At 39.5% G+C, this 144,179-nt stretch overlaps 1 protein-coding gene and 2 long non-coding RNA genes across 3 annotated transcripts; 2 read left to right on the top strand and 1 right to left on the bottom strand.

Annotated features, from left to right (window-relative positions):
• The first annotated feature begins 13,776 nt into the window (after nucleotides 1–13,776).
• LOC126048417 (carbonic anhydrase 2) lies at nucleotides 13,777–32,096 on the top strand. The gene is made up of 7 exons (XM_049823396.1): nucleotides 13,777–13,980; nucleotides 14,576–14,773; nucleotides 25,244–25,362; nucleotides 26,797–26,889; nucleotides 27,653–27,715; nucleotides 28,758–28,913; nucleotides 31,235–32,096. Exons 1-7 carry the CDS (start codon nucleotides 13,947–13,949, stop codon nucleotides 31,352–31,354), a joined length of 783 nt encoding a protein of 260 aa, XP_049679353.1. The 5' UTR covers nucleotides 13,777–13,946; the 3' UTR covers nucleotides 31,355–32,096.
• Nucleotides 32,097–62,093: 29,997 nt separating this feature from the next.
• Nucleotides 62,094–73,609, bottom strand: LOC126048551 (uncharacterized). The gene is made up of 3 exons (XR_007508901.1): nucleotides 71,825–73,609; nucleotides 69,458–69,501; nucleotides 62,094–64,875 (listed from the first exon to the last, which is right to left on the bottom strand). It is a non-coding gene; the product is annotated as an uncharacterized LOC126048551 (long non-coding RNA).
• Nucleotides 73,610–80,106: 6,497 nt separating this feature from the next.
• LOC126048548 (uncharacterized) lies at nucleotides 80,107–99,589 on the top strand. Its single transcript, XR_007508898.1, has 5 exons — nucleotides 80,107–80,390; nucleotides 89,871–90,177; nucleotides 91,002–91,089; nucleotides 98,443–98,605; nucleotides 99,502–99,589. It is a non-coding gene; the product is annotated as an uncharacterized LOC126048548 (long non-coding RNA).
• The last annotated feature ends 44,590 nt before the right edge of the window (nucleotides 99,590–144,179 follow it).

The following is a 144,179-nucleotide window of genomic DNA, read 5'->3' on the forward strand; positions in this document are numbered from 1 at the left end:
AAAGGAAAGAGAGGCATTCTTAAGGGAGAGAGATAACAATGTAATGGAGAATTTGGAGAAAGGAAAATGTCTGCTCCAAAATTGGCCCTTCTAGATTGTAGAATGAGGATAAAACACATCAGGAGTTCTGAAAGATTGAATCAAGACAGAGTCTGAGATGCTTCATAAAAAATGTGGATATTTTGGGGGGAAAATAGTGTTTACTGGAGTAACCGTAATTTATAAGTAGAAGAAACTTGGACTGAAGGACAATACTCACAGAAAATGTGAAATACTAGTACCAGCATGTATTATGAGAAAGCTGATAGTTCATGAATCCTGGAAATTAAAGTAGGAGCCAGTTAGGAGAAAAGGTAGTAAATGTTATATAATGTGTCTATGCTATTACCTTAATTAACCTGACTTTTATATTAAGGACACTTAAGCTAAAAACCCTGCTCATCCCCCATATAAATATTAACACAGAAGATGTCTCCGATCGATACCACATCCACAAGCTATTACATGCCTTGTAATCAAACAAAATATTTAGTTTGTTTCAGAGCTAAATGCCATGCAGTAAAGTTTATTTAGCATTTTATTAACACTAAAGGATACCTGTCATTTCTTATCTGTCTTCTTAAGGAAAAAGAATTCCTTTTTAATTAGGACATTGCAGTCATGTTCTGCTGCATTATATAAACTCTTCCTGGTATGTAATGATGGATAAATACAGTATAGCATTTATATAGGTTTGATGCTGGCATGGAATTCTTAATATGCAGGCTGTAGAACAAGTAGAGCAGATAGACTTTGATAATACAAATTCTTTTCCTGAGTTCTGTCTCAGTTATGACTAAACCTAAGGCTGGCAAGGTAAGTTAGGGTCACTTTTCCTAACTCTGTCATTGAATAAAATCTACTTTTCAAGTGCTAACAACATTTAGTGCCTAGAATTTTAATGAAGGCAAGATACAATTATCCCATGTACCTAATTCTGAGCTATCCACACCCACTACCTTATTCTTGTGTAAGGTAGAGTCAAACACAGAACTGGGAGGTATTTAAGGGTGATGTTGATGGTTGTTCTCCTGGAAGGGAGATGGGTGATTCTTTCAGAGAAAATTCAGTTTGGTTATCAGCTGAAGGAGTTTATTGGCAAAAACTAAACAGATAATGCATAAAAATATTCAAGCAGAAAGTTCAGAGAATGTTGAATTAAGTCTCATTTAGTTTTTTTCTGATAAAATTATTTTAAAACATCTTGTATATAAGACTTTAGGCTTTGAAATGTCACTGTATGTTTTTGCCCTTAATACAGTATAGAGCATATTTTCTTTATATAATAGGCATAATAAAAAATCAATGGATTCTGAACTTAGCACTATTGCAATACTTTGCTAAGCACAATTACAGATTCTTCTACAAGTAATGATAAAGACAGTTCACTATTTGTGTACGTCTGATGCTGCCACTGGAGAATTATTGTAACTGGGCAAATTATACAATTTGACAAAATAGTAATGTGTTAGTGAAGCACCATATAGTTACTGTCCGGAGTGTCTTTCAGTTAGTAGTATCTTCTTGGGTCTGGAATAGTTTAACTACAGAGTGGATCCTGTGTAACCTTTTCCCTAGTACCCTTACTGTGGGGAAATGTCAGACTGTTGTTGTTGTACATCACTTGGAAAGAATAATCATGAAGCAGAGAGGGCGAGTTAACAAGGTCAGTGAGTGTACAAATGACCATGCAGGTCTATATGCACTAAACACCCTGTATTGCACAACTTGCAATGGTGTTCAGAGCTCTTCTGTTTACAGCTGTTCTTTCTCCTGATGCTATTGATCAGTCCTTTGTCTTGTGTGCTTTCCAGTCCAAAAGCAAGCTGTTCCTGCTCAGAGGAGCTTTTGCCTCATTCTAGTCTCCATTACTCTGTGCAGCAAATAACTGATATGAACTGATGTTAACTGCACCTAGTCAAATGTGTTTTGGGATAGATGGCTATACTTCGGCATATAAATTCCTTGTAATCTGTGAGCAATTCAAGCACAGCTTCCACGCTAGAGGGGTGTGCCATTTGACTGGCAATGAGTCTACACTAGCATAAGATCTCATGAATAGCCCCTAGCCCTAGCTGTGGGAAGAAGTGAGCTAGTACAAGCTGATGAATCCGGCCAGTCACACCAGCACTTGGTGTGCATGCAGCAAGCACAGCCTGGCCCTGTCCACAGTGAGGAGCTGCTGTCACACATGAACTATCCCTCAGTGTTTCAAAGGATCTGGTACATGTCTCATGACCAGTCAAATGAAGCTTTGGGTTGTGGCTAACAGGCACTTGGAGGTCTTTCGTATCAGCTACAGATCTTTTCACATTCTTACTTTCCCTAACAAGAGCTGCTTAGTCCTTCAAGCGTCAAAATGTGTTATGTGTTTTGCCTTTCATGGTGCAAATATTATCAATAATGTCTTGATGACGATGCAGTCAGTATGCTGCAAGACTTCATCATAGATCAGCTTGTTATATCACCTTATAAATTAGCCCATGTTGGTTGTGAAAAAGGTTATCTTCTGTTAAATAGCCAGGTTTCATACTTGTCTGGCAGAGGGGTGGGTACAGTAGCCTGGTACAGCTTTATTCTAGTAAGGAGCTTGATCCTGTGTTGATCATATATTCACTGTGAGAGTTTGCCAGAAATGATGGTTCTTCCCTTTTGCAAGAGATCGCCTGTGTGTCTCAAAAGACATCGTCATTCAAGGTGCTTGTAAATTAAGTGAACTCATTAATGACTTAAAATTCAGTTCTATTGATGGATACAAAAAGAAAGGTACACTGTTTTCCAGAACTTTCTGAGCAACAGTCTTAGCGATTTGTTCAGAGGTGTTCCAAAGCAAGTATAGGTGTAAAATTTTGCTCTGAGTAGGCCATCAGTGAGTAAATCATTAGCATGAATAGTTCCTATTAATCCCTCTACAAAGCTGTATGAAGAAAACAAACTTTTGCAGTCTGAATTGAGTCTGAGGATCTTTTTTGTAGGTTACAGATCATCATGCCTCATGTCCTAAGCAGGACAAGCAGGACATGCTCTAAGATGCATCCTCTTTTGATGTTCCTTGTAACAACAAAGTGCTTGAAAATGCTTGATTGACATTTATTCTACCTTGCATCTCATCATGAAGATGTTTCAAAATTAATAGCTGGTCTTGGACAAGAGAGACTTCCCAGGAATCTTCAGTCTGGGTTTCTGATTGCATCAGAGGTTTTAATAAGCTCATGGAAACTATGTAAAAGTCTAGGTTTTACTTCTTCTTTTTCCTGCCTTCGTATAGTGATAAATGCTATGGAAATCGTTCCATTGTATGACTTTGCAGTCAACCTCACTAGATATTTTTATCCAGTGTAGCAGCTATATCAGTTGCCCTTCAGCATTACTTTGCATTCTGGAAGGCGGTTTCATAATTTTATCCTCTGTGTATAGAAATTTGAAATAGTAGCTGTAATTGACTGCCATAATGCTTGTTTCTGACCACAGCAAGGAAGGATTCAGCAGACACAGCATGCGATGTCTCCTAGGAAAACAAGGCATTTAAAATTCTTTCCCATTGTAGAAAGTTGATCAGTAGTCCTAATTCACAGTATGAAGTTATCTGTGAAGTCACAAAACAGCGCTGTTGTCTTTTTATTAATTTTATTACAGCATTCCGTATTCTAGGCTGGCTGTACACAGCTTTATACCCACATTACCACCCTTCTGCCTTCATCCCTTTCTACAGGATTTCTCCCCAGCACTGGCAATTGCAACACATCCCTGCCACTGAAAGAGCTATAATGGCTTATACAGCACTATCATGGACCTTTTTCTGGGTCAATACATCACTGTGCTAAGTGTCTCCACTGCTGTGAACTTATTATATAGTTTTTTTCACCATTTTTGTAACCAACAATTTGCATGTTAAAATTAAACTTACTCAAAAAAATACCAGCTGCACATTCTGACAAAGCCACATACATAGTTTAACCGGTCAGCCAAACGTGTTTCCCAGGGAATTGCTGACAGACAAAATTGTGACTACCGAAAGTCATGTTCTTGATAATGCAATGAAATGTGGAAAATGGCTTTTCTAAGCAGCAAGACCAAGAAGATGAAGGTACAACTGTTCTCAGTGCTAGTAATCTAGTTCTGGGAAATCTGTATGTTTTCTTCAGGGCATCAGGACTATTTCTCTTCTGAACTCTGGCAATGAGATGTAATTAATTCCTATGGTCTGAATTCAGTTTGATTTCCATTCTTTGAAGAATATTCAGGTCAAAAAAAGTGGTGGGAAAGAGTTTATAGCCTGCTGCCAGTCCAATACATAAAGATACTTAAAATTTAAAGGCAAACGTAGTTTATGTAATGTTTTGATATAAAATAGGTAGTAGCTGTTCATCATTTATTTGCAGTTGATAGCTGTAATAGCAGACAATTCAGTACACAATGTACAGTTATTTGTACATTTTGAAAGGCTTTTTACAATGAGCTGCATTATTAAACCAGTTTTGTGTAGTGTATCAGTCCTGGGAGAATACTAATCCGATCAGAATCCTTAAGAAGATTGAGTAATGTTAATGCTTACTGAATAGAAATGTTCAGAGCTGCATATGAGAAATATAATTAAAAATGATGAAATACAAAAATAGTAGCCACATTACTGAACTTTGATTTCTGAATTGAAAAGTCCATTTTGTGAGACATGTCATAAATCAAAATATGATAAATTACTAGTATTCAGAAAACATTATAATTTTCAGTTTTGATTAGTTTAGATCAATCCAAATTCAAAACCTCTACTTAGTATTCATTCTTGTAGAAGACCAAGACCTTGCATTCCACCTACAAGTAGGGTCTTCCTCTGGCTGTAAACCAGAGACTAATTTTGTAGTAATTCTTAATTTTCCTCTGTTTTCTACTTCTTCTGAAAAATAAAAATGTATGGCTTGTATAGATATTATGAACAAAAGGAACTCTGTAGAAGCAAGTCACACTCCCTGACTTTGTAGAGCGTCTGAAATTTTGATGAGCTTCTAACAGGAGTCTTTTCATTATTTTTAATGGGTATTAATTCACATACCCAAAGTAAACATCTTAAAATGCTAAAAACATGAAAAGCCATGGACAATTTTTTTTTTTATATTTTCCTGTGCTGTTTGAAAATGTCACCCCACTGCTTGTTTCTGGAGATAATTACCATTTTCCTCTGATGGCAGCAGGTAGCCAACTTCACTTTAGAAGTAAACCATCTTTTCCACTGAAAAGCTGTGGCAAAGCTAACTTCTGTCACTAGTGTGTTTTAGTCATTTGCAGAGAGTGTTGGAGGGTGACACTAATATCTTTAGTTAGCCTGGCTGTTTGTGATGTAACTGCACAGTGATTTTCATCCTAAGCAAGTAGAAGAGATACCACGTGAAATCTATATCACTGTCTCTAGGACAGAAGAACACGTAGAAGATTTTCACAGAAAAGAATAGAGAGAAGTGCTGGCAATATATATTCCAACAGAAAGCCTTAAACATGGTTGGTTTAACCAGTGACGTTATCTACTCACAGGGGCTGAATTTTTCAATAATTTCCTGTTAGAGAAATGACTGAAAACTGGTTCAGCCAGCTCTGAACTGCTTTTCCTTTTCATACCACCTCAGCCCCCAATCTGCAGAGGACATTCTGGGGTCATGCTCTGACCTGAGTAGGAGATGAAGGATTATCCCCAATTTAAATTGTCTAAGAGATATCATACCTGAAATAGTCATCCTGGTACTTTGTGTCAATGAGTGAGGAAGCCATCAGCAGCCCAATGGGTCAAAATTCAGAAAACTGATGTCAAAGCACCTTTGCTTTACTTTTTCACACTCTGTGCTGAAAACAGTTTAGCTAGACCTACAAGGTTAGTCTTACAGTTTGCTTTGATTCCACATGCCAGTGAAAACGTTGAACTGATTTGAACCTTGTGAAGTGGATAGCAGCTGTTGTACTAAGCTATTTAAAACCACCAGTTTAGGCTTAAACCCTGGCCAAGTAAATACAAAGCCTTAACCATACATAGTACCCATAATGAGCTTTCCCTTTTCAATTTCAGTGGATAAAATTTATTTTTAAATCAACAATATTTCACTGCCAGATTTTCCAATACCAAATTTTCCATTGCCAGAGACTGAAGTATCTCACCGAAAAAAGAACTAAAAATGAAGCAGGTGAGTTTATTTTCATTTTTCATGCGTGAAGTAACTGTTCATCACTGCTGAATGCCGTGTAGCTCTCCTCTCCCTAAAACAGAGTTTAAAAAAGCCCAACACTGGAATCATACAACAATCTGAAAAGTTATGTCTCTGTGTGTGTGTGTGCACGTCTCGCACATTTCTGGAATAAGAGAAAGGGAGGTGAAGTGGATGAGAAGAAATGTAAACAAAACCAGCCTATGATGACGTGTGTACTTCCTGTTGGTTTGTGCAGCCTTTAAAGTTCAAAAATCAGTACATAAGTATAAGAACAAGAAAAGTTCCAAAGCATTCTTTCTGAAATCACTAGGTTGTTTCCTTATCACTGAGTAAGGCGTCTAATACAATGTTGACACAAGTAGGATAATAACGTTAATTTTTTACCCAGGTAGAAGAGAATGAGTGAACAGGTAATAGCATAGGGACAGAAAGATTAGTTCTGAGATACAAGCTTGAAGCTTAGTTCCTGTTACAATCCAGACTTATAATTAACCCTAAAAAATCTGAATGTCCTTTGCCCAACAAGTCAGCCTATCAGAAAATTTCTTGGGAATGCAGAAGCTGTCATTTAGTGGCAGCTTGCCATAGAAATATTTAGCAAAATAGATTCCTCGGTATCTTACTGTAAGTTACTCCTAGACAGAAATTTAAACAAACCAACAAACATTTTTTCAAAACAAAACTTAATTATTTTCCCAGGAAATAAAAGAGAGGTACATATTATGTGGCTATTTCATTGATTTATTAAGTATTTGCAGACCTTGGCAGGTTTCATTACTACTTTGAAACCACATCCAATTCAGTGACAGATTCACACAGCTGCTAGGATTGCCCAGTCCAATTTGCAATTTTTCATTAGAATTAGAGGCCTCAGCTGTAGGCTTTGGATCGAAGGCTAGGGTTCGTATCCATCATTCTTGTTTACAGCCATCAATGGCAAAAATCGTAGATTCACATGAATGGCTTTTGGACAAAGCTAGATGAAGGTCTGTTGTTATTAATAGGTCTTGCTCTGCAATTTCATGCTCATTTGGATGTGAAACTTTAGCAAGAGAAACTTAACAAAATCAATAGAGTGTTTATTACCTTGTGACATGACACGTGCAGTTTTGCACAGTGCAGTCATTGGTGTTCAGCCACCATCCATCTCTGTGCAAGCACAGGCCATTTCTGAAAGCTGTGGCTTTCCATCCTCACTCCTATCCTGCGGGCAACTCACAGAGCTCCTGTGCCACCTGTCCTTGGTCACTGCTCTACACACAGCAGTCATAGTCTCTTTGTGTAGCCAGTATCGTTTTTCCCAATCCGTGAGCATTTTCATTACACTTTTTATAACTGGGGTAGAAAGTTCTCTCAAAGAGTAAAAGAGGAGCATGTCACTATTCTCTTACCCTGAGAAGCAAGATTCCTGTGTTCAAATTAAAAGCTTAGTATAGGTTCCCATATAAAGTAAATCTTAGAATGCCCATTACAGGGGTATCTGGTTGAATAGCATTTTCAGTGTCTTCACTTGACACATTCGGCAAACAAAAGCAGAATATGCCATGGTCTCTAATAACAAAAATAGAATACCTCACAGTGTGTTTTTTCAAGATTTGCAATAAAAGTAAGAAGTTGTCACAGAAGTTCAAATCTCATCCCTTCCTACGTTTTACTTTTTTACCTGCAATGAAGGTGAAAGGGATATGGTTGTTGTTTTGGGTTTTTTTTTAAGTGCAGGTGATTTAGTTAATTTACATTTAGCAGGGCAGATGGCATTTGGCATTAATAAACTCCTCAGAGAACCCAATGGAATTACTCACATAAATAAAATTACTCAAGTATATGAAAATTTGTATGATAATAGTTGATTAGGTAAACACTAAACTTTCTCACAAAACACATTTTCTGTTCTTTCTTTCAGCTGTACTTAGAGGTAAGGTTAGATCCTTTTTCCACAGTTATCTTGTCGCATTTATTCTTAGGTACTCCTCTCTTTTTTTTTCTGTTTCTCTCCTCCGTAGTTCAGTTCACAAACTGATTTCCCACTTTTTCCTTTGTTGTTGGAAGGATAAAAAAGTTTCCTTGAGAACTTTCTGTTCTGTCTTTTGAGCATTCCTGTCTAATTCATGCTGCACTCACTCTAGAGTTCCTATAGCTGGAATATTTGGTGAGTCCAACTATGAGCACTTCTGTGCTGCTTGAACTATTTTTGACTAGTGGAGAGGGCAGTCTGTTCATTTTTGTCAGGACCAACACTTAGTCAGTGTACCAGTACAATAAAATGTTTTATTTTCTAACAAGATGTAACTTTTTGGTCCAGGTGTCAACTGAAAAGTTCACAGCTTTGGGGTTCTGTATAGAGCTAATAATCTAATGACATTTTGACTTCGGTATTTATATTGTCTTTACCTAAATCCTCCCTTGCAGTTAGGTTTTGTTCGTGATTCCATTCAGTGTAAGCATACGTTCTCCTGATCCTGGGTAATGTATGTAATTTAGGATTTGGTGACACGACCAGGTTTATTTTGAAGGAGAAAACATTGAAGTAGGAGCTTGAAGATAACAGTTTGACATAAGTGCATGCAAAACCCCCACTTTTTACCTCAACATGGTTCATTATTTCCACATAACAGGTTTTTCCCTAAACCAGATGCACAACAGACACCTCACAGTCCTGTGTAGGACCAGCTCACCCTATAAATTCTGAGCAGTTGCCACATTGTGATATTTGGACTTGGAAGCATCTAATATTGCTCACGTCAGATAGCTATTATCTATTATTTTAGGAACACAAGGAGTATCTAAAAAGCTGAGAGAAAAGAAGACTAAGATGAGCATATGCAGAATATGATCCAGGATAGTACTGCTGAGGCCCTTACACCTCGTGGATGCTTATTCTGGGACCAGAGAAAAGCTCTGCAAATCTGGGATTCCCAGACTGCATCAATTGCTGACAGAAGCCTCCTTCTCTCTACTTGAGCCAAGGCATGGCATTTATATACAGTTCTTCTCTGTGCAAAAATCCCAGCTGGCCACCGTGTCAAGTGCGTCATCATCTCTGCAGACTGGGTATAGAGAATAACATGAAACTGCAATTTCCAGAATCTGTTCTGCCTAAAAAGCTAACTGATCGTGGTGTTCTGCATAGCCTCTGCAATGTGGGGGCTCTGCATTGGGCTAGGTGAACTCTCTGAGGATCTCAGAAGCAAGAACCTTGTGGCTGCTGGGAACTTTTAAAAGGAGAAATCTCTAACTTCCTGACCTTGGTGGGCAGGAACTCTAAGGGTGACCATGTGGGTTATCTCCTGTATCTTCCATACAGTGCTGGCATCTCTTGCCAAGATTTTGTCCTCAGAGGAATAGGAAGTGACTTGCCTCGTGACCAGCTGGAAGCTGATGGCTTTGATTAGTTTCTAAACCACTTTTAAATCCTTTGCTTGTGCAGTGTTGTACCAAGTCATGCTGGTGAGCTTCTGCTGCCATTGCCTTGGAATACTCTTATGTGCATCCTGGTAACAGACTTCCAGCGTGAGCTGCTACAAGTTTACCACATGGTGCAATGCCAATCACAGAAGTCAGAAGGTAGTTTGCAAAACTAACAGAGCATACTTGCAAAAAGGTACATAGGTGAGAAGTCAGGATGATGACCACTGACACATTCATGTGTAGAGGAAGGCGTGCTAGGATATAAACAGGGAAATAGCATCTGGAGCTGTAAAGACATTACAATACATTAGCCTGGAATGAGAAGGCGTGTACACAAATCTTTCCCTAAAGTTGTGGGACTTAACTAAAACAAAACCTAAAATGCCCTTGTTGACATTAGATTTACACTGCATAGGGCTTTATTATGTGGATGTAATTTCACTGAATCGTGACAAATAGCTTTAGTCTGGAAACTGAGTTTATTTGCATAGTCAAGCTTGTTCGTTTTTACATACCAGATTACTTAAATATGGCATATTTCAAAATGTGTATTTCAAAGTAGCTTGTATCAGCAATGGCCAGAAGTCAGCAGAGAGGCAGGCAGGCTTTTTCTACTGCTCTGATATGTCATGAAGCTTGCATTGTTGATACTTGTATCCTTCTCTCATTAGAAATTAGTAGTAAAGCATCATTTTTGTAGTACAAGGAAAGGCTCTATCCTGACCTCACTGAAGGACCAAAAGTTATTTTTATTTTCATAATTGCATTTAACTTTCACAGAATAGTTAGAATGAATCAGAATGATGCAGGTTCTTCTGGATCTTGCTCAGCTCTGAACAGAAACATGGACGAAGATGTAAAAAAATGACTGCAAATAGGTTTTCAGACAGAGTTGAAAATCTACCATGAAAATTAAAAGGCAGGTTTACAACAGGATCATTGTATGCACTTCTGCTGAAACCATCTTGCAGGTTGATGCATGTTTGATGTGTCATTACTCCTGCAGGCAGAATACTCCTAGTAGTTGGCAATTGACTACTAAGGAGAAAAAACCTTTGATATGGAAGGATCTGTGCCATTTTTCCATTTGTACTGACATTTGTGGTGCTTCACAAATAATAATAATGATAATAAAAACATATTTCAGGAAACTTCATAAAACATACGCAAACAGGATACTTTCCTTCCTGTGCAGAGAGTCAACAAATGTGTTGTGACTTGTAAGCTTTCAAAGCAGGATTCAAATGGGGCTTAAATGATGTATAGGCTTTGCACTGTCCTTTGCCCAGCAGTGAGCACCATAAACAGTCTGGAGGTATCTGAGTGAACAGTTTGCACTTACTGAAACTATTGATGCTGCTTCTGTTTGTGTTTACTAATATGATTCAAAAGCACCATCAGATCTAGAAACACCTATTTATTTACCATATTCAGGTGTGATCAAACACTAAGAAATAGAGGGGAGATGAAGAAAGGTATCTGTTTTTATTAGTTTCTAAAAACCCTCACAGTACATGGTAGAAATGGGAGACAAGATTACAGTGGCGTCTTTTCTACCCAAAATGTTAATGTCAGAGTCATGAGTAATCAAATGGCTACAGTAATTATCTGTTTCCAGTATTTGTATTGCTTGAAATGTATTTGTAATGCTTCTGTTGCCACAGGATTTGCGAACATTTGGTTTAGGAACTGCTCCTACACATTCTGTACATGCAAAGAGGCCTTACTGGTATGCGTCATTCCACCGATTTCAGCAGAACTGTGGCAGAGAGGGGCAGGTTTATGGAGCATGGTGTGGATTTATGCAAGATGCTTGAGCTAGTACAGTGCTGATGTGTATTATGTCCTTTTGCTGTTGCTAACATGCCTTGCTTTTTGTCAGTGCTACGCAGCTTCACCAGTGTGTAGTATTATCTGGACTGTACTGTTTCTAGTATCCAACTTCTTCTCAAGGCTAGTGTATGGCTTGCTTTGAGGCATTGCATTCTGCCATAAAACCACAGTCACAGATTAAAGGAGTCTGATGCAGGCAGGAGACAGAAAAGGAGGCTGGAATCGACTAGCCCAAGTCAATGCCAGCTTCTTGGCACGGGCTCAGGTCTGCACATACTAACTGCTGAATGATCGAAGAAAATGGGTATTTGATTTTAAGAACAACGGGCCTTCTACTTGTTGATATATGTCTGTGTGTGCTTAGTGTGTACCACATACCTGCTGATAGAAACAATGTCATAAGGTGAGGATTCATGCAATTAAAATCCCAGTCCCTTGGTGGTGCTGCTGACTGACTTCATTTCCCTGGTAAGAACCCTAAGTAGATCTTTTAGGAAGCCTTCCATGCCAAACATTGTGTTGTGCTTAATCCTGTATTTGTCCTTTATGTGGTACTCCCTTTGACGTCAGTGGAAACTTGACATATGAGACTGCAGAGGAATCGGGCTGAATTGATTTTTTTTTTATAGTAAGATAAAATGGAAGGAAGCCTTCTGAAAGGTACAGAAATCTTACTCCTTCCTACAACATACAGGGATATTTTCTGCTTTATTCTTCAAGGATTCTTACCCATATGGATTTGTGTATGTGTGTGTTTACGAGAGACTGTCAATACGCTTGGACAGCACAATTGGCAGATTTGAAAGTGATTGCTGGAAAGTATCTATAATGAGCAAACGAGGAGTTCCTAATAAATTTCTAACATGTGCATTTCCATTTGCTGTTCTACATCGCATACACCACAGCCACTTCCAAATAACTTCTGTGTATATGGTTTCGCCTTCACACTTCCATTTTGTGGTTGCTAAACCATCCCGAGTAGAGGCATGCAAACGTGAGGGGACACACGCTGTGTTAATCAGTAATAAGCTTTAAATATTTTCTGCTTATACTCGAAGGGGTCTGAGAAATGCCTTTAATTTCTATAAGCAATTTCCCAGCTGGTTCCTTTTGCTATTAGCAACAGTAACCACATTGTACGAACAGACTTTTCTCCCCTCTCTTAACAAATAAAAACAAATGACACACATTTTGCAACGCTGAATGTAAATGATGGAGTCATCCTGCTGTTGTTCTTCTAGATTTACAATGACCTCACTGACAGCAGAATTTAGACCCCGTGGTTGAATGGCAACAGAATAAAATTAAAGCCACGTTTGAATACGCCGTCTTAATAAGAACACGGGACAAACCGATAGTACAGCTACAGTGTCATTCCCATACCAAAAACTGCCGGGAGCAAGAGGACACAGAAAAGCTTTCAAAAAGGATCATCCGCAAACCCACTTGGGTACGAGCTGCTTCGCGGGGACAGCGAGCCCCGCGACAGCGCAGGGACGGGGAGGGCCGGCCCACGGCTGAGCGAAGGGCTGCCAAGGTCTCATCCCTCCTGTCCTGCGGTAAAACACCAGGGTGTTGAGCAATATAAAGAGATCTAAAATATGTATTGCTCAATTTTATTCTCGCAAGCCCATCCTCGGGAGTGGTAGCTGAGCCGCTCTCACGGCAAGCGCGTATTTCCTAAATGCCAAGAAGTGAATACAAGCACAGCTCTACCTGCCGCCTTCTCCGAAAGTGACTAGGAAAAACACGCTATCGAGTAATAAGCGGCACCGTCCTCATTCTGCCGAAGCGTGACCACGGCTCCCCTCGGCTAAGTGCGCGGATCTCCGCCTCCACATCCCCGTCAACCCCTTCCAAAACCCGGCACTTAGGAAAAAACCCCTGGCGGCGCGGCAGGATGCAGCCTCGCCCTCCCCCCCGTCCCCGTGCGTCCTCCCCCCCGGCTCCCTCCCGAAAGAACTGCCCCGGCGCCTGGGCCCTTCCCTCCACCCCCAGCAGGGAGCAGCAGTGGACCGCAGCGCCGCTCCGCTGCGGGCGGCTGGGAGCCCCCGCACGGCACCGGCTGCCGCCGCCGCCGCCGCGCTGCCCCCCGGCCCGCCGGCGCCCTCCCCAAGGTCGCGGCGCTCCGCGGAGCCGGCGGGCGGGCGCCCGCAGGTGCGCAATGCGGGGGGAGGTGGCGGCGGCGGCGGCGGCCCCCCCGCCAAACTGCGGCCGCCCCGCGCCGCCCGGCCCCCGGGGGCGCTGCCGGCCGGGCCCGGCGCAGCTCCGCGGCCGTGGCGGATCGCGGATTATAAGGGAGCGCTCTCTCCGCCCCCGGCGGAGTCTCCCTCCGCCCCCGCCCGCGCTCCCCACCCCTTCCTCCGGCCGCGGGGAGAAGGGCATGGAGTTGGCGGGAGCCTATAAAAGCCCCTGAGAGCGCGCCGGGGCCACGGCGCTGCGACAGCCTCCGCGGACGCAGCCGGGCCGCGCACCATGTCCCACCACTGGGGATACGGCAGCCAGGACGGTGAGTGCCCGGCCCGGCCCGGCGCGGTGCGGCGCGGCGCGGTGCGGTGCGGGACACCTGCCGGCAGGTCCCCGGGAGCAGCGCCCGGGACGTGCCCGCTGCGCCTCGCACCGAGCCCCTGCCCGCGGCGGGAGTGAGCTCGGGGGGCGCTTTTCTCTTTCTTGGTGGTTTTGGGGGGTTTTTTTCTTCTTTTTTTTCTTTTAACCTTGAGATGCCACCTGCGCCCGAGCAGCGAGGCAGGCGCGCCGCGCGGTTTGCCTGGAGCATCTTCTGGTTTCCTGCTGCCGTGCCTTTACTTCGGTAACGGCGCGAGGAGGCGGGGAGGACGGGGCGCCCTCCTGAAGGACTCCCCGCTCAAACGCCGGCCCGCGCCTCCGAGGCTCGGGGGCTGCCGGGTCCCTGCCTCGGTCCCCGGGTGGGATTTCCCCTCGTCTGCCTTGCCAGCAACCGGCAGCCCGCGCGGACGGTCCAGCAGTAGAGGCTGATGCTAGTGTTAACACATCGCGGTTTCTAGGGCGAGGGTTATCGTTTCCACTTGCGTCCCCCGACCTTCGTGTCTCTTCCCACTGAGCTGCTTTTACGCTTGGTCTTGCAGGACCCGCTCACTGGCACGAACACTTCCCCATCGCCAATGGAGAGCGCCAGTCCCCTATTGCCATCAGCAGCAAGTCCGCCAAGTACGACTCCGCTCTGAAGCCGCTCAGCTTCAGTTACGATGCCGGCACGGCTAGGAACATCGTCAACAACGGGCACTCCTTCAACGTGGAGTTTGACGACTCTTCCGACAAGTCCGGTGAGAGCTCACCTTCGTGTGCACGGGTGGAGGTGGGAGAAGCTCCTCACGCTGCGACTAAAATGTCTGCTGAGGCCGTGGGGGTCGTCTTTAAAGACAAAAAAATACCGGTGTTCTGGCTTCAGTAAGGTCAGGATTCGGCCCTGAAGGATTCGGCATCCCCCTCCCTCCCCGGCTCCTTTAGGCTAGAAGGAAACTGAGCTCCCGTTAGAAGAAAACTAAGCCTATCTGGGCAGTTTTGAGCTGCCACTACTCTAAACTCCACAAAAGTGAATTGCTTTATTTTTGTTTAAATCGGAAGGATTTGGATGAGGGCTCAGCTGTGGAGAGGGGAAAAAAAAAAAAGGGGGGGGGGGGGGGAAAAATGATTATTTGACAAGAACAATTTTAGGCATAGCTCATCATAAGCTACCAACCAAATGGTTAAAAGAAGCGGCAAAATATATCATAGGAAGAAATTGGCCTTAGAATAACAAAGGATTACAGTTAACAATGTGAAGGAGAAATAGTTTGGAAATAGTTTCTTTGGTTATCAAAATATTATTTCATATTTCTGAAGCCAATATGCTCCCAGCTTAGTGCAGAAACAGAGGAATGATTAGAAAATACCTCTTTGTTCTTTCATAATTTAAACAAGTATATCCCTGACATTTCTTGACGCTGGGCTTTCTAGATAAAGATAACGTATCTGACATACTACTACGAAGTTTGCTAGCAGGCAGTGGTTTCGCAGCATCTTGCTGTTCATCATACTGTACCGTAATATTAAGCACTGAATCCTGCAAACCTTTTTAGTAATCCTTACTGAAAGGAATGAGCGCATTGATGGACAGACTGCATCCAAGCCGCAGTTGCAACAAGGGGTTTGTAGGTTGTCTTTAACTGTAGTCTTTCAGCTGGCTGAATTTACAGAAATCGTCACCCTGCTACAATGAATGTGCCTCTATTTTTAATTTAGACAGCAAAAACAATCCCATTGTAAGTCACTGCCTTCTCTAGACACTGCCTGATTTAACTTGCTTGAGCAAGTGCCCTATTTTTTCTTAAGTGTTTCGTTGGCAATGTCATTTAGGGAATGGTGCTGAAAACAAATGATCCATGCCTACTAAAAATGTGAGGTTTTTTGCAGGTAATATAACAGTATTACAGACATTCAGCATAGCACTAAGAATTTGACTTTGTATTTTAATTGCAGTCTTTATGCTGCACAATATTACGTGGTCAGCTATACGTGTTCACAGTCATATAAATGCACATAGGTCTGTGTGTAATTTACACAGATCACCCACGTTAATATTTGTATGGTTTAAAAAAAAAAAAGGAAAAAGGTATTCTGATTTCTTGTGGTGTTTACGTTTCTGAAGCACTGGGAACCTAAAGGAGCTGAATGCATGTTCATTTTAAGTGTCATGGGGAATAAGGTAAATGATTCAGAGTACAGAAAAAGAGATTGTGTTTTCACCAGATACACACGAGTCTGCTCTTGCTGTCATCCTGCTCTCACTGAGCCCGAAGGAAACAGGTTCAGGTCTTCACAGTCTAACAAAACTATTATGTGTTCACTTTGTGTGTGCCTAAGTTTGGAAAGACTGTGAAAATTAGGTTGTATTTAGTAACTTGGGAGGAAAAAATGTCAGGAACTTATAATAATCTAAAGAAATGTCTGTAGGAAGAATGCTTTTTATGAGCAAAGTCAATGCAGAACCAGAACATCTGTGACAGGGATCCTCTGACAGATATGCAGTGACACAGCTTTCAGAGTGGGAGGATAGGAGATGCAAGTAGAAATATTCTCAGTAGCTCTATTAGTGAATCAGAAACTGATTATTCTTTAGGAAAAAAAATTAATCAGATCTCTATGAAGCCAGGTAGGGGTGGATCCTTCAGTATCACACTTCCTATTGAAAATTACAGTGCATAGAATCTACCTGGCAGCACGCTTAATGGCTTCATTTGTATGCAGTTAACTAGGTAACCTACTTTCCTTACACAAAATAGAGCTGTCTTTGACTTGACTGTGCTTGATTCACTCCTATTTCTGAATCTGAGACTAGCTAATGTGTTCTTGGTTAGACATCACGCAACAGTCACAAGGAGAAACTATGTGAGATTATGTGATGTGGTGGTATGTTATACAGAAGAGAATGGAATAAAATCCTGTGAATACTTCCCACAGGCTGTGTTGCTTGGTCCTATGAGCTGTCCCATATGCAATAATGAATTACCTGTGGTAGTAGGCGCAAAATGAAGTAACAAGATCATTGTTTGTGAATAATCTTCAAGATGTGACCAATTGCACACAAAGAAGTAGATCCATTCATTAAGAATTTTCCGGCTCATAACTAATGACACTGAAGTAAATTGCACAGCAGTTCTAGGTATTAATGTCAGTTTGATGACTCCTGCTCTTTAAAGTATGCAAAATGAGTTCTTGCAATAAAAAAATACAGGTAGTAATAGTATAGTAAAAATAGGTAAGAAAGCTAAAATGCATGTTTGGCTAAAACTCTTTGAAAGTAGTTGTTACTTACTACTTTGATTCAAAAAATATGTAATGTGATTATTGTTGATTGCAAGTAACAATAAAAAGTTATCAGAATACTCAATCTTGATGAAAAATATTTTTCGCCCAAATAAAAGACTCTTCCCCCAAAATGTATGTGTGTTACATTACATGTGGGCATACAAGAATATGTAGTATAAAGCTTCTGCCCATATATGCGAAAAACTAAATATCTGAAAGAAAAAATAGGATTTCTTAAAATGATATCCCATCTATATTCTTTAGCATAGTAAGGATGTAAAATGAAAGTTTGACTTTTTAAACAAAAATAGTCTATGTGCGATTTATGTGACTAAAGTATCTTCAGAGAAAAAAATGTTTTCTTTTCTGCTCTTAGAAGATCTCTTTACTAATAGGTACAGCTTTACAGACATAACCTTGATTCAGGTTGTAATTATGCCTATGACCTATACAGTTTTCTCTTACAATGATGTTTTAACAGAGAAATGATGTTAAAATCTTTGTGATAGCTTTAGAACCTGACTGTGGTTTACTTTCTTGTTAATTTTCTTAGATATGCTTAGATGTTACCAACCTTGCTTAGAAAAAACACTCTTCCTAAGCAATTACCCCCAAATCTTCCGTTCCAGTTCTTATAGTACAGTCTTTGAATTTCTTGGGTTATGTGACAGCTGTTAAATTCCAGAATACACTTCTAAAGGCTCAGTCAATTCCCAGAGTGAATCCCCTTCATATTTCACAGTTACTAGTTGGCAGAAATGGTGTAGGGACAGAAAGGAAATCCGCAAGCCAGCATTGCCATGTTTATCAACATTTTTGTTCGCTGAAGTTCCATGATTTTCTCCTGGATAAAAGGATATCTTCTGTCTTACTTCCTTGCAGTTTTTCAGAATGTTTGCTTGGGCTCGTATGTAGAAAGCAAACAGTGAACTTCCTCTTCCAGTTGTTACTCCTTCAGTTCTTGCGGTTGCTTTTTTAGTTCTCCTGTCCACTGTCTTTTAATAATAGGGGAAGTTCAAGCATTTGTAGGCATTCATCTTTAAAATTTCTATAACTTTAAACAGAAGCAAAAATTTATTATGATAAAAGTGTCATTAGGACTAGAGCTCCAAATTCAGATTCATCCACTCTTGTATCCTGGGACCTGACCTTCCACGTGTGAGTGAAGCAAATGGTGCTGGTTACTTAAATTATGATAATGCGCCTTATTTTAGGAACTTTGTAGCAAAGGAGTGTCTCATGAAGGGTACTTAATTTATCATATTAAACATTTTATATTATAGTCTGCTGTAAGGGCTTGTATATCGTTTCACTCACTTTAAAAGACAGAAGTAAACAGTGACTTCTCAGAGCTGTAAAACCACAGGAAGTGACTTTGCTCCAGAAAGCCTCAAGAGCCCGAAAGAGGCTTTTGTAACATAATGTGTTCTCTATGTAAGTTTCCCAGAAAACGTTTCAGAATTCACATAAAACCTGAAATTCAAATGGGGAACACTCACAGCAGTAGGCACTGTATTCTATATTTTCTGATCATGTGTTTGATGACGTATAAAAGGAAGAAGTCAACTGGCAATTAATTTATTCCATAACAAGAACGTTAAAATATCATGTTTTAGCTGTAGAACCTGACAGAAGTGAAATGCAACTATGGTATAAGGCTTTAGAGACTTTCCTAAATGTACTGGTAATTTCTGCTTGTGGACAAGTCTCCCGATTCCTTTTCCTTCCTTGCCGCTGAACTAGAGATAAAATTGAAATCCAAGACAGAGGCCCAAGTAAATCTGACATTTTTGCAAATATTAAATCATAGTAGAACTTCAAAATTACAAGGACACCTAGGGTAGTGAAAATACTGTATTGACCTATATACTAGCACACCTTGCGAGACTTTCAGTAGTTGTAATCAATTATATTACCCAATTCTTCCTATAATTGTAAATATTAATGAGGACGCTTCAGCTGTCTTGAATTATGACTCCCTGTAAACAAACCAATCTATTTTGTTACATTGGTTACATCAAACCCATTATTGGTTATTGGCAGTGAGTTACTCTGAAAGTTGTGCCACTGTTGCTGTTTTCCTACACTTTCACCTCAGCTGGTAAATGGGGGAAGAAACACACAGGTCTGTTGTCTTTAAGGCACTACTCTTAATCAAAGTCCCTGCCACTGGTCTATTTTTAGGCTTCCCAGCTCCAGAGGTATAGTATTAGCTATGCCAGCAGGATATTGCGTGTTATCAGTATACAGGCATGGCTTGAAGGTCCACAATGCGGTATAGCCTAAGCAATGTGTTGACCCTTTAGAATCATAAATCAGAGAACTGATTGCTTATAGCTTTAGGGGACTGTGTTCAGACACCTCCTTATGTGTCACAAACACTTTTGTGCACTGCTTGACCAGAAAGTCAGAGGTCCCAGAGGGTGTGTGATCATCAAGTCATTTATCTCGTGAACTGGGATCACCAGAAGCTGCAAAGCCTACGTAAGCAAGTGACTTGAGAATAGCTCTAGTGCTTCCAGGAACTGGAAAAGAAGATGAGAGGGCTTAAGATCAGTCCTGCATGTTTCAGACCTTCATTTCTTTACAGAGTCCAAAAGCGCCCTTTACTTACATCAGCTTTTTTAAAAATTATTTATTTATTTTTTTTAATTTTTTTTTATTTAACAAGCAACTTCTCAGCAGAAATTTGGCATGGATTGTGCATTTAAGAATCATGGCAACTTCCTTCCCTTCCAAACGCCTCCTCTAGAGGCACTTTTAGTGCAAAACCAGGAGAAACTAGTCGGCTGTTATCAGCTAGGGCCACTTGGATAAGTTTATTTTTTAAGATCTAATGAAGCTCTATGACAGATGTCACCATGAATAGTCTTCCTAGCCGATACATTTGTTCATTTACTTATAGGCATGAGGGACTGCTGTGTACTTAGAGGTAATGTTCACACCTTAAGTTTGTTCATCCTTCATTAGATCTCAACGTAGAATGAGGACCATGTCCAATACACAGTTTTCAGTACTGTAAGCAGTCACTGAGATTAGTATTATAGCTATTACCATCAGAAATTAAACCATTTGTTACTTTTAAGAGAATTTTAATGCTTCCAACGTGGTTCTTACAAAGTAATTATCAGCCTATACGGTGTGAAACATGAGGATTGAAGGCTGATCAGGGATTCAGTACAGCACTCAGAGAATGGCTCTCAGAGAATCTCCATTTAAGAGACTACAAGAGAAATAAACTCCACTGGTCTCAGGGAGTGGGAGGAAAGTTAAGAACCTAAATGACTATATCCTTAAGCAGGTCAGAGTCTCTCTGGCTGCTACCCAGTCTGAATGAAACAGTTCAACTGAGGTGAATCAGAATCACTGACCTGCTGCAGATACACACGTCTGCAGACCTGCTGCATTTTGGCAGATGTTTCATTCTGGTCTATCTTTGTGGAACATCCTTGTTGTCTTATCAGGCTAACCCTCTAGCAAGGTCAGAGTAGGGGTTTTTTTCTACCGAGATACCAATTTATATAGTTTTTTCTCTTGGTGAAACCCATTACAGATGTTTTCTGCAAGTATGATCCCTAGTCAGATGCTTGCATGCTGTCTTGCTCTCTTGCTTGTCATGATACAGCGTCCTAGGAGGAATGTCTGAAAGAGATAACATAATGAAGGAAACATCTCGCAAAATGTGACGCTGTGTACTCCAGGTTTCACAGAAGTGACAGCTCACCCTAACTGAACTCTTCAGTCTGTCAGTCGGGGAAGCCCATCCTTGCATAAGAACACAAGGCTAATCCCCGAGCATCCTCCTAAGAGCCTTTTTTGTGCCATTAATAGTGCATGGTGCTCAGTTTGGTTTTTTTCCTCAAGTAACGCTTCATCTACTTTGTCTCCTCAAGGCCTGTTTTCTATGTATCATACAGATGTCTGTGTATACACAAAAGCTTACAAAACATTAACAGTAATGTATATATTTACATACACACATGCCTACAATGTCATAAGCACGTGCGTATCTACTGCAGGCTGATAGAAAATCATGGCTATCTTTATGCCAAAGCAATGTGTGTGCAAGAGGGCTGTCCTCAAAGGTTGATGCTTGAAATGTACTGCTGCTAGGTTTTTGTTTGGTGGATTCTCAATTAGAACTAAATTTCCTAAGTTTGGAGCTCTGGATATCTGTTGTGCTGTAGTGGACGCATTATTTCAGCTACTGGGAGGAGCTTTGCTGTCAGTGATTTCCATTTCAAGAACACTTTCTCATTCTGCATTTTCTCAGAGTAACAAACTTTAGAGTAGTATTTTTCTCACCACACTAATTTATATAACTGGCAGGAATTCATTCTAACTCGTGAAACAATCTTGTAGTTCAGCCATTTTGATTACTTCTTTGACAGGTTTATTGCCTTAATGTGATTTATTAGTCTCCTGCTCTGTAGAGAGAGAACATCCCATAGGAGGTAACTAAATAACAGTAATTCCACAGTATTCCTCCAAAAATTCACAGATGCGGATGCTGCCACTTCCTGACGAAAGGTATGAAGTGGTCCACAGTATTTTTTACACAGCTGTTCTGTCCTACATGGGAAGGGTAACTACCCAGTGACTTGCCTTTAAATAGAGCAGCGAAGTTGTGTGGCCTCAGTAGACAGCTGTCCCAGATGCAGCAAAATGCCCTTTGATTTCTGTGTGTTTCCAAATATCCTAAGAAAGTGTAATGGAAACAAATCAGGTTCACCTTCTTTGTCCAAGAAATCCCACAGATGTAAATGGAACAGTTCATGTGGTTATTTGACTCTTCAATTAGCGCTGCTAATACTTATGTTCACCTAACATTTAGAAAATGTTACAAGATCATTTAATAACAGTGCAATATAATTACTGGATGTTACTAGTATAACTTCTCCAGTAAAGGGTAGAAGGTTGAAAGCAGTTACCATTTCTTAATCTAAGCAAAGTAGCTCCATATATGTCTCCCTGTAACATTTCAAATAACTGTCAAATAGAAGAAAAAAAATTGCATTTTCAAGCTGTCATCTCTTGGGCTGTTACGTGTCTATGGAGACCAGGTTATGACATAGATTGTGTTGAGTAGGTTGAATCTGTAAGAAAAGAATGTGTTTTCCAGGTTGGCTTGTGCTGTCTTCACCCTGCATCTGAAGCTGTGCTATAACAAAAGGGAGCACAGCTACATATGTATTTCCAGGATGGTTTTCACTAATACTAATTTCAAAGGGAAGGGAGCTAACGAGATGCTCGAGTATGGATCAGGATTTCCCCATCCCTCAAAAAAGGGTTGGACTTCCGTCGTCAGTGTGGCCTGAATCAATGTTCACGTCACATGGGACAAGGAAGGACAGGGAAGTTCCCGGTGTGAACGTTCCTCTGATTCTCGATGAACTTTTACTTTGCAAAAGCTGGCAGCATTTATTCATGGTTTAAAAAGCTTGTGCTGGAAAAAAAAAAAAAAAAAGAAGGTCTAACATTTCTACTTTGCCTTTGAAGTTTAATTTTAAAGTTTACTTCTTCGGAAAGTCTGAGAAGTATTAAAATAACTGCTTAATGTAGTCTAGAACAAGAACGGCTGTTCTGTAATTAAGCCTGCTGAATTTGTATTCATTCACACTAATCTAATTATTACTTTCTTTGAATGCTCTGCTGTGAGTCAAAATAAGCTAGTGCTGGATTTGAGAACCACAGAATGAGAAAAGTAAGCAAAAACTGCAAAGAGATTTTTGTGCATCTTTTTAGTTTTATGAGACTATAGCAAACTTTGTATAGAGAAATAACACTGCAAATGGATTTAAGAAGACTGCATGGTTCTGCTTTTCAGCATGCTTTCCATTATTAATAATGGCAGATTAACCTGTGCTGCGCTAGTGCTTTCTGAGGTTGAGGAATGGTGGAACCTCAGTCCATTTGTACCTGCAACGACCAGCAAGTCCATTACCCAAAGAAACTGAAGCTGAAACATTGCAACTCCATGGCATCATTTTTAAATGAAACATGATATTGTGTGGATTAAATGATTTTGCATCTGTGAAGACATAGCAACCAGTTACTTCATTTTCAAAAGGAACTAATGCACATTCACAGTCTCTTTTCTGAAAAAAGTATTCTGATTTGTAGTCCTGTGCTTGAAACAGTTATGCTTCTTGGCAAATAGCACATGCAGAAACATTAAAGTAGAATAAGATATGTTCCTATTTAATTACTTTAAGTAGCCATTCTTCTTTGTATCACACAGCTTGGCAATAGGTAGGGCAAGTCTTGGTCTGTTGGCTGTTCAGTGTTGGCTACAGTATTCAAAGTTACAAAGACCGCAGTGGAACATATATTCACATTTTTCAAATAGAAATCCATGTTGGGAGACTTCTAAATATATTTACCAAAGGAGCCCCAGGCGAATGCTAAATTTGTCCACTGAACCCAAATTTTGCATGTGTGAGGCACACCAGTGGAAACTAATGTGGTTTATATACATCTTACATTTAATTTTCGTGTATTCCAGTTTTTTAGTCAAATCCTTCTCACCTCATTGCCAAGTATCCATGGCTTGTGTTATCCATGCTTGCGTATAATCAGAATTATTCAAACCTGAAACAGACAGTGACCTTTTCCTATTTGCATTTGATGTATATTTTCACACATGCACGTGTTGATAGCATCTAGACTAATTGCAGAGTGAGAGGAAAGCATCTTTACTCCACAGAACCATTTTGTTTGTGACACGTACACAGAGCACACTTACATGTAAAATCTGATGTCAACACTCTTCTGTCACTTTATTGTGTATATATATATTTATATAGAGAGAGATAAATTGATTTCTAACATATATAACACTTCAAATTACGTTTTAAAATATTTTTTATTTTTAAATATTAACATCTTAAAGATTTAATTGTGAATTTGAGACACTTGGGGGAAAAAAAACCCAACCAAAACCACAAACCAGTGTAAAACCTTGCTCTAATAACTTAGATAAATAGCTTTATTTAATAGAACTATTTGTTATTGTTCTGTGCTTTATGCTGCACTGGAGGAGACATTGTCTGTGCATTGAGCGTTTTGCAGTAGTAGGGCTTGATCCTGCATATCATAATGGCAGTTGGTCACAGTTTAAGTACAAGGTTAAAACTAACAAGCAGAATAAGGGAGCTCAGGGGAACTCGCTCCTGTATAATTGAAAGTGTGGCTGAGCACTCCACTTACAGCAGTCCCATAGCAGGAGTAATGTCAGACAGTGGAGAGCATAAGTAAACGCCTCATTTCCAGTCCATATTTAAAAAAATCTGCCTCTGCTGGCATTGCCATTTTCACCACCATTTTTTAAATTCATTCTTGAGGAGTAAAGGATGGGAGGGACAAGAGATTGGAATTCTCATCTCTGCAGTGCCTTGCACTGTGCCTAGCACTTTACCTTGCTGCAGCCCATGGCTAACAGGTGTTTAGGTTTAATTTGGAACCAAAAGCATTTTACTCAATCCAATCTGCCACAGGATTTGCAGGATTAAGGCCTAAATGGATAAAGTGTCTAAAATGAAGGGACCGGGTACATTAGTAAGTGAAAGATGATTTGGTCTTCAAGTGTACTTCCATAGAATAACTCTACATGGGCCTCTAATAAAGGCTGTTCTTTTTCTTGGTCTTTTTTAATTTATTTGGTGACAGAAGAGTTGCATCCTTAGCTCATCACCTGTAATATTAGCATGCCCGTTAAATTGCTGATGCAACGCTAACTGTTAAGTCACTTAAATTTCTATGTGTTTATTACTGATTTTGGCATATTGCAGCAATGTACCGTTGAAGATAAATCTGGAGTAGCATGGCAGCATGCAGAGCAATGAACTGTAATTCACTCAGAAGACTTGAGATGGACATTCCAGTTTGAAGTGAGACTTGATAACAAGGGTTATGGGAGATATTAATAGAGGCTCTTTGCGTTGCAGTGCTGCAAGGAGGAGCGCTGGATGGAGTCTACAGGCTGGCACAGTTTCATATTCACTGGGGATCCTGTGAGGGCCAAGGGTCTGAGCACACTGTGGATGGTGTGAAGTATGATGCAGAGGTAGGACATGCTCTACCTTCTCCGGTCTTTTGTGTATAATGTGGTTTTTTTTTTTTAATATTTCACCACAGTAGCAGCTTCCCTACAGATCTTTCCAGAGCAAGAGATTGTGGAGGTTACCATAGATGATTTTGGTACAATGCCACCCCAGGATCTGCTCCTTGCAAGAGCAGAGATTAGAATTGGAGGACTCTTGTAATATTTTTTTTTTCTCAGCTACTTCATGTCAAAGAGACTACGGAAGCAGAAAAACCCACATTAATTATCCCTGGGTTTCCCCTTGCTTTCTCGGTGACTCTTGAAAATTATGAAGAAATAGAACTGCAGCACCCCTGTACACACATATCCCCTTTTCCTGGCTTCAATTTTTAACATCAGAGACATTTATATAAATAACAGAATAATTTTGGGGCAGACCCTTTCATCTTTTGGTAGCAAAAAAGCAAGAGGAGCTGTGAAGAGGACAGGCAGCAAAGTGAGACCTTGCAGGCAGTCTTTGTAATATCTTTAAGACTCCAGATGTCCCTTGTACCACTTAAGACTCTGTATTACAGTCTCACGACAGAAATGATGTGACTTAGTACCTTGCATCCTACCTTTCCTTGTCCCCTGTTTAGAAATCTACCTCTGGATGCTGTGACAGACTTTTTTAACCCTTTCATAAACCCACGTTGACTGAACATACCTGTGATATGCATTGACGGATGAAAGAAATGGCCCCACAAATTTGTTGGCTCTGCTGCTTTTTCATGAGGTGGAAGTAGCTTTTGTCTTATCTGAGAAACTTGCCATTGCTTTATGTCTGTTCACAGTACCATAGTTACTTGCTCGACTTGCCAATGTGGGGAAACATCCAGATGAACTTAAATTAGAAATAACTTGGAAATGAAGAAGAAAGCAACATCCTGGCTAATGTGACCTGGAGATGCATTTCATATTCTTTTCAAAGGCTTTCCAGAACAGGACAGGACTGTTTTTTAAAAACTCTCTAGACTGCAGTCAGATCTGTAGTTAATGTGTCTTCTCTGCTTCTTCTGACACTGACAATCATGTATTTCCGTGTTGATAAGAACTCCAGGATATATAGTATCAAAATCCTGCAGGCTGCATGCAGGAGAAACTCGTGCTGAAGGTAACGGGAGTTTCACCAGACTAAAAGCAGAATGATACAGCCACAGTTTGCATTTAAAACTCATCTGGGAATAATAGTAAGAAGCAAAATAAAATGCATGACAGAAATCTCTTTGCTTAGGTGAACTTGAAAGTAGCTGACTGATTCAACAAGTTCTTAACTGTACACAAAAGGTTTTAAATCTCAGCAGTAGAACACCATCTGCTCTTAATGTTTAATAAATTACTTCCTTGCATCCTCATTTGTAAAATACTGTGGATGGAATATCATCTTCATAGTGCTTCTTGTTTTCTTGCTCCTAGCTCCATATTGTTCACTGGAATGTAAAATATGGTAAATTTGCTGAAGCTGTGAAGCATCCTGATGGTTTGGCTGTGGTAGGCGTCTTCATGAAGGTTAGTTAAACTTTTTCTTTTATATTATTTGGATGAGTCCAGTATATTCATTGTGTTGCAGGGGGACCTAAGAGCCTAAAATATAGAATAAGGCAGCATTATGCTATACTGCCTAAACCTGTACCAAACTAGGTGGTGCTCCAGATTTTTGTCTTTCTCTACATATAAAAATTGTACACAGCCATACAGTATGACTGCCATCCATCACTGTGGCAGCCCTATAGCAGCATACTTGCCTTCATCACGACAGTGACACTGCCATAACTCTTGTCAGTGAAAGGTGACGTGCATAACTGACAAAGCTACGCATGTATGAATGTGCAGTAGTACCAGCCCCAGTCTAAATAACACCTATTTTCCCTTTCCTGTCATTGTTAAATGTCCAGGGTGTTTTGTCTTGGGTAAATTGTCTTAACAGCTAGTTGGAGAAGGTGACTGTGCCCCAGCAGTATGCATTCTGTCCTGGCCTCACTGTATTTTATTAGGAGGGTGACTTCTGTGAAAAAAAGAACAGCTCAAGTCCAAAAATAAATCCACACACTGTAAATGAAAATAACTTTATTCTGTCCAGTGTCCTTGGCTGACCCATTTGTGCTGACTGTCAACTGGCATGATTTTACAGAGACAGTTCCAGTCACTTTTGCTGTAATACTTCTGTTATGTAACGAAATGGTGCTAGGAAAATGTTTCCTTGAGAACTAGAAAACTAACGGTGTCATGGGAGTGCATGGTTATTTTCTTTTTCATATGGTTTGTGTTACAGGTAGGAAATGCCAGGCCTGAAATACAGAAAGTTGTGGATGCTCTGAACTCCATTCAAACCAAGGTAATATTTGCTGTCTGTGTTGACTGACACCAATCACAACTGTCTCGTGTTGTCTTCTTCAGAAAGTGGATTTTTTACTTCTTCCCAGGCTGCTGCAGGTACCAAAGTAAAACAAACATTCCTGCCATCAGCATGACTGTCCTGTAATCCTAAATGCAAAAAAGGTTCGAATGAAGTTGCGGTAGAGGGCAGGGAATACTAGGAACAGTGATAATGTTGTATCTCTGTGACTACATTTCTCTACCTCTTAACTGCATTTAAATCTATAGGGTAGGATTCATCTTCCTAATCTAAACTACTCTTCTCGGTGCCCTTTGTAGTCAGTGGTGACAGATGCAGAAAGCACTTCCCCTCAACTCTGCATCTGAGGGATAAATTTCCTTCCTCCAATAGGGCATGCTTCTCTTGGCTATTTCTAGAGAGAGCCCAGATAAGAGGTTTGATCAGGATATATAAGTCGTAGGAAAAAAAAGCCTTTATATGTTTTAAATATTGTGTGAAGAGTGTGTGTGATCTTAATGAGCTGAGTAATGAGAAACTAAAAGTACTTATTGAGTAATTAGGTACCTTCGCAGCAGATAAAGGCCTGTCCCAATGAGAAAGGTGGACAGGAAAGGTAAAGAATGAGACTACGCTGTCATCTTTCTCATCAGGCTCCCTTTGAGGTAAATTGGATGTTGCCATTTACTGCAATGGACTCTCCAACAGGTCTCCCAGTTTCTATATTTCCAGTGCAATCAGTGCACATGGCACCTGGAGTCTCATTGTTCCTTCCAGCAAGGTCAAATCATATCTATAGCAGCAAGGAACGTAAATTCAACATTTGAAGTGAGAAACAATGTCTTGAAAGTCTTATAACACAGGAAATATATTGCTGAAAGTCTTTAATCCCAAACATACTGTAGGAGGCACTCGGCAATTCATGCCAAACTCCATTTCTGCCTTTTTTCCAAACTTCCCACAGGAGACATCGCTACTCCAAGCCCAGCGTGTGTATGTGGTCTCTCCCCTGACGGTAGCCCATCTACTTTCTTTATTGTAGGGAAAGCAAGCTTCCTTCACAAACTTTGACCCCACCGGACTGCTTCCCGCATGCAGAGACTATTGGACGTACCCTGGCTCACTGACCACTCCCCCACTGCTTGAATGTGTGATCTGGCACGTTCTGAAGGAGCCCATCACTGTCAGCCCCGAGCAGGTAGGTCTCCAATGGATGCTGCCAGTAAATGTGTACTGGAGTCATATTGATTGCTTCAGTTCAGCCCTCCTGGTGATCTTTGAAGTGGTGGATTATGTTACTGCAGAGCTATGCAGGGTATTAGCTAGCATCACATGTCAAAAATATATATATCTGAAGTGATTATCCTCTCCTGGCAGGACACTGCTTCTATGTGTGGAAGTAGAGTTTGCTCTAAAATCTAAGGCTGTCCTCTGATTGGACACAGTCCGGGGAAAATTTGGGGTTTTTTAAGAATTTAATCAGGCTTTCCAAATACATGGTTACATCTGGGAAAATGTAGCATGCCTGAAAGGACTGTTAGCACATGCAGAGTTAGTCTAGCATGTATTGTGAGCATCAGCAGGTTTGCTGTACGTGCACGCATCGCCTGTCTGGGTATACTTGCCCTGAAAATACTGGGCTTACCAGGCATCTGAAGAGCACGTGTTCTGCATCCAGTCTCATACCATAGATCTGTAGTTGGTTTGTTGATCTTCCAGCATTTCCAGGACACAGAGCTCATTTTACAAGTTGTATTCAGCACAGAACAGGCTGGGAAATCCCACGCAGAATTGTGACAATCCTAACAAAACTGTGTTGTTTGGAAGAGGCAAAACTTGCAAATTCCAGAAGTCTGCTGCCTGAAAAAAAATCCTTTATTCACTTGAGGAAGATAGACTTTTCCTAGTCGGAAGGAGCTCGTGCAGATTAAATCACTCCTGGCCCTAGCTTTCTGCACCATCCATTAAGGAAATTACATAGAGGCAAGATTCATCCTCGGGTTTGGATCTGTGTGCTTGGGAGATATAAATAGAATCTAGAGCCTATAAATATAAACTAGCCCTGAAGGGCTTTAGTTTACCCTTCAAACTCTTAAATCCCTTGTATCAATGGCAGACATTCTAACAATACACATAATTCTAGGGGGTTTCTTCAGCTGATGTGAAAAAAGTGCAATTGAGCTGTTGTGGGACTTAATGTAATAAAGGATAGAATAAATGACAAGGAAGAACTATTGGAAATAATAATTATAGCAATGATTACCATTAATAAACTGCAAGGGAGCATTAAAGTTGACACTGTTTACTTGTTCTAAACTACTGGTATTCTGTTGATAATCTGAGGTTTTAAAATATGGTTTTATTATAGGGCAGGAGCACATTTACCAAAACAGAGTTGTTTTTCCTACTACACCTACTTTAACCACCTAGAAGTGGTAAAAGACACCACTTGTTTCTCCCACACACAGCCCTCCATATTACTGTCGACATTTCAAAGATGGATTTGAGATCAAAACAGTGTGTGTGTCAGCTTGCCTTTTCATTCCAAAACTGATCAAAACAAGAAACCGTAAAGCAGAGTATTGACACTGGGTTTAAGTTGAATTGGTTTTCCAAAGATAGATAAAAGCTGGCTATTACAGCAGGGTGTAGAGAGCTTGTTATTTGCTGTAGTGACACAGCAGTTCCTCGCAGAGGTTGAGCTCCAAAGTTTGTTCTGATCGGTCCTGAAGGTAAAGTCCTCTTCTGGGCTGGTCACTGCTGGCGGCCTTCCTCCTTGAATGAGGAAAAGCCTGGCCTGCAGCCTGACTTCTATGAAGTCCTGTATCCCACCTACATATTTCTGTCAGCAGTTCCAGCTGTCTGTGTGAGATCACATTTGGGGTGGGTCATTACTTTGGCACAGTCTTTCTGCTAGTTTTGGAGGTGCCCACTTAGACAGAAAGGTGCTTTTATTACATCAGACTATGCAAATGCCAGTTTTACTTCAGGAACAACCACTAAAACTTTGCAGTATGCTCCTATTGGTGTGGAACAGTTTTCCCTCTCACAGTACTTGAAAACCAAGATATCTTGAATGAATTTGGCTGTTTTAATTTGACCCAAGTGTAAGGTCTGTTGGGGGGGGGGGGGGGTGTTTGTTTTTTTTTTTTTATTTCAACTGGATTAAAAAAATCCGATTTTCAAAAGAGCTATAACTGTACAACTTGCAAAGGATTCTGAATCAAGGACAAAGCACTCTTTGTGCACAGAGTTCAGGAAATGTGTGCCTACGTCCTTGTTTTCTGTGCTTTCTTAGCTCTTCTTGCTAGGATATTTTGTGGCCAGGAGAGCTTGTGTCAGGGGCAGGAAATGGTGTGGATGAAATGCAGACACACATGGGTGGTGACGCCATCTCTAGACCATTAGTGCTGGCAAGATTTTGAGTTGGACCTCTGGCTCAGGCCCGAGGTATACAATTCAAATAGTCCTGCTGAAACAAGAGCATGCATTTGAGGATGTTTGTGCTTTTTTCCACAGATGTGCAAACTCCGTGGCCTTTGCTTCAGTGCTGAGAATGAGCCCGTGTGCCATATGGTGGACAACTGGCGCCCATGCCAGCCTTTGAAGAGCAGAGAAGTCAGAGCTTCCTTCCAGTAACCTCAGCGCCAAGCGTCTTAGAAATTGCTGTGTTTGCGAGGAGCCCCTTTTGCTAAGCACAAATCAAACCTTTGCCATGTGTGCCCTGGCAACATCTTGTCTCCCAGATCCATTCTTTCTTTCGCTCTGCATCTAAAATGCCAGCTAATGAAATGTGAAAGGCTCTTGGCCAAATAGGAAAGGGTTCTTAAGGCGTGGGGTTGGGGGAGGCATGGGGGGGGGGGTGTGGTGGCTGTGTGCATTTTGGTGACTATTACTGTGATTGACACTTTGGTATAGCAGTATGTTGGCTACTTGGGAGGGGATATGGTCATAGCAAAATAAGCCATTTTAAGAAACCTCATCCACTGGTGTGGTAGTACACATAACTAACGATAACTTGAAGCTTTGTGAAAAGCACAGGAATACTAGGTATGATTTAGGAATAAAAGTATTTTGAGAAAGTAAAGCAAAATGAATATTGAGAATTAGACTTCTTAGATTTTAAGAAACTGACATGTAAATATTTTTAAGACCGTTTTACATTTTTACCCATGCTACTATCAACAACCTTGATTATGTCTTAATGGTAGTGTTGGATTTTTTTAATTAAAAATGTCCTAAATTAAGTGTTATCTTTAAAAGTTGTTATTACCATAGAAATAATACAAAATATCTTTTCGTTGAAATAATATATGCTCTAATTTAAAGAGGAAAATGATATTGTATTTTAGATAACTTCTCTAATAAATCTATACTTCTATTTTTGCTTCCATGCTGATATTTTAATTCAGGAAAGGAGTCACTAATGTGTTTGCATTGTTGCATATTAAACTTAATTACTAAACATATAGGATATTGGGAATTGGCTTCAATGACACCGAAGGTGAATGCAAACCTGTATGGATATGTTAGGAAATTTTCTCTCAGTAACTCCCTGATAGACAGCAGAAGGAAGTGTTAGTTTTGAGCAATAGAAAACTGTCAAATCTGCTTCGAAAAGCTTCCCCATTTAAAACACACACCCCCACCAAAAAAATCCAAACCCCAAAACCAGAACAGAAAAACAAAATGTTCCTTTGCCACAGGTCATTTGTTCCAAATTCAGCTGTTCTGAGTGGAGCTATGAAGGTACTTGTCTCTTCCTACAACAGCTACACTGACTAATTCAGGTTCCTTATGTTGAGTGGTTTGAATACTTTTCTGCCTCGAAGTGTCACCTGCAGGCCTGAGTGCTACACGTGTCCCCTAAAACAATGCGAGGGAGGTTATACCTCCAGAATTGGAATTATGGATCCAATACATTGTGGCTTAAAGCTGCTGAAGCAAGCCAAGAGGAAACACCTTACAGAATCGCAGGATGGCTGAGGTTGGAAGGGATCTCTGGAGGTCATCTGGTTCAACCCTTCTGCTCAAGTAGGGACACCTGGAGCAGGTTGCCCAGGTCCATGCCCAGATGGCATTTGAGTATCTCCAAGGATGGAGACTTACAGGCTTGTGACCCACTTGTTTCAGCAGGTAGCATCCTTTTGCTGAAGCTGAAACGAAGTGCTTGTTAGCTAGCAGTCACATACACTAAACTTTTTCCTAGAATTGTGTATGTATTCTGGAACTTGCTCTCAAAGATGGCAACCCTACTCTTTGCATAATGATTACCTGTTATGACACTCCTAAAATTAAAAAAATAAAATAAGACGCCCAGATTTTCAGATTTTAAACCCATATCTTGACACCTATGATGCCCTGACTACTAGGTAGTAAGACTTTTCTCAGAAGTGGTAATCTCATTGGTACCTCTACAGTTTAAAAAGTATCCAGGCTGGTATGTGATGGAGAATGTAAACTTCTGCCTAATGGCTAGGGTAAAAACCTGGAAACGCCTGTGAAGTTCTAACCACTGTTGCAGTAAAAAGTTTCAGATCTCATACTCCATTGCACTTCAAGGTTGCTCCATAAGTAATAAGTAATAGCAAAGACAACCAACACCAGCCATATATTTATCATCTTGTTTGCATGAGCCTGTTTACCTGGAATGTTGCCAGTGCCATATGTTTGCCTTTGCTGACTATGAAGTACTTTTGTATTCAGCCAGACAATGCAAGCTGGTGTTCTTAAGTAATACACATGGCGTACAGGAAGAGCCTGCTGTATGTCTTACCTGTGTGGTCTACCAGGGAACACTGTTCCTCATTTTTTTTTTTTTCTTTTTTTTTTTTTTTCTCTTTTTAAGTGAACAAACTTAGACAACCACTCCCCAAAATCCTCACAAACACCTCTCTCCACCATAAAATGGTACATGGGCTTAGCACAAGCTCACGCTTCGCAGTTAGACTTGTGCGATGGGTAGCCTTTTCAAGGAAGACTTACATTAAGGCCAACCTAGAAATGAAGAGAACAATTTCCATGACATTCATGATCCATCTCCTGAATGGTGAGTTTGATTAAGATAAAGGTGAATAGAACCATCTAGTTCTTCTTCCTGACTTCTATTCTCCTTCACTATTTGCTCGTATGAAAAGGCTGTAATTAGGTCTTGCAGTTGTTCCACAGCAGACTTAAACCAACGCTGATTCTTATACGACACTCAGACCTGTTTCAATTGGAAAACTTTATGAATTCATAACAAAAAAAGAGACCACTTTGGTCATGGAACAGAAGATGACCCACTGCAGGTAATTGTGTTACTGTCAAGTAGGCAGCTCTGATTAAAGGGAAATTTATTTAAAAGAAAAAAAAGAGAGGAAGCTAGTGTGTTAATTTGAAGTCATCGTAAGATACTCAACCAGCACTTTGATGGGGAAAGAGAGAAGCACGTTCACTTGCAAACTGTTCATTTTGCACAGTTTGTGATCTTGTCTCGCACTTGTCTGCCAACTCCATGTGTTAGAACAGTTTATGATTTCTCTACTGCTATTTCTAAGGGTTGGATGTGTCCTAGATTGACATGGGCGGGTAGACTGTGATTAGAGATGTTCCCTGGGAGATTAGATAATAATGCCCTGCATGGAGTCAGCAATATTTATAGAAGTCCAGATAGTTTATAGAAGAGTATCACTCACTAAATGACAGCTTTAGGATTTTCTAACTCTTCAAAGAAAAGCCCTGCAAGCAACAGCTGTGTCAAATCTAATATTGTAGAAACAAGCACTGATGAAAGTACAGGCAGTGGCTGTATTGAAAAATTCCCATGGACCCTCTAACGTCAGCCACTTCCTCCTCCAAACCACAGTATCTCACAGTCACGTAGCACCTGGTGACAGTTGCTTACACTGAGTGATAAGTTTTAAGTCTGTTTAGCAGTTGGACACTCCACTGCTGTCCCCCTTCCTCTTTCAGTATGATGGTAAAGGGCTGGGCTGCCTTGATGCCATCGATGGTTCACTCAGGTCACGAGACTCCCCAGCCACCAACTTCCTAAAGGTATGAGTGCAACGGGTGCATATTCGAACCCATCATGGCTCCACACCAAGCAGCGAGAGGTACAATGACAAAAATTTTCAGGGATCCCTGACTAATTTTAGACCACAAGTCTCACTGTTTTTTTATCCAAGCCACAAACCAAAGCCATTTTGGGTACGTCCCCAGCCCAGTGTGAATTACAGTGTAGTGATTCCCCAAGCTCTCGTGTTCATCCAACATCAAACTCTTCAGGATGCTCGCTTTAGTTCAAACCTCAAAGCGACGTAGCTATGTTGCCTGAGCTGACGGATGCAGATTCTCAGCAAGGCTCAGTGCTAAAATGGCGTAGCTGTGCTGCTCAGAGCAGAGGCAGTTTTGTCTGGTGAGGATGTCAATGCACTGCAGCGTATTAAACAATAAGAAGATATCCTCAGGACATTTTGAAAAAGGCAATATATAAGCCCTGTTTTTATAATCTCACATGGTATGAGGCATTGTATATATATATGCAAGGCAGGTGGCAGTCACTGCTCTTTTGAACTCACACCCTGAAACAGAAGAAATACATTGAGACAAAATGCAATAAACAAGTAATTAGAGCACACAGGTGGATATTAACTACATATTTTTCCTGAGGGGTAGGTTTTAATGAGTCTTGTAACATCACTCGCTATTCAAGGACCTGGAAAATTTGCTGCAAAGTACTGGCCTTCTGCCTGGGAAGCCCCAAGATCAAACAGGGAAAAAGAGTTTGTGTGGCACTTACGTGCCTTGGAACAGGGATAACACAGACAGAAATCTTTCTCTGTCTGCAGCGGGTGTCTCTGAGAGGCACGACGGATGTGCCAAGGCTGACAGGTTTCACAGAAGGCAGAGCTAGGCTCTCTCTTCTGGACACCAATCTACTAGCCCAAAGGCCAGGTCCAAAGGTCCAGCTTATGCTGGTGAGGTGGGAGGACTCCACCTGCAGAGTTCATCAGTGTAAGAAGAGAAACCCATGACTAGTGAAGGATCCTCTTTGCTGATCGTGTGCCACCCCACATACAGCGGCAAAAGCAGGCTAGCGTAAGGACTCACGGGATCTTCTCTCCCACTCTGCTCCACAGCTGGGCCTCCTCCAGTGCACCTAAGCGGGGAAGGACGGTGGAAGCAGAGTGCCCTTTCCAAAGCAAAGGAGGAAGGATAGCCAATGATTCTGGTTTTGCAAAACCGTGTAGTAGCAGAATACTTTTTTGGAGTTACTCAAAGGTCAGGGAGGAACTTCCTCTTTCCTCTGCCTAAATTCCTCTTCAACCAGCTGACTTGAACTTTATGCAAGAAGAAGAACGTGAGAGTATTTAATAGGATGATGCTCACATCAAGTGATCCAGGATATTGTAATTTGAATGCTGCATCTCTTCACTACTTTAATTTTATTTCTTCCAAAAGTCACTATAAACAGTCTAATTGCATTATTCTCAAATAACAGTCTTGAATAATATATTCCTTGAATCAAAATCAAAACCGAAAGGCCTCCAGATACTTGCACTGAATGTGTCTTGTGGTTGTTCTAGTGATTAATAACCATGCCCTGAGAAGGAAGATAGAAATATTAAAGAAAACAAGAGCAGCATTTTGCGGGGGGGGGGGGGGAAAAAAGGCTTGAAAAAAATACCATCCTTACTCAGAATCTGTTCCTGGGAGACATTTGAAAGGACAGCATTTTGCAGATCAGCTTAAAAGAGGGTGGTAAACATCATTTCCTCCTACTCTCTGTAGATGTGCATCAGACTCTCTTAACTACTTTCTGACTAGTAATGGAAATCATACCCAGACAGCATTTTGAAACTGAAGTATTTTCAATGATTTTTAGAGACATAAACAAGCACTCAATGAATGATAAAGCCTATAGATATAAAATGCAGTAATACTGGAATGAGTAAAGTGCCCCTGCTGTGACTTCTTAAATATCATCTTCTGCTCTGTGTTTCCTAATGTTCTCTCTCTGTGGAGAAGAACTCGTCACATCGTCAAGGGTGTGGGGGAAGCAATATAAAAAATTAGGGCCTGATCATGAAAACTGTGATGTGACTGATCACTGACATGAGTAATCCCATCCATTAATGGAAGTTCAATTGGCTTGCCACACTCCCTGCACAGGAAAGGCCATTCTCCTTCCATGAGGAGTGGAGTTAGGAGTCTGAATGCCTGAAAGTCAGGTGTCCTATTCCTCTGGATTGCAGTTTAGAGATTTATCCTGAGAAATATTGGGAAGGGGGTAGGATGGAGGAATCACCTGTAGTAAAGGTGGCTAGAGGAAACGCTCTTCATTTTTTCTCCAGCTTCACAGATGTTTCCCAAAGACGTGAATGTGAAACAAGGACTGTGCTACTCCCATTAGCACAGCACATGCATGAAGGGCTATTTTTAGGCCTTGTATTCCGAGTTGGCAACAACTGTAGTGGCTAAAGGACAAGAAAACCACAAATGGTGCAAGCTCCTGCTTTTCAAGGCTGCCAGAGTGCCCTATAGAGTCAATGGAGACATCACCAGTGAAGCACTGTAGAACAGATGGTCTCTGCATGGCCTCAACCTCCATACTAGGACCTTGACTTTCCAAATATCTCACAAGCTCACAGTCTAGCAGGTAATGGGGTAAATGTAGCCTTGCTGAAATTTCTGTCTCCATTCGTCACTCCAGAGATGGCTTCTGTCTGAACAGGAGAGAGCTGGGCTGGTGGGACTGCTCATGTGGAGAAAACTGACATGCTCTTAAGCGATTTGCACGATCCAGCTCTTCATTTCTGTTGAGTAAAGTTCTATTTCCATCTAGTTAACTAATCCTTGTAAAGACTCCAGGTAAATGGAAATGTCAGATCATTCCCACATGAAAATCCATTCTTATTTCTCAGAGGATTTTGCAAGCACTGAGCAGCAATCTAGGTTACAGGAAAAGAGGGGACTATGAAAATACCTTTGCGTTTCAGAAAGAAAAATAGCCAACGGGAAAAAAAGTCTAAGCTTGTGGAATATTGAGATGATTTTCATTTTGAGGGTTAATTATCTCAATGTAATAATGACCTGGTCTGTCATGCAACCACCATACTGTGTTTAATAAAGTTATATGATAATAACAAAATATATGAACAATGTTTTGTTAGACCTTGGGCCTTATATCTAACTACTGCAATATATCTGGCTGCATGATAAATGTCCACCCCAGTTCATGAGAAGGAAAAGCCTTTCTTCCTTCAGCGTGTTATGCTTTCAGTAATATAAACCTTTGGAAAAGTGTTTATTTTTGTCATTCTGAGACCATTTGTCTTATAGAGGATATGAAACAGAAAACCAATATACCAATTATCACCCAAAACAAATAATCCACATCAAGCCAAACAAAATATTTTGTATTTAGTTAGTAGTTGCTTTATCTTTGTCTTCAACCCTTTGCGCTTTCATCAAAACTATACCTTTTGAAGTTGAATAATAGGGAAAAACTGGGTCATATGTCTGCTCCAGCAAAAAATACCATGCATTTCAGACACCATACATTTGCTTATGGTTGCTTACAGGAACTAGAGATTCCCACTAGGGCTGAAAAAAAGCTTTATTAAAAGATGTTTCAAGGACTAAAATGAAGCTACTTGCCCAAGAGGGATAGGGAGCCAAGTAAAAAGCAGGCCTGTCATAGACTGCCATCACTCCTAGTCATTGCATTCCCAGTGACTGAAGAGCTAATGACACCAGACTTTTAGGAAATTCAGTGCCTGCAAGCTTGATTAGGTAAGACAGCAAGTCTAATCTACATTTAATGAATGATTCAGGAATAACTTTAAGAGCCTAACTTTAAGGTAGCAGGGTATTGACAGAAATGGGTACATGCTGTATGCACATCTTGTGACCTAGCTAATTATGGGTTTCTGAAAAAGTTATTACACTTCTGCCATCCAGTTTCAAAATCTGTTCTCTGCTTCTTCTGCCAGCTAAGAAGAGCTAGCTTTTTGTTAAAATTTACGCTACCATGAAAGCAGAGGCTAGAAAATAATGAGAGAAAAAGGAAAACTGAATAAACCTGTTATTTCTGCAGTGCAGTGTAGGCAGTCAGCTATTTATGCCTCCATGGAGCCCCAGTGTTATAAGCATGTGTTCACAGTGATGTCTGCTAATCAATGAGGATTTTGACCTACATTGGTCTGAACACCCCAGGTAAAGAGTGCTAAAAACATACAAGTAAATGCAAAGAAAGAAAACTAATCAGATATAAAAAGAAGATTAGGATATTTTCATTCTTATTAATGTCAATAATATATCCTCCTAAGATAGGGAAAAATAAAAATTTTCTTTTAAGAGGTGGTTCTCAGATTTATTGTTTTTCTAGACTAGAAATAATTTGTGAATGTTGGCAGCACTGCAAAATGTCATGAAGGGAAAACTATATTGATGTGCACAACCCGCAGTGATACCATCAAGGTATCAGTCCTTCTTGGAGTTTGAAAACCCTCCAGCACCTTCCTTTTGATTTAGCAGGAAAAAATTGCTGAGGCATATCTAAAGCTGACTATACGTCAAGGTTCCAGTAGGGAAGTGAGGTGTTCAGGAGACAGATAATTGTCACTCACACTTTCCAGGCCTTTCTCAGTACCTTTGTCCTTCTGTCACTGAAATTCCTGTGCAGAATTCACTCAGCAGGTACCACTGATGCTTTCCTCCCTGCACCTTACTTCAGGTCTCATACAACAACCCTTACTTTCCCAGCTCCCACAGCCTCCAACACTTACGTCCATCCTCAGTTAGGACCCCAGTACAGTGGTCTAGACCTACCATGTACTCTCAGTATAGATTCCCATCTCATGTTCCCTGTCTTGAAAATACAGAGCCTGGGATAATCGGGCACTGTAAAACAGCAGCTGCACTCTGTGTGACAAGAAAAAACTACTACCAAAGCAATATAGAGGCAACCTACAGCAGAGCAGCTGAGGGATGGCACCTTGCTCCTTTGTCATGGTTAGCAGATTCTGATTGTCCTGTCTGTTTGCTGTTTTCCTGTCTATCTGAGTTTCTTTAGTGCTTTGGACAGCAGTGTGGATAAAATAAAAGCATTTGGAATAGCTAAATATTACCTGCATTTTACAATGGAGGAAATAAAAGCAAATACAGAAATAAAAGTCATCTTCAAAGTCATACTCTGTAAAATCAGAAAAAAACCCCAAGGCTCATACATTTACTGTGAGACTATTCTTACTTCCCAGCAGTCAGAAATGAGCTACTGATTGCAAGAGCAATAGAGATGCGCTTGAGAGAATGAGGGCTCTCGGCCCTTTGAACAGTCAAGGGAATCTGGGTTAGACCCAGGTAGCAGCACCGCTCGTGCAGCCTCTGCTTAAGCACCGCAGAACTTTTCTCCTTCATGCTGCTGGATATACCACCAGCCTTCTGAAGACAATGAATGACGCAAGATCTCTGCAGGCTTACAAGGTTGAAAATACCCTCAACAGCTTCAGCTCTTGCAAGGCATTTTAAGACGTAAGCGAAACCTGCTGTAACAAGCCCAGTCTGGATATGCAGAGTTGAAAAAAAGTGGCACACTGTGCACTATTTCTATTATAAATCCTCTGTTCCAAGGGACTGAAATTCAACTGTAATTAATCACTGCAGGATGGAGCTAGGCAAGAGAGCATTCCAGACAAGTACCTATTCTTTTTCTTTCAGCAAATCTGAAAATATTGCACGTGTATGTGGAACACTGGGCAGATAACTCCAGGGCTGTGAGATTATTTCATTTTCCATGTTAATAAAAATAGATTTAACAGCAAAAGCTGGCATACAATGGGGATTTGTAGCAATGGAATTTCACCAAATAAAAACACTATGACTGAATTAGAGCCTGTCTACCTCTGTTCCCATGTCCCAATCAAAGGTACTTTATTTAGTCCTTCATCCAGTTATGAGTTCTTCAAGGTTTCTTTACACACAAAATCGAGGCTTTTTCTCATGACCATAAACAACAGCAGTGCTGCAGAATTCCTTCACAGAGAGCCATTTGTGGTGCTCTGTGAGCTGGGGCTATAAAACACGGTCCAGGAAATGCATACATCTTAAAGTCCATTTTGTGACTGTGGCTCTGTGTCTGCTCTGACTCCTGCTGGTGTTCTGGTAGGCGCTGTGCTGTCAAAGAAGTCTGTCAATAGTTTTTTCAGTGCTTTTTTCTACCTGCCCTCACTGGTCATCTGTGAGTCTTTACACCCAGACCACCTAATTAAATCTCTTCCTACAACCACATCACCAAGAAAAAAAAAAGAAAAAGAAAAGATACTCTGCAGCCAATTCAAACGTGTTTCCCAAGGGGATGGCAGGAAAAGCCATTCTCAGATTTCCAGAGACAGGGACTGGGTTGCAGGGCTAGATTTACCTGAGTTTTTGTTCTTAGTTGTTCTGGATAGAGAAAGTCCCCGGTAAATTCACTGATTGCAAAATAACCATGAGACAAATGTAACCCAGATGGCGTAAACACAAGCAACACTTAATCTGTCTTATGGTACATAATCAGCTACTGTGGAAGAAGATGATGGTCGACTTTGTGATTATGTATAGCATGTAAAGGTAGACCCTGGAACTGAAGCAACCATGGCCTCTGATAAGTGCTATACTCTGTAAACACCAGCAGCTGTAACCATGCACCAGCAAGTCTTCTGTCACTGTTTATGTGCTGTTTGTTTCATTTCATAGAAGATAGAGTGCCACAAGTCATGTTCCTTATCCCTTTTTTTGATAAAAATCAAGTTTTTTTCAACAGATTCATAATGCCCAAAGAAAACTCAGTCACTTGTATTTTAACTATTCAAACTGAATGAGTTGTTCTAGTTGGGACTCTATGGTATTGTCAATCCTAATACTTTGTTATGCTAAAATACTTCAAGTGTTCATCTATAAATGTGTGCTGAAGAAAGATTGGAGTTTATAGATTTTAAAGGGATATTATGCATTTTATGTCTTTTTTTTTTTCAGTTTCATGTTCCACACCTCTGCTTATTATGGGCTAGGCCATGGTTTCATCATCACACTGAAGGCAATAAAAGAATAACATACACTAGAGAGAGAGACAAATAAAAATGTTTAAATATGTCAGTTATACAATAAAAGCTCTTGAATATAGCACACCGAGCACAAAGGAACCAACCACAGAAAAAGCGATGGCAATAACTGCATTACTTTCTCAAGGTAACTGACAGGAAATTTTCTACTCTGAGATTATTCTTTTTGGCCATAAAGATAAAACATTATCAGTGTTCTGAAAAACTCAGGAGACTAACTTTCAACAGTTCCTCAGTACTTGATGGTGTTCATCCCAGAAATCAAGAATAGAAGTACAAAGGACCTTAATATGTTATCAGTTTTAAGAGGTGTCCATTGACTCCAGTAGGAAATCTGTTCTAAAAACAGATAGCAATACCATTGCCCAGTGTGTTGAGCTGATAACAAAATAGGTAATTTATCATTGAAAGTAACGACTTTTTTCCATACTACTTGTCCTTATCTTTTAGAAAATGCATGGGCTGGAGTAACTGCTGTACTGAGGTTTGGTCATGAGCAAAGGAGTCCTGTAGTTGCTGCTGAAAGTTACTAACTTAAATCCAATCAAAATAGAAAAAACAATAAGATGAGAAAAATACTGTTTGTTGCCCAAATAGGCAATAGAAAACTTTTTTTTTTTTTCATCTTACTGTTTTGCAGGCCCTTTTTCATCACTGCAGACTAATATCTATAATCTCATTCAACATTAATTCAGATCAATGGTGACAATTCCTGAGGTGGGCGGGAGATGGAGATTCTAATCAAGAATTCATTAGAGTAAGTAGACTCATGTCCTCACCCTTCATGAATGTGGAGAGGGGTTTAGCTCCTGCTTTCCTGAGGTGAACATAAAATTGATTTCTTAGAATACCCTTTGTCCCCAGAATCCCATTCAGACTTCATAGCAAGTGAAGCTTTCCAAGATTAGGTCTAGTACCTTCCACTAGTACTACACTAACTTAACACTAGTTTCCAGATTTTCATTTGAATGTAGCAAAAAGTTGTGGTGGGAGTAAATTACTCTCTGTAAAATTGAACATGATGAGGCATGCGAGGGCTTTTAAAAGGCCTTTAAATCATCTTAGTCATCTTCACACTTTCCCCACTGTTTGGCAAATGGTACAAGACGTCTCTCGTTTCTAAAGGTCTGTTGCAAGCTGCCCGGTATTGCTTGTGATTCAGCCTCCTTTTTGCAGACAGTTTTTCTGCAACCTACACACCAGGGAGGCTGTGAAACAACTTCAGTTCACTCAGTCTCCGAGACCTGAAGTTGAGTGGCAATTTTCAGAAATGTATCACTGCAGAAATAATTAAAAATCTCAGGTACGTTGCCAAGGATTTGCTTAATTTTGCTACAGAAAACAAAAAACCAAAAACTCCAACCAAGTAATACAAGGTCAATCAGCCTGTATTTGCCTGTATTTCTCTCTATTTATCTTTCATATGTAGCAGTGGTGAGAATGATAGTTAGAACTTGTAGCTTTAGAAACCACAACCATCAGGTTGAGACCTGACTAACAGTATTTCAAGGTAGAGGAACTTTACTCACAGTAGCAAAGTATAGTGGAACAGTAAACTTAATTTATACATTTTTTCCCTCTGTCAGTTTTTTTTGCAAGTAAAACTCCAACACATAAACATAAAACATAAGACTAAATGTATTGGGTTTTTATGAGCCCAGGCAATCAGCTCTGTAATGATCATAATGCTTCCACCTGTTTTCAGAGCAAGAAAAAAGGGATGTTTTTTGGATGCTTCAAACAAAGTAGATTTTCTGATTATGGACAAAATGAATGAATATAAACATTTGGAGCCATTTTGGTCCGGTTATAAACAAAAGTATCACTCAATGGCTTACCGTGAATTTACTGGGATACATTTATCCGTGATAATGTTCTGGAAGTACTTACTAGTTTGATTATGCTAATATTTCATTTTTGTTTTGCCAGATGGAAGTTCAGACATGCAATATTATCTGAAGCTAATATGGGATACGCCAGAGTGGGGGCTGACACTAACTCCGTGGTTCATTGGAATAGAAAACTTCTGCCAGCCACAGGAATGAGAGAGAACTGCTATGTTTTAATGACAGGGATTGTACTCATGTTCAGAATGAAACAGAGCTGCTATTGCAATTTTCAAGAGAATAATACTCATAGTATTATATTCATTTACCAAAACTGACAATTACTGGATACCTACATTTCATGATACTGTCAATGCAACTTTTCTTCTTTGACTTAGCACATAAAAGAAGATATACATGCCAATCCTGTCTACAGTAGCTCACCATATAATTGTAAGTCTTATGTAAATAAGCAGAAAAATGTCTACTTCTAGAAATGGAATAATCACGGAATGAAAGGAACAACACTACAGATTTCAGGTCAGAAAGGGCATTAAATAACTGCAAGTTTTTCTAGTGTCACTCATTACATTTGTTTTTAAATTCCTAACGTATTGGCCGTTCATATAAATATCTTTCAGATATTTTGAAATTTTGTCATAAGTCTTGTCATATCTATTACATGATGAGTTGTTACCCTTTTGGGGTCCTTACTCCCAGTCTGGAGTTCTAATTATTCTTTTTATTGACCTCAGAAAGCCTATTATCTGCTTTAGGCAGTCTCTACAAAGGTCAGCCTCACACTCAATCAAATTAACTTCTTTTGTCCTGTTTTGAAATTTAGAACATTTACATCCTAAAGACAGCTAAGTCATTTATCCTGAGGTAATCTGCCAGCAAACAGACCCTCTACATCCATTATCTTTGGGGGCTGGGAAGGGTGAAAGGGAAGTTATTTGCCTTCTGGAGTCTGATTCTACCTGAGCTTCTCGTACATACAGTATGGGCCATCCCTTGCCACTGACTGTCAGGCAGAACAGCAGATGTCGGAGAGCTCTGTTTCACAACTGATTACACAATATAAACTAAACTAATCTCTAGTCGGGATCCTGGGCCAGCACCATATTTTGACATGGTCAAAACTCACTGACCTACGAGATCTGATCTATGAGACTGGACAAAGCATTCAAGGGCAGAATGGGGGCATGCCCCCCACCCCCGCCCCGTGATGACTATACTGCCATTTCATTCCCTTTACACGTGGTTGATTCAACACCTACATCCAGATGGTCCCAAATGGCTCCAGGTTTTGTCACGCAACAATGAATCCCTCTGGGAAACATAACGACCAGAGACCTTAATACATGGCAAGACCCCAGGCACAATCACTCCTCCGGCACGGCCACAGTGGCTGCTACTCAGAGAAAAACCTGTGACTGGGTGGCAGAGACATGACTTTGCCAGGTCTCTGCTATCCTAGAATTCCCTCAAGGCAATGGATTTCCCAAATAACTGATTGCTCCTCTTGCGGCCCTTGAGGACAGAAAAGGGACGCCATAACCATGGACATGTCTTCGCAGGGATTTTAGTTGGAGAAAGGTCTGCCACTGTTTGCAGGTATTACTCATTAATGATATGAGTGCTAACAGGAGTTGATGCTCAGCCATGCAAGAGCATTCGTAGAAAACAGGGCGGGGGGCAGGGAGGAAATCTTGCTTCTGCAGACAAAGAGGAATGCTCCTATCAGAGTAAGATTACTTCATGAATCATACAAATCATATGAACAAAAACATTCTCATTAAATGAAGGTCTGCCAGTATCATAGCATCAGGATTCAAGACAATTGCCTTTCAACGTATCTTATGGGCTGGCTGTTTTCTTAAAAATTGGTGCTAGCCTAGGACCTTCTGTAAGAACAAAGAAAGCTACTTCTCATCTCTCAGAAGACATAAAATATTTATTGAAATCTTCATTTATTTAGCCACCCATAGAGAACCACATACAGGAGATCTTAGTTGCTGGTTTGACCTTGACTATTTAATGAGATGTATAATGATGCCACTGCAGCAAATAGAGCCTGGCAGAACAAATGCAAGCAGCCACTGCACTAAGATCTCTCATCTTCTACAAAAGCAGCAGTGGGGAAAAAAGGTAATATTAGATGAAGGAAACAAGTCTCAGCATGTGAGATCAACATATGGTGGCACCAGATATCTGATGCCAAAAGGAGAACTAATGCTATTTTCTGGCCTATTTCATGCCATAATTTTTTCCGTGTAAGATGGCTTTGGGATTTATCGTAGGGAACCTGCATGCTGTATGGCAGCTGTTAGCAGCAAATTTGATATTACTCAAAATAAAAGGTATTTGAGTAGCTTCTTCCCTTCTCTTGTATCTTTGCTATTTATGTCTGTGCAAAGCAAATGTATTGTACTCATGAAGCACAGCCATTTTGAGATGCTTTTTTAGAAGTAAATGTTTATCTAAGCGCTATGGCAGTGAAAGGAAAAAGTCCTTTCCAAAAGTCTTTCCAAAAGCAGCAGACAGTATTAGAGGTCCATTAAGCCTGGCACCACATACAATGGCAAGATGTGTCTCCTTCCCAGAAGGCAGGATTGCACTGTGTCCATAGCTGTCCGTCTGGGCAGACTGTAAGGAAACTAAAGATAATTATGGTCTCTTAAGTTTCTTTATTGTACCAAAGGACAAAGTTTACAGTACACAAGTACAGACAGAGTGGGATGCTTTGCCTACTTTCTTTTTTTAAGCTTGCTTCTTTAGGAGGACTATTTGTCACAACCCTGCATATGCCTTCACCCCAAAGTTTTCACCTAACCAGAGGTGAGGATGGCTGCCTGCCGTCCCAGCTCCCTGCATGCCTAGTCACTGCAAGAGGCAAAGATGCCCAGCAATGTCATATTTTATACATTTCAGATGCTGAGGGCTTTTAAAACATAGGCATTGTTGTTAGGTAGTTAAGTCTAACTGCTCTTTGTATTCACCCATAAAGATGGCCTGTGTCCTGTAGATATCTTGGAAGAATTGCATATGAATGAGGGATCTGGAGGTGGAAAGGTCAACTGCTTTATAACTCGAGTCAAAGAGGCATTTTTGCGAATGGGAAGGGCTGGGTTAAAGAAAGTTCACAGTCTGATATAGGGGAAGGGGACCAGTATCCCTGAGAGATATGCATACGTTTAGGACAAGCAATTAATAAAGATTTCAAAGACAAATCCAAAAGTTTATTTTTCAGAAAAAGACCAAATAGACTCAATTTTTAAAAAAATCCACTTTGATTACCAGTTTCATTGAGGAACGCCTCTGATCCAGAGGTAGTTCACTGAGAGGTGATGGAGAAGGTAAATTCACATGTTGGTTATCTCCTCTAATCGCCCCCCCCACCGTGTGAACAACCTCAAGGCATACTGTCTAAACCACATGAACTCTCCCACTCTATCTGACCACACAGCCAGGCACACTCTCCTAAATACATGTTTTTAATGGCCAGGAAGTTCGCCTTCAAAGCAGAGGTGGTAAACCAACCTGTAGGCTATGCCTAACCTGTAGGAAGTTGGCAGGCTGCCCGACAGGATAAACCAAGGGCACCAGGTGTAGACTAAGAATATCCGCCTTGGAGTACATTCACTCTCCAGGCTGTCTGTGCAGACCCATCTTCATCCTTCCCTGCTGAGCCGCTGCCCCAATACCAGGCCCCTTCTCTGTCACTCGCAAAACCCCTTCCATGCCGCAGTACCAGATCAACACTGACCTTTCTCCCCAAACCTGTTACTTCTGAACCCACTGCACTCATCTCTGGGAGCAGCAGGTAGCTTATGGACATGGCTACAGACAAGAGCTTACCCAAATCCGAGTATTACTGAGCTATCTGAGAGGAAATTTTTTCGCCAGGCCAGCTCCTGCCAATGTAGAGTCGCTACTTTAGCCTGGCCCTGGGGAAATGGGAATGAGTGCAGTCAAGGGTCTACCATCTTCTTGCCCCTTTTGAACAGGACTGGAAGTAACATTTCTAAGAAGCCCCTTTCGCATGTGAGCTGTAACCTCTTACAGGCATAGGCGGTACAGACAGTAAAAGCATGCCTTATACGTTTTTTTTCCTTGCATAGCTCTGTAAGCCAAGCCAAGCCACAGAGACTTTTTTCCTTCTTGGCTTGCATAGTTTCATGACAACAACTTTTCAACAAGCAGTACCAGAGTTATATTATTTCTTCTGCAGTAGAATTTGAAAAAAGATTTTCATTGTAAGAGACTTTTACAATTACTTTAATCAGATTTTTTCCCTGATATCCACTTAGCACCCCAAGTTGATTCTCTCACCAGAATAACACCATTGTGGCCTTGTCTTCATGTTACATTCACTGTGTATATCTCCATGGACATTTTACGTGCAAACAAAAAAATACTCTGATCATAACTATCTGTATTCAGTGGAACTTAGAAGTGCACTTAAGAAGCAAGAATAGAAACTACTTTTTAAATGTACTTCTATGAGTTGTTTGGTTTTGGTTTTTTTCCTACATGAGAAAAAAAATCATAGAAGACAGGTGGTATAAAAAAAGGTAAATATATACTGGCATACTATCACAAACTGCATGAAGAAGTTAATAAGAGGGTTTATTAAAAGACCTGATAAAATGCAACTGCCGGGGCTAATGGTGCAAAAACACTGAAATGAGTTTCCCTAGTAAAGGTGTCCTCTGTGCAGTCTGGATAATAATTCTTAGGCCAAAATGTATTGACAACATGGGGATATTCTGCTGGATTTGATAGTCCCTCATGAGATGTCTGTATAACATTCTCCTGAAAAAGTTTTCTTGTTGAAATTTTTGGTTGTCAGTCCAGCAGCAGAGATCCTCTGGAGTTTAAAAGTCTAGTGATAATCAATGTGATCAACTGCATTGTGTATTATTTATTGTACAATCAACCCAGAAGACTCAAATCATAGTCGAAGAATGGAATATTTCTTAAATAAATGTTTAGATTAAGCCACCTAAATCTTAATATATCGTCAATGTGTATGTTCTTGACTTCAAATTATGTATTTCCCCCCAAAATGTAGACACAATTGCCATTTTTTTTAAGTAGTGAAATGGTGCAAAGAGGAAAATATATCATTGGTAAAGCTTGATTACAAAGCTAGCTTCCCTTCTTGAGGAAGTCAGAAGGACAAGCAAAGGCTTTATGGCTTGGGCATTCTCCTTTCACCTTTACATTACACAGAGAAAAAGCAAGCCGTTACACTGACATTGCAATGGGTAATGACAATTATCTCCCCATCTGGATCTTGTGGGGCAGAATATCCCTAAGGTTTGAAATTCAGAGAGGAATCACATGGGGGATTCGATTTCTATTAGTAACACACAAGAGGCGGAGTTATTTTCTGGTTTTACAGGTGAAGGTGCTGGAGGTTTGTAAAATCCATTAAATTCCATTTCCAGGAATGGGAAGCGCTTGGCGGATGCTCCTCATGGGAGAGACAAGAGATATACTCAACACGCGCGGCTGACTTCTAGGAGCCTTTTCTCTCTCCTCTGACATAAAGCAAGAAGGTTTCAGTGAATCTGAAAACTTTTTTATTTCAAGGGACTAACCAGCACATGTACACCCTTCGACAAAGGAAAGATACCAGAAAGACTGTGGCTGCTTTTTTCTAGACACTGTCATAAGGTACCTGGATTTTGTTCGACTCAGTGACTACCAGAAACTCGCAGGATCTAGCCATCCAGTATAATTTACACCCACTCAGCAATGCACAAATTACAAAACCTCTTACCTCATCGCTGATTTTGACCTAAATTGCCCACACCCTTTGCACATACCTTAATTGACTTGTTAGAGTCTCCCATAAAACAGGGGAAGGGAAGATTATAGGCTGGCTTCTCCACAGGAGAACCGAATATCATATGACTTACCAAGCTCTAAGAACATGTAAGGACATATCAGATAATAATCGCATGTTTGAATATTTCCATGAGAACATCTCATCCCAGCTGATGCAGAATCCTTCCTTTGGGGGAAACAAGAGATCTCAGCCCTCTACAGAATGAAAGAAAATGAGCACTAGGGCAAAGCAGTGAGTAAGTCAGCACGTTTTTGTCAACCTACAATGAACTGAAAAATGGCTACAGTTTCTGTGGTAAATTTCATTTGGAGAAGAAATTAAGGAAAGCCAGAAGCCTCTTAAAAAAAAAAAATAATTGACAAAAGCAAAACCTTTGGTGCTTCAGTTTATTATTTTTAAAAGTTCCATAAATTGTGAGATTTTTTCATAGCTGATAGTTCCCTGCATCCTGCTGCTCTTTAGTTCCCAGGCTAGTTCTATTGCTGGGTGAAACAGAAAGCTATCTTGGAGCCAACACTGCTTTGCACAGTGAGTCACAAGCTCGAATAGCTAAAAAGAGCTCCGCAATTTATTCCTGGTCTTAAATGGGAACTTACTTTGATTCTTTTGATCAAACTCCCCTTGTGAGACACCATTAACACTTTTTGTCTTCTTGTGTATTTCCCTTGATGTTATTGCAAGCAATGATCACTGAATTAGTGAACCAAATGCATGTTTGAGGGAAGCAAGGATATTCAGAGCATTTCAAGGTGACTTTCGCTTAGTGAATGAACTGATTCCAGGTAACAGAGATTTCATGTAATTTTAGATACAGTTGGCAGTTCAAAGTCCAGTGTGTGCTCTTATAGAGGATAAAATATAGAAAGCAGCCTGTCAAGAATGGAACAGACTGATTCAATGAGACACCCCTGGAAGCAACAGAATTAATGTCATTCCTTCTCTCTAGATCAGGTAATCTCACATAGTCACAGAAGAGTGACTAGAGATGTGCTCACACTGACTATCCATTTATTAGGACTTTTAAAGGGAAAAAGAACCTCAAAGTTACCTGCCTGTCAGAACAATTAAAATAATTCTGCATTGTAGGATTGATGTAGCAGAGCTTTTTGGTTATAAACATTTCAAAAACACCCAATACACTTAGTAGAGTGGCTCTGAATATGTAGCAAAGTATCAAGACACATTAAAAACATCATCCTTTCAGGCTATGTGTTCCTTTATGTCATTAATTTCTTAATCTATTTTAAATCTACCCACTCACTGCCAGTCTGCAATACTTCTTCAGACAGCTTCCCATTTATAAGACAATGTCCTGAGAGCTGACATCAATGGAAAATGCAAGCATTCAGCTCTTTGCCAGATTTAGCCACACACTGCTCAACAGCCTCTTGGAAAACATGACATTTTTTTCCACTACAGTTACTTCACTTAGTAGATGGCATATTTCATACTATAAAATTCCTAGAATGTCAGCTTCTAGCCCTGGGATAAATTTAATATCCTTAAGAAACAAACAATGAAAGGTTAGTGACTCTGCAAACAACCGAGTAATAGAAAATGAAGTGTAGATACTTTCTTATTTGGCATACGTGAGAAATGAGTAAACTGCCCAAATTAGAAGTGAGAAATAAACTCTGCTAGAGTGGGTTCATCCTTGACTTAACCTTTGACTCCATATATATAAACCCTTTTGTGTTTCCTGCAAGGAGTCCAGCAAGTTTCCACGTAAATTCCTCTGCTGACCACGCTTCTGCCTCATGCTCTTCACCAGCCTTCAGAAAGTTTAAAAGATTCTTCTTCAGATATCCTCATTCCCCAAACATCCTGCCTTAAAACCGTCCAAGACTATTTTATATTCATCTACTCTTACTTTGTCAGACAGCAGAATAAATGCACATTGCAGATGTGGTATGCCTTATTTTAGCTAGGGCCTCCGTTGGGCATGAACGTGCAAACTGGAGCAGAGTCCCAGGAGATGGCTCTATGCAGTTTGCCAAACAGGGCTGTACGCAGCGCAGATGATTCACCCTGCTGATGCTGACTGTTTCTCCAGCTCTGGGGAGGAGTCAGAAATGGCATGGTGGAGGAGCAATGAAAGATAATATTCTTCTCTTTGATACAATATTTTCAAATGGAACTGAATCACTTTCAGATAGTTCTGAAGACCTGAAATGCTTTGTTCAAGCTCATTTTCTAAATCAAAGACAGTCTTTTTTTAAACAAACATTTTATTTTCTTTGAATAGTTTTGTTCATTTGGACAAAGACCTATTTGTCTCCACTTCCCCTGAAAAGCTGAACAAACACTGAAAATGCCTAGCTCTGTGTCTGAATGCTCAAAGATGCATGGCTAGGAAAGAGTTTCTCTCATGTGCATGACTGCAGAGAGTCCTCTCCGATGTGGACTTGTGGCCCATTTGTGGCTACATAATTCTGTGACTGCTGAGGAAAATCTTCTATACATAACCCTGAAACCACCAGCTTTAATGGCTTCAGACCAGTTAGACATTCAGTTGCAAGTAACATCTACAGAGAGGGCTCACCTGAGAACTTAATTGGTGCCTAAGTCTTATTCAACTAGATTTTAAATACCAGCTCCCATTCAAGGTTTCAACTCCTTGGATTCATGTTACCTGAAGGGCAGTGTAAGTCTGGCCATAATCTCTCATGATGGCTACATCCATTGAAATGATGACACCATGAATCACCAGAGTAAAACCTGTATATACAAGAAGCAGAGTTTTCTTGGCAACTGATCCACTGACCTAACACGTCTGGAAGATGTCCAGAAACCTTGACATCTTAGCAACAATATAAAATAACAACATTTCTCCTGGCTTTCCTTCCTGAAATATAGTCAGGAGTGGAGACTGAAAATGTGAAATCCAGAGCTAGGCTAACAAGGAGGTTTAAACTCACTGTTAAAGGACCCAACTATCAGGATACCTCAGCCCTGAGTTATGTATCTAATTGCATGAGCGGCTTCATACGCAATGCTTGTGAAAATGTAGGCTCTAGGCATACAGCCCCCCCCAGAGCCAGCAAGGTAAGCAGATGGCACATTAGCCATCAGAGACTGGTAAGATTAAATCACATCTCTAGCCTGTGGGGACTCCCCTACTCCCATATTAATTTCAAACCACCCAGCTTCCCCTTGGTGTGAGGCCCCTCTGCCAGTCCTCACAAAGTATGGCCTTAGCAGTGGCTCTCTTCCATAGGTGAGCTTATCTGTATTTATGCAGAAAAAGTACAACTGGAATTGATTCATTTCTGTGCTATAGGGTGCTTGAACCTACATTTTCCACTGCCAAACTGCTGGAACTGATGCTATCCTGGATGGGAAAGAAAAGGTTTTTCTCAGTCTCTCTTGTAGAAGCTGTATCCATCCTCATAGACTCATTAAATATTCATTGTGCCCTAGAAAACAGACAAGAGTGAACACGTCACTATAACTGACTGCTTGCTTATGATTCTCATCTGGGAGAAGAGCAGGATCTCACTTTCTGCTCTCTCTTCCAATTCTAAATTTAAATATTTGAAAAGAAGTACTCTGTTCCACAAGAAACCTAAGGCTTTCTTCTTCTACCCAAGAACCTTAGGCACTTAGTGTTAATCTCCTCTTGTTCTTCTTTCCTGCCTCTGATCTAATGAATATTTAATTATTCCCTGGAAAGTAGAAGTTAAGAGAACTCTACTCCAGCCTACTATTAGGTACTCTCTTAGAAAATTTATTCTGGCCCTTGTTCCTCCTTCTGTGAGGGCTCAGACTCTTGAAGGTCATTAGACGTCTGAGGTACTGCAGCTACCACCAACATTTATATTTTGTGCAGGGCCTTATCTGGTAGATGTGCACTGAAAATGCTTGTCAGTTGGGCAAGAGAGATGGAGAGGACTCTTCTGCAAAGCTTCAGGGATTTATGCATCAACTGGCTCCTGAGAATTGGATATTGTTAAAAATTATGCGTTTCCTGCATACTCAAAGGTAAAACTTAGACTTTCCTAATGAGCACACAAATGCTTGTGGATTTGGACAACTCTAAAATAAGGCAAAGCAAAATGTTGCATTTTGATGATGAAAGTAGCAAAGAGAAGTTGAAAGTAGCAAAGAGAAGTTGAAGTCCCAGTTTATTTCTTTTGTACTTTTCAGACTGAGAGTCTTAAGTCCTCTGGTGACCATAGCTTTCTTATGCTCACCATTGCACTGATGTGCCAGGGATTGCATGCAGATGGCAAAGGAGAGCGTCCCAGGTGTCATAGCTCCACGGAATTCCCATAGATTGCTCCCAGCTGCCATTGCCTGCACCTCCAATGTAAGACACGTGTTATGAGATGGGGCAGACGTGTGGCCTGTCCCTACCACGCCGCAAGGCAGCCTGGTAGACCAGGTCACAGAGGGCCTGCAGGCACCACTCAGACTGTGGCAAATTATATTAGGAGGAGTCACTGTAGCACAGTAACACATCTATAGCAACACTGGCACTTCCAACAACCTTTCCCCAAATGCCTCGAGGAGTTTAACTAGCAGTTTCATACTCTATGTCATGATTGTATTGCAGGAGAAACTCTGAAAATAGCACATCTTTTTTGATCCTGCTGCCAAAGGAAGAGATGGTATATCTGGCAGCAGAAAGCTGCTGGTTCTGGCAGTAGGAGCACAGCCAGGAGAGAGGCAGGAGTCAGCACTTGGACTGGATCTAAAGGCTCTAAGTTGCTGCTTACTTTGATTGAAAAACGAGGTCTTTCACTGTCGCAAGTCTGAGCTGAGATAAAGTCAGTCTTCTGTTGTAACCACAAAATTTACAACATATCCATTTCCCAGGTGCTTAGATCACCTAGAAGTTTACTAGTGACTCCTTCCAGCTTTATGTTTTGCAGGCAAACCTGCAAGACGCATGCCTACGAACAGCTTAGCTACTGACTGAGTACATGCAATTAGAGAGGGGCACTGGAAATTTGTCCCCAGAAATGCAGCAGTGAGATTACTTGAATAACAGGAAGTTCATTGAATCCCTGTACACTCACAGTATTATAAACATGAAGTTTGTCCAGCAAGAAAGAAGTTTATGCAATGGGAAGTGCAACAAGAAGATATCCAGCTGGCGGTGAACTCAATCAGATATTTTAGATTCCCAGAAGAGCAGAAATACAAAACCTCAGAAGACCAGCTGCTCCAGTCCTTTGGATTGAGGCTGGTCAATGGTCCACACTAAGATCATTCCTGACAGATGTTTGTCTAACACATCCTAAAAACCTCCAGTGAAGGAGACTTCACAGCTTCCATAGATGAACAATTTCAGTGCTTTAACAGCCAAAGAGAATTTTTCTCTTATACTCCGTGAGATCACTTTTGGTGAAATTTAAGCTAATTTATGTTTGTTCTTACCCCATTGCCCCCATTTATAATCATCTTTGCAACATTTTATAGCAACAGAAGGGAGAAAAATGTTTCCCGTCTTAGTGGGATCAAGTAGAAGGAATAATTACCTCCCACATTATTGTCAGCTCTTGTGAATGCAACCCAGAGTAAGATTTCCTGCTTAGCTACAGTGTGAGATTTTTCTACTCCTATTTAGTCTGTGATTTACTGCAACTTCAATATTTTTCTGGTATCCTATAACTAAAGGAAAATTCCAAAATCTGGCCTTCCTCTGAAACACATCTTGTGTTCTGGTTGCATTGTTTCATTAATTAGCCAGTAAATAAAACTGTTAATCATTTAACTTTTTAGTCGAAGGAAAAATAGAAACCACTATAAGTAAGCAGTGTATACACATATCCTTAATCTTTCTTTCTAGAACAGACTTGCTCTTCTCTCTGAAGAATGGATCTCCCTACTGTGCTGGAAATTACTTATCATAAAGTCTTATGAAAATCAAAGGGTCAGTTTCATAGTTACAAAACTTTTAAGGCCTAATGCATACATGGACACTTGCAACTTATTTATTTATTTAAAAAAATAATTCATTGACACCAGAGGCATCAACTTGTGTCCCCTTACTTTGGGTAAGCTTAAAGAAATTGTTCCAATATATAGTCCCACAGGAGATCATTAGTCACCTTCTCAAATGAAAACTTCTTAAAGAAAAAGAAAACTATTTTAGACCTTCAGTAACTCAGAGGTTTCAGGAAGAACCCATTTCTGTTTCCAGAATCTGCAGCAATGCGAGCATATATACACTGTGATTTCCAAACGAATGCAAGAAAAACACAGTGTAACTAACAAGAGGACTACGTTCAAAAATGTTACGATTAAAATACATTTAAAATAGCAATACAGTAATGCCTGAGAATCCTGCACTATTTAGTTTTGTGATTAAGTATTCTGACCCTAGTAATATTTTCAATATATGGAAGAATATTTAATGGCTAAGAACTAATGACCACAAAGAGAAAAAAACAATGCCAAAAGTTGCTCTATGATAGCTAGTAATCTTGGAACAACTGTACTGATGCTGAAATTCTCATAAAGAACTGTGTCTTAGGTCACACGACTAAATATAAAGAGAATGAAGTTCATATCCTTGTTAAAGCATAAATAATATTTATTCTACTTCAACTTTCTTTATTACAATACATATTCAGTTGGAGTGAACCTATAGCTTCAACAGATGAATTTCAATATTTTATGGAAATTGTTATGCGTGTTCTTTAGTCTTCTATTTTTCTCAATTGCAGAGTGGGATTGTAAAAGCACAGCAGAAGAAATAAAATAAATCCAAGAATTAGAATGATAAAATAGCATTCAATTCTTATGTAAAAGATTTTTTTTTGGTAAAAGTTAAAACAAAAAGTTAGAAATGTCTCTATGGCAATTAGAAAAGCTATGCAATCAAGATGAAGAATGAAAGAGTATAATCTGAAAATTGCCTGAATCACCTGTATTTTCTGGCTGGAGGCAAACAGAAAGAGAGAGAGAACAAAATAATGAAGAACTTACTGAAAAACACATGTTCTATGTGTTTGAGTGTGCTTTCATGCCTCCTTAGCCATTTTGCTCTCAACTCAATAAATAACAGCTATCTACAAATAGGAGGAGCATTAGGCACTTAAAAGTATAGTACGCAGAAATCCTAGTGTTACTGTTTATATAGTTATATACCCCAATATTATTAACAGCCATGCTCTAGGGTTCATGAGGCCATCTTATAGCTAAGCAATGAATGTGATGTATTTTAAAATCTATTCAGTTAAAAATCAACTATCAGATATTTTGTAAGAAACTTTAACATGGTTTGGTAGATTTTCCCTAGCTCCTGTGTGCTGCAAGTCTAATATTGTACCGTAGATTTAAGAATGGGATTTATCTTCAGCAGAATTTTGTTTTGTGTATCTGTACACACCACTATGATTTAATAAAATCTCCTTGATATAACACTGTTGCATTCCCCACTGCAATATAGTCTTTTTATAACAATAACTTTTCACAGCAAGGAAACAACAGAACTGAAAATAAAGCTTAGGAAGACCAGAAAAATATGTTGCTTTTGTGCGAAAAATGGGCTGTCTTCTGTGGCAGCTCAGCATAATACATGAAGCTGAACGCTATCTGACTCACTGTCTTGAATTTCTCAGGCTAAAAATAATTGTTCAATAAATAAAAAGAAAAGCTTCTGATAAACAGGGTTCGGGGTGCGAATGAAACGATAATTTAAAGGAAAAAGTGAAAGTTTTATTAACTACGCAAGCCTCTGTTTGTGAGGATTCGGTTCTTTGCCCGTTGCCCCTCCACCAGCCTGCACCGCTCTTACCGCTGGCCGTTCCAGCCCCTTCTGCCCTCGGCCCACCGCCCCACATGCTCCCCTCCTGCCTCCCCTCAGCCCCCGTACCCTACGAAGCCTGTGCAAACCCACCCGCCGCTGGCCGGCTGCCGGGCAGTGAAGTGGCTGGGCACGGGGCTGGTAAGCGGGGAGGACCAAAGCACTGGGACCCGGACCAGCTTCAGCTGGCAGACCCAGCAGGTTGTGTGCTTGGACACCCAGCTTTCCCCGCTGCTTTCTCCTGCGTCCCCCGTGGCTGGGGGACCACTCGTCCTGGCCCGTTCAGGAAACAGGTGGAGGGCAGCTTGGCTTTCCTCTAATGACCAAACGTTGGTTGTGTGAATGTTGGATACCTCCTGGCGTCCTAAAAAGAAGAAAATGGGAGTGCGCGGAGGAGATGTATCTCTTTGAGATGCCTGCTTCAAGCGCGAGTAACGGGGCTCTGCCGTAGTCCTGCGAGGTACAGGTGAGACATGGGAAAAGGTCAGGTGGGCCGGGGCAACACTGCTCATCTGCTGGGTAGACCTCCTTCTGTGTGTAAACTTTGCAACCTTAAATCTAGGCCCTCTGCAGTTTTGCAACATTTTTTTTTCTGCCGCACAATACACGCTAACAGAAACCCGCAGGTTCAATTAACGTTGCTATGCTCTGTTCTGGGGTGTTGTACAAGCAAAAGGAGTATCACTGTAGGATGCAAGTCTGGGAAATGAAGTAATATCTCCCTTGTTAAGACTTGGATGAAAGATAAGATGATAGCAATGTTTACAAAGGACAGACTAGAGTAAAGCAAATTCATTAATTTCAGCCTTTTACCTGTTTTGAACCAGAATCTGAAACCATAGCTCCTTACCATGAAACACCCAATGCTGTAATAAAATAAAAAGGCCTTTAGATTTCACTTTCTTGATAGATATGAAGGAATATGTTTAATCTTTATCATTTCACTACGGACATTGCGAGGCCATCGCTCTGACTAATGATAACTTAGGTAAAGTAGGATAATTTGTATCCAAGTTATTTATGATGTTATACTGATGCTGAATAAAAGAGTCAGAACCTGCTTTAGGTTCTGAATATATCCGAATGCTTAAATAATCACATGTTTTGTAATCACAAATTAAATAGCCACATGAGCGTGGACTATAAAGGCTGTGCTAATAAAATATGAGAATAACTCTTGGTTCAATTTATTTCTTTGGCAAACTACTTTGATATTTTTATTCTTTAATCCAAAATAAACATGAACTTTTCCAATTATCTGGCGGTTTACTTCGATTTCAAAGCCTGACAGAGGAGGCTTGCTAAATACACACAAAGTGAGTCTGAAGATTGGTGAAGTGTCAGTGCTGGTTAAGGTCCAAACAGGAGGGGAAACAAATATTGAATCTGCTCCACAAGTCTGAATGCAACAGTCATGACAGATAGACTTTTATGTCTATATCCAGATGACCATTTATATCTATATCCAGATGAAAATGCTTTTGATACGTGGGCAAGCAGGGAGGTAGAAATACAAGAATGGATGGCAGATGTGATCCCAAAATATGAGAAGGATCACTGGGTCTTGGGCTCAGAACAGGAAGGGTTCACAGTTCTGGAACAAGAAGTGAACCCAGGGAAAATATACTGAGCTATGTTGTCAAAGGTCTACATTACACGATAGCAGCAACGTGTAATATCTGATAGACAAAATTATTTATGGAAGCACATTATATGTTATTATTTATATTGCAATAATGTTTTACCTTTACGTAACTCCCTAATTACTCAAGTGCTGAAGAAAAGTAAAGGCTCACCCACGCAAGCGAAAATGTTACAAATCTTGAGTATCATTATACATAATATTCAACAAACAGAACACTGAGCTTTAAGCAATTCTAGTAAACAACAATATCTCACTGAAACTCCTGGGATCAGTACTTAATGATCTGAACTCTCTCAGCAGCTGATATGCTGAGTATTTGACTCATAACTAGCCTCACTCAGACCACTTTGTAAGCCGAAGAGGGACTACACCTTATCAAAATTCTCAGTTTGTGCCTGTGGGATATTTCTGATAGGCTGCATTTCTTTGGTTCTGCTCAGCTCATGGGGAAAATCTGAAACAAAGTAATATACACTACATTCACTTTTCAGTAAGAAATCTCCCTTTTGCGCATTTTCAATACATTATTTCAGGATTTCACTGATTCTTTGAAAACCAAAGGTGGCAAAGAAGAATGGTAGGGGAAAGGTTTAAAGATCAAAGCTTTAGAATTTCCTTTAGAAACCTTACTACTGCTGTTAAGAACATTAATTCCACAGGAAATTTTCCTTTTTCACCAAAGCCCAATTTTCCAAAATATTTTTAGTCAAGAATTTTAACCATCTAGGAAATCCACTGTCATTGCTGTTATCTAAACAGTGTTATCAGAATCAGTTTCTTTGCAAGCTGTCATTCTCAGCAACACTGCTATAATATATGGTTTTCATTTAACACTTGGCCTGTGTACGCTGTATTCCTGTGGCATATTCCAAATCATGATAGAGACAAACACAGCACAGAATGCAGGAAAGGGTTGTGTAGGGCTAGAAAGAAAAACATTTGAAAAAATTTTGTTAGGCTCTAACACTAATGAATCCTTGAGTTTTGCCAGCTATTGCTTCATAGAATCCTTGATCAGACATGTATACATGGATAGACATTTCTTCAAAATCCAAAGCCTCCTTTTATAGAGAAGAAAGCTTTGCGAATTAAATTCAAATAAATTGTAAAAGAAACGTTAAAAGAGTGCAAGCTAATCTGTGTAGTGTGAGGATACTCTGTCTGTAACTCTCAAATGGCTTGCATGATGGAGTCGTAGAAATGATAAACCAGAAGTGAAGTGATAGACAGGAAGTGGAATAGCTTTCTGGCTGATTCCTTGTGGCTGTTCACAAGACTACTTCTGATTTCATTCACCACCATTTTCCAGAAAAAAACCCAAGATGTTCTTCTGAAAGCACTTTCTTTTCAAGTGGAAGTAACACTAATAAAAGTAATCCCTTACTATGTATACAGAGGCAGCTTTCCATTGTAATTCAACACATATCTCTGTATAGCTAATCAGAACAGCTACGGACTGCATGCATAATTTAGTGATGGCTAGAATGCCTTAATGCAGCAATATGGGTGAGGATGTAAACATGAGGTTGAGATACCTATCCTACTGGAATTGTAACTAGTCGTCAATAAAAATAATCAGACACAGCACATAGTAAGAAGTAAATATACTGCTCTGTCACAATTCCTAGAGCATTTCCCATAGCTCCTTTGATACAGGGAACAATTAGCAGATACTATGCACCAAAAAACAGGTTGGGTGGAAACTGCCTAGGCTGATAAACACAGGATTAGGATTCAAAAGGTTGAAGTTAATGTCCAGATCTACCACAGATTAGCTGTTATATGGAAGATAATTCAGGCAGCTATTTTATGTTCTGTTTTCTTCAAGCAAACTTAGGACAGTACTTGCTGTGGGTAAAACACACTATTGGGTCACTTAGGCAGAGTAATCCATCGCTGTGCACACTCGGATCACCAGAGAAAAGACAAGGAGCTGGAGGGTCTGTACATCCGTGTTGCTTTTCTCTTTAACCTGGGAGTGCTCTCAGGGGTGGTGATTATACCATACATTTGAGGAAAGCTCTGGAAACTAAGGCGACAGAATTAAAGTCTTCTTAAAACATCTTTTCTGGCCCTTTCAGTACAGAGCAGATGTAGTAAGTTATATTTCCTTTTCCCATTTCCAATGCACAGCAGAAGTTATAACACCGTGTTCATATTTACAGTAACGCTTAAAAAAATTCTACAGAAGTTTGCACTTGTAAATCTACAAACTTTTTTTTGCAAATTGTCCAATTTATATTGTGAGCTACAAAAAAGAGAACAAATCTCCCACGCACTGTAATGCTGACTCATGCACTGCAGGATTACAGAGGCATTGCTTCCCTGGAGGATTATTCAGTTACTCTGGGGAAACTGCAGGTTATTTGTCCCTCCCTCTTCATGACTGCTCATGAAAACACCTACTGAATATTTTGCTGCTGCAGGCAACCTCTCTGATCTGTGTTCTGGCAGGAAGATACTTCTCCCGTTCTGGTTTAACTTTTTGAGCTTCAGAAATGTAAATGGACTGAGAAACCTAGTGAGCTTTCTATCTGTGCAAAATCTAAAGAAAGACCATGACTATTGCTTTTGGCTGCTTGAGACAAAAGGCTTTGGTGAAATAGTTACTGCACATTGCTTTTAATTTACTTTAGACCAATGCTGACTGTTGAGTTTCCAGTGTATAAGTTTCAGTAACAGGAAGACAACAGTGAGAACAGAAACTTGCCTGTTACAGTTGTATGTCAGATATTAAACACATATAAATTAGGCTAGCACTATTGATTACCTTGGAATGAGTTTGCAGTGTTTGTTTATATTAAGGTTTTGCTCCGTGAACATGAAGAATTCAGACTTTCATTAATTGCAAAGTGATTTCTGAGGCCAATGAGAATTAGAGTGTTGAAAGGAAAGTACAGACCATTTCTTTTAAGTAAAATACAAAGGAACAAAAGGATTGACTCCTGGAAATTGCTTCTGTTTAAAACTATCAAAAGTCAGTCTTTGACACATGCTATGAAGTGTTCACCACCCTTATAGAATTAGATCTGACCCCCACACCCCTCTTTTTATGGTTAGGACTTTTTTCAAGTGCCAAACACCACAAGCATTCATACACGTGATTATCTTTACATACACAAATAAATATTTAGCAATGGTGTTGCTAATATGTACAAAATTATTTACCTTCCTTAAATGCTGAAGGATAGGAGCCGTCTTTGTAGCGTAACGCTGACATTTAACTCCCCAGGTAAAACAGCTTTTCACTGGTGTTTACAGGCATTTAAAAGGTACTTTAAAATAATGCTGACAATTTTACAGAAAATATAAGGAAAATATTATTTCTTACAGCAAAATTTTATATTTTCTTTTGGCAACTGTTACTTGAACACACCGAGCTCCTCAGTGTGATTTGAAAACTACATGAACATTAGACCTGAAAGTTAATACCAATACTCTGAAGAATCCTCTGTGCCCTTTCTTGCTCCTACACTAGGTACAAATCCATCTAATTCCCACTGCCCGCCGACCCTCGCTCGCAGATAAGCGCTGTGGACATTGTTTTCCTCTCTCCCTCTGTGCTGGAAGCCAGCTGGCCTCTTCCTCCCTCCCCAAAACCTTGTCTGACTTTCAGGCATGCCGGACAGGGCTGTAAGCCAAGCTGCCGCCCTCCCTGGATCCTCACCGGGTGCTGACTCTGACGGCTCCTCTAAGAATATTGCAAAAACTGCACTGAAGATCCAGTTAGCCTTAGGTCCTCGTTCAGCCAAGCAGGAAGGCACAGGTTTAATTTTAACTGAGATTGCAGTGAAATTGGTTATGTGCTTATAGTTAATAGGTGTGTTATTAAGTTCCATGAGGATCAGGCCTTAATGAACATGCCCTCGCCGGCATGTAATGTTACACTTACAGGGAATTGAAAATAATTTTGAAACTTCGGTGTTATTTTTACTCTATACACTTCTAAATAAACCAACTTTCCTTTTTTTTTTTTGCAATATATTTATAAAAAAAAATTTATTAACTTCTCCCATAGAATAATTCTTGAAATGTTTTATTTCAGATCTCAATATTCTCCCCGGAATTGTGCAAGTCATGAAATTAAGGGTATAAATAAAAAAATACCCTAACCATGTCATCATTTTTGCACAAAACTTATTTTTATTGGGAAGTGTTACGGAGGGTCACACCAGACATCATTTTTAATTTGAGAAAATAATTTTCTGCATAACCTTTACCTACACTATCCAGACAGCCTTCTTCAATTCATTGCCAGGATGCTCAAAAAAGGCAATGTTCTGCAGAGCAGAAAGTGAGGTGCTGCTATTCCAGATGCCATCAGATCCCCTCCAGAAGACAACGAAATACTTAGACAAGATCACAGGTGACAATACTGAAGTCAATAGACCTTTGTCATTCATGTCAGCTGGAACAGTAAGACATTTGCTGCTCTGAAGGATTTGCATCCTTCCCTTTAAGCTACATAGTATGTCTCCGGGGCACTCTCTACAAAAAGATACACTATTTCATCTTTAATCTGTTGTAGCGTTTTGGAAGCCATATAGGACAGGTATTTTTTTCTATTATTTCTGGGATATGGTAGCATTATGGAAGCGAACACATAAAGATTAAGATTGTCCAAAATGAACTCTGGTCTTCCCTGCTGCTTTTTGCCTGGACTGTTTTTGCCCTGTTCTTTCCCCTCTGTTCCCTCTCATTCCCATTGTTGCTACCCTTATGGCATGGTAAGTATTTTAGAAGGTTACTTTACAACTGACCAGACTAGAAGGTCATTCTTGAACTCTTATAGCCATGAAGATTATAGAGGGGTTTTTAATGCATCAAATTAAAGAGAAAGACTGGCATTTTGATTTAAAAGGAGGCTACGTTTTGACTGTTCTTCACACCACTCTCAAATTCTGTTACATCTATAATTTTCCTCTGGTGAATAAACCACATGTTGGATGTCAGCTCAGAGTTCAGGTGAGTCCTTTCTATGTAAACTTGACTGTATCCTAAATATTGAGTTTTTAATCTTTTGTTCTCCTCTAAAAGTTGTGCAGTGTCAGCTGGCTTTCTTGTGTGACTGCTGGGTAAGGTCTTGGCTCTATGAAATCAATGGGGATTGTGCCACAGGATTCGTTGGGACTAAGGTTTCACCCAAGCTGCTTTATCTGTACCCCTTCTATTTTGTTCTATCCTAAATAAACTCTCTACAGTTTTCAGTTTTCAGATTTAGCTCTCAGATGAAATAATTTACCTTCTCTGTCAGATAAAAATAAATGGATGGTTTTTAAGCTATGATGCCTTTTAACTACTTGAAAAACAGCAAAGGACAAAGCAGGGGGGAAATCTAGATTTGCTTGTCCATTAAAGTTTAATGCTAGGTATCAGGTTTATTTTCCAGACAAAATTATGTTATCACTGTAGAAGTAAAGAGGATACTTCTAGAACTGTATAAAGTATAGGTATTGATTTTCTGAAGCATAGCATTATGCAGCTATTGCCTGACAAACTTTCTGGGTATATTATCATACAAGGGTCTAACCTTTGTTCAAAGCCTTACTTGTTCATTTTTCCAATGGAAACATCAAATTTAGCACAAAACCATCTCAGTTCCTGTGTAAGTCACTTTTCCTTGTTCTCTGTTTAGAAATGAAATTAAATTGTCACTTTCTCTTGGTTTGAGTGCTAAGGCATGCTCACTGCAAAGCTGCTGTCTCATTCACTGACTGGACATTATCAGGTGCTTGATCAAAGAAAAAAATCAGCTTAGCCTAGCTTGAGCACAAGGCCTAGCATACCATATAGCAAGCAAAGCAAGCATTCAGAAATGCAGCTTTCAGAAAAGCTGCTCCAAAATGTGCAAGAATTGATGAAAATACGAAGCAGGCAATAGTGAGTCTACACTCAGATTTTGATTAAAAAATCCCCAAAACACACATTCGGATGGTCTCAGTTGAAGAGCTGGACGTTGGTGAAGGTACAACACCTCTTGGAAAACCTGTCTGAGAAGCAAGAACAGCATCACCTGCAGAGCAGGGGAAAGGAGGGACCCTCCACCCATGCCTAGTGCAGTGTGGGCTTTGCCAACATCCCCACTGTGGGAATCAGTCCCTCCTGTGGCCTCTGCTTCTGTAGCTCGTCCCTATCAGACAAGGCTGTACTTTGCTAACTGTTGATTCCCTCAGGAAAAGAAACTTTACACACCTTCTGTACTTTAAAGTGGAGCCTGTAGAGCGCAGAAATAGCTGGTGACAGAGGAGTAAAGATTTCATTCAAGAAGCAAAGGCAGCAGGTGAGTATGTCTTGGACATCTGTGTCTTTACCGATCCACATTGTCATGGGATACTTGCAGCACTGTGGGAAGGGAACATGAGTCTTTTCTCTATTGTAAACTAACTTATATGTGTGAGTTTGCTGGTTTTTTCCTTCATATTAGACCTCACTTTAGGGAACACGTTTTTGGTTTTTTTTCCTAGAAGTAGGATCTTTTTCACCAGTCTTCCCTTGGTTTCACATTTCAAGTAGATAATACAGTGGCATTAGCATTTTATCTGGTGACACAAGAGATGTACCAACGCACCTACCAGACAAAAGCGATTGGTGTATAGGCAGACACAGGTGAAAGACATTACAGCTGTAAGAAGATAGAAAAAAAAAGACAATAGAAGAATTTACAGCATCATCTGTGCTACTCTGCCTTTAGAAAAGCTGTAAAAATCTTATACTATACAAGCAATTGGGGTTTATTTTATTAGCTGTTCATACAGTACTTTTATGGCAGAGATGTTGTGATAGCAACTGATGCATAATGCAAATGAAGCGTAGGTATCCAGCATCTCTCATTGCGTTCTTTTCCTCAATATTTCCTAAACATTGACTTTGCCCTTTTTTTTTCATTTCATGTTGTAAAAATTGAAGGGTCTTGCATTTTACAGTATGTACATACACTGGATGAGAAGAGACACACAAATATTTATGACATGAAAACTGCACGTGCAAACACCTATCTAGTTTCTCAGTTTGTGCACTCGGTGTCTGAATTTTACATCTATGGCTATCAGCTATGGATCACTAGGCTCTATTTTTAGCTACTTAAAAAGGCAGAAAAAGCTTAGAGGCAGAAGAAATGACCTTTCAACTCCTGTGAGAAAAAATGTTCTCTAAAATAGCCATTTTTTATACAACCTCAAAAAAAGCTGTCATTTTTTCCTGCATTCTTATGCTATAGTCTTCATCCACTAAGCAAGCAACTCTGAATAAATATCGCAACTGTAAGAGGCTGTGGGGTTCAGGTTTTGGGTTAGGGTCTGAGTCCTATCTTACAAGATGTTTGTGACCTTTTCCCCCTCTGCTCATTGCACTTTTTTCTCCAAGGATCTTCCATTTTTTGCAATCTTTCCTCATTGTTGGGTTTTCATATTGACCATTGGAGCACTCAGAAGAAGATGTGAGACTGATGCTTATCTTTCGCAGCAGTTGTGGCCTTCTTCCACTCTTCCCCTTCTCTGCTGACACTTTCTATTCCCCACCTCCCCCCAGACATTTCCTGTATGTATTTATCACTGTTTTTATTCTTGTGGGTGTGTATGCAACCAATTGCAAAAATATAGTTGACATTTTAGTATCAAAGTGGACTGGTTTGTGGCTATTGCTATTTCCTTCTGCTGAAAAGATGTGAGGAAGTAGCTGAGAAAATTTTGTTTTCTGCTTTCACATGTTACATGCTTAAGGTCAGTGGGTTTGGCACTTCTAAGGAGTAGAACTGTTACATATAAACCTCACAGAGAGTGGGGAGAGGTGCTCTTTATGAAATTGAGATTGAGTTAATGAAGGCCTTTGAAGATTAAAGTGAAGGTTCTGAGTACAAGAACCACCCAACACAAAGGCTTCATTTCCTCTGGGTACGTGTTGGAAGGCTCATCCAAGTCACTGGGAGTTGCCTCAAAGTTTTATAGCGATAACAATCCGAGTTGCATGAACCTTACATATTTCTAATGAAAAAAAAAAAAAAATTCTAGCCCTGTAGTCGTTATTATGGATGTTCTCTAGGATATCAGACTAAAAATAGCAGCAGATAACAACACAGCACTACAAGATAAAGTCTCCGTTCAAAACGTATTAAAGACAAAGCTGATTTTCATCAATCCTGGTAGATATTTGGGGTTAATTCTGTATCGCTGAGATGTTCTTGCTGACCTAACTATGGAGGGGCAAGAGTTACAGACAGCACAGGAAGAGAAACACACAAATACCTGTAGAACAGGTTAGTGGTCTCCACCAAGAGATTTCTAGACTTTCTACTTACGGCTGTGCAGATGGAGAGTTAACTCTTGTATTGAAGTCCTGCTTGTGATATACTCTCTTTACAAGGAGTCAGGACTTGCTGACTGAATAAATGCAATGCCAGGGTTTAAATGGGTTGGGTTATATTAAAATTAGATTGCAATTAATGTGCATAGCTCACTTAACCATAGAAACACTGAGGTCTGAAAAGAGGCTCAGAAACACCTTAAATTCAGCTGGATCTAATGTTTCAAGTATTTCATCACTGAGTGATTAACAGTTTCATGGCTATAAAAGAATATTTCATAGGCATCTTTAGCAACCTGACAATACCAGGGTTTGGTATTACAGCATTCTGGAAACTTTTCTTTGCTGGTCAGCACTGTAGCACACAATTTCTCATGCTAGTATAATCACAACAAAGAATAATTCCTGGGAAAGTGGTTTGTTTGATTGTTGTTCCAGCCTGTATTTTTTGTCCTGTTTAACAATCTATGACTCTATTCAGTAATGATTTGTCTTGATTTGGTGCAATCCCTGCAAATGAATTTCAGCTTAATTTCATAACTGGAATTTAGTAAGCAAGAAAAGCCTTTTATGTTTCTTTCCTATGACATCCTGAACTGTACCATTTGGTGTACTGGGTACAGTAGCAGAATCCAGAAAAGAAGATCTAGTTGACATAGCATCCTGCCAGCAGCCAGATATGTGTTTTGCCAGTGAACTCAATGCAAACTGCTTCACTGAAGACTATTTCGTAAGAGTTTCATAGCACAAAAACATAGTTGAATTTTGTACCTAAACATTTCTCATCCTTTAAGATCCCATTCCCATCCTGCAAATCAGTTCATCTACCAGTCTTGAAAGTTCACTGCAGTGCCATCTTTACTGATACTCAATATCTAAAACTGAGTCATTTTAGCTTGAACAAATATGATCTGCACCTGAAGTAGTACAGCTGGAAATTCATCCAAACTCCCAGGTAACTTCCTCATCCCATGCTGGGGCAAGTATAGCGGGCTGCAGCTCCTTTGGGGCTCTTTCTCATCTCGAACACTGGCTTGGGGAAAAAATGAAACAGCACCTGCTATCTGTGCTAGGTAATTAGTTTATGGCACAAACTTTGTAATCAGCTGGAAATTCACAATCTGTTTCATTGTTGGTTATGGAAAATGGTGCATGTTACTTCAGTTGAAGATTTTCTTCTTTTTTTCTGATGCTAGAGTACTGTAGAACTTCACTAACATCCAAGCGTTTAGTATCTTCCATTTTTTTCCAGTGCACAGGCAGGCAATAATCACAGACTCTTGGATACAGATGAAAGGAAGTTCCGTCGTTAATTTCCTCCACTGCAGCTGTCTTGTGCTGAAGGCATCTGCCATACCTAATGGATGACTTCTTGCTGTGGGAACACTATCAGTTTTGTGCAAACCCCACTGAAGTTTCTGCCAAACTTTGCAGAGATCACATTTACTGTTCCCTTAAAGGTTCACAGTTTGCCACTTTCTGCTCCATTTCATCTCTCCTTAGCCTTCTGCAGAAAACCAAGGAGATTCATGGGGTTTGCGGAAACAGCTACACTTTGAGATTCAGATACCACTGTAGTAAGGGAAAAGAAAGCATTCCTATCCTACACACTGGTGTATCCTACCAAGCAGGGAAAAAACCCAGTGGCTGTGGATAAATCAGAATAGAAACCCCATTTTACACAGAACACCGAGTGTCAGCCATTCTTGGACTGAGCTAAAAGACAGGGGGTTTTCTCCCCCATTGAATACTGGCTGAGCATAGTACTAGTTCCTCTACTGAACTGGATCCAGGCTCTGCTCTCTGATATGCAAAGTGCTAGAAGCAGGAGAAAGGTTTTCTCAGCAGTGAGTTGCAGGCTGTCCATTTGTACAGGGTGGACCAAGATGGCTCAGGATCCTATGTGACACTTCTGCATGCCTGGAGCTAGAGGAGTGAATTTTGTTCCTTGGCCCTGGTGCCATTCCAACAGGAGCAACTGTTATGACAGCACATTCATGTTTCAGAGCATTATCTTGAAAGCAACATAATCTAAATATGTATTGGAGATCTGACTGCAGTATATACTGTGACTGTTACGCTACACTTCATTGTAGACTGCCACTAGAAAACAATAGTTGTAACTGTAAATTTTTTTTCTGAAATGTAGGCAAGAAGTTGTGAACATACAGCAAATGTGCTGAAAGCAAAATTAAGACATGAAAGTAAAAATAAAAAATCCAGCGGTCAAAATGTAAGTGCAGGGAAAAGTGTAACAAATCAGACATTACCTGGGAAACCTTGGTAGGAATGTTCTTCCTGCAGATCCCATTCTCTATTCCCAGGAAAAGGGAAAGATACCAGGATTTCCCCCATGAAAAAGAAAAAATGAAAACATATAGCCAGTTAACTAAGAAGAGACCAATGGATTTCTAAAAAGAGAATTTTCATTTTTAGTAGTCTTGAATGGCTACCATGCTACACAGATCACAAAAGAAAGACATCAGGCTTCCTTGGGGGATCAGACAGACTTCTAGCTATGCAATGGGGGAAAGTTGCACAGACTCCTCGAAAACTGTCTTTTGGCACCCAGGGGTTTGAAGTGCATAAAACCAGCAGGGCTAATAATGAAACTAATGAGGCTTAGGACTCATACTGTTCACAATGCAAAAATGCCTGAAGTATAGTCAGTGATGGGAAGCTGAAACAAATTCACCATAGGGCCAAATTGCACATTTTTCATAGGGAGAGTAATGTAATTAAACTCACTCACATGCAGGACCTTATTCATATGGAATATTTACACTCAGGCTAGAGGTCTACGTATTCTACCACCAACAGAAATTATGATATGCAAGACTGATGCCCACATTTGACTTGTGTTTTGAGAACAGATTAGACAATTCCTGCTAAGGTTCATTTTACTGCCAGAAGTCTATGACCTGTACTCATCAGACTACAGAATTTCAGAAAGGGTGATTTTGCAGGATTGTGGATAAAGGGAATGATATTGCTGTAAAAGAAGACAGAATTCAGCTTGCCGTTTCCAGACATTCAGCAAAGCTCACCACCACAGCAATCTACTCTCGCGCTATGTCTCTTTATGTCTGTATTTCATGTGTGAACAGATATATGTATGTATATATATGTATACACATATATGTATGTATAAATGTACGTATGCATACATGCGTATATGTGTGTGTGCTTAAGGTAGGATGAGAGGTTTCCTGAGCCATAGAAAAGTTGTAAAAACTGTGTTATGTAAACTGACGGCAAAAGCATTCACTACATGAGTCATATTTTGCACAGCTAGTACTTAGAAAGCCAGCACTGTTTTGGCTCCTTTTCTTGTTCTGGGGCTGGATCAGTTTTCTACTTGACATAGCATTATGCTTCAAGTAACTTTGTTTGACAGAGATATGGCATGAGCAATTTAGTTGCTATCTGATGGAAGAGAGCTTGGAGCTGTGTAGGCCCTGTTTTGAATGCTTTTTGGGCTAGGCTGGAGTAAAGAATGATACTCCTCCATACATTGCCTTAATGACTCATCATTTTAAACAAGATTTGAAAGACACTGGAAGTCTCATGAAACATCTGTGGGAAGCTGACAGTGTAAGGAGTGTTTCACCCATGTAGCTATTAGAGTCACAGATCTGAGTGAACCTCATACTCAAAGCAAGACTAAATCTGAAGTTAGACTATGTTGTTCAGGGCCGTGCTCAGTCATGAGTTGAAAATCTCCAAGAGTGAAGGTTCCACAGCCTCTTTGAACAACCTATTGCAGTTCTTCACAACACTCATAGGGATTTTTTTTTCCTTTATATTCAACCAGAATTTCTCTTGCTGCAGCCTGAGACCATTGTCTGCAGTTTGTCCATCTCTCTTGTACTAGGGAGCTCAAAACTTTACACGGTTTTCCCAGTTTAACCTCACTAGTGCTGAAATGCTAAAATTTAATTAATCACACAGAAGATACAAAGACAGAGTCAATTGCCATGTAAATCCAATATCAGGTTGAGGTGTAAGAGCTGTTAGCAGTTTCCAGTAGTGGTTCAGCATGATAAGTTTCTGAGAACCTAAGTAAGAGGCATGAGATCGCACAAGAGAGGTCAACATCCAAATAATATAAAAGACAGGTTTTTATAACAGAAACTCTTGTTTCTCTATTGAGAGTATCTGCTAAGCTATTTTTGTTCCTTGCAAGACAACTATTTCATATCTTGGTGATTTTGAACAAACTGCTATTTAAAATTTAAATGTCAGCTTGACTGGAAAAAAATGATCCAGAAGTCACTAAAAGGAAGAGGTTGTGACAGATTTTTTTTTTTTTTCAGTCTTGGCTACAGTTATGATTCTTTTTTTAAAGTCTGTGTAACTTGGTAGTATATGCAAAAGGTACACAGGTGGCATGTAGATGATTTCAAGAGAGGAACTCAAATTTTATGCAGCAACATCTATTTTTCAGTGTAACTCCCTAGACAATTATTAAGGTATGAGCAATTTCATGTTGTAAACTTCCCTCATGCACTTCTAGTCTTTCAGTCACTGGCATAATAGGTGCTATTATGACGTGGAGGTATGCCAGTGCACTTACCCTTGATAAGCACACGGTCAGTTGATTTAAAATACAGTTGCTATGCAAAGTGAAAATTTACCTTTCCATGTAGTGATCCTTGTCTCAAATATAGCCACAAACGTTGATACAATCTTTACAAAAATAGCTATGTCCCATAACTTCATAGGACAAGTCAATCATTTAATTAAAAAAAAAAAAAAAAAAGAAGTTGTTCCACTCTTCTCTGGTTCTGACTAAGGCAATGCTGACATTGATTTTGGTTTGAATGTTAGATATGTCACTACTGCCACTAAGTCTGCCTTAAAACACATGTGCCTTCTGCAATCTTGCTTTGGAATATTTTTCAGTGCAGTATCAAAACAAAATTGAGCTCCTCACTCATGAGATTGCATTTGTGAGATTCTGTACCCTGAGGGCCAGACCAGCTGGGTAATAACCAACGAAGTTAACGGGGGCAAGAAGCCTTCTGCTTTCTAGCACGACTATTCTCAGGAATACAGCTGCAATCTCCATGCTCTCTGGAGAGAACAAGTCAACCCAAGGGGAAAGATAAGTGATAGGACTGCAACACCTCTTTGGGGTTTGTTTTTTCCTGCCCTGTTCCAGGAGATTATTGTCACAGGAAGTGGAGCAGTGTCTGCAGTCAGAAAGATACGGAGACACCATTCTGACTGGCTTGCAATGGGAAAAACTCCTGATATACAGAGGTCAGCCATAGCTGGACACTTCTACCCTCCTCATTTTTGTAACAGTCCTAAATAGAAGGACACGACAGTCACAGATACTGTCCCCTTTCTGTCACAATAAAAAATTAAGTAAACATGAGGAAGAAATAATCCTTGGCATGTTTGCAATATATTTTGAAAGGTCCTATAAGGTTAAGAACATTATCTGGAAAGCCAGCTGCCGTCTTTACTCCTCCCTGTTCTTGGTAAGTGCCTTACTCAAATGGAGGACAGGTTGAACCCCGTTGCACTGACGTTTTGAACTTTATCTGCTGGTTCTTATCTCTTCTGCCATGCAAAATATGTACATGAGAACCCTAATTTCTGCACGTTAGCAGCAAAAAGATTAAAAGAAGAAACAAGTCTTTCATTCAGCTATTCCCTATGAGCAGAAGACCTGAATGCTAATGAATGTGTACAGTCCAGAATATCTGAGAAGAATCTTAATAGAGCACACGCACCTTCCTTCAACAGTATTAAAGACCTTGTCGCTGCTGCATCTTTCTCAGTGTACATGGCACAGGATGTCTTCTGTATCGGTTAATACTGCACGTCCAGTAACAGATTGCTGGTCTTATTACCGCTGCTCTGTCTAGCAACCCAAGTAATGAGTGAGGTTGTATCATGATAGGCACTTCATACAGACAGGGAATTGTCTGCCTCAGAAAACTTACACTGTACCGACCAAACAGGTTAATGAAGGTGAGGAGGTAAACAATACAGAAGGAATTGAAGACCCCTGTGAAAGTCTGGGTGAAGCTGTCTTTCCTTGCAAGGCCATGACCCTGCTGGAAAGATCGCCTCTCCCCTGCTTCAACCTACATTTTGTGACCAGACGGTGAATTCAGGCAGGGGCCCATCACTTCCAAAGGGCATCTGGAGTTCACAGCGAAAAAGAGCTCAACCCTATCAGTTCGCCAGGCGTGCTGCCCTGGCCTCTTCCCTCACCGCCATGGGCTGTTAGCAAGCACAGGTACCCACCGGTGGTGGGGTGCTCCCCATTCTTTGTGGAGCTCAGCTTTGGCTACAAGAGCAACTAGAAGCTGGCAAGTTTGTGTATACCCCCCTCACTTGTACCTGATGTGTTTGACCTTTCTTCTTTATAAGGTGAATAATAAAATTAATAGGCTAATTGATATTTTTTTTTAAATCATGAATGCAAGTAAAATAAACTTATGGTCATGTTTTTACTTAATCTTAATTGTTAAGTATTTAGGACCATTATCACCTTTCCTTACTTGACACAGCAGCACAGTTTGATACTCTTTGAGACATGAAACAATCTAGATTCTGGAAAAATAGAAATGTTATTCAGAACACATACACTAGGATCAGTGAAACTTGCAGCTGAATGGGAAATGTAATATCTAATTTCTAGTGCATAACATGAGGCATAACATTATGTTAAGGACTGTAACAGTCCATTACAGTCAGTGCATGACAGAACTTTTAATGTATGCTTTAAGCAAGAAAGCCACAATTTCCAAATTTTCAAATGTTCCATGGCTTAAAACTACTTTGGGTACCAGAAATACAGCATTTTATGAGGTGTCAGTGGAAGAAGGCATTTTCTGTTTCACAATAACATTGATAGAGCCCCTAGCCTGACAGATGAAAGCCTTGCCATTATTAGGTATAATACTGTACGTAACATCACAACATCACACGGACTAAAAAATATCCAACCACACGTTAAAAACAAAAGCCTCCTTATGCTGACAAGTCTATAACTGAAAGAGCCAAGTGGGATAAATTCAGTATTTCACTACTGAGAGAAATGATGGTGTGTATAATGTTATTGACAGCTGCAATGATTTGGGAAAGGATTTGTCATTACAAAGCTTTTAAAGAGCATATTGTATTTAGTAGAAGTGAATCTTTTATGCGGATAGATATTGTGTTTCTCTTAGAGACAGGCAAATATCTAGACACTATTATTTGGAGGGAGGATGTCCTCCTAACAAGATACCCCAGTATTTATAAATAAAAATATTAAGAAAATGCAATTTCTGTGGGAAATGTTGGTGTTCCAATGTCAATATTAAAAACTTCACTGTTAAAAGGGCAGTCAGATAAAGGTTTTTGGTTGCAGTATTGGTATGGTTGCATAAATTGAATGTAGCTTTTGTTACTGATATAGCTGTCATGAAAATCTGCAGTCCCACCTCTTTAAAAATGTGCATTTTTTTAATTGTTATGAACTTTACCAACACGTAAGAGCGAATATTTTACCCTCTTATGTTTGCAATCATCTCTTAGCTACAGTATCAGGCTGTATTCTCACAGTCAACAAATTTTGTTAGCAAGCTTAGAGGCACAGTGGAAGTGATGGGAATCATCATGTTAATGATACTCGGGTTTAATAATTAAATCGTGGTAACTAGAGGGGAGGGTATGCTTTTAAAAAATTCGCTCAAGGCCTGTGGTTATGTAACTGTTGTGTGGTTTAAACCCATTACAAATTCTCTTAAGTTGGCTATTCAAAGTTTTTACTCTATATTGCATAACATCCTGTGCACGGTGAAGCACATGTGTACATGCTACCCTTACGCTAGTGGTGGCACTGAACATACAGATGTTCAATGGTGCTTGTACAAGTTTCTCACTCACACTGCAACAAGTTACTGCTGCCTTACACTGAAACCTTTACTTTGGCATGCTTCGCTGAATGGCAAATTGCCTGGGTACAGGCAGCTGCAAGATGGCATTTCCTTACATTCCAAGTCAAGTAGCACTTAACTGTGCACAAAGGGCAGTGCTGGTAGTATTGAACAGAGGAAAAAGAAAGAAGGAGCCATTTGTTAATTTTACAAGCTTTTCTGTAAACCAAATAAATTACCCTGTGTGAACGGGTTCATAGCTCTGAGCACATGAGGTGGTACATTAGACAACTACATATTATCCATTTTGCTGATCAATAACATTGAACAATGGGTGGTCTGTTATGTGGTTTATTCCTTCTTTTGGTCAGGTCAGTTAGTTTGGCAAGCATTTGAATTTTATTTACTTAAAGCTGATTTAACAATGACTGATTTTCCTTGTACCTTTTGCCATTAGCAAGAATCTTCCATTTGCTAGAAAGGGTTCTTGGCTGGGAAAAAGCCAATATTCTTTAACTTACCTTCTGCCCTGAGGAGATCACTTACATAGAAGCTCCAGCCATGTTGCTCAGTAGGCTCGAGTTTGTGACTTCTTGAATGATGTGTAATTACAGAGGATCATTAATACCTTCAGCTGCGTTATTGTAGTTGCTCATATGTTAGGTAGTTTTCATTTGCTGACCCTGGTGTAAAGGACTGGAGCTTAAGAACAGGGTTGTAAGAAAGCATATGTTAAGTATAACATATAAATGTAGATGTATCCATCCTCCTCCACTCTGCTCTGTGTGAGAATCTCATGCAATGTAACAAAAGCTCCACTCTTACTTGGATGCAAGCTCAGGGAAAAATATGTAAAAAGTGTTTTAAATTTGCAAGTCTTGCTCATATCAGTGGGACAATTAAGTAAAAAAGCAAATGTTTTTGAAAATGCCAGGAGAAAGTAAAATTACAGAGGTGTTTAAGATATTGGATTTAGTAATTCTGTTAGAAGGAATGACCTGCTTTGAACCTCCAGATGGAATGTGTGCATGTATGCACATGTGTGTGCATATGCTACAGCTAGTGGGGGCTATAGAGATATAAAGCATATGTGGCATCTTATTTCACAAACTTTATATTTTTTTGCAAGACTATTGCTCATCTGTTCCTTCTGATGGGTTAAGTTACCTCTGTGCCACTGCACATCTATGATAACTCAATCTACTGGGGCTAGTCTGTATAATTTTATCATACCGAGGCCAAAAAACCTATCCTGCCCTAACACACAAACATTTTATTTATAGGCCAGTAGGACAGAAGCCTTCCCATTCCTTATCTTTTATAACACTCCACATAATGTGATATCAGGTAGTGGACAAAATGAAGTTAATTTCAGCTCCACGGATAACCTGTGGTATGACCACTTAAATATAAAAGCAGTGCAGACGTGAATAGTGGGACGCTCTAAGAGGGGAACAAACTGCCCTGCTAACATTTCTGAAGCATTTGCCTCTTTCTTGAGACAGAGTATATTATCACTTTTGTTACTGCTATTTCAGCAGGCAGGAGTGCATAGTACAGATGGCCTGAAACATGTGGGGTGTCACACACCCTTACAAAAATCTAGGGTGTCCTTATAGGGAGGCAAAGAAAAAGTACTGGGGCCATAATTTTCAAATTTCTACATGGCTTTTATAGACTTCATCTAAGCAGCAAATATAGCTGAGTCAAATAGCCAGAAATTATCTTTAATTGTACAGTCCTATCCTAACCTACTGTTTATGCTACCAAAATGTACAGACTCATTTCCACTCTCAGGGAGCGCGGAGAGCTGTGAGCAGCTAGTGCCAGAGAGAAGGTGCTTTGGCTTGTAGTGCTCCTTACCCCTGCCTTGCAGAGAAAACCTAGGACTGCCACCATATCACCCCAAAACCAGGCATCTGCTGTGAATAGATCAAGAAGATACCCTAATACCTGCTCTAATCCTTGCTGAAGCAAAATGCAAAGCCCTATTGACCTGACTTGATTTTTTATTCAGTCCTTCCTGCAGACAGCCCATGGTAAAAATCTTGAGACTGTTTAGTTGTTTTTGCCAGCTGAACCACTCTTTGGTGTTTCTTGTGTAGCACCTGTATAGTACCTGCATGCAAAGGGGTGGTCTGAGCCTCCCAGCTGCACCACCTAATAATTCCTTTGTCCCAGAGGCACCAGCTTAATCTTGGAGTAGCAGGGACCTCACACAGGTTGTGCTCTATTCTGCTAGACATGGGTTTATATCCTACAAATAAGAAAAAAACGCAAATGTCTTGTGTCAAATAAAAAACCCAGGAGCAAAAAACCCAGAAGCAAGTAATAATATAATTAAGAACTGACACATTCATTCTTGCTGTGTTCCAACATGAAATAGCAGAGTTTTTGGTTTGGATAAGGCATCCATGTCAGAGTGTTAGCTAAATCATGTCCTTGCCTGCTTAAATGAAAGAAAAAAAATATTAATTCTTTTTAAAGGCTTTTGACCTTGGTTTTTTTGGAAGATGGTATTAATGTTGTCTGAATCAATGTTCTGTCTCTATGCATAGCCATTGCACACACTTTACAAAGATTCAGCATTAATATTTCTACAAGCTTTAACAGCCTGTCTCAGGACTTCAGAAATGACAGATAAAAGGAAAGTTTTCAAGGTTGTTTACTGTTTTGCAGGACTCAATTCTTTTAAGCCATACATTTTTTATTTATCAAAAACATACTTGAAAAAGTGATGACTGAGAACTTATTTTTGCACACAAGTTTAGTGGGTATTCAGAATTTGTAAGTCATCACTGTGAGTGTAGCTGCAGATTTTCTCTCCCACCACTTTGCATCACTGATATTTTACTGGGGATCTTTGTGAAAGTCCTCAGGCTCAGAGATAGCATCACATTCCTGGAGAATCCTTCTCCTAATGTCTCAGATTATAAAGTCACCTCGGGCTATAGGGTCCCACACTGGGTGGGCAGATCACAGTGTACCAGCAGCAGCAGCCGCTGGCTTCTGTAGTGTAAAAAATGTATTTCAGCAAACTAAAAATGTCAGTCAGTGGTGTATGTGATTAGCACCAATTCACGTGCAAATGGAGAAAGCAGATAAAGGACCCAGAGGACATCCCTGAAAAAGAAGAAGCAGAGCAAGCAGACAAGAGTGTGTAGGAGGGGGGGGGGGGGGCGGGGCGGAATTGCCTGTCATATACCTGCCAATAATGGTATGTACTCCATGGAATAAGATATCCTGGGAAGTGACAAAACCACACAACTTAATGTTGTTGCTGGAGCAAACAAGTATTCTGAGAAATGTGTGTTTCTCAAAGTCTAGAAGTTTCTTTTTCAAATGGATTAATCTTTTAAATAGAACAGACATGACTAATTTGCTGAGGTCTTATATAACATTAAAATATTTTAATTTGCACATTTTCTGCCTTTACAGTATCAAAAGTACTACCTATTTTTGCTTGTATTTGTTCTTCAGTAGCTTATTATTCAACACCACAAGTTAGTAATTTCTTTTGAGACTACATTAGAGGAAACAGTGAGGAGCAAAAGATAAAATCTCCATGAGAGGGGACTAAGAGAAGGTGTTCTGCGCAGCAAAGGAGCTGCTGTTTCTGCAGCTAAAATCTCATCATAGGCACTAAAATGTCACTCTAAAGGCTCTCTAAGCCATTCACTAGCAGATCGGAGCAGTGCACCCAACAGATCCATGGATCGCTCCCTGGCTGGAACAGGCAGAGATGAGGTATACGTAGGAAGCAAGATGACTGGCAATATGTTACTAGACTGAGATCACTTTCCTACGGGAATCCAACCAGACCAGTATGTTCTACTGTCAAACACTTCAAACCAAATCCTACAGCAGCTCTTGTTTGTGAGGTGTTATGAATTGCAGCGCACAATCTGAAAAAATCATAGAGTTAAACACAGATATAACGACTGTGAGGTCTGTACAGCTCAGCAAAGCAAAGTCTTAAAAGCAAGCCTAGACAGCAAGCCTAGCACAGGAACACCATCCTTAGGATGAACACCCTTGTAGATAAGCCTGATGCTCTGGTGTCCCAGGCAGTTACAGCTGTATGTGAGCTTAAAGCCAGCCTGGACAACAGCAGTTTGCATTCCCAGAACAGGTCAAGACAAAGATCAATGCAATGATAAACTAGGCCTGCAGTCCCAAAAATTCAGCAGTGTAGCACATACAACATAAAACACCACAACTTCATAATCGTGTACAACAAGGTACAGTATTTGATGTCTAACAGACTAGCATGCTGTTGGAGTCTCACCTGATCTACTTGGATTTTGCAATAGCAACAACTGAGCTCGAATCTGAACTCCAGGGATCTGTGTTAATAAAACAGGATTATTATCTTTATAGACCTTGGTCAAAAGCTGAGGATTACAACTTCAGATATAAACAGCATGAACAGACGAACTGTTCAAAAGCAGAATTTCTGTTGGTAATTGCTTTTAGCAAATCAAAAAAAAAAAAAAAGAGAAGAAAATTACATGACATACTTGCCAAGGTGTCTGCAAGCAGAATGTTTGTCTCCGGCATTACCAGCCAAAGTTGTGTAGATGCTTCATTAAAAATGTAGAAAAAGCAATATAAATATTTTGTATATGAAACCACAGCTAATATTAAAGAGTTTAACTGTTATTGCACAGCTCACTACTAGGGGTAATCAGCTAGACTTTCTCCTCACGGCTGAGCACTCCAAGTAGGGCCCCCAGCCCCCTGCTCAATACAGACGTGCTCTGAGGTAGAGCAGGCAGGACACCAGTCACCCCTTTCCCTATACCCTGCTACCAGTGGTAAGCTCTTTGAGGTCACTGAGCTAAATTATGTATCCTCTTGTGTACAGGAAAAGGAAGGATACTGATGCCCGATTCAGAAGCATCAAATCCAACTGAAAGCCATGGAAATTCAGGGGCTGGGCTCAGCAGAGGGTTTTGAAGAGCCTCCTTTGAGGTGTAAAAGGGTATTTATCCAGAATTATGTGCCTATGGGATGAAAGAGGGTTCAGAAAGATCCTGTACGGCTCTCAACATGCCCAAACTCATAAGCGTTTATCTTTTGGCCTGCACCTTCCTGGTGCTGTCAGCTCTCCTCACTGACCGCTGCGAGGGCAAATAACGCGATTTCTGCTGACGCCCTGCTAGGGCCAGGGGTTTAGGGTTTCTCTCCGGATCTTGTCCCGTGCAATTTGTCTTTGGTAACACAGATAAAGCAGGAAACTGTATCTAGAAATACAGCACCTAGTGATTTGGGGATTCTCCATTTTGAGTCCTGAAAGTCAGTAATCAGTGATCACAAGGTGAGCATTTATCATCAAAACTGGCTTTTGAAAACTTGGCTCGCTCTTTTTTCCTCCCTTTATGACTCATGCTCACTCCTGCTTTCCTTTGCTAATATTAAAAAAAACCCAAAAAAACACAGATCACCGTTAAAAAATCTGAAATTATCCTAAAGGACATTCTTTTTATAGCTTCACACTGTTAATACAGATTGTAGCAGATAAATTATAACAAGTATTCACTTGCCAGCATGCTCCAAACAAAGTAAACAAAAAATGTCCCCTGTCTTGATGTTAATTTCTTTCTCTATTTGCGGACTAAAATCAGTTGTGCTCACATTAATACAAGACAGAGACGTGAGTTTCTCTAGTGGTGTCTGCCCAGAAGGACAGTAAAAGTTTGTCTGAACATAGAGGTCTGTGTCTGAGCAGTGCAATGGGTCGGAAGAAGGCAGAAAGTAGCTCTTCTAAAAATATATATTTATGTGTTCTTAATAAAAACCACAAACAAGATGGCCTTTTCTATCAGCATTGAAAAAATACATGGGAAAGAACTAATTTTTCCCTTGATCCTCATTAGGTGCCGTTAGCGGTTGCTGCACTTACAGAAAAAGGTTTCTTCTCTGTATAAGGAGAAGTTGTGTGTGGAAAGCAGCGATAAAGCCTGTGGTACTTCTTTGTAAGTGCTTTTGCAAGTAGCTCAGCGGAACTCACAAATGCCCCTTCAAACTATTTCAGCTTTGAAGAATCAGCAGGAGAATCTTAAAATCAGAAAACGAAGTATTTACAGGTACTGGACCGATTTTTTTTGAATGAGGGATTGCAAGCACATGACCACATGGAATAAAAAATGTTTTATGTAACTGTCCTTCCTGTCATTTTTTTCAGACCTCCAGTATTGTTTCAGAGAAATAGTTCTGCACAATGCATGATAATGCATCACAGGATCCTGTTCCCATAGATCTGAAATTTCTTAGTTTAATCTTCACCTAAACAAATATTCCCTTAAATAAAATAGAATCATATTCTCAGTGGCAAGTGCTGAGTGTTTTCAGCCACTTGGAAGAGTAAACAGAGCCCCCTGCCTGTTCTGCTTCCTTTGACTCCCGCTTCCTTTCCCACGTGCTTTATTCCTCTTAACTGTCTGACCCCTGCCTGGGCCTTGCAGGTTCTGTCTTCCTTTTTTTTTTTTAGCTCTAACAGCACCGCAGCACTGCGCGGCTAATGAGCCACGGAGAGCTTTGCCACCTTTATTGGAAAACTTTTCCACTTTATGGAAGATGACTCCATGTGGGTGTCAGAGAGGCACTGGACCCTCTCCACACAACACCACACTGCTTCTCTTATCTTGACCTTTCTGCCTCTGTAATTCCCTACATTTTTTTCCTGAACTACCGGATTCTTGGCTAGTTTTACTGTTTGCTATAGAATATGTGTGTCTTAAGATTTGCTTTTTGAACTGATGTATTCTGAGGAAAGAAATGCTTATTCTAGTCAAGATATGAGCTAGTCTAAAAGAAAAATGTTCCTTTTGATTCACACACCTCAAACCCCTAAATCCAGACATCACTTCTGAAAGCCGTTTTTCAAGAGGAAATAAATTAAAAATATGGTAGTTCAGAAAATTATTCTCAGCTTGATTGCTGCTTAGATGATGTGTAAAATAAGTATGTAAAAATACAGCAATGCCACACTTAGAGGAATTGTTCTACTTTGAAGCTATATCCAGCTGGCACCTGTTTTGGTGTTATTGATGTCACAACAGAATATCAGCAATGTTTCTCTTTTCCCTTCTCCTACTCATTTACCAAAAGAATATGATATTCAGTGCTCCCTGCCCTACTTTGAAGAAATTTTCACTATTATATATATCTGCAAAGGAAATTAATATTAAATATTGAATGGTGAGTGTTAAACAGGTGAATATTAAAAAGTTCAAGAATGATGCAGGAAAAAAATGTCTTGTGGATGATAACTGATCGTAACGATATGGCAAAAATCACAAATAGCAATGACTCCTTTGCATCTGAATACACATTACTGAAAAGGTCTTCAGAATGACAAAGCCTTTTTGTGATATTTTGTGATTTTAAACATGTATGGGCCATTATACCAACTTTTCTGAGACATACCATAGTTTACGACCTCTGCTCTACATCATCCAGCAAGCTGTTTAAGGAGAACACACTGATTTTTGCTCTGAGTTCATTTACTGGGGCAGAAAGCCTACTGATTGGACCCCAGTAGTAGCCACATTTTAGTAGCTTCTGTTATGACCTTTTACAAATTCTTTTCATTTGTGAACTCCTACATATTTCTGATAAAGATGTGGATCCACACAGCGGTGTTGCTACCAGACGTGTTCCATATGTGCCATAGCATATGGGAATTTGCTCTTCTTGCTTTTAAAGACCTTCTAAGGAATAGTCTACAGAACTCAGGGATTTCCAGAGAGTAGGCTGAAAATCCCTATTCTACAATATATTATTTTGGGTATTCTCTCCTCTCCTGAATTAGATGTACTTCACAAATGAAGGGTATGATTATTTCGAGCCTGAAATAGAAAGAAATACCTAGAACAGGGATGACCTAAAAGGCTGAAATGGCAATAAAGGCCACCAAGTTGATCAGAAAGTAAGAGGTTACAGGACTCCACATACAGAATGAATATCTGGTCCTGCTGAATTCCAGGATTCACAGCAAAGTTTGAATTTATCTAGCCTAATCATGTCAAGAATAAGAAGAAATTGCTGTGGCTTCCCAGAAACCTGGAGAGACTTGTATTTGATCAGAAAGTCTCTATTTGAAACCAAAACTATGCTTCTTGCTCTTTAGGCATGGGGCACAGTAACCAGGGTCAGCATGAGACACCATGTTAACATTAACAATGGATAGTTAATATGAGATTGGGAAATCTTCTTCATAGCCACTACCTGTAACTCCCTGATCAGTGTCTGTCTAAGCAAAATCCATGGCAAAAGAAAGTCCCACACAAAAGTTTGTAACTACCTTTGGATTTGACGTTGTCAGCAGAAAAGCAAAGAAGAAAGATATTTCCTTTGAAAATTGCAGTTGGCCACAAACAACACCTACAGACATGATTACCTGCTCATCTGTTGTCATGTCAGCTAATTATTGGTGCACCTAAGATCACGATAAGAAAAGACATGCTCAGTTTTGCAATAAGAGCATGCTGCTAAGACAATTTCACAGGTGAATTTTGGATAAAGAAGGAAGGGACCCAGTGGGTGCTTCTTTTAAGATTTCAGTGAATGAGAAACAGATGCTTGTCCCTCTCAGCAAATCACTTCTAGTTTTGGTGGTCTGCGAGGAGCTAGTGAAGAGCAATTCAAGACATATTTGATGATGCCATAGTTCTTGTTTAATAATATACAGGCACTTGTTTAGAGGCTAAGGATAACAGGAATGTTTAACTAAGCACACGAAACTAAGTAGTGTTTCTGAAACCAAACAAAAGCATAAGTCCATTTTGGCACATTCCTGGATAACCATCCATGTCTGCACCCATCTATTATTAACAATTGCAGTTTCTTAAAAGGTGCAGTTTGCAGGTACACTGCAAAGATGCAAACGCACTAAGTGGAAAAAATGCTAGCAGGGAGACACCAACTCTGAACATCTATCTTGCCTGTCTTTTCAAAGTAGCGAAGAAAGACATTATAATCTGATCTGACCATGCAGTCCCCAAATAGCCAAACAACTGCTGAAAGGCCCAGTAAATTCTTTTGGCTTTAGTGCACATTAATTTAGGAACTTTAAAAAAAGGCTTTAAGGGTCTCCAAAGCTATGGCACAGCTAATTCAGTTCATCAGGCATCACAGAGAAATATGGTGGTCAGTGAGCACCAGCAGCAAAGCAGAGATGAGGGCCTCTGCATTATGGAGAGGAAGCAAAAGCCCCCTCTGAAAGCTGATAGCATCAGTTAGGTAGAAAAGTCACTTCCTGAGTGGAAGCTGAAATCAGATATAATTCTAACAATATCCACCAGGAAATCACAAAAATCTGCAGGATTCATTAGTTTCCCAGAAGACAAAGATGTTTCTCTAAATCTCAAAAGTTAAGGTACATGGTATTTTCAGCAAGTTCAACAAGGAGTATGACAAAGATCCTGTTGTCCTTGCCTCCAAACTTATTCATGTTACTTTATAAGTTGCTACCTGATGAGCCATTTATATAACTGAGTCCCAAGTTATTTCCTCTGCTGTCTCTGCACCAACAATGTCTAATCTGACTTTGCTTCCTATGATCCTTATCCAGTGCTGCATTTAAATGTCAACATCCAGTCCAAAAATCAAAGTAAACCAAAAACAACCTATGTTACCTAATATTTTTATGAATTATTATAATTTCAATAGTTGTGAATATAAATCTGGCTGTGACAGCTCCCTTTCTGAGACATTTTATTCTCTGTTGTTCACTGCATCAAATTTTTGGTCATTAGTATAGCTATAGCTCTTCCTACTTACCCAGCTTTTCCTCTCTTTTCCTCCCTCCCACCTAGACTGCCAAGTACTCTTTCTTTTGATCGCCCCTACTGTCTCTTTATCTACTTACATGCCAACCAGGGAATATTGTCCTACTAAAGAAATAATTAGGAGATCTTGAATGAATGACCATATCACTTCAGGCATCTCAGGAGTTTCCACTGTACTCAGAATGATCACCATCTTACGAGATCAGGTAGAAGTTGCCAGGTGCCAATACCTGGTGTTTGTATTGTACCACCACTATTGTTTCACATACTTCTAATTTGTCTAACATCTAAATGAATTTCTTGGCCATTTCATGCAATGCTGTTATATCAGGAAATTATTGGTACAATCATTATAGCTCCTCCCAATCCTGTGCATGACTTTTGGTCACTGGAACTAGTATAGAACTAGTAAGACAATGCGCTCTGGTGAAGCAATACACATAATGGTAACTATGGTCCCACACCAAGATATTATTTCTATTTACTTTTTCATTGATAAGTGAACAGTAAATGTGGGAGGGGAGACACTCACTTAGGAGCCTTACTTATGGTAATGAGTCACTTTATAAATCAGCTACTTAGAAACAGTGCTTTCCAACATGTAAATCTCTGCCAGTATTCTTTGTAGGGCAAAGGCATGCTAAGCTAACAATCATATTAGCAATCTGCACACCAACCTGAGAGCTGCACTCAATTTGCACAGTAAGGAAAAAGGTGCAGGAGTTTCTGCCTCAAGAGGATGATGTTGAAGTGGAAAGCACTGTAAGCAACGGAGAGATTCCTCCAGAAGGTGATGCAAGGGATGGAAATTGAGTTCTTGATGTAGGTCCCATTTAGAAGGGCTCCTAGCTCTTCATTGGCTCTTCAGGCAGTCTAATGGGCTAGTTTACCTAGCCAAAGTTGGAGGGTATTAGTACGTCCCCTCACCTCAGCTGCCTTCTCCCCTCCCTCCATTATGTCAGTAGCTGCCACTGACAGTGCTCAAGCTTCAGGCGTCATCCAGCATGTCATTAAAAACCCTTAAGTGCTGACTGCACCGTGTTTCCCTGAAAGCTTTGTTTGCCCTGTGAGGTCCATTTTGGCTGTTGATAGAAGTGTTTTCAAAACATTTCCAAGTCAAAAGATAGATCTTTTCCAAGACCACAAGGTATAGAAACTCTTCTGAGGTCTTGGCCTGAATTTCTATTTTCTAAAATCAGCCGCCTTCTGATACTTTTTCACAGAAACATTGGTACTACCTGAATAAATTTTTATTTCTTCTAATACAAATTGTTTATTTCTTGTCATAAGAAATAGTTATTAGTTGTTCCCATCACACCTCACTGATTGTGTATGCAGTAGTCATGGAGTCCACTGATCCATAAGTGACCATAGGTGTAATGACCCCAACTGCCTGCACATCAACGTGCTCAAACACACAAAGGCAGGATTTGCATCCAAATGGGTGTCTGGAAGAATACTTTATAGGCCATAATGAAGCTGTATTGTTGTGTAACCACTGTTAATGTGCTTTTGTAATTGGTTTTGAAACTGAATTTGAGCATTCCAGAATCAATTAGGTGGAAGAATTCAAAACTTTTAGAAAGGTGCTATTCACATCTGATGTCTAATTTAAGGTCTCTAAAGAAAAGGTGGAGCACTTGTCAGTCCCTTCTAGCAGATCTCTGCACAAAGTATTGCTTTTTAGGTTTTAGGCAGACTGATATATTGCTCTTTTCACATGAAAGCACTAATTTTAATATAGATCTGAGGTTATAATTTCTATAAGATTATCTCATTTTTGTTTCAAATTTGGAATTGGGAAAGTATTACAAAAGTTGGCTTTTCCTGGATTTAGTAAGGTAATGCTTCTGAATGTCAGTTCTGAAACACTAACCTCTGAAAGGCTTTCCACATGGTAATTATCCTGTTATTAAAAATTTTTGCAAAGCTTCAGTTCTGGCAGTAGAAACACCAATCATGCAGGCATACTCTACTTTTATGTGTCTGGGTTTCTCTTGCACTCCGTAGAGCTGCTTTTGTAGCTAAAGCTGCTGCACCTGTGCATAATATGGATGAGGGTAAATGTTAGTTAATGATAGACCTCCTAAATTTGAAAGCTGAAAACGAGCTGTAGAGAGTTTCTTACCTGTTATCTTTTGTATATCTATCAAACATCTAACGAGCAGAAATGGAAATTTCCTAGAGAAAGGGTCTTCCTTCTGCTTCACGAAAGCAAGAATTCAAAAGAGTTAAGTCCAGGATCTGTCAAACCCAGTGCAGTTTGACAGAAACAATAATTTCCGGTGAAAAGTCACTCAGGTCTATCTCCCCATGATTTTTGCTTAAAGTTGCCCTATGAAATCCACCAATATGAATTTAAGCAAACTGATTTTAGATCTGTATGCTGTATGCTCAACAGTGAAATTTGCTTTCACATAAAATTTGTTGTGTCCTTTGAAAGTTTACTGTTAGCTAATTGTACTTTTATTACAAAATTCATCATAAGATTTATCAGATTATCACCATTTTTCATAGAAATATTAGGAAGTTTCATAAGTAACTGGCTTGTGACACTACTGGAGATCACATAGGGATTAGGAAAGCAGCGATTACGTTTGACTTCAGTCCAGTAAAGCACTTTTAGGTAAATGAAAACTGCCATTATCATCAACAGAGCTGTAGGTATTGCTAAAAAAAGCGCAAGATTTACACACTCGCGTAGATACATAGTCCAAGATCTTACTCATTTATACTGGACATGAGGATCGCATGAGCATTTCTATCCTCCTTTAAGTTTGGCTATTACCATATAAATGACTTACGTTTCAGCAGTCTAAGGAAGTGCAATATACTGAGTGATAAGGCTGACTGGAGGCTGCGAGACTAAGTACAAGCTAAGTACAGTCTGCCCTCTTTTAAATGTGATTCACTGTCTCCAACAGGAGCACGGGCTGTTGGTACCCAGAGTGTTGCTCAGTTCGGTTGCTTCCTGCAACTGCCCGAGCTATCTGCGTAGACACTGTGTATGCTTGTGTTTTTATCACAAACATCGGGCTATGGTAATTCATCCAGCTTTAGGAAAAAAACATTATATTCTTTGATGGGGTCTGAAATGAAATTAATTTAGCTGCTGGAACAGTACTTAAGGGATGCTTTTCCATGGGCTTAATGAACAGCTGCTTCCTATTAAGGGAAGGGTAGATCTGCTTTTTGCATTTTACAAAGGAAACTTAAGATTAATTAAAGCAATTAATCTACACGGTAATAGTAGCTTTTGGAATTTTCCACATCCCTACAAGTTTGCAAGTCAGCTTTCATGCTCCCAAACATATGCTCTCTTTCCTTTCCTTGTTATTGGTTTCAAAGGGAAAGCTGAGTGAATTCTTATTGCTCACTCTGCAAAGAGGATACGCTAAAGAAGTTGAACAAATCACATTAACAGACATGGTCCTGCATAATAAGAGAATATCTTACTCTCAGACTCATATTTTAGTCAGACTGGTGATTTAAAGTTATAAAAGAAGTAATAGTTTAGTACCTGTAGAGCTGAACTGACATTTCCTTTCATTTGAACACCTTAGCCAAGTCCTTGTGAAAAGTGCTACCTTTAGAGCTGACTAAACAGGCCTTAAGGCTTGCATCTACTTTATATTTAGTTGTTCTTTAGAAATGAGGTTATTTTTAATAAATCACCTTCAATAAATATGAAAGACTAATACATTTGGGGTTTGGTTTGTTGGTTGGTTTGTTTTTTTTTAATTGCCCCAATACAGCTGATTGGAACAGTTGTTGCTGTGATAGTTGTATTTTTTCCAATTATTTATACTACATTTGCTTTCTTGCATTTTGTCACTCTTAAGTCCTACTGACAGTTTGTTTAGAAAGCTTCTTGTGTTTCCATTTTAAAAGGACTATGCCAAATAGAGAGGATTACCTCTAGAAAAGCAGGGAAAGCAACAACCATCTTCCTCAAGAGTGAAGACCTTCCTGGCAGGTCATGCTTTAGTCGAGTAGAAGTTGAGCTCGCTGTAGTGCTTGCTAAGTAAAAAAGTCTGTAGATAGTGTTTTGCCATTATAATATCTAATGGTCCTTTCCAGCTTTAAAAAGCTACATAACCACGTAATGGTCCTTCTCTTGAAGTAAGTGTGAATTTTAAGTGTTGTTTGTGTGACCAGAAGGCGCAACCTTCATCAAAATCTGAGTGAGATCCCCAAGCCTTGTGAAAGATCATCATCGATATCAGCTGCATAATAGCCTTAGATATTTTAAATAGCAAATGTGATAATTTACATTAATACTGTTGAGACTAAAATTCAACAGATTTGGCTTTCAAATCTAACAGATGCCATTTGGACAGATTGGAATGGAGCAGAGCGGGGATTTTGGAGGGGACCTCAAGAGGTCCTGTTCAAGCTTCAGGTCATAGAAGACAATAGGTATTATTATAACCCCTTCACTGCAGCTTTCCAGGATGTCGGTGAGAAGAGGGGAACTGCACAGTACTCACATTATGTGACCACATGCTCAAAGGCATCACCACTCAGTGTTTAATCAGAAAAACTGTAGTTCCTCAGTCTCCCTGTAAAAAATCATTTGCAATCCCTGTAGGCTATGAGCTTGAGCAGTGGGATGGGCTCCATCTCCTGGGCAGGTCTCACAGGCTCTTTGGAAGCTAGAGAATGTCCTGGGGGAATACTGATAAGGCAAATGCTGAATGGAGAATAGCTGCAAATCTAGCTGATTTTACAGGACCTGTCTAGAGGATGGGAATTTTTTAGGGAGTTCATCTTGTCTCTCTGGACTCAGCAATACCAGCCCTTCCCCTCACTACCACCAAAAAAAAAGTGAGAAGTCGTCAAAACTTCAGTTTGACTATAATAGCAAAGAGGTTTGATCTGATCTGCGTTTTGACTCCAAAGTGATGCTTTCTCTGGGCACTTAAATACATGATTAATTTTGAGAAGTGCACTTAAAGATCCGCGAATATTGTTTTTTATTAAAACTTTCTATATTTATTTCACAGGGAGAAGAAAGCTCGGGTCTTTCCACAGGAAAGTGGCAGTCCTTAGCAGTCCACCACTTACGCAGTCCTCTAGACAAACTAAACTGGAAGGAGGGCAGGAAGAGTGCTCCCTGTTTCAAAGGATTTTCTATTTTCTCATCTCCTTCTTTCCTTTCTATTGTTCTGCCTGATTTTCGCTGTTCTCTGTAATGGCATTTCCTTAAGGTCAATCTATTGTTATTTAGGAGTGTGATAGAAGTAACTCAGGCTGAGTCATGCAATATTTGCCAACTCCACACCTTTCAGCATTCTGCTGCAGAGAATGGAGGTAAAATAGCTGTTTGTGATGACTACTGCTTCCTATATAAAAGCTGTTTTTTTAAAAGAAAATGAGTAAGAAAAAGAGCTCTAAAAAGAAAATACTTTTTAATGCATTTGCTTAGGGTTTTCATAAGCCTGCAATGAAACTGAAGCTGTCCAGAGCCAGCAGCATTCACAAATAATGCCTTAGTAACACATGCATGTAAATTTAAGAGAAAGAAACAGGAAGGAATTCAACAAAGAATCATATTTTAAATCCACTGAGGATGTAGAATAAACATCAATAAGAAAAAAAAGTCTGCCTAAAAATTCTGATAGATTATGGAAAATCTTTCTTTTCACAAATAAAATTTTACACTGACCACATGCAAAAAAACCCCTTAACTGGAGAAGAAAGTCTACATAAAGCCTACTGTGTGTGAATCATATCTAATGAGAGCCATTATTTAAGACATTGACCTTAATTTTCTTTGCAACAGTCTTGTATTTCAAATTATTTTGCATTTGCCTTAAAAATTTCTGACTACTACATAAAACATCTGTATTGCAGCCCAAAATGCTCAAAAGGGGCATCCTGAGATGGTTGCACATGTGGTGGTGAGGTACTTGTTAATTCAAAATTTTTCCACTTGGCCGACATTAAGAAACTGTTAGAAACAAAATATGTTATACATCTGATATGGGACAATGCTGCAGAGCTGCTACTGAATGAACTAAAGCTCTGGCTAGATACATAGGCATGTGTTTACTTTTGCCACCTTAGCTCTACAAACCAAATTTTGATAACTACATCCAAACAGAATGTTATATTTGGGTTTTTTTTCCTTTCAGATTTGCCCTTGCTGTCATTGCTCAACATTTTCCTCCCTTCCTGACACATTACAAGTGCCAGGGATGCAGCTTTCAGGTCTAACCACAGGTGTGTTCTATTAAATGATTCTATTCTGTTAGATCCATATAGTCTGTGGGAAAAAAGTTGCTTATATACAATTACACATTCACTTGCCCCCCACTCCATATGAATATACATGTTACTCTAATACAGGTGCGTAACGCACCTATGCCTACTTGTACCATATCAAATTCTAACCCAGTACCTGCACCCTTTTAAGGTAGTATGACCTTAAGAAAGAGAAAAGCATATGAAATATCTACAGTAGAGTAAATAATGTAAACAAATGCTGTGAATATTCATTATAATTCTGAAGTGTTCTTTTTTTTTCCAATTGCCACCACTTTCATGTAATTTTTCCAACAGCTGTGTTCTACTAAGAAGAAAACCCAAAACTATGGAAAATGAATTCATGGTGGCAAGATTCACACTGGAGTAAATGTATTAATATTCAATACTGTACTCTGCAAGAAAATCCAGTGACTGCATTAGGGATATTCATGATATGAGATATAAAACATCATGGTTTTCAAAATATGTCCCTAATTTGGCATGCTCAAATAAATGAGGAGAACAAATTATAAAGCCTTTGCTTTTTGCAAGTATTCAGAAAGAAATGTGATGAAGAACAAGTTTGTTCAAGACCTGTTTTTCAGATCTGCATTGACTTCTACCCACATGAATCAGTCCTTGTCAGGGAAAGTAAATGTTTCACAGACTGGATCAAACACTGGTTAATAAGTTATTTGAGAATCAATCTATATTTATTCAGGTTCTGCCTGTTAATGCACATTGTGGATTATTTCCGCTTCTAACTCCTCTAGGTTTCTCTGTGGGTTTATCATTGAGTATTCCAAAAGCAGAGTGGTAGAATGCTCTGAAAGTTGAAAAACAAAACAGACTGGAAAAAGAAAAATGCAATAGATCTGGAAAGCTCATTTGAAATTTATGAGGGATTTGAATTTGAATATCTGAATTTGCCAGCCCACAAAGGAAGAAAGTAGGAGGCTGCGAGTGAAGAAGTTTCCTGTGGTTCTTCCTTTATAAAAAGTGACAAAGGAAGGAACTCTGTACTCAGGCAGACTTTGTAAAGCTGTTCAGTCTGTGCCTACATCAAGACTGCTGTCAGGATGGTGACAGAGCTCAGGAAAGCTTTCTGGGCATTAACTTGTCTTGCTCTTACCTCTGTTCACACATCCACAGCATAAGGACCCTGTCCACTGACCTGCAGCTTCCAGAAAACAGATAGGTTTGGTACGCTGTATGCTCAAATAAATTGTAAGATCTTTTCTCACAGGATGCAGAGTTTGGCAGTCTCTTTCAGTATTTGCTACTGGAGGTAACCGTATATAATGCATCCAAGACAGTTTTGCATAAACCAGGGGTTCTCCATTTCCATAATGTGGATCGCATCCAAGCAGAGGGACTCCTTTTTAGTCTCAAATACCACATTCAGTCTTATGGGCAAATAACAATCCTACAACAGCATTTTTTTACAAGGACTTTTGATATCTTTTCACAATAATAAGCTGAAAACCAGGCAATAATACCTAGAACAAGGCAATCCAAGATGGTTTCCTACAGAACACAGAAGTGCTGACTACTGTGTAAATTGTTCATGGTCTGTGGACCATGAATCATTGCATCCTTCATAAAAATAGACCTTGGAAACCTACTTATCTGAATACAGTTGGTACGTGCAAATAAGGACTGTATGTAGGTTAAGAAGGCAAAAGGATACAGAAGAGCTTTCAGAAAGAATGACTGGGTTCAGGGAATTTTTGTGACTCAGGGAATGGGATGCTGTTTTACTCAAGGGCATGTGCATGCTTCTGTGACAGTCATAGACCAGGGAGAGCACTGATTTTTGAAAGACAGGAAAGTAGGTTTTTAGCCGTTTGGGTGTTAAGAGCTGTCTTGACATAGAAAACTGGGAAAATAAAGCCACTTATTAGAACTGGGGAAGCAACTTCAGGGAGGAGCTATGGAACTCGAAAGGGAGGGTTTGAAGAGGAAGATTAACTCCCTGGAACTGTCAAGCTCGAGCTAGATGCTGAAATAAATAAATATGAAAGCAATCATTTGCAGCTAAAAGACCTTACTGTCTCTCTTTGGTGCTACTCTGGAAGAAAAGCATAGAAACCTCTCCAAGAAGAAAGGTTGCCTTCGTCACATCCTAGTGGTAAAGTTTAAAAAACAGACAATGCTGGCTCTTAGGCAGGCAGCATATAGAGCAGGGGGGAAGGACCTGTGCTGGCACAATGCCTCTTTTTGGTTGTGAAGCGGTAACTATGAAATGGTTCCTTAGTTTGGTTTAACTTCTAAGAGATAAACTGACCTCTAGTAGAGGGTGAAAGGAAATTAATATAGTTCATGACTGAGGACATGTCTTTTTTTTGTAGGAGATGAAGAAGTAAGCAGCATACTTTTGAATTTAGAACAAATCCGAGTTCAGTGAACTGATACCTGGAAGGCTGGTGACATTCATGCTTTACGCAGTGTATTAATTCAAAGGAAACAACTAGCAGCCTGTGGCCAAAATAGGTGTTTTTGACTTAAGTAAATTAATTCATTAAATTAACAAACGATGAGGCTACAACAATAGAGTGAGGAAATGAAGACATGATTATGAGGGTCAGCATAGTGTTGGCTAAGATAAAGCACAACACAGATGGCTTTTCAGAGATGACAGGCTAAAGGATTGCTGATATGGAAGATATCTACAACAGCTGAGAAGTGAATTTAACAGTAGAGTCATATTGTTTTTCCATGGCCTTGAACTTTCTTTTCTTAAGCAATCAAAATTTGGCAGAGATTTTTAATGGCACTCATATGTGCCTGTTATGTTTCATAATGCTTCTACTAGAAGAATGCTTCTACTACATCTATTAAAAGGTTTATAGTTTTGCACTTTTGCATAATTACATCTGTCCCATCGGAAAAATTTCTAGGCTAGCAGTTGCTGTCACTTACCAGGTGCTGTCACAGTTAGTGACAGCAACTCTGATTAGGTTTCACTAGTTACGGAAATTAATGAAAAGTACCTGCAAATCAAGAAGTATCATTGGTATTTGTAGTTTTTTTTTTAAAGATCTGTAAGGACAGCTGAACTCTCCTGTTAAAGGCGCAAATGCAGATGAAAACTAAGCATTACAGGAAAATGTACTGTTGGCAGTATTGGAGATTTTAAAGTACAACGTTCAAATTGTTTATTTGCTAAAGGAGTTTACAACTCATGCCACCTTGTTTTCATGGAAGACTTCCAAACAAGTTTTCAACAATCATCTGAGCTGTAAGATCAGCCTTGTATCATGTGATGTGGGGATAGAAAAATCACAGGCTTGAAAAAAGGAAATGCAGAGCTGCTGTACAATTAACTGTTTCCTCTTTTATATTTTGTGCATATATCTGAATAATGACTGACTGTAAATTCCACTACTTCCCATGGAAAACTAACACTAAATTTAAAAGGCAATTTTCCTGTACCACATTTGTTCCTGGCTTCTATCACATTTATTGAATTTTCATATATCTATCTGTGCCTTAGGAGACCCACTCACCTTTACAAAAATGTATTTTTGAAAATAAGCCTTAAGAACCTTCCAGACTCAGGGGTAGAAAAGGAAGGAAAATGAGAACTAAGATAGGGTATGTGCTGGAGAGAAGAGGGAGTCCTCCAAGAGACCATAAATTTCTCTTCATTTTACCAACATATAGATTCATGTTGGTAATCCATGTGGCTGCTGAATCATAGATTTATTTTACAAGTAACCTGTAGGTCTTACAAATAAAAATTCAGTTCTGTAAAATCATTGTACGGGCACATAAGACCTGAGTGAATCACACGCATTTCAAAGCTTCTGGTCCTGGATATGCGCAGCACAGAATCTGCAGATAAAAGCAGTGCCATCCAAAATATCATCACTTTGGGGTCTGTGGAGACAGTGGTAGGGATGTGATGTGCTGGTGGCTAGAATGATAATTTTCCACATGTTCAGTGTTAAACAAGTCTATAAATCAAGGCTCCAGGAATCAATTTTTCCCATGTTCATTTTGGGGGACAGTAAGTGAAGCTTGTCAGCATAACATGTGAATGATTCATATTTTGGGCATTTTCACCATGCCTAAGATCTCACTTGTCTCTTCCCAATACAACTCTAAGGTTTTGTACTGTAAGTCAAAAGATTATGAAAAGGAGTTGACATGATTTTGTGGTTTATGAGAGGTAGCGACAAGCATGGAATGGATGTGCTGTGACATCTTCAGAAGATAGTTGGTCACCTGTGACCACAGCAGACCCTTCCTGGTGATTACATTGTCCCTCCCAGTCATTTCATCTGTTTTTGTCCTGTGCCCACCAGTGCTAGAGCCTGTGAAAAGCTGGTGTCTGCTGTCTTTAGGGAAATCTGTGGATTTCATACTTGACTCACAGACATCTATGTTGCACCACTGATGATGCTAATTTACAAAGACAGTTAATACTGAGGGCTATCAGTGTATCTACTGATGATATGCATCTGGAGACTAAGAAAACATCTTCACAAGATGAAAAGAAGCAGTTTCCACCAGTGTGACTCAGTCCTAAGTATATGAGGTTTTTGCTTCATGGTTCAGCATCTGTACTACTTGCTGCATCTGAAGACAGTTATCAACAGCCAAAAGTCAGCAAGAAATCTCCCAGCAACTTCAAGAGCAAAGAGAAAAGGTGCTGAACTACTATGTATCATTCTCCCAACTCAAGGTTAAGCAACACAGTCAGAAAGCGGCAACTATACCTGCCCATTTCATACTCTGTGCTGAGAGAATTTTTGCCTCCTGATCGCTTAATGTAGTTCTTATCAGTGTTCTCCTTTCACTGAAAAAAAATCCAAACCACAGACAAATACATATCAGACTTAGCAATATACTTAAATGGAGAGATGAAAAAAATGTCATCTATGCCTGCCCATTTATCAGCATCTTTGTTATTCTGAGAAATAGAGATGAAAAGTTAAAAAACACAAATGCATTTCAACTCTGCCATTCCTAGGATTATTCTTTCTGTGCATGCTCCTCTGCCTTGCAGGGTAAACACATAAAGCAATGAGTAGACAAGAAGCACTCCCAGCAAAAGAGAATTTACAAATCTTCAAATGATGTTGAATGTGAGTGGGCAGACCGTGACAAAATGTTCGCACTTCATCAAATCTAACTAGTTTGCCACTACATATTTATGCTATAAACTGTGAACTGGAGTTCCTCTGTGGGAGAGTAACCTAAATGAAATGACAAGAAGGAAAAAGACAACTGCTTTTGCAGGTATGGGATAGTAGAGTATTTGCTGGTTCCCAATTCTCTTTATTTAATTGAAAAAGTCTTTAAGAATCCATTTCCATCATCATTATTTAAATGGAATCCTAATTTACTCTGAGAATTAGTTACATTTATTCTGGAAATAAAATCAGTGAAATAATGTCTTTAATCTTTGCCCTTGTTGAAATGGAATAATAATTCTACCTGTCTCAGTTTCAGGTTATGAGGCTGAAACTGTACATGCATGGAAGTATACATATTCCACAGTGGTGGGTACTAGTTCAGGGTTGATGTACTTTATGATCTTTAGATAGAAGTATCTTCAGAAAAAGGTGTTTTGTTAAAATTAGCAGTATCATTGCTTCTTGTGCTGATAATGAACTAATTTATGGTCACAATAGTGCAAAACTTTCAAGATTTCCCAGTGCAGCAGGTTTATGACTTCAAAATGCAGAGCATAGACATTTTATTTGTATATCCCTGTCCAATATTTACATAGAGTTAATCTACCAAGACATCTCCATAGATTTTACTGTGTGTTTTTGCAGTAGTCATGCAGAAAAATGCTGACTGTTTAATACAGTTATGGATTGTTTTGGTACAATATTGTGTAGACTCTTCATCTGATAAATTTCTAATAATTTTGACAGGATAAATTTGAAGTTCAAGAGGTGATTTCGAACATGCATTTATCAACATAATGGATCAGAGGGAAATTTATTCCTTCATTTATATTATAGCACCCTTGCCTGGCTTTCAGTTTCTTAGAAGTCAGACGTTGTTAGGCTGTACCAGTTTTGGGCCCCCAAGACAGGCAAGACATGTAAACTGGAGCAGTTGAGCAGAGGGTCCCCAAGGTGTTCAGGGCTGGAGCACTTGTCCTGTGAGGAGAAGCTTCAGAAGCTGGACTTGTTCAACCTGGAGAAGAGATGGCTTGGGTGGGGGCTCACAGCAGCCCCCGACACCTACGGGGAAGGGACCCAGAAGCTGGAGGCAGGCTCTTCACAGCAGTGCGTGGTGGGAGGAGACGAGCTATGGGCAGAAGTTGAAAGAAGAGAGGTTCAGACAGGAGATAAGGAGACCCTTTTCCCCGGGGGGACAGGGCTGGGCAGGGGTGTGGGTTGCCCAGGGAGGCTGTGCCGGCTCCATCCGTGGAGGTTTCCAAGCCCTGACAGCGCACGGCCCTGAGCGGCCTGGTCGGCCTGAACGGGAGGCTGTGCTGGAGACTTCCTGACCTCCCTTCCCACCTGGTTTGCCCTGTGATCCTGTGTTGGCAACTGTCAGGAGACTGCTCGCCCATACGGACACGCATAGCGATAAGCCAAAACACACAGCCAGATCCCATGTCTTACTGTTCCTAGGAGAGCCCGAGTGAAGTTCTAACACCACCTAGGTCAAGAGCAAAATTCCCAGTGATTTTGCCAGGATATCACCCACTGTATTTTGTCTTTAATTATGGAGAAGGAATATTGGAGTTTTGCCAGCAGCTTCAGAGAGGTCACATCACACCAGATGAATAAGGGTGTCCAGCCCTGTGCTGACCAGGGAGCCTGGGTCAGCTGGAATCTGCACCCAGCTCTTAGCTAAGTACCTAAAATTAGATGGACTCAATCCAGGCGTGAGAGTTAAAACAACATTAAATATTTGGGGGATTTTTTTCAGATGTACCTAATCTGAGGTTGGGCACAGCTCACTTTTCCTAGGAAGCAAATACCTATGACTGATACTCAATTTCAAAAAGTTAAGCATGTACAATGTGTACATACATACATTTGCCTAAAGTGTGTGCTTGCCAGACAGTGAGTAGGACTGATCTGATTTTACCTGCTGACCGTTAGATATGATCTTGTGTCCATAAAGAACTCCAGTCAGTGCTCATGCAGTTTAAATTCATAGATTCTTGCATTTCTGTCGGCATATAATACTTATATATATATATGAGGCTTGGATGTGTGTTTGAAGTCTCCTTTGCTTCTCCCTTAGATAAAGCTAAAGTTCAATGTATTTGAGATCTAAATAGTGACATAAATTAAACTCTTTATTACTTTAAAACATTAAAAAAAAAATTCTTCTGTGTTTGTCATCCAGCCCATTCCCTGATGTGTGCTGATATATACCAGACTCAGCCACCCCCTACGCTTCTGTGCTCAGTCTCTCACAACTTTACTTTTTTTCTGTGAAGGCTAATTAAAAGACAAAGGCATTAGATCAATGAAACACAAGGAAAATTGCTGAAAACTTGTTGAGAATGGTAAGTCTTCCTATTGACATTTCAATCTTTGGGGAATTGCTCTGGGTAAAAGCTTATTTCTTAAGTTTCACACCTCAGCTGGATCCGTTTCCTTAGGCCAATTAGAGATGCATGTCTTTTGCTACCTTGTTTGCAGTTACATCATTTGATTTAAATGTTATTGCACCAGAACAATTGACATACAAATTTGGCCTTTAATAAAAATCTGTTGCAGTGATGAAACCTTTATTGCATGTCATTGTATTATGTTATGAACCAATTATGCAAAGAACTCCAACAAATTTTACATTGACTCTGCAAAAACCTATGGCCTGATGAGAGCTACAGAAATGCTTGGGGGTACATAGTTAAGAGAACCTTCTTTTTTGACATCACATGGTGTAAAAATTCTTAATTTTTGGAACTCCAAGAGGTGCTCTCTTTTGTATCATGTTAGACAGAACGCTTTATTTAACTTTAGGTGTAATGAGAGATTTCAGTATCAAAACAGTCTTTTAAGGAGGTAAGTCTTCATTTTGAATGGCAGTTATAAACATGAATTTAAAATACACCACATTCTAGTTAAGGGAAAAAAAAAAAAAAAAGCGAAAGTCCAAGAAATAATATCTAGTGTTCAAGATGTCTCCATAATTAAAGCTAATTTTACTTTCTGGTCTGTATATTGCTATAACTGGATCTTTAGTCCCACACCCCTGTTTACAGTTCTTGCCTGCCCTTTGATCTGCCAACAGATTTTTGAGGAAAATTACAGGACTGGCATGCTTATAGTTCTTCTTGAATAAAGACCAGTTCCTGCCTAGAAAAGATATAGCTGGCTAAACAGCTATCAAGAGGCAAGGGTTTGGCTTGCTTTATCCATGTTGTTGGCTCAGATATACTTTCTCTTCTATCCACAGGGCACTCCCATGAATGAGGCAAAGAGAGAGGAATACGTTTACAGTTCTTTCACTGCTCCAAAGAAAGTTCACCACGATGCTACCAGAGGTTAAAAATAAATGAAAATGTACAGCTATTTCCAAAACCATACAATAAATATGATTTTAAACATCACAACATATGGGTTTTTTCACTGCAGTAGTGTTTCTCCTACATGCAGGTGCAGGATATCAGTATTTGAATTCTCTTCTATGCTTCTTTTCAAGGATTGAAGGAATTGCAGATATGGGTGAGAACTGAGCTCTACTTAAAAGGATCTAAAAGTACCCACTGGTTTCAATGGGATTTGAATTCGGGCCTTAGTGCTGGTATCTGGACTTGAGAAAATTTCCAGAGGCAAGGGCAATGGTCACCCTATTACCACTGCAGCCAGAAAGCTGGCATCTGCCTGGCTAGAGCACTTGACTTCTTTCATTACAAATTACAATGGAATATTCATTCTGAGGGTCTGTGGCATCCCGTTCTTTAATAATGAAGTCCAAGTTTGTACAGGTAGAGGCGCTTCAAAATCAATACTGTGCAGCTTGCCAGTGAGTCCCAGGTAGACCACTGAAAGGCATGAGGAGCCTGGGTGGGATGGATGAAAGGGGCCAGGGACACTCCCCAGTCCCAGATCTATCTAGCACACACAGCCCTGCCATGGAGCATTGCCAAGAAGGTTTCTGTAATCATCTGTCATTGTGCAGCTTCTGGATGGGCGTAAATTTGAGCCTGAGAATTGTAAACTTTGTCATTGTAATGATTAAGTGAAGAGGAAGCTTCCCCTGGTAAATACGTGCCTCAGATAAACAGAAAATGACTTGCATGCATTGCCTTGGCTGCTGGAACAGACTGCTAAATGGCACCATTGCCAACTAAAAATTTGCATAAAATTTTGTAAAATATTTTTATGCTGTGTCTTTTAGCAGTAAAGCTTTATTTTGTGTTTGTTTTTCTTTAAAATTACGGTCTGTAGAGACTCATGCTTGTTGTTTGTTCCTTGGGTCATGATTTCACTTTTTTTTTTCCTTTAAAAGAATTTGCAATCATCTTCCTTTACAGGTGTCAGGGTATATTTTCAACAGAAACACATTTTGTTCTGAGAGATAGGACAGGTCACTCACAGTAACATCACAGAGCAGCCTTACCGGGGGAAAAAACCAGATTGCCTGACATTTAGAGGCTCTGTTCCTCTGTGGGCTGTGATAGAGATGTGGCCAGTACAGTGATTTCATACTTTTTCAGGTCAGGAGGGTTAGATTATTAGTCAAATCTAAAGCAGTGAGGTAAACATTTACAAATTCCTACTTTGCTGAAGTTTAATTTGAGTGGGAAGATGGTGAATATACCCAGAACGTGTGCTGCTCGACATGGTCTGGCTTTGATGTTCACCCGTAAGACCCATGAATCACCGGCAGCTGCAAAAACTGTCTCAGGGAACAAGTTAACTTTAAATAGTCTCCTTTTTAAGGGTTTTGCTGAACTGAAGCCAGGAGGATTAGCTGCAGGATATTAATAGGAAGCAATATATATAGATAGATAGATTAGAATAAATATCTCTTTTTTCTGTGCTATATAACTTCATGAGGCATTTGTCATCAGAATTAAATAGGTCATGGGGTGAAGACAGTGCTGAATCCTGGCCGGTAAATGCCATTTATTACCACACTGACAAGGGAAAAGGTAAACAACTGAGTTTCTTCTCCTAGTGTCTGTTGAAAAAGGTCCTTTTCACGATTTCATTGGTTATTCCTAATAGTACAGAGATGCTGCTTCTTACTGAGAGCTACACAAGTTTTTATAGGTGCTAATCTAACACAGTGGTACAAAGCCAAGTGATAGCTTTATATCCCTACAACTTCCATTTGCAAAACCAATTGATAAAGTAGTTTGAAAGCAATTTACAGTGAACTAATAGTTGTGTCAGCAAGAAAGGAGCAAAGAGCTATTCTATGGAAAGACTTGGGGGGCTACTGTAGGTTCAAATAGCCCATTTTCTACCACAGTTCACAGGAAGATGCACAGTAAGCTGGGTAATCGGTAATGCTCTGGATTCAGCCGTGTCTGGTTTTGGTTGCAGGAGGAAGATCTTTCCCACCTGATTGCCACAGTTCTCCACAAACCAGAGGCAGTATCTGGGAATCTCTGCTGAAGAATTGTCTTCATTATACATGAAAATTGACTTGAAATGTTGACTTTTATGCTGGCCCATCTCAGACTAGATCTGAGTTCAGACTGACATGCAAAAATAGACAAGTGTTTGGAAAGAATGTCATTTTACTGATTAATATCCAGAACTTGAATTGATGCCTCTCCACCTTGCTTACAATTTCCAGGATAAAAGAGAACAACCAAAGCTCTAATGCCAGATGCTGATCATTCTCTAGGGGGGGCACACATCTTCTCTTTGGAGGCTAGTTACTGAATTTGCAGCTGTGATTTTTGATTGCTCCATTTGGAAGCCTGTAGGAGTAGACTATTATCTTAGGAAGAAGTCAAACAAAACTCTGAGTTTATCCTGAGTCAAATAAACTGTGTTGTCTTCTTAATTGTTTTCCAGTGAAACTAACTTTTATTTATGCGCAGAGCTTGGTGAACAAAAAATAGTGTCAACACATCCTAGGCTTCCCTCCACTAAGTTGGCAGAGGGTAATCAGTACAACAAATTGTTTCTATAATGCTGAGTTTTTCTCATGAGGAACTGCTCTGTCTGTACTTGGATAAAAACAGAAGTAAACTCACATGCAACTGAATTTTAACAGAAAGAGTGCAGTGTAACCATATCAATATAGTAGGGTTATTTAGCCCTAGTCTCATTTTATAAGTTAAATAAAATATAGAAATATGTATACATTTTCTCAGCTAGAGATGAAATTATTCTAAAAGGTGCAAAGAGATTGTAGTCTTTGCATTGTGTAAAAGAGGCAGTGAGATTGGAGAACATTTTATACATCCAAAACTATCCAGCATGTCACAGAAATTTAAGATGGAAATATATTACAGAGTGCTTTGCATGAGGAAATGAGTGTAGAAGCTGCCTTCTGATACCATCATCCCTTGGGGCACCCTGCACTTTCAAAGCACTGGCCAGGATGTTAATACTGGTTTGCCAGTTGCCATGATTTATGTGCATCTTTTTCTTCATTGCCCTTCTCCCTGAGGTTCCAAAGAGAGCAGAGCCACAGCCAGCAAGGTACTGATGACAGAGGTTGGAAGCACAGAAGTTCCCTGCTGGAGGAAAGTAAGAAATGTGATGGTTTTCATGTTAAACTTTCAGTCAATAAGAAGGGAATTATCCTTGTTGGTAGAAATTGCCATTGGAAAGGAAAAATAAAGGGTCAACCTGATGTAAAGAAGAATGTGGGTTTTGTCATCATGCAAAACACAAGCCAGTACGGAGGGCAGAGCCATGATTTCCACTAGCAGAGACTGAAGGGGAATGTTGTAGGTATCGCTATGTGTATCAATACAGAGCACATCCCTGCTGCCCTCCAGGGTTAAAAAGTCTCTGGCATATTCACTGTCATACTGAGCACACCCAGCAAGGGTGACTTTAGCAGACAGGTGATCTCCTTGCATCACGTCCTAGAACAGCACGGCTTGCTTTTTACTTAACTGTACTTTTCCTGCCACGCTCTGTCTATGCTGTCCCTGTTCCTATATCTCATTTGTAGTATCAAGAATAATAATCACCACTGTTTCTCTATTTGCTTTCTACTTTCTGCTATTCATCTATTTGCTGTCTACTTTTCTACTTTCTACACTTATTTTTTGGTTCTTCCTCAGGCATATCAAACCAAAACAGTGCAGAGGTGCTGACAGAGGTGGCAGAACATTACTGAATGCTTTATGAGTAAAGGAGAGACGCACAGGTCTGTCAGTGGCCACCTTAACCTGCAGTTCTGTACTCATCAACTGCTTTATAGGCTTGCAGGTGACCTACAGCGATGGAATCAGAGGAGATCATAGGGTTGTTCTAGTACAATATCCACAAGTCCAGGAGTACATCTGCACGTGTGCAGGAGGTCTGAGATAAGGCTCGGCAGTGAATAATGTGGGAGGACAATAAGGAGCAATAAATAACCTGGACTTGCTTTCAGACAGAGTTCTCTGGATGAGGTCTTGTGGGCGTAACTGCCAAGCACCCAGAGCTGCTGTGCTGCCCTAGATGCAGACTGTAGCTGCCTTTTCACCTAAAAATTAAATTAATCTTCAGTGTGGAGCATTCTGTTAGCTTTTAACTATAATAAGAGTTTAGGTACCTACTGGATGTGTGAAAAGCAACATGTAGTTGCTTTAGTCTCAAACTGAACCCCTTGTTCTTTAGTTCTCAGAATACGTGGCAGAAGAAATTCAAAACTCCTAAAGTTACAGCACAAAATCCCACAGACATGTGCACAAGATTATTACTGTTTTACCCCTAAACAGGATTACGAAGAGAATTCAGAGCAAAAGTAAAATTAGTGACCTTCTAAGGAGTATAAGGAACCAAAGTAACCTTGCTTAAAGTCATTGGCACTCAAATAGTTCACTAATGCCAGGGTCTAACTGTGCCTGGCTGTTCATTTTCTATACACCTACATTGCTCTAAGACAATTTGCAAACAGTATGACAGAATGGAGGCTTGCCTACTCTTGAAGTGCTCTATTATTAATGAACTCACAGTGGCTCTGTACTGCATTTCAGGATAGGAAGAGAGGAATACCATGTGCAAGTGAAACTGTAGGCTTGTTTGAGTAAGCAGCATGTAATTATCCAGACTGGAAGGTGGCCAGTGCACTAAAGCTGACGCTTACGCTAACCTTGAAGCATTCAGAACCCAGCATATTTGCAAACTGCTACAGTTCATTTTCCAAAGTTCAGCATTAGACAGGAATATATTTTCTATTACAGTTTGATGGCAGCACATCCTCCTGCCCATTATAGTTCCACAATCTACTTTTGCTGCCTAGCTCTAATTCTGATACCTTTCATTTTTATCTATTAGGGAAAAGGAAGAATGAGAACAATAGTTTATTCCTTCCTTTCCAACAGCCTGGCTACATTTAAGTGGCAGTGGAAAATTACTCCCCAGAGTCTTCTCTCGGGTCCAGACAACACAGGTCTTAAAATGGTGAGAGTCATGCACGTCAGGATGAGGGTCATGCACGTCAGGATGAGGGTCATGCACATCATGAGCACTTCACAAACAAAGACACTCTCTACTGTGTCCCAGGGTGTAGGAGATATCTTTGAAATCACAACCATTAGCAAGCCTGCCAAACTTTGCTTATTTTTAATTTATCTGGTAAGCTGCTGTCAAAAGCAATGTTCTCTCTTTCCTCATTCCTCAGACAATATCAAATGACTAAAGAAGGAAGCTCAACAAGTCACTACATGGAATAACTGGGAGGGAGAGGTCATTCCATTGGTGCTGGGGTGGGAGCGGGAGCAAGTTCAGCTGTGAAGATTGTTTTGGAATGATGTGAAATGGATGGGAGGTGCAAAGAATTGTCGAGACAAAGGTTGGCACCCTCAAGGAAGAAGCTATATAGGCTTGTTGGCAGAACTCAGTTTACAGGAGCAAAATCTTTTATGAAGCGTCGCTTACGAGCTCTGCCACTTGGGGTTCAGGCAGAGATGCCTAGTTCAATGGAAATATCATGCTTCCAGATATTGCATCAGCTTTTGGAACTGGAACCAAACAATGGGTCTTTTAATAATAAAAATATTTCTCGTGTGAGCTACTTAGTTATTTAGCTTTGCATTTTCCCATAATGGCAAGGCTTACATTTTCCAGAAAGAGAGAACAAATTTCACACAGTTTTTAATCTTATGTATGTGGGAAGGGCGAGTGAGCCAGTTGCTGACTGGCTCTGATCCAGAGGAGCCAGCACCTAAGTAGAAAGCAAAATTGCAAAACCCCAGATCTAACAATAGAGAGCAACACGGAACCCATTGTTTTTCTGAGCACATTTCTACGGCAGGTGGAACACAGTAATGCCTCATGATTTAAATCTGTGGTGTGGAATGACTGCTTGTTTTGCTGTTTGTATTTAGCTAACTCTGATGGACACCCCATGATTTTATGTCAGGCAAACTGTAATGCTTCATTTTTTTGATAGAACTGGCTCCTCAGAATAGTAATTTTTCCTCATAAAGACTTCCCCTGGGCATTTTCACAAAGTTGTATTTTGGACACTTTTTTCATGCACTGTTGAAATTGTTGACATCTTTACTGAGCTCAGCCAAACAATAGGATAATTTTGTATTTCCTAAATACTAGTAAGGAGGCTCACTAGAAAGTGCCAGAACATTTTTGAAGACTAACTGCCTCAGACCTGTCTGCAGATGTTTATTTAACTAACTGGTCCATCACTGAGTTTTTGTTTTGCTTTATTTACAGATGTCAGCATTGACTTCAAGACAAGTATATTGAAAAACAAAGCTTTTTACCATCATCACCTCTATTGTAGGACCTTCTAAGCATTCATATTCCAGTGCTTCTACTGCCAAAGTGGTTTCCTACTATCTCCTTCTTCTGTGACTGAGGTCTTTGTGAAAAAGCTTGAATTAAATGTTCCACTTGTTCTCGGTGACAGCAAGTGCTTGTATTTTCTGTATCTCCACATTCTTTATATTTCCTCAAAGTGTGCTTTGTTCACCTCCATGTTGTTTCTCTGTTAAACCAACTATTTGGAAAGCTGTAACAGAAGGAAGCATTAGGTCAACTTCTGTAGCAGTAATTTGATCTAGATGGCTGGAGATTTCCACTCAAAGGCATAGTTGAAATAGCATAATAATGAGAATATAAGTTAATATAGCTGCTTAGCATTAGCCAATGTAGCAGCTTGTTAGTTCATTTATCTCAGCACTGTTCAAACCAGAATTTATCAGGTTTTTTTCTTTCTAAGATTCAATCTCATGTGCAATGTTTCTACTTTTATTAATTTCTCTATAGCTAGACAAACATACTCATAGCATAATCCTGACATTTAAAGTCTCTGTGAGGAACTAATTTTTGAGGTGGACAGGTTCAACTTTCTAAAATATCCAAAGGGTTGAAAACTCACTGTTTTTTCTTCACTTTTCTATCTTGTCCTACAGCAAAAAGCACTTATAATCTCTAATATAACTCCTCAGAATTTAACTGCATATTAATATATTATACATTACACAAAATATTATTATACATTTATATTCTGATCAAAATGGACACTGTATGAATAACATCTGAGACACTATCTCCAATGGGCACAAGAGAACCATGAAATAAAACAGATGGCACAGGCTAAATAAAATGAATGGTAATCAAAATGGTATTAAGTACTTTGCAAATAGGACAACAGTTTTGATTAACGTCAGCAGGAATTACAGAGATAACGGGAAGGTCTACAGAGCTCTGAAATGGTTTTTGGTGTTCAGGTCTGAAATAATCTGCTGTAACAGAAACAGATCTCACACCATTTAGTCAGATCAGCTTCCTACATTGACTTGAGTTGGTATGTTTTCCTCTGTGGAGAGCACAGGTAATGATGAAAAATAGAATTTGAAAATTCAAAGCTTATTGAAAATTACTTTTGGCTATTTCCTTTTTATTGCTTATGGCAGTGACAGTTAATAATAATAACAACGTAATATGAGAGGCCTATAATTGCTTAGCAACCAGCAGCTCTGAAAAGAGAAAAAGGATTTTGTAGGCTATTGCAAAGAAAAGTAAAGGTTAAAAGGGGACTACTTTGGTGGTAATACACAGAAAATCATAAACTATACACATGCTGCTACAGTATATAATTTTATTTTATAAAATGGAGTTTTGCTTCATGTAACCCAGTATTTGTTTATTAAAACTACTCAAATTCAATTTCTAATGGACCTTTTAAATTTCCTATAAGGCAGGGTGAACTCCTTAGTAGGAATGAACATATGGGCAGTGTGACACAGTTCCTCAGACGTCAGAATGGGCTTTGCTTACCAGGGTGGATCTCAGCTATGTCTGGGTATGAAGTGGAACAATTACATACTGTGAACATATTGTAGAGGCAGATCTACTAATTCAGTCATCAAAATTATGAGCAAAATATTTACAGTTAAATTAAGGTCAGAAGTGTGAAACGAATGAACCCCTGCTGAATTAGTTTTCAAAAATACAGGGTAGGATGACAGTGTTTGAGTTCTCAAGGTCAAAATATGAGCTTTATATCTGAAATATTGTGCCTTTCTCTTGTTTACCTCATAATAAAAAATGAACTATAGCCTCTCCCTTTTATGCTTTTCCCTCCTTCCCTTTACACAGGGACAATGGGAATTATAACCCTAACAAAAACTATGTAAAGAAAATAGCATAGGATAAACTTTATCCTTTAGCTACAGCTGTTGAACTCATTAGTTCCATGGGACTCATGAGATCCAGCAGAACAAAGAATTTGTCTCAAGGGATTTAACTGAAGGGTCTAAGAAGGTCTGATCCAGCTCTCAGAGAAATCAATGTGAACTTTTCCAGTGATTTCAGAGAAAACTGGATCAGATCCAACAGTCAGAGAATTCTGAGTTAAAGCTGAAATTTATCCCCTTTAGTCTCATGTGCTATTTCAGCTCCCTCTCCAGTCAAAACCTGCCAGAGTAAATGAGAAATTACAGAACAAAGCTTGGCTTAATATTGCTTGATCTGTGTTTTCCCACAGCTACTCCTGCATACCCTATTGTCCCAAAAGGGACAAAATGAAACAAATAAATACATAAAGTTCCCTGTACACACAGTTTTTTGTTATAAATACAAGCCAGTTCCTAATGGGTACAATACAGATAAGGGGAAATGTATCTGTGTTTTAAAAACTGGTTTAAATATGCAAGTAATTTTACTGAAAATAATTATTATTGTAAGTTGAAATGACAATTGTAAAAAATATTGCTGAAATTAATTCCCTGACTTTTATGGATGTTAATTTTAATGGAACGAGTTGGAAACCAGTGTTTCCTAAAGAGAAACATCTGGCAAAGACCTTTAGTTCCTTTTTAGTTACCTAATTTCAGTTACTCCAAATGAAGAAAGCTGATGGTATATAAAAGCTGTACCAATAAACTTCACAAATACTGCAGTATTAGTTCTATACTGTGGGTATGCAATTCCTCAACCCTACAGACATTTTCTTTCACGTTTTCTGTTCTAACAGTACATACGACCTGTCCTTCAAATATCTTTTAAAAAGAAATATTAGTACTGGCAGCCAGTATGTTGTAGATGGACTTTGGCAGAACAGAAGTATCTTGTTTAAAAACGTACCTGCCCTGGAGCATTTAACAAGAATGTCAAACCTTAAACTAGGTCAGCCTTGTAATTCTGAGCAGTCTTCTCATGACAAGAGCAATGTAAACAACGTGCTAAGTTTTTCTGTTTAGTTATCACCCTCATGTTTGCCATATGTCTCTTGGCCTGTTTTTATAATTTCTTCGTTATTATTGTTTGGTACCCAAAGCTTCTATTCATGGATACTGAAAATGTAGAAGGAATTCAGGGCTGGCAGATGTGTGCACTCTGACCACAACAGGCAAGAGATGCAGGAGGGCTGTTCTCTGGGTCACAGCTGGCAAAATTCATCCTTGTCCAAAAAGCCGTATCACTTGCATTCCTAGAAGACCTTCACCCCAAACCTGAGGATTCTTTCTCAGGTTTTCTTCCTTTACAGAGAATGTTATTTACTCTAAAACAGCCCAGAGGAATACAAATGGGGTAAGAGGCTCAGCACACTCTCTGGAGGTGGAGGTGGCCGTTGGGTGACAGCAGCCGGGAGCCTGGTGAATGGCTGAGCACAGTGCAAGAAGCAAATGTTGGGACTAGAACGGGGAATGATAGATGACGTATTTCCTTCCCTTTTCCTCTGTGGGATATTTCCATTCTGGGAAATGGAATATGTCCATTTTCTTGGGACAATTTCACTAAGGAACAAGTGTTCCAATTTTATCAGGCAGTCTTAGCCAGATGTTTAAGCAGGACTCAGATGTGGCATTGCAGTGGCAAGGCCAAGCAACTTTGCTGAATGGAAACAAAAAGCATCAAAGTTAGAAGCAAAGAATTCTTTATTTTAAGGAAGAAGGTAGGAAAACAATTCCTCGTAGTGTAGCAAGCATTTTTCTTTCCAGTGTGTATATCTCAAATAAACAGTTTATTTGGTTTTTTCATCTGTATAACTGACATTTAGTCAAAACGGACACATAGGACAATTAATACTAAGTAGATTCCTGCAGTGTATTCCAAGTATGTTTATACTAAAAATATTTTAGAGAAAAAAATACTAATTTGCTCAGATCACAGCTGATTTCAACAAATGTCAACCAAATTAATTTAAGAAGGTAAAGTAATGTCTCGATGTAACCAACTTTTTATTGTCCATTGGAACATTGTGCGCTGTAATTCTGCTGCTCTAAGTCTATTTTCATTTGTTATCAGTAATTGACGTTTTGTCTATGAAACAGAATACATCATCACAGCACACCTGTTAATGACATAGATGAAAAAATAAACTGTCAATAAGCTTGAAAATAAACAAAGTTATCATTTAATGAGCAACCTCCTATTACTCCCATTACTAACCTCCTTAGTACTTAGTTTAATTATGTCACTGGAATGCATGCTTAACATTACCCATAACAGTTAATGAGCTGATTCTTCCAAAGTCACCTGCTCCTATTAACCAGTAATCTAATCAGACTAACCCCTACATTTCAGGGAATAACAAATAAGGAAGGCAGCAGTTAGTCATGAACTCTGCAGCCCTACTTCGACACTCATTAATATTAGACTTGTGAATTAGCAGACCACCTGCCAGTACAAATTTAATCTAGATCAGGCTTAAATCCATAATCACATTTCTGTCAAAATAACCAATGCACACAATATGGTGTTTTGTCACCTTTTTCTTGACTGCACAGGGATAAATAGTACTGATCAGCTATAAGGTCTGATAGAATGAAATTAAGCTTTTACTTTTTTGTGAGTAATTATTTTAAATCACACTTGAACCAGGAGAATGAATTTATTCCTGTTCAATTCTTAATGCATGTGGCCATGCCATTTTTCACCCCAAAGAACACAAAGTAACTGTTGCTCCAGAAGGTATGAGCTTAAATTGTCCATGTTTAGTTAGTGAGGACAGAGAAGGAATCAGGACATTTTGTGTATTGCTCAGTTTATGCTGCTGCACATGAAAAAATTAGCAGATGTCAAAATAATTCAAGTGGAAACCCAAAAACAGTGCAGTAAATTCTGCCCAGCAAGCCTAGCTAATGCATTACTCTGATGTGTGGGTGGTGGCAAGGCAACAAAGTGGTGTCTGTAGCAGCTCAGCAGTTTGAGGGTCCCCCACTATGTGAGACATTTCCATATCTGTGATAGTGAATTGCAGCGCATCAATTACAAATGAAGCCCTCCATCAGAAAACAGAACCGATGATCAGGAAAGGACATCCAAAGTATGGTGTGGAGAAGCTGGCTGCCCTCTCAAGTAAATAATTTTCACAGATATTCTTCAATCCAAACATGTGTCATTTGAATGATCTTTTATTTCAATGGGGACTTAGTTGTTCTACAGGTAGGCAGGGTATACAATTTCATATTCAGTAACTGCACATATTGGGAAGGAAGATCTATTTAAATTTTGAATTGTAGATTTCCATTCAAAAAACAGGCAGAGAATGACCCCAAATCTGCAAGCTGTGCATTGCTAGGCTTTTTTTAAGTCACTGGAATTAGAGGCAAAGTTTACGAGACAAAATAAGCAGTCAAACCTGTTCTTAGAAAGAACAGTGTTTCCTCATTTTTGCTTTCTTTGTGCAGTTCTCTAGAAAGTTGTCTGTAATGGACAGGCAATATGTGGTTCAAATATCCCCTCAAACAGCTTCCAGAACACAGATTGCCGTCAGCTATTGTATAGTAACTTCTTCGTGTATATATATATCTGTTGATATATTTCTACCAGTTATCTGGAGTTCTTCATATTAGCTATTGTTCAAAATTGTAGTTTAGTCCTGACAATGTATTGTGGTTTGCACTGTTTTTTTCCCTGATGTGACATTCTTGTCACTCAATGACTGTCCAGGAGAAACAAAATACACTGAAGTGGAAACAGAGACTGGAAATGAAGCCAAGTGCCAAAGAAACAGAAAAGCACAGATGAGGAAAGTAATTTTCAACACAGTCTTCCACCAAGCTTTGTATTTTTTAGATATTTTGGATTTTGATGTGATTATTATGGATTTTAAATGTGAGAAGCAATGAAAGACTCTCCATTTTAAATAAAAGAAAACCAGGTCTTCATTATTGTAAGGTTGCTTTTATACCAAAACAAAGATCTCATTACCATTACAAGACCTGCCACCACCTATTTTCTCCTTGTGTAAGTGGAGAAACACAGATTTAGATCATCTGTTAATACACCACCATGCTTGTGACCCTGCTCTTAATCTCAGACTTACACTACTGTTTCTGATATGAATATCATGGATGTGCTTTAGATGAAAACTATCTCAAAAGTATTTCTTTTGCCATATTTTAATGTGAAGCAGAGCTGGTATCTCAGGAGATCATAAAAAGGAGTAAGAAGTAATCTAAAGAGCCAAATAATTGGAATTCACCTTGTTAAAAAGCGAATATTACAGAGACCACAAGAACAGGTGCAAAAATGGGTTTATAGATTAAAAAATGACCAACCTTGTCATTTGGACTGATTATATTCTGAACAAGAATCTACTTTCTTCAAATTTCAGAGTTACAAAGAGTGAATAAGCTTCTGTACCTATGCAGCCAAGATAAATTCTGGAGATGGAAATGACATGCCATAATGTGTTATTAATAGTGTAATCATTACAAAATATTCATAATGAATTTCCAGTCTTCAAAAAAATTGATTGAACTGGAAATATGTTCTGGTTTTTACCTATCTAAGTTAGGTAAATAACCAATCCCTTCCCTGACCACTTAATGACTGACTAAGAAAAATGCAGGCTCAGAAGGTTGTGCTTGTCTTGCTCGGGGGACACTTAGGCATTAAAGTGATGCCTGTCCTGTTAAGTTTTTTTTGTTCACTCCCAGGCTCCCTTTGCATTGCACTAATTAGCTCTCCCTATGACAGATTTACTACAGAAGGGGCTAGTCCAAAGAAGGGTGGTCTTCATCGCTTGGTGCTATTGGGAGCCAGACATCAGCCCCTCTCCGAGAGCTCTTCAAGGAGATTCCACTCCTGAGATGCCAGGTCAAATACACTTAAATTATCCCAGACAGATATCTATCTCAACTTTTATTTAAGGCTTCCATTTCTGGGATTCCAATTTCAGTACTTCAGAGTTCTTATATTTAATTATTCAGATTTTTTTTTTAAAATATCCAAACTACCTACTGTAAATTAGATTATTTCGTTAATTTCTTCCTCAGCCAACATTTGGAACTGTTGATGCCATCCATTCTATAAACAAGCCTTTACATATATAAAAGACCCCTCTCACACCATACTTCTTATTTTCTAGACTAAGCAAGCCTCATTTTTTCAACTTTTCTTCACATTTTATATTTTCACACCTTTTTTTCCCAGGGTCTTTTCAATTTATTCCCCTCACACACTTTCAAAGTGTGGCAGATAAAAGCCAATGTGATTTTCAAGTGAAGAACTAGGCCTCACCAATGTCAAACAAACTGCAGTAGTTTTCCCCCAGATATAACACACAACACTTACTAATTAACTAAGAGCTAAAATTAGCCTTTGTTGTTTTGTCTTGAAAATCATAATATTGCTATCTCAAGTTCAGTTTGAGGAGCACAAAGGATTAGTTTGATGTGTTTTGTTCTTGACAACCATAGTGCTTTCTGCTTAACATTACACTTTCCCCTGAGAGCTTGCACAGTTATAATTTAGCAATTTGTTATAGATTCTTCCCTGGAGCATCTTCTATCTTCTTTTAAAAAATAGGTAGTATACTTGTCTTTTGTGTACCCCGTGTTGTTACCCTTCATTGTTAGTGGTACAGGCACTGTGGTGACTAATTCCTGAAATATTTTAGCATGAAGTTTGTTAGCTGCTACTGATTTGTGTATATCTTGCTATTAAATAAATGGGTTTTAGTGAGTCAGCTTGGGCCAAAGCCAAGGTAACATGATAACCATTATTTAAAACTTGCTCATTTTCACTCCAAAGTGATAGAAACAGCTTTAGTCATTTTATGAACAACATTTGGCAATATCTTCAGCATTTTCAAAAGTATCTGGCGAATCTGGGGGTTCACTACATAGCAGTCAAGCAAGGTCAACCATGAAGAGTATAAACACCACGTAAAGAAAGAAAGAAGGAAAGAGAGCACATTGTTTACAAAAATCGCAAGTAGGGAATTAGGTAATTTAAAATTTTAATCATCTCATGCTATGTCCATAGAAGTAAATTAAGCATTGGAGGGGAACAACGCTGGGCACTTGATTTTGTATACTGTATCTTGACGTGTTTTAGCCAGTCCAGTTTATAGTGTCCCAGAGTACTTCTGGTGATGGTTCAGGGATTAGCATAACCCAAAAACATTCTTGGTTGACAATTGGCATGGAGCTATGCTGGTTGTTGGCTAAGAGTATGGCTGTAGCTATCCTATGCCAGTGCTAAACAACAACCAAATGCATCCTTAGTTTATTATAATAGAGGTACCTGTGTTATATCATGAAGTTAAGACGTGGATTCAAAGTTCTCCTAAGTTCTGTTTAGATTTGGGGAGTTTTGCTGCATTTTAATTTATTAATATACTGGAGCACACACTGTCCAACTGGTTAGCTAAACCCACATCAAAGAACCACTGAGCCTCTAAAGTTTGTGTACATATGTAAAGTGCAAATACACACAAAGAGACACATATACAGACAGAAAGTACAAATAAAACTTGTTTAATGCAAAACATTCAAGGTATGTTTTTTGGAGAGCTTGCTATGTGTGTCTGGCAATATTTTTCGCCAAGGATGACTTTTGTTCAACAAAGTTCCTTTAAACTTGGCTGGTAAAAGAAACATAATGAAACTTTGATGACACCTGGACCAATATAGCAACGGAAAATCCTTCATGATTTTGATGACAGAAGGAGAGAAAAAGGACACTGAAACCTCAAGTAAATTTGACAGATTTGTCTTCTGTTGTGGGTTTTTTTAGCACAAAAACATAGCAAATGTTGAGGGAAAATGCAAGCAAAAATGTTGTCATGATCAAGCTCTGTTCTAAAATAATGAGAAATACAAAAAGATTTGTGAATTTTATGTTTAATATCTGAAGATGAAATCCTTAGCTTGACAAAAGTTTCACTGGTCTCAGATGGGGATTTCTCCCTGAGAAAAGAATGCAGGAAGGAGGTTATGTCCCTGCAATCCCTTTATTCTTATTAGAGAAGGCTTTTATTTATCAGAAGAGTTACACACAGAGAGATACACACACACATAGAGTCTGTCTCCAGGATTCCTACAACAGAAGTTTGAAGTCCACTTGAATGAACTGCAGAGCATCAAATACCCCTTTCCTCACATACCAAAAACCTGTCACAGACTCTTCTCTGCAGAGGGAACTGCACCTGAGCTGTGCTGGACCAGAGATAAAGCTTGTGTAGAGTAAGGAGTCCCTCACTCACTGACCTCTGGGAATTGCATATGCAGGATATGAAAAGAAGGGAGACCTCTGAGATAGTAAAATACCAACTATTTCATGGCTTCATCAACCAAAACTCTCAGTTTGGATTCAGTCAGGAAATCTCAGGTTCCTATTACAAACCATGAAGGACTGGGAATAAGGAGAAGATAAGGTGATGAATCTGTGGTTTACATTCATAGAAAGGATACATTTGGTAATCATAGGGTCTTCAATTTACAGGTGAATGCAAGGTCAAAATACTAGAAGCTGGTGCTATGCTGTAAATCTAAGAGCAGAATCAAAACACTGGAAATTAAACAGGGAAACAACTAAACACATAAAGAATGTGGTTGGTTCTCCATCTGTGCCGTTTTAAAATCTAACTGAATAGATTTTAAAAGATATGCTCTGGCTCAAACAGGAATTAGGTCAAGGAATTCATGTGCCTACAAGGTCAGACGTAGATGATCACAAAAGTCCTTTCGGTTCTTATAGTACTTGAATCCATGTTTCTCCATAAAGCAGTATTACTTCATTCATCTCTCCTAACTTAACCACCTATAAGAGAAGCATCTAGTCCTAACTGGACATTGGGAATCCCTCTATAATCTCTGGAGAGAGACAGGAGTCCTTAGAGGCAGTTTGGCCTGTCTTTCTCCATAGACATTGGGAAGATGAAACCTATCTTTCATGCTGGTATTTTTTGAAGTGGAGGTTAGGAAACAACTTTTTAATCCAAAAATTGTCAATTTTTTCCATTTGAAAAACAAAAGACTCTTTGATACAGCAGACGTATTATAAGCAAAGCCATTTGGAGTTTGTAAACCTTGTTTCAAAACTCAGAATCCATATCCTTTCAGGTTTCAGAGTCACTTAACTTTCTTTTTTCAGGCAACTACTTCTTATCTTGTTTTAGTAAAAATTAAAAATAGAAGTACCAAAACTCTGAGTACCAAAATGGCAACATTTGCAGCACACTTCAAGTCAGAACGTCACAGAAGAACTTGCAACAGATAAAGTTTCTCAGTCAAAAAATTATCAAACATATTCCAATAGTTTTTTTGTTAAGTATCTGGGTGACTACACACTGTTTCAAACCATGGGAGCTTAGGTTGTCTCCAGTGTCAGTTCTTTCTCCTAGTACATTAATTAAAAAAAAAAAAGAAGAAAGTACTGCGGTTTTTCTTAGTATGCTTAAAGGATGATTACTACTGAAATGATATTTTTGGGTGTATTTTAAACTTCACCGGTTTACCATCACCATACACATCAGAGGTATTTTCAAGCATCACTGGTGCCCTAGGGTTCTGTGTGCTGTGTATATCTCCAGTGAATATTCACTTTAAGAGTTGCAGACATCAACTTCCTGGCTAGTAGGCAAGCAGACAGATTTCCTATATACACAGAAGAGACCAGTTGAGCACCAAGACAGCAGGGAGGCCTCGAACACTTGATCTCAAACAATTAGAGGAAAGCAATAGCTGAAAGCATAGAATTAGGCTCTTTGAATTAAAGGATAGCATTTCTAGTGAGAGATACAATTCCAGCTTTAGATCGTTATGTGTTATTTGTGTTTCATACATTCAGAATTTAATTAAAGCATATGGGGCTCCACACTGATTTAACAGTCAGGCCTTACTAATCTGATAGCAGGATCAGTGGTATAGTTTGCATGAATCTCTGAAATCCAAGCAAAATTTACATTGTTATTGAATCAGAAAAGAATCTGTGTCAAGCAAAAACCTGCACTGACTAGACAAACTAAGTTGCCTCAGTAGTTGGCCTATTCGAACAATTCCCTATTTGCTCTTTCTGTCTATGTTACTATCCTTCAGAGTATCTGAGATGTTCAGAAGAAAAATAACTGATACTCCATGAGATTCTCATGTTCTATGTTCTCTATAGCACAGTCAAAATCACCAGGATTGCAGGGAAATCTTATAGTTACACTTGCAGGGAGAGAATGCAATGGAAACTGGTTTGTTTGCTCTTATATTTTCTACATTTTAGCAATAAAACTAATAGAAATACTTATATCAGAATGTGTAAGATACACTTGACTGTGTAAGATTCTGGCTACTCAGAATGGAAAATTACAGATAGTGCAACTGATGATCATTGTGTTGCCAGCAAGTGAAGAATTACTGAACTCTGCTAAAATGCCCTGAAATGGGAAACTTATAGACTGGCTAAATCCTAAGTGTTCCCTTTGGATTGAAAAAGTTAAATATAATGTGGCCACCAAAAGAAAAAGGATGACCCACTGGGCTGTAATAATACATGAACTGTCATGTTATTCTGTCAAAATGTTTTCAGTAAATGCAATAGCAGAACTAGCATCTCCTTTATGATTTATATGGAAATTTTTTAGTCTGTAATGAGTTATTAAAATCTAAGACACAATGTAATAACAATAGTGCTTAGTTGCAATGTGGTAATTTTTCCAGAACAGGTTTCCTGGTATTTAATTGAAGTAACCACCATAGTAAATGGACTCAGTAGAACTAATCTTATAGTTAAATCTTATTCTGATGTAGATTACTGTCAAATTAAATCATGACCAGCAATCCTTAGAAAACAGACAATAAATTGTATTGATTCATTCAACTGAGTTTTAATTCTTCAAATGTGTGAGCCAAGTGGTACAGAAATAGCTTTATTAATCAATAAGCCATGTTTAAACTGATTGCCCCAAATTGTACTGCTATTCTTTCTCTGTGGAAAGCAATATAACTGCTCTGGTTCTATACCCTGTGAGTACAAAAAAGCATTTGTCCCACAGACTACAATATTAGTTTCCTCATTAACAGCAAAGACCAAACATTATGACTACCAGTCCGGAGCTATCACTTTGTGCTTGAATCACAGAATCACAGAATTGTTTGGGTTGGAAGGCACCTTTAAAGATCATCTAGTCCACCCCCCTGCTGTGGGCAGGGCCATCTTTCACTATATGATGTTGTTCAAAGTCCTGTCCAACCTGACCTTGAACACTGCCTTGAACACTGCCTTTAACTTCAGGAGCTTATTTAGGGCTCCATTTAATAATTTCTCCCTTAATGCCACAAAAGTTTCTTTTCTCCTTTCTTGTCAGGGCACACCTACATTTTTAAACATATATTTTTAAATGGTTACACTCATTCTAAAATGTTACCCAAAGCCCAATATTAAGCAAAAAAAGAGCTTCCCGTAGGTTGGAATCAGTCTGTATTATTATCAGTACTTTCTTTGATGAACAAGATGAAACAATGGAAAAGAAGGAGGACCTCCATAGCTAGAGTGCCAGTCTGAGTCTAATGAGATATAATTTCAATACCCTGACCTCCACCAATCCTTTTCTAAAAGCTTGGATATTGCTGTCTGACAGTACTTCCCTACCACACAGGAGTATTATGAAGATAATTACATTAAAAAAGCTGAGCTGAGGGGCATCTTGTGATATACATATTGTAGATAACTAGGGTTTACATGATATTATTCATTAATAACAAACTGATATTGGTATGTCTGGTTTGAATAAATATCCAAGGAATTAATACACAGTTCACATCCATTAACCTAGTGAGGTTTGTATACTTAAGACAGTTTAAGATATTGCTGATCCTTTTTGTGTCTGACTGGATCTTGAATACCATGATCATAGATGATGTCACCACACATCACATTTTACTTCCACAGAAATGCAGACAAGAGGCAAAAACCAATAAAAAACCCTGGGAATAATTATGGCTAGGGTAGTTTATGCCAAGGAAGGACTTATTTATACATCTGCCACTGTTCCTAATCTATCGTCAGGCCACATATTTTCAGAAGGAAAAAAAGGGCAGCATTTGGCCATCTGGGCTTCCTTCAGATGCATTATTCAGATTATCAACTATACCACCAGGCACTATAATTCCTGATGAGCAGAGCTGGCATGCAAATAAGCAGTGTCGCCAAAAATCACTTGAACCCTGAGACCTCAAGATAGACCATAGCCTTTCCTTTTAGTTTGTTTTGTAATAAGATGCACATTTCTTAAATTCTATCGTGGCTGTAATACCTAGTTCTGATACATTAATGACCTCAAAGCACATTTCTTTTTATCTTCATTTGTATATAGCATTAGAGAGGTGAAACAAAGGTCATCCATAGACTAGCTAGACCCAGATTGCAAAGTATTCAGAAGATCAGCTATTGCTCTATCTACTAAGTTGACACATTTTTCACTGACTATAGAAATTGTTATATTTAATTTCTTTAAGACATCTGTATTCCTTTTCTGTGGATAAAAATGCATTTTTAGCTAGCATCATGTATTTCCTTATTGCCCATGTGAGATGTTCCCAAGCGCAAAGACATGTTTTGAAATAAGTAAACCTTATCTACCTTATTGATCATGATTATCAGATAGCAAATACTTAGTTACTTAATAGCAAAACAAAAATCCTTGTGCTTATTTTAAATGTGATGTAATTCTGCTTCCTGTGTACAGAATGTAAGTGAAAAAAGCATCAAGTCTCTAGAAACTATTAAGACCAAGTAAAATGTCAGCCGTTGTTACCTTGCAAATTGCTTCCTCAAATGTGTGGAAAAAAGTATAGACAGAAGGCACATTTGATAATTTACATCATCCTAGCCTACAAATAAAAATCTAAAGTTTATTAATAAAACTTACTCTGCTACCTTTTGTTGTTGGCCATGTCCAGTGACTGCTTGCATGCCTAACTAGTGTCTTTTATTAGCAATGCATCACAAAATTACTACTATTTACCATCCATTGTAACAATCAAAACCCAATTTTTTTGAGTCACTTGTTATAATTTGAAACTAGTTGTCACAGCTGTCTCCTCTAACAATCCTCATATTCTCCTGTTTTACTGAAATGAACATTTGTTAACTGAGTCAACAAAGACTGGATAATTTCATATATTCAATAACAGATATTATTAGTAATGATGTTTTGATGCATTTCGGAAAATTTAGTGACGTTTTATGGACTGGGCATGATGATACAGTCAAGCAGTCAAGTACATTTTAAACATGAATATTGTTTGTCCTTGTGCAGATACCTTGATACAAAGCCATCAACTATTTAAGGAAGTGGTGGATTTTCTGCAGACCAGGAGGGATGTGTTTGCTACATGCTGAAAGTCTCTACCTCTCTATTTGACAACTAATAGCAGATTAAGGCTAAAGATAGACTATTGTTTTGCAGCTAGGTGTGCAGACTGCGGACAAACCCTGCTTTCCCCAGGTTATTTGTCTCTCTCTTTGATGGAGGCCATTGTCCCAGTGATCAGCTGGCTGAGAAACTATATGTTTGTGTCCCAGCTCTCTTCAGACAATCTCAGATAGGTTTAACCTGGTGATAATGGTGACGACTGTAATTTTTTTGCCTGAAGAACATATGAGACCTTATACAAGCCTTTCAAGGCTCAGGAAAACAGGATCAGCGTTTATAGCAAAAAACAGCTGGAAGAAGTATGACCTTGCTCTGGCGACCTCACATCCCAAAGAGAACAGCAGCTGCCTCAATGCTGGCTGACCAAACTTATCAAACTTGCCTTCTGCCTCTCTCATATTTTCCTTGCAAGTAAAGGACGAACAGATTCCCAAAGCAGCTCCTGTTGATATTTTGCCTGGCCTTAATAGTTTCTAGAGACCATTTTGTCTTTTCCACGTGTGTTCAGTTAGATAACCTGCAATGTTAAATACATACAGATGAACACTTTGGGAGGACCTATACTAGCAAAAGTTTTACAAATGTGATAGCAATCACCAGAACTGGGTATCGTTATTCTCACTGTACACAGAAGGTTTTATGTCTGGGAGGTTCTCAAACAACAGGTGCTTCCCAATATGGCTATGAACAAGTCAACCAGTAGGTAAACCAGAATATGGATTTTCAGCATGTTTGTTCTTTTATATGAATGCTTTTACCACAGCTAAACCAATTCAGATCGCACAGCACCTGTTCTCCATGTTACTCGGGGAGCAGCCTTGGAGCCCTGCCGTGCTAGTAAATGTTATCCCAGAGGGAGCAGCGCTCATGGGCCTGCAGAGCCGTTCACTTAAGTCTGCTTGATTCCAGTGTGATGAAATATTAAAAAGCTGATCAGAAGGACATTGGGATTTACTGTATCCAAAGGGAAAACCCCAGGCACAGAGACAACAGCATGTGCTGCATTGTAAATTTGGGATTTTTTCCTCCCCTTAAGCCAAATAAAATGTACTTCTCTACTTGCAACATAAATTTTGGAGTCATTATCTTCAGATTTCAACCTCTATTCAGAATTCTCAACAGATGAGAGTTTACAATTAGGGTTGCCCCATCTTCTTCACACTCACAGGAGTGTTTTTTGCATATATATCACCTTCCTGCAGTAAAATTACGCAATATTATCAATAATGATGCCACTGGGCACAATTCAGTTGCCCAAAGACAGTCCTTTATCATTAAAGATCCCTAGGGTTTCTCACCTTGTCTTCAGCTGTTGTTCCAGAAGGGCATGTGTCTTCTGAAGACCTTGTGTGACACAACTACTACTGTTGATGTCTCAAATGCCCTAAGGCTTCTCAGCTGGCGTAGGAATAGTCAGTCTTCAGTTATTGCTACAAAATCCATTACTGATCATCTGTCAAAATATGAGACACCACTGATCAATCTGTAGGTAAACAGCCTTTATAAGTTATCTAAGGGCAAAGGCTTTTATGAACAGCTGGTCCTCCTGTGAGGATTATGTCAAGCCTTCCTTTGCAGTCTTAAACTTGCAAGGCTTCTCCATTTTTCTGCATTTGTGTAAAATAAACCTTGCCATCTACTGCTTACTGCTAAAGACATTTAACTGCAGTACAAAGGTTCTGCATAGCTGCATTTCACTCCAAAACAAGTGACATATGTTGTGTGTGTTACACCATGATCTAGAAATTGTGATTTAGCTTGACAAAGCTGGAATATTTGCCCGTGGATAAAATTTTTCCATATTGGGGGGTGGGGGTGGGGGGGGTGGGGAAATAACATTTAAAAGCAGCTAGCAGTCTATCATTTCCATGTCATTGACTGAAACTTTCCAGAAATAACAGAGAAGTAAGGCACTTACTTAATATAAGTACTGCAGTAAAAGTGCAGAGATGACAATGTAATAAAGTAATCAATTCCCCCAAACAAACAAAACCCCACAAAGCATTCAGAGTAGATTTTAATTATGTCCCTTTTTCATAACCATGTTGGATAAACGTATTTCTAATATAGATTCTTACTTTATTACTAAGCCCCCATATTCTTGTTTTACCAGCAATTTTTAGTGGTTAAATAAAATCTTAAGTATTTCACTGCCTGAAGTAAGCAGTAACATGTGAATGCCGGCATCTAGGCTTTGCAATCACTTACATTAGTTTGTAATGCTTAACATTTTCATTTTAAAATGATCACATAGAAAAAGCCAGTCCTCAACAAAGAATTCATGCAACACATGGTTTTGATGGGATGACAGGAACATCCAAGAAACAAGGAATGTTCCATTAACACCTAGAGCTGTGCCTTTGTAATAAAAATGCGTGCTGTCCTACCATCCATTCCTACCCTGGTAACTACCACTGCAGCAACTTGCTCTCTCATTGAGCCCCATGGACTCCCCAATGCCTTCAGAGAGTGCATTTGGTTATGGTGCAGGCAACATCCTTAACACCCAGCCCAAAGGGACAGCGTTTATTGGCCCTGCACTAGCTCCTACAATCATTGGTCCAGGGGCTGTGGAAAACTCAGCACTCTGTTGATCCATTTGTGCCATTTACAGCTCAAATAAATGAGCCAGCACTGAATATCTTTCTGTGTTTCCCCATCCCACTCGGTGCACTGTCTCCTGCTCAGTCCCCCTCCACGAGCAGCTCTGCGGTTTTGCTCTCCGCAGCAAGTGACATGCAGCAAGACTCTCACTCAGCTTTTCTGTTCCCAGGTGTTTCAGCTCCTCAGGACATTTCTAGTCCAGCCTCTGAGCTCTCAGCAGACATGTTTGGCCTCACTGTCTACCCTTGACATTCTGTAGACCTTAGCCCTTTCTTCTGGATGTTAAAATACTTTTCATGGGAGAGTACTCCTTGGCATCTGTGAGCTCTATTCTTCTCACAACCCGTTCTTGCATGATTTAGGACTATAATCCCATTCCAATAAGATAAAATTGACATTATTTACTGTTGCCAGTACTGCAGCAGCTGCAGCACAGAACAGTTCCTGACAGGAATCACCAAGAACCTCCCAGATAAATGTGACTACTTCCTTACCTGCAGTTTATTTGCTTTCTCGTCAGGAGTCTGAGCTTACAAACATGGGAGAACAAGGAAAGATTTCAGACAAGAATGCACAGCAATCCTATGAGCAGCAAACTGACAATTCTTCTACATGTCTTTTCTCCATAATTTGGCACTTTACAAGGCAAATTATTTGTTACAAAGAAGGATTTCCTATATAAGCTTGTAAGGAGTCATCCATACCCATGATGTTGTATGAGTCACTCAACATATGAAGTATTCTGCACAAAAAGGAAAACAGATTCAGACTCAAAATCACTGCTCTCCAGATTACAAGGAGCTTGGTTGTAATCACACCTTCCTGCTCGTGTTGGTATATGACCTGCCTGGGCAGGAGAAGGGTCTCCAGATACAAAAGAGGCTGAGAACCTCTGCTCCAAACAAAACAAATCTATCTATAGCCAGCACATCACTGCTTCCCTCAGAGCAAGTCAGATGCGCTTCCAAAGAACTGAAGACTTATAATCTCCTTTTCCATGATCTCTGCACTTCTTTCTCTGCCTTTCACAACTATTTGAAGATCATTGTTGGACTTAAAAATATGTATACACGTAAAAGTCTTTTTTTCTGAACTGAGCTAAATCAGTCCTTTCAAGCACAGCACCTGGGTGTTAGCTTTGGAGGCCAGTCTTTGCTCTGGGGAGAATGGCCTAGTGGACCTGCTGAGAAAGTAGAGTCAACTCTAAGAACTTCAAACCCACATAAATGTTCTGGTTTTGAGAGAGGAACACAGGATTTCCTTTCTAGTCCTTCTAGGACTTTGCTTCAATCTTTTTCATGTCATTGACAATAGAAAGTTGCTCACTTCTGCTGGCCCTGTGGTGACTCATGAAAGGGAATGTGGCCCATTTATTTCACTTATCATGGGCTGATAACCATATTGCAAAGCCATAATTAGTAGTAATGATTGAAGTCTCAGCAGCTGTACTTAAGGCTGAAATGGCTGGTGACTGAACTCTCTGTATGTTATCCTGCTGTGTCAAGGTTAGACCATGCTGTTGCCCTGGCTCCATGGGCAGAGCTCACTAGGACTGCTAATCAACACATTTCATAGGCTCTCCCTGCCCACGCAATTTCTCTTTACTCCTTTATTCCAGGACTGACAGACTTAATAGCTGTTTTTAAAAATGGAGGGAACATGTAGAAAGACCTATTTTCTAGCATGCATTATATATAAAAATATCAGTGTCAGCTGGCAGGCAACCTTTCCTTTCAAAAACGCAGCTTTGCAAGCTAAAACCCAGCTGGGATGAAAGGCAACTTTACATAAAGGCAGTGCTGCTCTGTCTGTCATTCTCTCCGCTCTCAAAGTAGTGAGGGCTGCTCACCTCCTCATATAGATCTGCCAGAAAGAAAGAAAGAAAGAAAGAAGGAAGGAAAGATGGAAAGAGAAGAAAAGAAAAAAGGAAAGAAAGAAAGAAGGAGAAGTTGCTCACAAGCATTAACTGATGCCAAAGGAAGTTGCTCAGGATAATCCCTGTGCTTTGAAGCGTAAGAATGACAGCCACCAAGATTTGTTACTGTTGTTGGCTTTACTGGGGGATGCATCCTGCTGAGGCCTCTGGAAGCACAGGTCCTGCAGAGGTTATGTGCATGGCTGCTCAGGCTTCAAAACATGGGCGCGCCTTATGATCCCACTGTTCAACAGTTTTCAAAAGCAGTTTGGGCTCTATTAGTTCTTTGGCCTTTGGATAAGTTTGCGGCATCCAAGTTCAGCTCAAATGTGACAAAGGTCCTCTTACTTGCAAATTTTTCTTTTTTCTTTTTTCTTTCTTTCTTTCTTTCTTTCTTTCTTTCTTTCTTTCTTTCTTATCAGCCCAGCTTCTGGAATTCATTTATTTGATGATTATTTTATACAACATGTTAAACAATTCAAGGAATTAATTTAAGTTGCTCTCCATCATTTAGATTTAAATCAAAAAAAACTTGTGGTCAGTTTAGTCCAGAAAGACCATTATTCTATCTATTCCTTGCCAAGTATATCTTCATTATTTTCTCATTTGGAGTCCTCCATTTGGAGTGTTTGATCTCTGTTGTTTTTCAAGTAAAGACTTGAATTTTCACCATGGGGAGTTTGTCCTAGTTCGCTTAAGATTAAGAAATCTAACACGAAGGCATCCATTATCAGAAGCTGTTTGACAAATACAAAATGTACATTTAATTCAATAATCAGGTTTAAATCAAGCTCCAGTCAGTAGGAGAACAATGTTCTATCAGCAAATGCAGCACAGAGGGATTTGCTGTTCCCCGCTTTTTTACTAAATATTTTCAGCTTTGAGGTAAAGCTTTACATAAACCTTGTAAAGAAAACCCCTCTGAAGGATCTGAATTTCTATCCTGCTAAGCACAGAAAGCGCTGATGAGTCACTGCAAAGCTTTTCCATACTTATCTGAACACGTCTGATGTGGGTTTTGGGTTGGGGATGCATAGGCACAAGTGGACTCAAAGAGTATCTTGGAGTTTCTGGCTGCAATCTAACTGAAAGGATCTTAAAGCAACGTTCCTTGGGGCTGCTTAGGGTTCCATCAGGCAGAAACAAGCACGTAGATTTGCAGACATTAAAAAAACCAAACACTAACAGCTAAGCCACTTCAAACACTCAGTGTTTTGGGGTTTGGCTCATTTGTATTTCTAGTGAAGAATCATAATAGTATCAAAGCATACAGCTTCCAGCTTAGTTGCAAAACCAACCCATGATGCAGTGGGAAAGAGGTTGGAGGGGTTTTGGCCCCATTTGTCCGCACCTTTGCTGCTCATCCTGGGAAAGTGATGCTTCAGTGCCTCCTCATGGCTTCCTCCTCCGCAGAGAGGGCTCATCCCAGCAAGATACGGTACCACTGCTACCTTGTGTTTGCTCTGGGGTATTAAACAACTATTCTACTTTTTTAATATCATAAACACAGAGCTCTGGAAATGAGTCTGTGATTAGAGATAGTGCTTAGATCTGATGAACAGCTATGGCACAGTCAATGCTGCAGCTCACCGCAGTGCCCCTGGTGCCCCTGGATGGAGTTAGGCAGCTGGCCCAGGAAGACCCGCTTTGGGATAGTCAGTAGGGTAAGCGCAAGCATATGTCCTCAGCCTTCCCTTCTCCTCTCCACCTACAGCACCTTCCCCTGGGCTGCCGGCAGGCACCTCCATTCCCTCGGGACTGATCCTTCTGCTAAGAACAGGCATCTGCAAAGGCCACGAGAGGAGGGAAAGGCACAGCCAGCCATCTCTTGCACTAAAACGTAGGATACCATCTTGCACAATCATACTGCAGTGTCGTAACAAAACCGCAGTACTAGTGATGAATGGGGACAGGCAGCCAGAACAACCACCCCCTACTCTCTTCTTAGACGTAGTCAAAACTAGAGCGCCACACTTCTGTTCACAGAGTCTCCTCACAAACCCCATTAATCTGCGTTTAGCTGAAACTGCAAGAGCACACACCACCTCACACAGACCCTGCTGGGAATGGGGAGAGAGAGGGACACGCACATGAGTTTTAACCTTTGAGGGGTAGCATGTTGAACTCAGGTCAAAGGACTGCTTCAGCCCTCTAAAACTTTCCTTTCCTAAGCGGGAAATGAATGAAGACTTCTGAGTATTTCAAACTGTGTGAGGCTTTGCCCTACTAGCTTCTACTTCTGTAGTGAGCTCCAGGTACCAGGCAGGGTAACTCAAACTACCCAGACTCCCAGCACAAATCCAGGAAATACTGACCATTTCAGAAAAAAAGGACAAAAGTTCAGACATGATGTTATTCAGACTAAAGGGAACTTGCTAAAGAGGAACCACAGAGGTCATAGATGCTACCATCCCTGGAAACAAACATTCTAAATTTTGAACCGTTTGTGTCTGTGGTATCATTATGTGTATTGTAACCTGCCTTTTTTAAATTAACATGAAAAACTGTCACTCTTTGGCAATGTCTGCTGGGAAGATGAGTTTGAGAAAAGCTGCTGCCACAAGCATTTTTAGGGATTTAATTGCCTGCTCTGGCAGCCAATCCAAAGTCCTGATTTAATTTCTTGTATTTTGTCAAGGTTATAATTAGCTTTAAACTTGTGATGAAGATCTGCAAAGCTGAGGTAAACTAGTTGTTTGTAGCTGGAACCACAGTTTTGCCTGGTATCCTATCCAAAATCCTCCCAGCAACCTTGCCTATACAGTGACTTACTGTACTTTTCCCTGTGATAAAAATAAATATTACAAAGGCCTAGCATCAATTAGTCACTAAAACGCCTAGGTTTTCCTTTCCCGTTTGCTACTTAACAGAGTCCTTCTAACGTCCAATGCAGATACAGCTTGATTTTAGATCCCAGGATGTTAAAAACTGTCCTTCATCTCCTTTCCTAATCACCAGCATTTGTAACACGCCTGTCTACCCCCAAACTGCATGCATACACTGTACTCCGAAGCTGTGAATTTCTGTACAACTCATTTCTTGCAGACTCAGTCAGACTCTAGGATGTGCAACTTGCTTAAAACTGAAGACGATATGTTTTGTGTCAATATGTTCACACATCAAACAAAACTGAAATGCTACCTTACTTTGGAAAATATATTCCAACTCAATTTACCAGCGAAATGTCATAGGTAAATATCACATCAGAACCTCTACACAAATGGACTTTTTTGCTTCACTGACGTGTTTAGGATTGAGCATTCTTTTGGGAAATGGAATTTCTGGACATGCTTGGTATGTAGAAATGATGCTTCTAGTCAAAGAGTAATAATTTATTTCTGCTATTCAGCTATGGATTTCCCTTACAATAGGAGGCACAGTAGAATGGTCTTCTCTGTGGTACCATCAGAAAAAACAAGTCTGTTTGCAGAGTTTACCATGACTATTTAAAAAGTATATTTTAAGTATAACAAAGCACTGTGTAATGATATTAACAATATGAAATGTAACTGAAGAGATTAAACAGGCATAAATAATTATGTTTCTGCTTCCTTTCTGGTTTTGGTGTCTTTTTGGTTTTTTTGGTTACTTTGCCACCATTTTAAAATGCCACCTCTATCAGAGACCTTTCTCCAGGCAACATTAAAGAACCCATTTTGTGACCCTAATCACAATAATTTGTATCCTTGTAGGTATCCTGAAACAATGTGCTAGGATTATTCATGGAGTTCTGGGGTGACAAATAGGAATAAAAATATCAAGACTCTTCTGACTTCACTTTGTATTAACCCTGCCACTTCCAAACACTATGAGTGAGGAATCTTGTTTTATATCAGTCTTAGCAGTATGAAAGAGAGGAGGCTGAGAAGAACACTATCTTGAGACTTACTTGCTTCTGTCAGTTTATGTCACAACATTACATTTATTTTAATGAGGGGGTGTTACATTTCATGTCTGCATATGATAACTAGATTAAAACAAATGGAAAAAGACATGAAAGCTAGCAAATTCTAAAGCATTAGGCATTTTTATAGCTAATGAGACCCCCCCTATTAAAGTAGAAAAGATAATCTATTAAATCAGAAAAGATAAACACAGTTGCTTTATAAAAAAGAAAATTTTTTTAAAAATCTTCAATAATAAAAACCAAGCCATGTTGGTTAAAGGTAGACAGAAGTGTTTATTCCTCCTCGGAGTTTCCTCTGAAGTTTCTGGTTCAGCTCTGCTGGTTGCTGGCAGAGAAGACACATAAACAGGCCAATAACGTGCTCTAGCATGGTAGCTTCCATGCTGTTACTATTCCTTGTGTGAATGGCATGAAGAAATTTCAACACACTAGCTATATTGTTAAGGAAAAAGATACCTCTAGCTGGCAAACAATACAGTCCTGGAGTTTACTCTCTCATCGAAGCAGTATGTACAACTGTTGTTTGAGCAGAGAGGACTGTGCGATCCCATGCAGTATGTGTTATACTCTGTTACAGCCCTACCGTGTTGGCAGCTCTTGACTTACAATGTCTCCTTCTATCCTCCTGCAGCAGGGACCAAAGGGAAAGACAGCTGTCTGCTGCCGGGTTTTAACCCAAACAAACTAAACGGGGTTACATAGTCACCTTTACTTCCATCTCACAGAAGTGGAAGAGACATCTGTTTCCTTGGGACTGTATTTCTCCCCAGGTAAGAAATGACAAAAGAAAGTGCTGTTAGACTACGTAACAGGGTGAAAGACAGAACATAAGAATGAGGAATAGGACATTGCTCCAGGTTAGCCTTTGTACTGAATTTAGAAGATGAGAGAATTAACTCACTATTTGCTGTGGGACAAACAAATGCTAAATAATGATTTTAAACTAAATACCACACACGCCATCATTCTCATGGTTTGATGTGATGTTACAAACTACAGCTGATTCTACCATTGAAAAAAAGGTATTGCTTTGAATTCAGACAAAGGATATAGAAAAATCATTTCTACTCAGTCCTCTATCAGCTTTTGCTTCATTCTATATTTCATAATTTATTTTCCCCTTAGCAATATTCTTTTCTTCATAGGCAAGGCAATTCACTTTTCACCTGGGCAAAATAAAGTTGCATGCATAGGTATACGCTCATGAGATTTTTTATATTGCTAAATGAGCTACTCAACACTTTTAAAAAAAACCTAATTAACATTCTTTATTGAAATTCATTTATTTTTATATTTGCTTTATAAATCGTCCACCTGTATGCCATTCGTTTATGGAAAAACTGTGAGGGATTTTAGTATAAACAAGACATGTGACTCTAATCTTTCATTCTTTATTTTCATCTTTCCTTGATAAATTTGCATCAAAGTGCTAGTAACACCTTTCTGTTCTTCATCATGAACTCAAATACCACATAATTCTCTTTCCACCTAATCGCATTGTTCCTCTAGTTAATCCCCCCAACTCTTGTCCAAGTCTCAAACCAGATCCAAAGACTTTAGGTTAAGCTTTTCTTCTAGGCACATAATTTCCACCCAACAGTGTCCACACTGAGCGTAAAGTCTGGAATAGGCACAGTTCACTCACAGAGAAAAATTTCCTACATATAAGAAAGGCCTGACTCTTGTCTGATATTTTCTATTCTTGGAAATCTAGAAGGAGGCCAGTGGCCTGGAGTCCATTCCATTCAACTCAAACTTATTTGCACAGCAGGTCCTGTCAAAGCTTTCCTTGGGCTGAATCATGATTTCAAAAATTCCTCTATGCTTCCCATTTCCTAAAAAACTGCAGCAAGAGTCTTGGCACAAATAATAGTCGTGGTATAGCTGAACAAGACAGAGAGGACATCCTGGCCTTAGCCACTTGATCAGCAGTAAAACTGAGCAATGTGAGAAGACCATAGTTCACGTGGCCATAGTGCACTCTCTGCTCTTCATTGACCACCCAGAACCTTGATTTCTCTAGCAGTAAAGGTGGGGACAGAAAGAGTCACCATTTGTTTCAGAGTGTGAAGCAGTTATCAGGTGTTCAGACTCAAGTCCAACACTGAGTGTACATTTTATCTCCATGGTGCTCTGCAGTACAGCAGGGTCAACAACTCACCCTCCTTCAATGTATTTCATTGATTTTGGCTGCACACACTCCATTTCGGTAGGTGCACCACAGCTTGAGATACAGACCTCCATAGCACTGCATGCTGCAAGACATGGGACAAACGGAGGTTGGTGCTGTCAAGGAAAGAACATTTTATTTTTCTTTCAGAATACCTAATGCACTCTCTAAAGAAAGCTTCCAGCTGCTCCATTCATCCTGTTTTACCCTTAGGAAGGATTCAGCTGCAACTTGAATTTTGAAACTGCACAGACCCATTTAGGTTTAATTCACTGATAAAGAAAGTTTTTGGTGGGAGCATTTTCTTTGAATTTTCCATTGATTTCTACATTTGAGTTTCCAGTAACTGTGAAATTTATGTGCCAGGTATGCACACTCCGTCAAGATATACATTTTGGTAAAAAAAATCCAAACTAATAACTGTATCATGTTTCATACCTGCTACATGACTTCTATGGCTCTCACAGGCACATTAGTTTCTCTACATTTTATCTGAAGGAAATAAAAATAAATCCAGTCTCTCATAAAACTTCCTAGGCATGAATCAGTGCAGGGCCTCCTCCAAAGTCTAGTCGGGATGACATACAAGATCCACGGTGTGTGTCACCTCAGTCTGCAGAGACACAGAAATGACAGCTTTGGTAGAAAGCCAAGGCAGCTACTCACTAAGCAAAACCTGCCAATTTTATAATTTCATTCTTTTCCCACTTCTTTTATTCAACCCCCACCTTTCACTGTGTCTTGTGATTCCCAAACCTATTAACTGCTTAGATTGGATATCACTACTTTTTTACTACATTTGTACAATGGATTCTTCTGTAAAAGAAAGTGTTTGGAGTGTGTTAGTCTTTTCTGACTAGGAAGCACAGGAACAAGATGTGCAGTAACGGCCTGTGCTACCAGAAAGAACAAACGCTGCCTCCAGAAAGCACAACTGTTTTACCATCCAGATGGCACTTGTGATTTGGGACACCACACAAGTTAGAGAGAATTTTCTCCAGGCAACATCCAAGTCACTTAGATTTCAAATAAGAAATATGTTGCTTCCTTCCTGGCAGACCACCATTAGGAGATGTCTCTGCCATGTATTATTCTGAAGATCTGGCTTAAGAGTGGTCTATCTCTTACAAGAGTAAGTGAACTGACACATGAGTATTCACGGTTCTTAAAGGATGCAAGCCACACCAGCAATCTTCCGAAATACGTTTCTAAGACTGGCTCACTGGAGGAGAGCTCCAGATTCCTGTTATCACCCATCTCCAGCCGGTCCATGTATCAGCAGCACTGGCAGGAGTTTGCCTGTTCTCTGCCTGGAAATAACACATACACCTCTGGCTGACATCCACTGGCAGCCGTGCCCTCCCCAGAACAAGGCAGCAAGGACTCGAGCTGGCTGGGGAGGAAGCCCGTTCTCCTCCAAATGACCTCCAAAGGTAAAGAAGTCCTTGGGCATTGCGCTGAATGGTGGGGGGGTTCTGTCCTTTTGTTTTTTCTTTTTTAATCTGGCAAAGAATAGTTAACAACTGGAAATCGGCTGTGTAGTTCAGGCATTCATGAAGTATTATGGACAGTTCAGACACTGAAAAATTCAAAGCAGAAATGAATCATTTACCAGGACCATTTTTAAGATGGCAGAAATACATATCTACACTATCTAGAATTTAACCAGTGGTTTAATAAGTCACAGATGTTTAATGGGAGTTGACCTTTGTTCTTTCCCTGGTTTTAATTTTGCAACTTTCAATTCTTTGTGAAGCAAGATGTCTTTTGCCATGCGTTAAAGTTTTTTCTCCATGTCATTGTTTCCCTTGACATTTACCTGCTCAACACATCTTGAAAACTCCCAGGAGAGGGACTGGCTTGCTTTGGGGTGGTTGGGACTCCTTACTCCTGACCCTCTCACTGTAATTCCTTTCCAGGTAAGTCAGGTTCCAAGGGGTCAAGTAGGACTCTGCTCCTTTAACACTGCCATTTGCAGATGGGCTTATAATGGTAAACTGACACAAATTTCAGGTTATCGAAGGAAGCAAAACTGTAAATTTTGCTGGCTAAGTTACTTTGCAAGAATCATCCTTGCAGAAGAGATAAAAACCTGCAACAAAGGGATGGGGCAGAATGCTGGGGGGAAGGGAGTACTATTGTAGCTACTCTATAAGATGTCCTTGCTTGGGAATGTGAGACTCAGTTCTTCCACTGTTTTGATTCTGGGACCTACAGTTATGCTTCTTTGTTATACCTCCATTTACTATTACTTCAGTAAAAGTTTGAGGCAGCTGTGGAACATACTTTGACAATGATCTGTTAAATGTTTGGCGGCCCATAATGATTGTTCTGCTTTGGAAGGCATAATTAATACTGCTCCAAACGTGTGGGAGCTGTCTCACCTTCCTGAATATATTATGACATTATATTTTCATGTTCAAATTTTTATCATCAGTTTCTGCCTATCAGTGTTGCTTCCATCAAGTATTTCCCACCAGATCACAAGCAAAATAATTAATTACATTTTCCTGTTACTCCAGTGTCCTTTCTAATTCTCCTCCTTTGAAATCCCTTCTTTTGACACAGTTTATAATCTTTTCACTGTTTTTTCTCATCACATGACAGTCTTCCACTGAAGCTCTGGCATTAGCCTATATAAAATAAACAAGTCATTCAATACAGAGTAAGTTTCACAATATCTATAAGTCTGTACCAGTCTCTGTTTACAGAGTTTTCCTCTGCTTCATATCCTCATTTTCATATATTTGCCTTGCTTAGGCTTTTAGGGTCCCAATCTTGATCTGAAAGAACACATATAGTCTGAGTCAAATCAGTGAGGTCTCATCCTTATGGTTAATTGCGCATACAGATATTTATGGCTTTTGTGCATTGAAGAGCAGATTTTGTGTTTGGTTTTGTATTTATTTTTCCAAAGAGCTATGAAAACATATGGAATTTTGAAATAACAAATAAATAAAAAGATAGATAGATGCATAAAACCTCTGGCAGTATAAGGATCACATCTCCAGAGAAAGCATCTTATGTGTGTTTCTTTGGTTATGGGAAATAAGAAATGGAACATCTTTGGAACTATATACCAGCTTGCTAATATTTCTGCTGAGAATCTGATTTCGAAAATCTATCTTGCCCCAACTAGCTTCCTAGGTGATATGAAATTATGTTCTTATATATGAAATATCAGTTTGTCACTTACTTCAGAATACATTAGGCATAAGTCTGTCCTCAAATAGGTGCAACTCCATAATTTGAGAAGTCAGAATCAACTGCAGTATACTATATTCAGTGTATTAAATGATTTAGAGTCTTTCTCTCACTAGTATAGAGAAGAATTCTGACATTCATATATACTTCAGCCCTTTGGGTTGAAAGACAGTTTTCAAATACTAAATTCAGCAGAATATCACATTTCTGTTATGCATATTTGACAGCATTAGACCTTTCCTGAGAGCAAAACAAAACCAAACAAATATCCCTGAGTCCCTCAGACTGACATTTTCCCTAAACATATTTTTCTGCTTAACATGCATGCTTTCAACAACATCATGCTTCAGCCGTCAAAGTGTGGTCTCCCAAAAAATTAAGCTACTGAACTTTCATGTAAATGAAAGTTTTTCATCTCTTTTAAATAACATAAGAGTACTGATTTACTACACAGTAGCAATTTGCTTTGAATTTGCATGCATGGTAACCAGAGCTGCTGTTTTATTTATTTTTTAGTTATTTATTGTTACAACTTTTTAAAGATTAAAAAATGAAAGATAAGTTAAAATAAAAAAAAAGCTGATAAAGATTGTATGGTATGTGCAAGTGAATAGACAAAAGTATTGGTCTCTGGTCAAAAATATGTTTCATTAAATTTGAAAGCTTAGAATTTCACAGAGTTCAAACCATTCTCTGTTTTTAAAGTATTATAATCTGGGATTCTTTCAAATATTACATTTTTTTCCAATTGTTTATATACAAGCAATTTTGACACATGCAGGAATGCAGGAGGTTGAATTTGTTCATTCTGCTCCAGTAGAAAGCTACAAGAAGACATGGCTAGGAGTGATTGGGCCACATTACATTACCTTTTTGTATAAAGATTATTTGTGATGGACAGACACTTACTGATTTTTTTAATATGTACTATTTCATCTCTATAATGCACACAATTAGAACGGTAACCATTGTAAAATGGGTGTTCAGCATGTCAGGATGTGTCAGCTATTGACTGATGGTCTCTCAGGCTGTGATACTATGAGAGTAATCTAAGGTACTAAGGTTGGTACAATTATTCTGAAATGTGTTAAAACTTCTCAGTGTAACAGAGGACTGAAAACTTGGATAATCTTTGACTGGCTAACAGTAGTTGCTCCTATGCCAGCCCTGAATTTTGGAAAGAAGAGAATATAAAGGGTCTGAGGTGCAGACAGAGGACTGCATCAAAATCACTCAGTGATGCCCTAATAATCAAACTCTGAGATCAGTGAATTTTGCTGCTGGTCATATCCTGGAAGCAGAGCCCTTGAATCGCTGAAGTCAGCGTTCTTCAGAATAAGTCCTCCCTGTTGGTATTCCTGTTGGCATTATGTGGCAGCTGGGGTTCCCCAGCTCATCAGTTATTTGTATCTCCTAAGCCCAAGAAAATATTACAGAATTGTACAACAGGTATTTTAAATCCAATGTACTTCACCGTTTGCTGACAGAGTAGCTATTTCACATCTTATATGTATGACTAGTTCTTTAGTCATGTAAAATTGGTGCCCACTTTTCAAGGCAACAGAAATTTCAGCAGCCTGCAAAAGTTTCTTCACCAGGAAGCATGCAGAGACATGTTCTTCCAGTATATAGATACCTAACTTGGGTTTTAGCCACCGAAGTAATGATATCTAAGGTAGCTTGAGAGATTCTGGGTAAAAACAGAGTGCTTAGCATGTAGAGATAATAATGCTGCTTATTCCTGTAAGTTTTTCTGAAGTTCTCTTTTATGTCTCTATTTCCCATTGTTCTCCCTCCTTTCCTTCTATTAGGGGTGTAATTTGATTTTCATTCATTGCCCATTCGAGAGAAATCAAGCTGTGACTCTAATATCCACAGTTACTGGCAGAAGGTGTGAAGTGTACCCGCACAGCAGCCTGGTCTGCAGAGGCAGTGACTGCATGCATGCTGCACACGTACTAGTGAACTAAAGAGAAACAGGGAATTGCCTTTGGTTCTGGCAAAGCGGCACAGCATGGCTCATGTCTGTGCAGCTAAACCTTCCTCCTTCGTAAAACATACTGGTCTCATCCATACCATCTGCTCTGAGTAATCCCTGCCTTGCAGTAACCCCCCAGTTATACCTAGGCCTTTTCTGGGACAGCACTAGTTATAAAGAGCTTAAAATATATTTTCAGTAATCAGTGAATTGATTAAAGCTAGGATTGCCCTGGTACTACTACCTCGGAAAAGTTTCATGGAAACCTCATGGCTCTGACTAGTTCCTTTTATTAAAAAAAAAAAAAAAAAGAAGTAATTTTGTACTGAGGAGCTCAGTTCCAGCATCCAAATTCATTTCAGGGACAGCCAGAACACTTACTTGCTTCCTACCCCCATTCTGGATATTTAAAAGACATAATTCCCACATGTTAGTCCATACCATAGTGTTTGGGAAATTAATCAGAAACAACAGGTAGGTGAATGGCATTTTAGAAAAAACCACTTTACTTTGGAGAATTCATTAATCTAAAAGTTTCACAAAGCTACTTAGAATTCTGATCTTCACGTTGTTTCCTTTTTAGATACAATTCATTAATAATGGTAGAGCGTTATACAGAAAGCTTTCAGTCCAAGGTTGTACCTAGTAATGATAGATGAACATCTACGCCACCACTCCTGTACTGGAGAGTATTCACTTCACTTCAATTTCTACCACTTCTACCTCTGCGTCCCTGTTTTTAAAGAAGAAAAGGAGTGAGGTACAGAGCAACAGAGTAATTTACAATACTGTAGGAAGCATGTGGCAGTGCTGAAAATATAGAAGTCTAAATAGAGAAAAAAGATAAGGATGAAAAACTCATACAGTATAATAAAGGCAACAAATTAAGTTCATTCTTCAATATGAAGTAAGGTTTTCAACACTGACAAAATATGGGAGAGTAACAACCAAGTATTCATTCCATAATATCCAAAGTTCTTGCCTTTTTAAATTATTCAGTGAATATATGCTAACCACAAAAGAGAACCAAGTAACACACTTTCTGGAAGACCGTACCCTAACGTAGTACTTAGATTGCAAGTAAAACACAAAGACTTAAAACATTTTGCAGATTGCGACAAGGAGTTTCCTGAATCTTTTACAGATATTCATCCCCATTGCCAGTTGTAAGCCTATAAAGTCTAATACAAAAATGTCAAGCCTTGCTTTTTTGTAGTAACAAGACCCTTAATTCATCCAACTTCCTGAAGCATCGTGCTAGAAAAGAGAGTGCAGGAGAGCTCCAAGACTTGTACGATAGCTCAGCAAGGTGAGTGGAGATCACAGAAGAACATATGAAAGTCAGAGTACTGTGCCAGAATGGACAAGACAATTTTACTTTGGGTTCTATCCTCGTTCTTTTTCTATCTGTGCTTGCCTCTACACATTCACTTCATTCCACATGTATCCCTGTTCCCAAACCTAGGCTCATCACGATGGAGATCTGATCCTTTCCTCTTCCCTGTCAATCAAAGCTTTCATTTCATAGTCTTGTTCTTATCCTAAAGACAACAGGTCCATGGAACTCTACTGCTGTCTGCTACCAGCACATATCTACCCTGCCATCTGCTTTATACTAATCTAATGTAATCCTCAAAAAAAACCACTCTTGCAAATTCCTATTCTATTGCTCATGTGATTGCTAATCCAAAATCCAAGAATGTTTCTGCTGTCAGTCAAAACTCAGTACTGTTTGAAGGGACTTCTGTTCTAACCTGCCAGTGAGGCTAGTCCTGGACTGGGACTAAAATATGTGTTAGAAAAGAATTAGCTCCCTGGCAAATGGTAGTTATATGATAATGTTACTTGAGTAAAATCATGCCGGGGAGGGGAGGCTTTGCCTATGGAGAACTTCTGAAGGAGCATGAATTAACTTTAGGCTACTTGCTTCTGTAGAAAATTGAGCATTGCTCTTTAGACATGTGTGAAATGAAAGTATAAATACATTTTATATTTAGAACTTACTGGAGTTTCTGAGCTTCTTTGCAAAAGCGAAGCTGTCTCTTATAGCCCACTGAAACTTCTCTGACCAAAGACTCTAAAGATACTTCTGCAATGAGGTCGGAACTCAACTCCATCCATAGCAATATGACAGCTAGAGTGACAGACATATTTTCTGGCATCATGTCTTCCCTCATCCTCCATGACACATTTCTCCTTGCACTCCCCGAAAGCTTCCACTGCCTCTGCCCCTCTTTGAAGGGGCTCCAGTCTTAATCACCTTTTTATCTCCACCTTATTTCTATTAATCTCATTCAAAACAATTAGTTCAAGTGTTATCTCTATGCTACTTACATTGAGATTGACTTATTTACTCCAGATTTGTCTTCTCATATGCCAAGTAAAAATGTTATATTATTTTTCAGGCATCTTCTCATGCCTTTGAAAGAAATTCAGGAGGCAGTGAGAGAAGGTGCAATTTCATTGCATTTGTTCCTGTTTATAAAAGTCTCTGGGTCTTCTCCTTGTGTGACCAGGGATTGTGCATTTGGTCCATCCTGTCATCCCACAGCATCCCCAACTTCAGCTTTGGCACAGTTGGAGAATTGCTCAGGTACCTTTAAAAGCTTGAGGAAGCTGAGGAGGGTGGGCAGGACTGCAGGCAGGCAGGCAGCAGGCAAGGGTGCTGGTTAGATAAAATCTTTGCATACCTGAACTGGAGGCCTTTAAATATACCACAGTAGCCATTCCCTTTTAAATGAAAGCTCATGTTCAGCCTGGACAGATCTGTATGAGACATAAACTGTCCTTTCATTTTACTGGAGAATAATAAAGGTGAATATATATTTAAGTTTAAATAATAAAATACGTTCTTAATTTCCTAGTCTGCTATGTATTATGGTTTAACATAACTGATGATACCCAGAATTGCAGGGGCTAGCAATCTTCTTTGAGACAAATGCAAGTTACAGACTTTTTCTGGCTTGGTGGCCTGCATTTAAAATGCTGCGTTTAAGGTTTTCTTTCTATTATGCTTATCTTTATTAATATTAAATTAATAATATATGTTAGTATTAATATAAGTTGACATTTAAATATTTTTCCCTTTTATTAGTATGCTCTCCCCTTTGCTGAAAAATGTAATTTGTTCAATGATTTCAACAGAAACTGAGCTTTTTGTCAGGTAGCAAATTCATTACAAATGGCTATTTATCCTTGGTATATTTGTAAAAAAGTAATGCAGACGCAATTCTGGCTGAGGGATAAGTACAGGAAAGGCTCGTTTAATACAGCTTTGTGTTGTTTATGTTGAAGAGCATGAGTATAATTCCTTTTTTTCCTGCTAGATGCTTACATGTATTGACCACACATTTCTTAGCACGTTCAAACCCCACAGTTTGACTGCCTGTCTCTCTAGCCTGTTTGACTCTAGCACCAACTCCTTCCTGCTGCACCACTGCGCTGAACCTTGACCTGTAGAGGTTAGTTCACCCTAGAGAAAGGGGTAAAGGGTAGTTTGGTCTCACAGCCCTCTTGATCTAATCTTTTCTTCTTAGACTTTCAGGGAGGATTATCAGAAAATGTAGAGTTTACTAGTACTTTGGTTATTTTTCTGTATTTTATACTTGTTCTTTCCTCCAAAAGAAGAGTTTTTAAATGATACCTTCTGGAATGTGAAACAGTATTATCGGATTGTAACTGATGATACGGTACTAGAAGATAATCAGCTGTTGTTGAAGTTAAAACATTGGTTAAACTGATGGCAAAACTACAAGGGCATTACTGTACATTCTGAACACACATAGTCAAAAGATACCAGCATGACTGAGGACTTTAAATTGAATGTGAAGTCAAGTAATAATGCAACAAAACTACTTGAAAAGAATTGTGCAGATCAATAAAAGACCTTTTATTTCTCTGCCTTGTATCTAATATTGCCATCCTTTCAGATACCAGTTATTCCCTTCTGGCTACAATGGCACACCCTTTGATGTTTGCACATAGTGAATGAAAGGATCATACTTAACCACAGGAGTGGCAAATACTTTGATGTAACGCTTTTGCCCAAAACTGCACAAAACGGTAACAGAATAGCACAAAAGTAAATTAATTATAGAACAACAGGATCTAAGACTCTTTGGATTCCTATTGTATATAAGAAAGATAAATTAGACTTTGCAGTTCTGAATGACTTTTAAATAAACACTGTGGATCCTATCTATATGCACTTATGTAAGTGTGGATCTTCTTCCTTGATTTCAAGAGAAATAAAACTGAACCCTGACTGATGAAGCATGAGCAACAGTATATGCAGTTTTCTCACTTCCCTGGAACATCAGATTTGAATTATTTTCAGATTTTTTTTCACCAAAAGGTAGGGTTTACTCCTTTTTTCATTTGCTACTAGGCTTACAAGTATGCAAAAAGTAGGTTTTATTCCTCAAGAAGAACACAGATGCAAATGGGTTACATGGCCATACAGGAAATCAGCAGTAGAGCCCAAGGCAATGCCTACAAGATCTAACCCCATGTACCTTGCACTAACCAATACTCCCCCTGTTTGAACCATAAGCTCGTTTCTGTGCAGTTCCCTAAACAGCGAAAACACAAGATGCTCCCAAGCTCATTTGTATTGCAATGCCTATTATCTTTTCTGGAGATCCTCAAACTGATGTATCCTCCTCCTAAACCTGACACAATATTTTTCAGCACTCTCCTAGCCTGATACCTGCACATGCAGTTCACCTTGGCACCCACTTCTGTTCTACCATTCTCATCTAATTCACCCAGTTCTGTAGGCTGGAAATCTCAACAGGTTTGAAAGTTGCAAAGCTCCAAACATATCCTTTTGGCAACCTGCCCTTTTAAAGTCCAGGTTGTGAATTGATTATCTCAGTCTGACCTTGATAAAATCCATGCAGCTGTGAGCCACGGCAGCAGATAATGAAGATGAATACCTCCCAGTTGCTTAGGTGACTCCTCACATCTCATAAACGGACAACACTGTTTATCACATATATTAACCTACATTGCATTTTATCCAACAGTTTAATTGTGATTCATCAAAACACACATTTCTAGGAGGCGTTTGGGCCTTTAAGTATTTGCCAATTAATTACAATCTGCATGCACCATATTGTGCTCTCAATTCAAACATCTGCTCTGTGTTCTAGATGTTCTGGAAATTGTGTATTTTTAGTTTGTATTTTCACCCACCTAAGCAAAAGCAATGCCCTGCCAGGACTCATATGCTTCCCAGACTTGGGCATGCAGCTTTCTGTCAGGACAAACATACATACATACTCAGTATCTACGTGTGGGAGCTGAACCTTTCATCAGACACACACTTTCCTTTAATGGGGCTCTGAACCAGCTGACTCGACAAAGCTAATTGTTAAGTTTCCTCTCCACAAATAAAACATTTTGCATTTTACTTTAGCTACAGTATTGTCTAGTGACTAGATGTGAATAGTTGTTTTAATAAGCCATTATTTCTGCAGAGATGGTTTGAAGTTTATCTTGTGCAGAACACCAGAATAGAGGGCTGCATGTGCTTTGTTTTACTAAAGCTTTTAAGTTGCTCAGTGAACTGTGATCTTTAAAGAAGCTTGACTTCGATAGCTTTATGTCCTATCAGATTTTCATCAAAACCAGTTGAAAGCAAGGATCCCATTACTATTCAAATAGCTGTGTTAATGAATTATAAGCAATACAAGATGATATAGCTGTGTCCCACCATTTTTTACTTCTCTTCTTCAAAGCTCAGTTTTCATTCCTTCTCCTGAAGCCCATCTGCAACTCCAAAGCCTTTGGTTAGGGAAGGGAACTCCAAAAGGATACCCCAATGTCACACTCCCTCAGGTTCACCCCCACTGTTAGAGTACTCAGCCTCTGGCTAACAGTGATACCAGTTTGTACTTGCATTCGCTAAATTTACTATTGTAGGTTTTTTGCAAGCTATGAATTTCTTAAATGCAACTGGACTTTCAATGTGCTAAATTTGCTAGAAGGCAGCAGGATGAGATGGATTCTAGACCTGTCTTGGTGTCTGACTGGGCTTGTAATGGCCTTTTATTCATTTATCTATAAAGGACTATAAGGGTTGGAAATTAGTACCTTGAAATACCAGGTGCAGGGGGTGTGTGTGTGTGTGAAGGGGAGGGAGAAGGATGTAAATCTCCATAGAACATATTTGAAATGCAGGGTTAAGAACAAAACCAAAAAGGATAGGAAAAAGGTCTGTTTCAAAAAAAAACCACAAAAAAGAAGGTTCTTTTTGGTCTTATGTGGGTTGTTTAGGGCATGGAAGGAAACTTGCAAAGATCATAACGCTTGTCAGAGTGAGTTCTCTGACAGGCATCTGTGGCTTTGTGAAACAGGCCATTTTTGACTGATGAAAAATTGCTGCTCTGATTCATTGTCATGTAAAGGGCTCCATCCTGTTTGAATACAGTTATTACCAAAAGTACAGTCCTAAGATGGAGTTGTGTACTGCCTAGAAGCTGGTACTGCAGGGTGCAGGCATGGCTTTCCACTCTTCCCAGCTGCCAAAGGGAGCAGGAAACCAAATCCTGGGACATGGATTCTCTAGCGTTCAGCAAAAGAGAAATTAGCCCATCCAGCCAGAATCAATGCATTTTTCTTGTCATTTTGGAAGATAACTTTGCAGTTTTAGCTCTGAGTTTGGTGATCTTCAATATCAGAGAGGACTTTGAACAGATCCCCTCAAAGAAGCCTGTTCTCAAAAATTTTCAATGAGCAAAACCATACCAAAAGAGTATTTTCAAAATGGTGAGCCCAGAGGTCCTTTCTAGAACAGTCTAATACAGAGTCTTTCTAACAGTCATATCTTTCTTGTCCAATTCAGCTGCAAATTTCAATATACTATAGCATTGTAGTTGTACCTATTGCTTGCTGTATTACTCTTTTCATTAAACTGAATTTACTTTGGATACATTTATTAAACAAAATCATCTCAGGTGCAAACACTCCAGCCTCAGTGAGAGATGAACACACCGGTGTAGCCAGAGAAAGGGAAGAGATTGGAGAGTATGTGATAAAGAGTGAAAAGTTAGTCAGAATAAGGGTCTAGACTAAAACACAAGCCCAAATACAAATGACAAATTCAGCAGAACAAAAATAACTAGTTTAACTATATTACTGCCAGTGCAGGTCACCTTCTAATCTTTCTATCATTTGGCTAAACTGCGTGGCTTTCTCTCTAATGGAATATTAATCTGGTTTAGTTGTAATTAACAAAACCAGTCATCACTTAAGTAACAAACATTGAAGATAATTCTTGAAAAGGCTTGCATTTGGCTTTCTAATTACAGCAATGAACCTGCACGGCTCTCCTTAATGATGGCTGTAACTATTATTCAACAAGGTTTTAAGGAAAACATTAACAGGCAACACATGCACGCCATCAACCATGTGCCCTCTCACAAGTATAGCCTGAAGGTCACTTGGAACTTCAGGTATGTTTTTTTAATCCATATCTCAAAGGGCTTGTAAGTTGTTGGCTGCCCTAGCAGCAGAGCTAGCTGGGGCCGAGCTTTGTTCCCACGTTCCCCAGTGTGCCTCATGGTGAAAGCTGACAGCATTGCCCAGCCAAACCTGATGACTGCTGGACACCAAATATATACTCAGATGATTTTCTAAATTGCAAGAGTCCAGCACAGGCTCTCTACCTCTTCTTCCCCCTCCCCCCCCCCCCCCCTTCCCCCCAATGAGAGCATACCAAATGCTCTCTTAGCAATGATGAGATTTTTATGGCTTAAAATAATTATGCACTAGTCTCTGGAGTATGTTAATACATACTATTTAATAGGACTTCACTCCTTGCCTTCTGGCTACAATATGTCTACAGTGACCCCCCTCATGGCACAGTGCTGTAGACATTAATTTTAACAGCACAACACTTACACATTACATAACCTACATTATACTCAGCAGTGTCCCATGAAATTAACTGCCTGGATAATTGCAATATTTCATGGAGTCATTACAGTTAAATCAGTTCAATAAATACATAGTTTCACTGGGAGAAGTAGAATATTAGTCCAAGACCTGAAGTCTCTGAAGAAATTGTCAACCACTCCTATGCCTTGTGTCCAGTAAA

The sequence above is a fragment of the Accipiter gentilis genome, chromosome 2, assembly GCF_929443795.1.
Source record: "Accipiter gentilis chromosome 2, bAccGen1.1, whole genome shotgun sequence".
NCBI classification, from domain to species: domain Eukaryota; kingdom Metazoa; phylum Chordata; class Aves; order Accipitriformes; family Accipitridae; genus Astur; species Astur gentilis.

Bases quoted from the DNA above. Each gene is read 5' to 3' on its own strand.
- LOC126048417 (XM_049823396.1), top strand. From the start codon at position 13,947: ATGTCCCACCACTGGGGATACGGCAGCCAGGACG. The intron at 13,981-14,575 runs GTGAGTGCCCGG...TTGGTCTTGCAG, and splicing joins GGGATACGGCAGCCAGGACG to GACCCGCTCACTGGCACGAA. The intron at 26,890-27,652 runs GTTAGTTAAACT...TTTGTGTTACAG, and splicing joins TGGTAGGCGTCTTCATGAAG to GTAGGAAATGCCAGGCCTGA.